Raw genomic sequence first — 129,125 nt, forward strand, 5'->3', positions numbered from 1 at the left:
AGGACTTCTACAAAGATGGACGAGGCCTGTATACTTTTTTTCGGATACGTTAGAAATTTTAGTTCTCTATACTGATTGCAGCCCGAAGTATTAAAAATATTTCTTTACTCTGTTGAGAATCATGCTGAATGCACATCAAAGACCATCACGGTCTATCAGGACTCAATCACTTGGTATTTAAATTTTCTGCTGGGCAAGTCCATGCATACTGAGTGCTCACAAATGAGATGCGCGGAATGAGTTGTGTAAATATTTAATTACATGAAGCAGTACAAAAACTGCTGCTGTATTAATGAGTGTTAAGGGTATGAGAATGCAAGGAATATGCCGATGAGGGTTAAGAAGCTGGATACGAAGGAGAGTAATTTAATTACTTGCTTCTTCACTTATATAATCCATTTATTTTTGGCAAGCTTTGTTTATTCTGCGTTAAGTGAGCGGCAATTAGCACGTCGCAGAAACAGTTCTCGAATGCGGGCAAACAAAAATATGTAAGTGCCTCACTTTTGCGATTCATACAACAAACAGGAGAAAAGAAAACAAAAGCCGAGATATAAACAATTTTTCTCTTGAACGTGCCGATGGCGCCGCACTGACACACCATACATACTATATATGGTAAATGCTGAAAAGTTTGCGTGAATAAAAAAGTTATGCTTGCAATGGTCCGAAAAATTTATGGACATCATAAACCATATCAAGGTAACAAGTTTTTATATATATGTAACTGTGAAGTGAACACAATGCAAGCATTTATCGTGGAACTTTTTCGGCCTTTTTTAAATTAAAAGAAAGGATTTCTTTTACATAATATTTATGAGTTGTCAAAGAGATCTTTCTTGTAGATATTTGCATACATGATGATTCACTCCAAGCCAGTCGTTCATCGCAATATTCGTGTGAAATCCAATAATTACTTAACACACAAAAAATAGTAATTATATCTCAAACCACCCATCAAGTACCTTCTTGGTGGTTTATGATTAGATACTTAGCAGATTCCTAAAAATCTGTCGAATAGTCGAGCCTTCCCAACACAGGGCCGAAGAGGGAAATAACGGTGGCCTTACCGCATCATGGGCCCTGGCGCGGCGAATCGTTGTGTTCCCCTATATACATATATAAAGAAAGTCAGCAAAATCACAAACCCAACATCAACAACAACTACAACAAAGCAACAGAGAAACGTGCGCTGTTTGAAGAGCATGTCAGAGAGGACGACGACGACATGTCCTCATGCAGGGACGCTCAGCAGGCGACATCCACTGTGGCCGCTGGAAATGTAGCGAACACCACCGAAACTCCACCAAGCAGGCTCAGTTGCTCGTATTCAGTCGTAGGCAGACTCCCCCTCTGCCATCAGCAGGTCGTCCAGGAGATCAGGATGAGCCTCATAGGAAAGGAATGATCGGTACCAACCTTAAATGGTACATTGGACACCTCCAGGATGGAAAAAACTCCTGAGGAGGTCGAAAATATGACGCGTAACAGGGTCAGCAGTGCTTTCCCTGCTTCAAAGAGGCGGAAATACTGCATCAATGATCCAGTTAACGCTAATCCGGCCGGTAGGCGTAAAACGAAAAGACGCCGCCTCCGAACACACATACTGCAAAACGCAAAATCGCACAAATAACGCAACAAGAGCCATAGAGCTCCAAACGGCAGAGGGTTAATTATATCGAGGTGGCTGGAGGCCAACTCTCTGCACCAAACTCTCGGCAGCTGAAGGACAGCGCAGTTATTTCAAAGGCATATGGATGGCAGTGCTGCCTCTGAAATACGCGGCGAAGAGTCTGAGGGCAGAAGAGTTTACCGCTCTGCAGGATCATGGAGTAGTATACAAGGGGTGTGGGTACTCAGTATCCTTCCATGGGTTTACTTTAAACGCGGTATGTTGGAGGTGGATTGCAAGGATGAGAGGAGTGCTAACTGGCTATGGGAGATTGCTTTCAAGCTGGTGGGCTGGAAGGGTCCCGACCTATGCGCAAAGAGTGAGAGGCCATTCTGGCCATTCATGCAACAAAACGAGGGAATTAATACTTCAGCTTGACGAGTGGTAGATAAGAAAGTTGAAAATTATGGAAGAAGGTTAAATCTCTGTGTGGACGATTAGTCCTATATACGCAACCGGAAAAATGGCTTCTGCCTGAACTACAGGTTCAGCTCGATAGCCATGTGTCCTTATTGGCTAAAGGCTTCTGAAAAGAGCAGAAAGGATGAGAAAATACAATTGAACGCGGAAGCTATGTACTCACTCCGGCGCCAGTATTGCCAAGCAGGCTGCCACTGCTGACGCCTTAGTGGAAGTCTCAACGGAGGCGTAAACGATGTGGTGCTACCCTCCCCGCAAGAGCTTTTGGCGGGACTTAAGTACCTGGATGGCAACGCGAAGGTTGGCGAAGATGAGGACAAGTTTCTCATAGAACCTATCCTATAGTGGTCGCCGATGTGGGAGTTGTCTGAATCTGCTTCACGCGCCGTTAGCATCCTCTGTCTCTCTCGCCAGCAGGTTCACATGGATAACCTGAATATCTTGCTGATATAGCAGCCCTGGGTCCACAAAGAAGAGGTCCGGGACCTCAAAACGGACTTAAATAAAGTAATTTGGGATCTCTCTAGCGAGAGGCCCAGGACGTGTATGGTAGTTAGCAACAATATTCATTTCTTTCAGAGTTTCTAACACAGAACAAAGGTGCAAACTACTTTACAGGAGAAAACCAACCGTGCTTCCAGAGGCTGTGCAGGACCTGGTAGACTACTGGAGGAGAAATACTATAGACTGCCCCTGATTCTGTGTTGCGATACAAACGCACATCACACGGGGCGAGTTTTTCCTTAAAATGTGGGCTGTGAACCTATATTCGTCACTAGAAATAGGAGAAAAGTGCTGGTAATCACCCTGAGTAACGAACTCATGTCTGGGCTGATCTCACATGGATGGTGGCATTAGAACCTTCAATGTCGGATTACAGAATCATGATATTCGGCCTAAGCACTCTTCCCAAACGTATTCCAAAGTACACTAATTGGAGCACCTTTCGTCAATGTTAAGGGGGGATGTTGTTGGCGTCTAGACACACAGACGCAACAGCCCTAGGACTGGAGAGCAGGCTGTCTGTTCTCAACCAGACTATAAGCACATATCACAGCAGCTACACCCTAAAGACGATCAGAAAAGAACGCAACAATTAGACGCTTCATCATCCAAACGTTGAAATGTTGAAAAAGAATATGGTGGTTCAAACATGTTGAAAACTCAGGTTTACGTTTGGTATAAATCGTTCAAAAAAGGGCGAGAAGAAGTGAACGATTTGCCACGTTCAGGACGACCTTCGACCTCTTCAACTGAAGAAAAATTAAGGAAATGGTGCTCGAAAATCGTCATTATAGTTTGCGAGAGATAGCCCAAATAATGGACATGTCTCATGAGACCGCTCGTCGTCATATTTTGGTTGATGTTTCGCGTATGCGGAAAGTCGCAGCGCGATTGGTGCCAAAAGATCTGAATTTTCTTCAAAAAGTGAATCGCGGTAAGATGGCTGAAGACATGCTTGAACGCGTAAATTCCGATCCAAAGTTCATCGAACGCATCATAACTGGTGACGAGACATGGATTTGCGAGTACGACATGCAAACAAGTCAACAATCATAGGAATGGCGCGACAAAAATGAGCCGAAACCGAAAAAAAACACAAAAGGTTGACTTGTTAATGACATCGTAAAAAACTAAATGACACATCGCAATAAACCATGACAGAATAGTGGCTGACAGTTGTGCCAACCTGGGAAAAAAAGATTCTCAGCGGGAAAATTTATGATGAGAATCTCCGGGCACTTATTTGACAGAATGTATATGCTCTTTATAATACATTAAACTTTTCCCAATGACATTTACTTGAGTTTTCCACTGTAATGTTGAACATCACTATAACTGTGTTCAATCTGTTTTGCTTGAATAATCTTCAAATACATTTATTTTAAATTATTCATAACAAATTTGAACTTTGACAAATACGAAATTCGAATACCAATTGACTCACTTTAGTTGTTGTAATTCATTTCAAATTTAATTTAATCCACTTACCAACCTCTGTACTTACTTAATTACATACTTGTGTAAATATATATATTATATCCGCACATGTGGTACATATTTATATCTACATCATCACTTCCGCACCAGCTTGGAATAATTGTGGTAAACGTTAGGAATTTTTATGACAGTAATTATATAATATAAAATACATATTTCCTTCCGACGCTTAGCTGGGCAGCCCATTAGAACGGCAAAAATAAATGTCCAACGCCTGGAAGCACATTAAGTACGCAGTTCGTAATCATTTTATGGCAAAGTAAATGCCAATGCAGGTTATGCGCTTATAAACTTTTGCTAATAGCAACGCAAAGCCCGTGCCAATTACGCGCACAAATTAACAAATGATATTTTAAATGCGCTTTTTATTACTTATTTAGTTGTATTTGCTCATATCTGCTCCCAGTGTTTATTGCTGCACGCTTTCTTTGCTTCTTTTTTAAACTTCTGGAGCTAATTTAAACTTGTAACAAAGTCAATGTCCGCACTTTTTAATTGGATTAGTGCAGAAACTTTCAGACTACAACTGTAACCACGTTACCGTTCGGAGCTTCGGGAGCCTACGAAGTTTATGTTATTATTCAACTAATATAGTATATGAGCCGGTAATGCACGAGGGCAAGACGAAAAATCTCCTGTCGTCAAACAAACAGTCGTCGCGCTCTCGACTTGGCTCCCACGTTACTATTGTCATAACTTCAAAGTCGTAGAAAATTGCATCTACCTTCGAACCAGCATTAACACCAACAATAACGTCAGTCTCGAAATCCCACCCATAATAACTCTTGCTACTTCGGACTGAGTAGGCAATTGAGAAGTAAAGTCCTCTTTCGATGAACAAAGACCAAACTCTACAAGTCACTTGTCATACCAGTCCTGCCATATGGTGCGGAGGCATGAACGATGACAAAATCTGATGATTCGGTGCTACAAGTTTTCGAGAGAAAGGTTTTGCGGAAGATTTATGGTCCTTCCCGCGGCGAATACCGCAGGCGATGGAACGATGAGCTGTACGATATATACAACGAAATCATTATATGGAGTTCAGTGAATTAAGAGTCGTAGCCACTGTCTGGCTAGGCCATATGGTCCGAATGGATAAAAACACTTAAGCTCTAAAAGTGTCCGAACGGATGAAAACACCCAAGCTCTGAAAGTGTTCAACACAGTATCCGCAGGAGAGAGCAGAGGAAGAGGTAGACCTCCATTCCGCTGAAAAGACCAGGTGGAGAAGGACCTGACTACACTTGGAATCTCAAATTGGTGCCAAACTGCGAAAATGAGCCGAAAGATATTTGCGTTCTTGTGGGGATTTGATGCAAAGGACTGTCCACCTAGTATTCTCAAACTCAATCCCCTTAGCACGTCGGTTACCTATACTACAGCTACGGCTACAGGCTCACTAGGTAAGGGGAAGCCCGCAACTTCAAGTTCCACATGTTTGTAGAAGAGAGATTCAAAATTTGTCAAACCCCACATATCGTGTACTAATAACAGATGTTGAGACGGACATACGAAGTTCCATTTTTTATAGATGTGAGACCGTCATACCGTTCTTGATTGACTTGGCAACGAAATGAAATACTAAACTGAGGTTGACGAAATTTTTCGGAACTTCAAAATTATAACAGTGAAATCTATCTCAAATCCCAGTTATAACGGAAAGATCCAGCTTCTAATCTAGAAAAGTTATGTTCTAGTATATGTCTTCGGCTTGGTGCTTCATCTAATCTTGAAAATTAGAATAAGTCTCGTTGAACCTAATATCCTCCAGCTAAATTATGACATTTAACAAAAATAAATTTTCATTATAAATGCTCTTACTCGGAGCTTCGTTAGATGTCAAACAACAAATGGGTCCTATGGTGGTCTAAAATTCCGGAAAAATTACTGCTATGTCGCATCGGAGGACATGGTTCCGAACCCAGTTTCTGCCTGTAAATAAGTGTGCTTCTAACAGCGGTCGTTCACCTGTAAGTCTACGAGCCCGTGGACTTTTGTCAACTTACCCTCGATGGTAGCCATTTTAGGGACTGGTTCAGCGAAAAGCCGACGTGCGAAACCACTTACATTCCAAAAATAAGAATCGAATCACCGACCGACGTTGCTATTTTTCCTCTTTCTAAAAACTGCCGTTTCGACAGGCGGTCGAAATAAAACGACCGGTCCGAATCTGCTGAAATTGCAGCAGGCGACTACGGTAATGTTCTACACGACGGTAATGTTAGGTACTCATTGGATCTTCTTCTTCTTTATGGGCGTAGTCACCGCTTATGCTGTTATAGCCGAGTTTATAACAGCAAGCTGTTATTTCCTTTTCATTGGAGGCGTTTTTTACGTGGCGGGTTCTAAACCCAACTCTGAGGAGGGAAAATGGATCAGTGCCCAACTGTAAAAAGAGCACTAAAACTTGATAGATAGTAGCACTTAAACCAATTTCATTGAAATGCCAATGCGGAACTCATCAAATAAGTCGCATTCGTAAATGCAAAAAAATAAAATAAAACCAATTTTCAATAAGGTAACTCTTGCTAGTGCCAGGAAATGAGAAACACTTACTCTTGATGCCGTGGAGTGCGTCGCAACGACTGGAAGACGATTGGCAAGCCAGTGTAGCGCGGTCAAGAGCACATTTAAAGTGCCAATCGAGCAAAAGAACAAAAACTAGCATTTATTTTTAGATTCGTATTCCACTTTAAAGAAATGGCGTGCTAATTTAATATTTGGCAATTGTGAACCCTCATAAAAGCAATATTGGGTCAACCGAAAATGGTCGACAGTTGATTGGTGCTGCAATTGCGGAAGCTGGCAGCAAACTTTTAGCCAAAATCTTTGGCATACTTTATAATTGAAAATGTCCTTTCTAATGGCATTTATATTTTTTATTTCTTGCAGTTGTTTCTCCATACGTACGTTGCTTCTTACTTTTCTTTTACGAAATGGCTTCTTCACTGGCTTAAAAGTTTTTCTTCTATTACCTTATTTCTGGGTATTTCACTACAATTTTATTTTTGTTGTAATATATGCACTTACTTTGGTGATACACATTTAAACATAATTTCCCGAAATATTTGCCTTTGGTCAATAACGTGTGCGAAACTTTATGCACGTGCCACGAAAAAGCAGAAAAAAAATTTTAAACACTCTATTTGACCTTTCAGCGAATTCTACGAAAATGCCATTAACCGAATGCGTATGTAAGTTAGCCGAAAGCAAAGAAAAATATGTAAAACCAATAGGAAAGATAATTATCATTAATGACAAAATGAGGAAGTTTTTAGATAAAATATTTGTATAAGCTGTTTTAATCTTCAAACAGCTCAAAAAACGTAATATTATATGTCATTTGCCTAATGGCATACTACCTCATACGCCTATTAGAGATACATGGTGGTACATGGTGCGAATCATCATGCTTCCTTAAGTCATTTGTAAATACAGTAAGTCACTTTTCCGCATAAGATATTACAAAGATGCTTTTTCACCATATATTATATAATACTATATAATGGGTTGTCAAAAATGTCTTGTGGTATTTTCGCTAGTTGGCGCTGAAAGCGCGTAGTTCTAGTTTTATTCGTCGCATCGGGTCATGCTATACCTTTTTGGAAAGCTCATTTCACGCGCTAACACGTGTTTGATTGATTGTCGTTTCTTTTAAGACGTTCGTGAGTTATAGCGTCGCAAACATGGAGCAAAATAAAGAGAAAATACGGCATATTTTACAGTACTACTACGATAAAGGCAAAAATGCATCTCAAGCCGCCAATAAAATTTGTGCAGTTTATGGACTCGATACAGTTTCCATTTCCACCGCACAACGATGGTTTCAACGTTTTCGTTCTGGTGTAGAGGTGGTCGCAGATGCGCCACGCTCCGGAAGGCCTGTCGTCGAAAATTGTGCTAAAATCGCTGAATTGGTCGAAAGAGACCGGCATAGTAGCAGCCGTAGCATCGGTCAAGAGCTGGGCATGAGTCATCAAAAATTCATTTCAATTTTAAATAAAAATAAAAAAAATTCAATAAAAATACCGCAAGACTTTTTTGACAATCCATTATAATACTATATACTATGTATATCGTCGAAATATTTTCTTTTCTAGGTTGGTATAACTGTCAGTGACATCTGTGCCAAATATCACATCATTTGTGTTTAGTACACGCTTGTCTTTCTGATGTAAATATGGTGCATTCGGCGATTCTGATAGGTACAAATTATTGAAATGGGGTCGAGAACGCATTGACGACAAGCAACGTACAGGACGGCCATCAACTTCAACTGATGGTCAACACGTTAATAAAATAAAAGAATTGGTGCTTGAGAATTGACGATTAACAATCAAAGATCTTACTGCCATCGTTAGAATATGGGAAGGGTCAGTGAAAACCATTTTGAAAGGTCATTGAAAGTACGATTGGTTTCAAAATTACTCTTTTTTTTGGAAAAAACAGCGCGTTAACGTCTATGAAACAAAGCTTCCCGACTACTAGGATATCATGAAATATATTATTACTGTCAATGAGTCTTGGATCTATGCTTATCGGCCGAATATCTTGGCAAAGGTGAGCGGAAAAAGCACGTCAAAGCATTTTAACAATCTGGGTTATGTGGACAGTTTTTTTTTCAATTTTCTAGGTGTGGTGAACTCCGAATTCCCTTCGGCCGGCCAAAATCTCAAAAAGGAATATTATTTGAGTGTTATGTATCGTTTGTGCGAAGCTATTCGTAAAATATATCGTACCGCAACCGCAATTCACTTGATTTAGCTCTATGTGATTTCTGGCTATTCAGCAAACTCAAACGACGGCTCCGGGGAAACCGTTTTGAGTCAATTGAAGTCATTAAACGTGAATCGCTAAGCACATTGAAGGCTATTCCGGATATTGACTTTAACAACTGTTTCGAGAATTGGAGAAAACGTTGGCACAAGTGTATTGGGGCCAAGGGGGATTAATTTGAGGGGGAAAACATAGTTTTTGAAGAATAAATTAAGAATTTAAAAATTATGAACAAAGTCTTACTATCTTTTGCTCATAGTAATATAATTATATATTATACAGTCCTCTACAGAAACCACTTTGGTAAGCATAACAGTAGAACTAAATGGAAGCGAAGTGATCGAAGAGCTTAGAGATTCCTCGTTGGTAAGTTGGACCTTATACTGATAGGTTCATATACCATCCGCACAACCTATCATGCTCTTTTCAGTGCCGTCGTAAATTTTTAAATAGAATGTGTTTAGAGCATAAAAGCCGTCAACGGAATTTAAATGTGTTTGGTATTTATATTCAGTTCTTTGGAGCTAAAAAACGTTCCTGTCTGGTTTAAGTTGCTTGACATGCCATTATTGGTCCATAAGTTTATCATCAATTATTAGGGTCAACATCTTAAACTACGATTCACAAACTTTTCTTTACTTATCATTTGATATGACTCCGTCAGATTATTTTCTTTGCTAGCGCGTCAAATTAATGGGCTTTGCTAATAAAACACCTCTATTTTATTTTTCCAAATCCTGTAGTGAAACCTGATCAGATAAAAATAAAACTTAAAACTTACTGGCTGGATTTACAGACACCCCGATTATGTCATCAGATTACATCTTAAGGGGGACCTTGGCAGTTATACCTACCCTATAAAGAATTTGATCGTAAGCATGTTAGTTTACAAGATAATGAGCTCTAATCCCGTTCCGCGCTGGCTGTTCACGTCGCAGTCTTCAGGGTTCTTTTAACGTTAAGTTATCCCAAATTTTTCAATATTAAAAAAAAAATTGTCTAGCCAAAACTTGGCTTATAAACATTAAATAAAAACTTGTTTGATGGTTTCAAGGTTCTGAAGTCGAAATATATTACTTAGAAATGGACAAAAAAAAATTATATGCAAATATCACATGTCATTTTTTTACAACCCAACCTCAAGTACGGGCCTGACTTTTGTGCGCGATGACTGACGAGCTCCTTAAACACAATGAGCACCAGAACTTTAGTGATCCCAAATTTGTTGTAAACAAATCCTGAATTCCATTTTATCATAGAAAGACCTACGTCTGAACGACGTTTACAATTCGTTCAACTTTATTACAAAAATTCACGTTCTGTAAAGAATGTGTTTCGCGCGCTTCGCTCAACTTATGGTCAACATAATCGGCCTACTAAACGTACTATTCACAACACCATCACCCATCTTGAGACCCAGCATTCATTATTGGATAACATTCAATCGAATAGACTACGTCCAGCACAAATTGAATAAAATATAGCAGCCGTAGCTGAGAGTGAACACGAAAGCTGGGGAGAGTCGATTCAGCGCCGTTCGCAGCAACTCGGACTGACGTATGGAACAACTTTTAAGGCGAGATCTTAAAACGAAAGCGTACAAAATACAGCTTATGTTAGAACTGAAGCCGCTCGACCTTCCCAAGCGACATCGCTGCGCTCTATGGGCTCTTGAAAACTTCCATGAAGATCCGACGTTTTCGAGCCAAATTTTGTTCAACGATGAGGGCCATTTTGGCTCAATGAGTATGAAAATGAGCAAAATTGCCGCATTTGTGACGAAGAACTACCTGCAGAGATTCAAGAGCTGCCATTTCTTCCAAAAAAAGGCAACAATTTGATGGTTTGTTGTTCGGTGAAATCATCACTCCATATTTCTTCAAAAATGATGACGGTGAGAACGTAACCATCAATGGCGACCGTTATCGCGACATGATAACCGACTATTTGATGCCTGAAATTTAAACTCGTGATCTCGGCGATATTTGGTTTCAACAAGACGGCACCACTTCCCACACAACGCGTCAGTCAATGGATTTATTGAAAGAACACTTCGGTGAGCAGATAATTTTACGTTTAGGGTCGGTCGATTGGCCACCAAGATCGTTTGATATCACACTGTTAAACTTTTTTCTGTGGCGATATGTGAAGTCACAAGTTTATGCGAACAATCCCGCTTCGATTCAAGCCTTGAAGCAAAACATCACGCGTGTCATTCGCCAATTAACATTCGAAATGCTCGAACGAGTCATCAAAAATTGGACTTAACGGATAGACCATCTGAGACGTAGCCGCGGCCAAAGAGATAATCATCACAAAATAAATGCCAGAGAAATTTCTTTGGAATGATAATAAACATTTCGCATTAGATTTGAAGTTTTTTTGTTTTTTCATTAAAAAAGTTGGAAACCTTGAAATGGATGACCTTCCAAAATGGACACAAAATTATACTACGCCAAAGTGAGGATAGGTATAAAATGACTTTAGCTACAACTACATGATAAAAACTACACGACTGGTTTTAGCTAAGATTGCATTTTATCTTTTTGCCGAGATTGGGTAAAATGGACAAAAAAGGAACGAAACTATATCTACTTTTCATGGAACACCAGCTGAAACTCTTGAGCTTCTTTCACTCCACAATAGACTATATTTTATATATCCTTTAGGTGTCACAAATTTCAAGCTCATATCTCGAACTTTGACATCCTTTTTTACACAGTTAACGGTTATGTGGAACATCTCACCACATACAAATGACTTGAATACATAATATACTATATGGTATCTAGAAAAGGCGACACTGTACAATGCTAATAAAACAAGTCCCCCATTTGTCATGGTGTTTATCCGTTTTTTGCACTCTCCTACAATCGTAAAAAAGTACAACCATGGGATTGTGGCTTATGTCAACTTCATACTTTATTCTTAACGGTCCGCTGGGCAGACACCAGATGGTGTTGCCACGGCAGAACAAAAGGCAGCAATTAAGCGCTCGCTATGCGGAACCACACCGACATTTATGAGAAGGCATGTGCCGCTCGCATGCATGCAAATTGCGGAACAAATCTTCGCCCCCACACAAACCACACTTTATATGCGGCGGTCAAATCCCTTCGCAGAAGGCGAAATATGAAAATGAAATAAAATGTTGCTTTTTTTTGTGGTTGTAACAACCGCTGCAAATAACTATGACTTTACTAGCGAGCAACCTGCTTACTAACTTGCAGACTAAGGTAAATTTGTTGCTTTAGCTATGTTGTTGTAATTACAACTTTCATATGCACCTATGAGTTCAATTAAAACGCATTTTATTTCAGCCATTTTTGTTCGGTAATGAAATAATACTGCCAATTTAGCATTTGATTTCGTTTTATTCAGTTTATTATTTGATTTTTATTCAGAACGTACGCATGCGTTTAAAGTTAGGAAAGCAAAAGATTGCTGACTTTTATTTAACTACATTTGTAATACATATAGAGCTTGGTATTTGAGGTTGTCTTTCATTTTTCATATTTCAATATATATATATATTTACTTCTTTTTATTATTATTAAGACATAACGTTGAATAAATAAATAAATACATACAGATTTATATTTTCAATCAATAAATAACATACATTTTGGTACGTCTTATATAATATATAAAAATATAGTTCCAAATCGAATTTGATTAATAATTGTATCCATGACCACTTACAAGATTCAGAAGTTGTTACAGAAAGATTTACGCGCGAAATATATGTACAAGGTGCGTTCCAAAGTAAACTGGACTTTAAAAAAAAAAAACAGAACAAATGGTTTTTTCGGCAATATCAATTTATTTTATTCAAAATAGTCTCCTTCTGCTATACAATATAGCTTTTTTCACGGTCCAAAAGCATGTCGAAAGAGTGTTTTAGCTCGTTGGCTGGTATGGCCGCCAGTATGCCGGTGCAAGCCTTTTTAAATGGTCTCTACGTCTGCATAACGCTTTCCTTTCAAGGGCAAATGCATTTTTCCGAAAAGGAAGAAGTCGCACGGTGCCATATCAGGTGAATACGGTGAGTGGTTAATGGTTAAAATGTGATTTTTGGTCAAATAATCGTACTTTGAATGCTGTATTCTGAGCAATTTTTGGTCGCCAGTCAATTTGTGCGGAACAAACCGTGCACACACCTTTCGTAAGCCCAAACGTTCGGTCAAAATGCGATAAATCGATGTTTTGGAGATGTTCAATTCTATTTCCAAGAATTTCAATGATGATTTCGGCTGATTTTTGATGATTTCACACACAGTTTCGATGGAATTTCCGGTGATCACGAATTTTGATCCAACTGACGATCAGCACCATTTATGTCCTCAAGACTACTTTGAAAACGTTGAAACCACTCGCGCACTCTGCTACGAGATAGGCAATCATCGCCATAAACTTGTTTCATCAATTGAAACGTTTCGGTAAAAGTTTTACCAATTTTAAAACAGAATTTAATGTTGGCTCTTTGTTCGAAGCTCATTTTCGCAACGATAACACAAACATACTGACACTTAAAACGCAATAACTTCACTTCCAATTAATGAAATGTCATGAAATTCTCACTGGACAATCGATAATGATAGCAGATTCTAACGCACCAGTCGAAATATAGATGGCGCCACCAGGGGCGCTAGATTCAAAAAGTCCTGTTTACTTTGAAACGCACCTTGTATGTATATTAAGGTGGGTAAAAAAAAAAACAAATTTTGTTTTTTCGTTTGGTACTATAAACACTGCTAAGAAAGTCTCTTCAAGTATAAGTGACTATTTTGAGAGCAGTAAATTTCCTACAGAGCTATGAGTTTTGCGATCTAGTATAATGATTTTTTTCACTTCGGGGACTCACAACTTGTCTTAGCGCATTGTAAAATCATAAAATTATAAATTTTTACACTTGTTTAAAAAATTGTTGTTTGGATTCCATAAAAAAATGATTTTACGAAATTACAATTCTCAATGCTATATTTTCGGTTCGTTATAACTTAGAACTTTATGCGACTAACTGAAACCAATAAGTGAGTTATAAAATTCATAAGAAAAATAAATAAATTTGCCTTAAAATAAACTGTTAATATCTTTTAAACAGTTAGGTTTACGAAAAAATCGTAAGAGGCCATTTTTAGAGCATTCAATTAATTAATAAGAAAAAATATAGAACTGAACGGTGGGGGAGCTTTCCGTTAAAATTAAGAGCTCGAAGTACCAAACGACAAAAATTATCGTATTTTTTTCGACCCACCCTAATATTTATACTTTTTATATTTACATACGTGTAGAGACTCTGTTAGACCTATTTTTCGAAGAGTCAAACAAAAAAATATATTTTTTTTTACCCACCCTAATGTGTATCTTTACAGTAAATTTATTAATAAATTTTAAACAAATGCGAACGCGTCATTAAACTAAACTAAAAGTCGAAAACAAAAATTATATTAATAAATAATTAAAATAAATTAAAAAAATTAATTAAAAAGATAAAATATTAAAAAACACATTTATATATGTACATAGTATGTATATAAAATAAAAATATAATAAAAATTTAAAGATAATTGAATAAAAAATATAAGAAAATTAAAAACTGTAATAATTAATTAAAAATAAAAATAAAAAAAAAAATAAAAAATAAAAATAATAATAAAAAAATAAAAAATAAAAAAAAAAATAAAAAATAAAAAAAAATATAAGGAAATTAAAAAATTAAAACTGTATTAAAAATCCAATGAATAATGCAATTTATAAATAAAAAATAGAAAGAAATTACAATTTAAAAATTTTTTTATCATTACTATACTAAAAGGCGGAAATAAAAATCATAATAACAAATAATTAAAAAGATAAAATATAAAAAAACACATTTGTATCAAAAATATAAGATAAAATAAATAATTATCAAATATATAATAATAAATTAAATAAAAACTATAAGAAAATTAAAAACAATAATAATTACAATTTAAAAAAATTAAAAAAGAAATTATAATGAAATTAAAAAATAAAACACCATTAAAAATCCAATGAAAAATCCAAAAAAATGCTAAACTAAAAGTCGAAAATAATAGTCGTAATAATAAATAAATAACGGAATTCAAAATAAAAAAAATAAAATAAAAAAACCGTTAACATAAAAAATATAAAAAATAAAAAAATTAAAAAAAAAAAAAAAAAAAAAAAAAAAAAAAAAAAAAATTAAAAAAAAAAAAAAAAAAAATTAAAAAAAAAATTAAAAAAAATTTAAAAAAAATTAAAAAAATGTAATCAAATTACAAAATTAAAACAAAAAAATTAAATTAAAAACATGTAATCAAATTAAAACATTAAAACAGCATTAACAAGTCAATGAGTAATAAAAATTTTAAATAAAAAAGTACAAAGAAATAACAATTTAAATATTTTATTATTATCATTACTAAACCAAAATTTGAAAATAAAAATTACAAACACTAATTGTTACAAAATCCTCGTAATAAATCAAGCAAAAAATTACAAAAAAGGAGAATACATATGTATGTATATCTCAATAGAAAAATTCAGAATAAAAATTATATTTACAAAAAAATATAGAAAACATAATAATAAATAAAACATAGAAAAAAAATTATTAAAATTAAAAAAATGTATTTATTTTTATAAAAAAAATATAAATGATAAATAAAACAAAAATAGTTTATCAAATTAAAAAAAAATATTAGAATTAGTATTAATAAATAATATAAAATTCATCAGAAAGAACAATAAAAAATAATTATAAAAAATAAATAAAAATTAAAAAGTTTAGAGAAATTAAACTATAAACATATATTTTTTATATTTAAAAAGTTTAACATTCTGCGTTACATAATAATATATAAATAAAGTTAATTTCCATGTTGCAATAACAATTGTTTCCACTGGGAATAAATATATACATACATATACAATAGTTTTATTTTTTGACATGCTTTAGAAAGAAAACCTTTTAATAAGCCATTTTTAGTGAGCGAGTGACAAAAGAAAGCGCAACTTGAATAAAATATATAAGTCTCGAAGTCTAATGCACCCCTTTTTTGCGATTTCAAAGATTTTGACAGCGGTTGCTTCAAAATTTTGTAATATTTTCATATTGCACGCTACATTTGAAGCTGCTTATTTTTCAGTTTCTTTTCTCACTCGCTTACAAAAAAGTGGCTATATTTTGCGTTAATAACTGAAACATATTTCAAACTACTAACAAACAAATTTTCATTTTCACACATTATTTTCAATGCAATTCCAAATGACAATACATTACACAAAAATTAAAAACATTTTCTTTTTAATCTATAAACATTTTGGCCGCCAAAGAGTTGGAAGTAAATAATTGTGCAACAAATTATTTTCATGATTTACAATGCGTAGCATGGATACAATTGCGCTTAACGCTTTTTTAAAATAGTAGCTAATTTTTTTAGCTTTAAAAATATCTAAGTACTACAACATTTTAAGTTACACATATAAGTATGTACATATGTATATAAATATACTGGAATAGTCTTCGTATAACTTCGTATGGTCTGCTTAGCTACATACCTTCAAACAAAGGGCAGTGCGTGTATATTTTGTGATGTGCCGTAGAAGTTTTGATTTCGGAATCGAGCTTAATTGTTGTATTTGGAAATATTGTTAGAAAATATGTTTACAGCGTGCAATTCCACACAAGCTTTGCTGATTTTTTCTCTGGTTTGTATAAAGGAATCTTCATTGTCAGGTAACATGGAATTGTTAAGTGCATTTTTTAGCTTTTTAGCATATCTGGTGTCATAAAGACTTGCATTTCGCATAAGTTTTATACTTTTGTATATTTGTTTTATAAAGAAATGTAGTTGATTTATAAATAAGTCAAAAAAAGAAGTGCTTGAAATAAAAAATTTTGATTTTTTCAATTTAAATTTTTTTTTCAAATTAAATTATTATTTTTTAATTGAAATGTGTTTGATTTATAAATAAGTCAAAAAAAGAAGTGATTTTAATAAAGCTTTTTTTCAAATTTAATTTATTTTTTTAGTTAAATCTTTTTTTTCAAATTTAAACTAATGTTTTGTTAAAAAATTTTTAATAAAATTTTTTTATTATTTTTTTTTTTCAATTTTATAAATAAGTCCAAAAAATATGTGCTTTAAACAAAAAATTTTTAAATTTTGCTTTTTTCAATTTCAAAATAAAAACTTTTTTCAATAATTTTTTTTTTTTTTTCAAATTTAAACTTAATTTTGTTTAAATTTGTATAATAAATATTTTTTTGTTTAATTTTTTTTTCAATTTTTAAATTATTTTTTGTTCAAAAATCTTTAATAAATACAAATACAATGCTGCAATAAATTTTGAACACACTTAACTCGCACAAAGTAGTTTTTATTTTCCCCATTATAAACATTTATGTTCTACGCATACTAGTTACTACGCATATAACGATTTTTTGCAATAAATTTAAATTTGAAATACATTTTCGGTAATTTTTTATCAAAATTTTCATAGCGTCTACTATTTCAAATAACTAGAGCTACATTATTTAGCTAAACATTTTTAAAACTCAATTCTACGTTTGTCGAAAACATGCGCATTTTCGGCATTAAAGATTTCGCATATTCGAATAGCTATATATGTACATATATCTATTCTCGTCATGTCTGTGGTGCATAATTTCAGTCAGATTTTGCCATTGCAGTTATTCGCACGATTTGCAATCGTTATTTTATTTTATTTACTATCACTTCAAAATTAATACAGTGTCTCTCAAACTTTGTCGACACATGCATTTGAAAGCAAGCTACAATGCTTCTTCATTTTGCCACGTCCTTACGTATTGCGCTACTATAAACGTAGCTGTTGCACAGTATGTATATTAATAATTTAGTATTTATTAATCAATTTATTATTTATATTATATTGGTTGTTGTTGCATTTCTAATAAAGTCATAACTCGACTTTGCATCGACTAAAGCTTTATATAGAAATGGACGGGTTAACATACATACATACATATAATATTAGAATAGCTACATTAACGGTTTATTTATAATTTCATATAATTAATAATAATTTTAATAATTTACATTCTACGTTAGGCTTAAAACTAATGTCACACAGTGAGAGAGCAAATGTTGTTTTTTTTTTAATAGTTAAAAGAGGTAGAGTTTTCAAATTAAATAGTTATGTATGTATATCTAAGTGTTAAAATTAAATGAAGTACATAATATTTTTTGTTGTATTAATACAAAATAATAAATTATTATTTTACTCATATTCGTTGAACTTTCTAAGGCCCTGAAAAATAAACCATTTTCGAATTTTATTTTTAGAATTTTTAGCAAATTGCTAACATTAATTAGTTGGTTATAGTATTTGGCATGAGGTTGCATAACCTATATGCACTGAAATCCATAAATTTTAGGAAATTTAAGTATAATTGTTGAAATTAGTTGATATAAGTTTTTCATTTAAGCAGCTTAGGCACGCATATCGGCAATCATTTCAACCAAATTAATTAAATTTTGTTGTGTTGTGACAAATAAATTAAGTACCTGTGTTTATTTTTAATATTCAATGGCGTTTTGATCATACAACGGGATTCTATTAATATTGAATCTCTTCTTTAACCTCACTTTTATATCAGTGCGCCAAAATGTAGGCAACATATCTTGTTTAAAACTCATTTATGTAAAAAACGAGTAATTCAAATCATAAAATAAGCCTGCAAATGAAAACACACAAAACCCTTCCATGACAACTGGCTCTACTAGCAAATATGTCCATAATATTCTACAAACTCTACTTAGAAAGTAGCTTTTGTTTAGTGTGTACCGCCAAATATGTAGTATACTTATAAGATTTTTTACTTCAAATTGTGGCACTAAAACTGCCAGGCAAAGTCATCATGACTAGTTGTGCCTCAGACGAGCTCGGCTTTCAACAACTCACCATCAACAAAGCTCACCTTTCATCAGTTAATACAATAGTTCTAATTGGAAACTGTCTGGTCTGGGTTCATGCGGTAAGATGTCGGTTACAAAAGCTGTTTGGAAGAGATAGAAACATCTCAAAACTTTCCCATTTTTGTGAAATCAAGGCTAAAATACCTCGGATGTCACACCTTTAGACAACCATGTAAAATAGCGGAAACTGCACTAAAGTATCTAAGGAGTATTAATATCCAAATACAAAAAATTTTATCTGGCTTCACAAAGCACTGCTATAAGCAATGAGATTCCCTTGTCATCTTGAAGGATCAGCCACCTAACCTGACCTAACCACAATCTAATCCTTACCCCCACCCCAACTGGGACTAGGTAATCCGTTACAACAACAACAACAAAAATAACATAACGCTTTCTTTTTTTCCAGTTTTGGAATCAATTTAAATTAATGTGATTTCAACAAGTGGCAACATTCTCCAAAAAAAAAATATTTAAACTATATTTTTTCTCAAACCTTTTTGGTTTAGTACCAAAAGAGTATTAAATTTATTTTATCAATTTTGTGCAATTTAAAATTTTGAACAGGTGGCAACCTTGCTCGAAATAATACGCTGTAAAAAGTGAAAAGTCTATATTTCCCGCTTTTAAATTTATTTATTTTTTAATTCCTGAACAGATGGTAAAATTATACCTTCCTTTCGAGTTAAAAAAAGCGAGCATTACACCGAATAGCCCCGAACTAGGTTAGGTTAGGTTGAGGTCGATCTTAACAGGGATCTCACTTGAACAGATAAGAACGCCGATAAGTTGTGGTATCTAAAAACTCCTATATACTGTATTATTAAGCCATTAAAAATCGACGAAGCGCTTTGAGCCTACCAGAAATTTATTTAGATGGCTAATGTCAGTTTCGGTTATGTCTTCTGCTTAGCCAAAGGTAAGACAGACTATCGAGTTGTTTCTGTTTCAGTCGCGCAAAGATAGTGGAGGAGAAATGGCCTAGATTTTTGCCCCTCACCCATACATCTTTGACACCAAGCGTACGAATCCACTATATTTTTCTTTCTGGATAGTGTAGCAGGTTAAACTTGCACTTATCCAGAATAGACCTCGACATATCTAAAATATGTCCTGCGTGCACTGAGTCTCCGCATGACACTGGCCACCCTTTTTTGCATGTCCCACTAACCCTACACAACTGACACCCTTCTCCGTTTGGTCCGACTCCGTCAAAATAGCACATTTTTTGGGCCTAACATTGCATGACGTAGACGATAACTTAGCTAATCCTTACTATCATAACTTGGGTTAGGTACCCGTTACAACAACAACAACTAAAACATATTTCATGTCTATATAGCATATCTGATACTGCAGGCAACATCAAAAAAGCTAAGGCAAACAAACTAGTCCGTGAATTCGGAATAGCCTGTGCCATAGGAAATTCCATGATTCACTGACTAACAATTATGATTTCACGTGATTTTTATATTTATATCACCGGGTGATTAAAAAGTCTGAATAATCGCACCACTCTGGCGACAAAAAAACATGTTCAAAGTCACACAACAATTTAAATGAAATATTAAAATGATCGCCACTTAAACACTTGATTGCACAATGGAATATATTATATATCTCACATACACACTGACAATCAAATAAGCAAATTGGTATGCGGTTGTTCATACAGAAAAAGCAAACCCGTTCACAATAAATATTACAAATATAACTTGTGTAAATATGTAAATGCGAAAATACGGAAATAAATAAATAATCCTAATAAAATATCACTTTTTTTCGTCTATACTAACGATTTTTAATAAATTAACTTAATTCATTAAGTTGAACTTGCGACTGACACTAAACTACTAACCGCCAAGCTAGGCACAAACAACAACGCATGCGCAATCGCTTCGCATACCTACTCTATGCCGAATGTGTTCGTTTCTTCTACGGCTAATAGTAATTTCTCATAGAGCAATTCGGGCGTCGGATAAGGCGGTAAATCTAAGCGATTGAAGCAGGTGTGCGCACGTGGCAAGGCATTCGGTTTGCCCCACTTTTCGATGCAAAATCGTCGTGGACCAGTTGAGCCGCGCAGTGCTGAGAAGCCTTCGTAGGGTATACTAGAGGTGCCGGTTACAAATTGTAGCAGTCGTAAACGTTGTTCGTTTGTGAATTTCTCGATAACTTGCCAAAACCAAATGATCACCTGATGGTTGTCATGATAACCCGAACGGTATTCGGTATTTAAACGCCAATCGTTAATATCAATCTCGGCCGTACCGGCAATAACCAATTCCAATTCACGTGCATCGAATACGGAAACAAGACGCGCATCGACCACCTCGTAAAAGCCACGCACCAACGATTCCGTCTGCTCTTGTACGCCACGCTCCAAACGCCACTTAATCATGCGTTCCAAATATTCTTTCTTGTTTTTCTCATTTACAATTATGTTCTTACCGCCCGGCTTCAGTTCACGCTCGACCACATGACCCAATAGCTCTTCGGTAACGCAAAATGTTAGACCAAGATCAATGCCGGTGCCGATGTCATTGTCGCGTATCCATTGCAGCGACTGATGAAACTCATTATCCAGCGATTCCAGATCGCTCAGCGCGACGGGCAAACGCAACAGCGCCTTGTAAAATGGGCGTGTAAAGAAGGCATCCAATAGGTATTGATGTACGAGTGCCAAGCCCAACACACGACCGCCGAAGCGGAACCAATCGTGACAATTGTCCACAAATGCTGACAGCGGTGAGACTTGTACGGTGTATGTGTCATTGGCTGAGTACTCAAAGAGGCCGTAATAGGGGTTGAAGAGCTCACGTGAGAGCAGAAAGAAGAATTCTCTATAAAAACAAAATGAAAATAAAAAATCAAATAAGTTAAAATGTTTATAAAAATGTGGTGTGTAAATTACCTTGATGGACCGCCATAATCCAAGCCTTCTTCAGTATCCCATAGCACAGCGAGGCGACCACGCTGCAGATCTTTCTTGTTGGCCGACATTATGCGTCGGAAGGCATCCTCTAGCAGATGTGTGCGTCGAATGTGTAATCTGCGAAAGTTCAACGAAATATATTCAAAATAAAATAATATTGTCTTTAATTACGCGTTACTTACTTTAGTTTGTGCGGACCCTGTCCGTAGCCTTTCGACTCCAATTTGCGATAGAAGCCACGCAATTTCGCCTCAAAGTCACGTCGGAATGGTGGCGGTGCGCGCTGTGGCATGCGCGAGTTGAGCACTGGCGAACCCTGTGGACTGCGTTCTTCAATAGGAACATAGCTCATAATCTCCTGTTCGAACAGGCTGTAAAGAAAACAAAAGAGAGATTTTAAAAAACTGGAATTTCATACGAATCGCGGTTTATTACAATAATTTTAGGGAACAAGTATTCATTGTAAAGTTTATAGAGCTCTGGCTATTACGAAAGCCGCGGAGCTGGTCTCCCATCTACCTAGACAGCCGAGCAGCAATCAAGGCACTAACCTCGTATCGCATATCGGTGTTTCGGGAGTGAAAAGTGTTGTCAGAAGCAAGCAACTGTCAGGTCACATAGGCATCGAGGCCAATGAAATAGTGGACGAGATAGCCAAGAATGGTGTACGGCTAACACCCGAAAACGTGATCAGCATTGGGTAACCCACGACGATCTCAACAAAACCATGGTAAAAAAATCAAAATCCGATGAAACGAGCTACCTGGGTACAAAATTGCAAAAGTCATGTGCTAAACGGTAGATCGGAAGTACACAAAATTGCCATCAAGTATAGAAGAGACTGTGAGAACTTGATTGGAATACTAACTGGCCACTGTCTAGTGGCGACACACGCCCGCAGAATGGGTTGACACTGAGAAAGCCACCAGGGAAACAAAGGAGCATTTTTTGTCAATGGAGCATCACAACACTTTAAGCATCTGGGGTCCCCACGGTATGATACATTGGAAGAGGTATCGGTAGTGGGCCAGAAAGTCTGTTGAAATTCGCGTAAAGCGCAGGCATCCTAAAGTATGACTAATCCTTGTAGACCTAGTAACTGACCTCCATCTGGTATCGCAAAGGACCAAAACTGGTCTATGCGTGGCTCAGACTAACCTAACCTATAGAACTCTGGTAACACGCTTGAAAGGCCAATTTAAGCAAAAAAGAAATGAATCCATTCGTTGATGAACTACGTTGACACTTCCCTAGGGGAATTAAGTCAGCGCTACATGATTTTGCGTTGTTCCACCGTTAACATCAGCGATGCGCTAATGAAGCAATATTCACATGTCATTATTAAAGCGCTGTTCTTCAATTATTGAAAATTGCAAATTATGTTGCATTGTAAATGTTCATAGTTCATAAGTCTCCAGCGGGCAGTCGGTCATTTGTTGTATTATTAACTCGTGCGTAATTTAATAAGATTAAATTTTAAGTCGGCAGCATATCAATTAGTCGCAAGCTTCATATTGAAATTAATGGCGATTCGGTGCTTGTTGCTACCATATACGGCAACTTAAAAACAAACGTTATTTATAATAACCTCAATTACATAAGCTAATAATGCACATAGCAGGGAAAAACAGCAACTTCGGCTGTATCGAAGCTAAAATACCCTTAACATGTGTATTTTCTAGAGCATAGATGGGTATAAATAGCTTTTTATATTATACTATAGTGGTCCGATATCGGTTTCCACAAATGAGAATGAAATTTCAGACCGATATCTCAAAAACTAAGGGACTAGTTCGCATATATGCAGACTGTCAGACGGTCAAACAGTCAAAGGTAAATCGACTCAACCCATTATGCTGATAATTTATATTTAACGGATGATCCAAGTAGAGTTAGAGGATGGAGTCATGTGTAGACGTTCACGCAAGGGAGAAAAGTTCTCTGTGCGCCAGACACTTGGGAGTGGCCAGAAACGATTCTTTTACTTTTTACTTCCGGCCTTGACCAATTATCTCTGGATCTCTAGGTAGCCAAAGGACATTTGTTTGAAGGCGAGCTAAGTGAGCATACGAATCATCCCTCCCCAGGGTTGTGCTGTGTTTGGGACCCGCCACGTAAAAAACGCCCCGAATGAAATCGAAACAACAGCCTCGGATGATGGACCCCTACCCCTACGACGACGGCAACGCATTAAGGATTACGATTCAAGGGCATGCACCTGAAATGTTCCTCTGCCCTGCTAGTTGTTGTCCTCGTAAAAGTAAAGGCTGACATCACCGCCATCCAAGACAATGACTGAGACAAAACTAACACGGCTGTGTAAACTGACGTTGAGCAATACCAAAATATCCGTCAGGTTCGAGAAGGACCTCTCCGAACCGTTCGATACCAAACGAGGTTTCAGACAAGGCGACTCCCAGTCGTGCGACTTCTTCAATCTACTGCTGGAGAAAATAATTCGAGCTACAGACATGAACCGAGAAGGCAATATTGTTTATAAGTGTATAGCTGCTGGCGTAAGCCGACGATACTGACATCATCGGCCTCAACATTCGAGCCGTTAGTTTTGCTTTCACCAAACTGGATAAGGAAGCGAAGCAAATGGGGCTGGTAGTGAACGGGGACAAGATGAAATATCTCCTGTCGTCTAACAAACAGTCGTGACGCTCTCGACTTGGCTCCCACGTCACTGTTGACAATCATAACTTCGAAGTCGTAGATAACTTCGTCCATCTTGGAACCAATATTAACACCAACAACAATGTCAGCCTCGAAATGCAACACAAAATAACTCTTGCCAACAGGTGCTACTACTGAGTAGAAAATTAAGAAGTAAATACCTCTTTCAACGAACAAAAACCAAACTTTATAAGTCACTCCTGCTATATGGTGCAGAGGCTTGAACAATGACAACAACTGATGAGTCGATTTTGCGAGTTGTCGAGAGAAAGGTTCTGTGAAAGATTTTTGGTCCTTTGGATCGCCACAACCATTTGGTTAATGTTTTGGGTATGAAGCGTGTAAATGCTAAACCCACACGAAAATACCTGAAGCTTTTTGCAAAAACGAGTTCGCAAAAGAGATGATTATGCTGAAAACCCTTCATTTAGCAAACGCATTATTGCTGTTGACGAGACGTTGGTTTATGAATATGACATCGAAGCTAAAACTGTCCAACAATTTCGCAACTGGCGCTCGAACAATTGTTTGGAAAATTGGATTAATCATTGGCATGCTTCTATTGACTTAAAATTTCCTATTTTGATGGCGATAATAAGGATTTGTATTAAAACACGTGAAAATTAACTTTTTTTTGTCAGTCCGAGTCAAATTTGATCAGATGGTATAGCAGTAATAATTAAACAGTTTTGCGAAGTACTTAAACCGATTTCGCACCAGAACAAAATTCTTTCGAAATCTGGGCATACGTAACCCCGTTCATCAATTATTCTATCCAAAGGCAAAATGTGCCAGAAATAGACCAAAAGAGTTTCTGATGGACTTATTCCTTTAAACTTCCAAGTTCAGCGCACAGTTCATATTAAAATGACATATAGACGTATTATACTGAAACTCACATAAATTTGGTTAGTTACAATTTTAACCACAATAATTCTGTTAGATATTTTAGTTTATTACCGTTACCATTTTTGGCTGCTTGTGGTACATACATACATATTTTCGAACTTGTTTGCTTCAGTTAACCAAATTAAATTCTATGCATGTACATATGTTTGTGTTATATAATAATTAAATTTCAGCACCAACATTATTTTCATTTAGCACGGCGATAATGGCAGGTGAGCGAAAAAATTAATTTGCATTAATTGCCCTTGAACTACAATAATTGCAACAAGTGGATAGGCAAAATTCGACAGTCTACCAATTGAACAACAACAACAACAAAACCAAAACAAAAGTAAATAAAAAGCAATATTAATTTATGCGAGCTTCAAATTTACACGAAATTATATAGATTACACATACATTTGTATGTACATAGTACGTGTTTACGCACGTACAAACATGTGCGGGTGAAAAAGGTAAACAAATGAGACACTGAAATTTCTAACGCGAGCACAAATATACCGTTCGAATTACACCATCGCATGTAAGGCTGGAAAAAAGGCACAACAACTGCTGGCAGTTCGTCACTCAGCGGTCACGGCAAACGCTCAGCCAGCAGACACAACTGTGCATGAGCCATCGCTGCGCACACATATCAATTGGCAAGCATACACACACGCATGCAAACATAAATATCCACAAGCCATTTGAGTTAGGAGTGGTGTGTAAATGTCATCATCGCCGGCCCAAACGCCGGTGGCACACTCATCCACGCACGCAGCGCCCAACTGAAATAACTTCTATTAAAGCATTCAACCATACTATATGCATACATACATACATACTATATGTATTGACATATTTACAAAAAAAAATATAAAAAAATAAGTTTCGGAAAAGTTTCGTATTGAAAATGTCATGCACATGACTATTCACCAACGAGTTAATTGCGATCGAAATAAGTCTTAATGAAATAATTGCATTTTAAACTCAGCTCACCGCCACCGCGTCGCTGGCGTCTCAAAAGCGCGGAGTATGTGTGTGTGTGTGGAGAAGTTAGTTTTCTGTTTTTTCTGTTTTTTCTATTTTTCTTCTTTTTTCACTTTCATTTATTTGTATTTTTGTTTTGTTTTCGATTTGCTGTTTTGTTTTGCTATGCTACGAGTCATTTTCGCGTTTGTTTTGAGTCACTTAATTGAACGCAGAAAAATATTCTTGCTTAATAAATTGCCGGCGGTAAGTGGCAATCAAATGATCCGATGATCCAATAAATTTCGAAATACAACAAATGCTTGCATGCAGATTTTTGTTGTACAAAATTTGTGTTGGAAAAATAGTAAAATATACATATATAGTAGCAAGAAAGGAAGGCGTAAGTAGATACAACCCATATTAGATTATCACGAGATTCATCAAAAAAAAGAAAAAAACGTTATTTTCGGCGGTAGCGAGGTTATAATACCCTTCACAGAAATGCAAGGTATAAAAGGACATTTATCGTGGCAACTATTTGCTAGTGTGGTCCGATCTGAACAATTTGTTCCGAGTTTATATCAGTAGGTTAATTTGGTAGGCCAATGAACCACGCATAGATCAGTTTCGATTCTTTGCTATACCAGATGGAGTTCAGTTACTAGGTCCAGGGGCAGTAGTCATCCTTTAGTATGCCTGCGACTGATGCGAATTTTAACAGACTCTTTGGTCTCACTATCAATACCTTCTCAAGTGTGTCATACCATGCGAACCACAAATGCTTACAGCGTAGTCTTGCCAATGCGGGACAAGCACACAAGAGATACTCGATTATTTCCCTAGTGCCTTGCTCTGGACATATCCTGCAGTCTTCTTGATCTGTCAGCCCCATTCTGCAGGCTGTGTTGTCACCAGATAGTGACCAGTTAGATTTACCATCATGCTCCTACAGTCTCTTCTATCGAGTGCCAATAGGAACTTTCTGCACTTGCGATCTATCGTTTTACTCATGACTTTTGCAGGTTTTCATCCAGGTAGCTCGTGCCATTCTTGGCAATCTCGTCCAATATTTCATTGCCCTTGATGCCTTTGTGGCCTGGCACCCTGTAGATGTGAAGTTGCTTACGTCTGGCAAAACTTTCCACTGCTGCCCTGATTCCCAAGACACCACTGGCCGATATGCAATACGAGTTTACTGCCGTGATTGCTGTTTGGCTGTTTACGTAGATGTTGACTCTGGAATTGCCTGCAAGTGCATTAGAGGCCAGCTCCACGGCTTTCGCAATAGCAAAGACCTCAGCTCGAAATATACTGCAGTGGTCCGACAACTTAAAAGGCTGCCTTATGCCTAACTTTAGACAGTATAACCCTGCACAAACTCCATCGTCCATTTTCGAGTCATCCGTATAAATGCTTAGAGTGTTGCGCCCAGCTAACATACCTTTCTGCCAATCATCTTTTTCTATATTTACTTTGAACCTTCTTTCACAGTTGAAAATTGGGATCATGTAACCGGTGTATGCCAAACCGCCACTACAATAACGATCTCGCCGATTTTGTTGAGCAGGTTTAGTACCAGTTCAAGAGCCGCCGTTGGAATTGTTCATAAAGCTCCCGTTAGGCACATTGTAGCGAGGCTCTGAACCCTTTCCATTGGCTTCCGGTACGTGGATTTTCGTACGCCTGTCCACTATACTACTGCACCTTAGAGCAGAATTGGTCTTACAATAGCTGTGTAGCCAGCGCATGAGAGAGGGAGAGCCGAGCATCTGCCTACACGCATATAGAGTATTTGCTAGCTATTCTCACTTTTTTTCCCACGTTGTGCTTCCACAGCAGTACTTGGTGCGGTCCTTGAGAGAGAGTTGTGTCTCATTTATCGAAGATAGCCTCCATAGAGGAATTTTGTGCTTTCTTGTGATCACAAGCAGATCCGTTTTCTACGGATTCAACCCCAGACCCGCTTGCGATGCCTAATCTGGACTGTATTCAGAGTATTGGACAGTAATCTGTATTTCGAGGCGATATCTTGTCAAATAAAACAGTTTTTCATACAAAAACTTGATTTTGATCAGCTTATATGGCTGCTATATCCTTGATAGTCTGCTATCGGCGGTTCTGAAAAAATGAGCACCTCTTTGGTGGCAGAAGGTCGTGTGCAAAATTTCTGATCCATATCTCAAAAATTGTGGAACTTGTTCACTTATATACAGACGGACGTATGGCCAAATCGACTCAACACGTCACGTTGATCAATTATATATATACTTTATACTCCAACGTTTTCTAGGACAAACATTATTGAGATCCGAGATTACAATATAAAGTCTATTCTCCAAACAATCGGATCTAAGCAACTAGAACGGACCGGGATTTTTATCTGGATCAATCAACTCAGTACAATTTCTCAAAAAACTATTTAGGAATACAAGAAGCTACAACAACCAGAATAAAAACATATAAGGCCGGAAGTATAATCTTAAGTATATGGAGCCGCGGGGAATATATGGAATAATTAGCCAATTTTGCTACCAAACCATGAAGGACTATAAGACAAATTTTCCACTAAACGAATAAGAAAATATAACAATTTCACAGAATATCCTTTTTAAAATTAACCGGTTGAGCGGAGAATCTCTTGTTCGTTAGATGGCAGTGTGGAAAGATACACGCAGTTTTGACTTATTTTTGGAAAAATTGTCAACATCAAGCGTACTGTAGATGATAAGTTATGATTCAATATCTTTATTGTGGTGTGGTGCTCTTTAAATAAAAAGTGTATTCATGAGATCCAAATGAAACTTTCTTATACATATATAAAATAGGCATAATTTACTCATTCTCAAACTATGTCTCGAAGATATCTAAAGAATAATTTAGGTAGTTGGTTTAGTCAAAAGACGCGAAAGTTTTGATAAATTAGAAACTTATTATAAATTTAATACAGAATTATTATATACACTTTTCTTTAGCTCTGCATCATGTGATTGTGAGTGTGGTCCGACTATCAAATAGGAGTGGGTAAGGTTATCACATATTACAAAGTTTGAGCAAGGACGTTTAAAAGGTATTTTAGGTGTTTTCCACTATTAGTTTGGAAATATATCTTTATACTAAAAGTGGGCGAGTTAAGTTTGGATTTTTCTTATTTTTACACTATTTCATGAATTTTGAGATCGACCGAGACAGTTATATGCTTTTGGAAATATTTTAAAAAATTTTATTTTATTTTATTTATTTTTAACCGATCTGATCAATTTTTAATCTACATTGTTCTTTAAAAATCTTAATATACCGAATTTTGAATATATTTTTGTGAAATATATGAACTTGCGAAAAAGGTAAAAAACTAAGTCAAAAATTTCTTCGGAGATTACATTGTTGCTTTAGGAAATAATATATACCGAATTTCGTGAATATATCTTGTCAAATGTGAAAGTTGTCCATACAAGAACTTGATACCGATCGTTCAGTTTGTATGGCAGCTATATGCTATAGTTAACCGATCTGATCAATTTCTTCGGAGATTACATTGTTGCTTTAGGAAATAATATATACCGAATTTCGTGAATATATCTTGTCAAATGTGAAAGTTGTCCATACAAGAACTTGATTCCGATCGTTCAGTTTGTATGGCAGCTATATGCTACAGTTAACCGATCTGATCAATTTCTTCGGAGATTACATTGTTGCTTTAGGAAATAATATATACCAAATTTCGTGAATATATCTTGTCAAATGTGAAAGTTGTCCATACAAGAACTTGATACCGATCGTTCAGTTTGTATGGCAGCTATATGTTATAGTGGTCCGATATCGGCCGTTCCGACAAATGAGCAGCTTCTTGAAGATAAAATGACGTTTGCTAAATTTCAAAACGATATCGTAAAAACTGAGGGACTAGTTCGTATATATACAGACAGACAGACAGACAGACAGACGGACAGACAGACGGACATGGCTAAATCGACTCAGCTCGACATACTGATCATTTATATATATACTTTATAGGGTCTCCGACGATTCCTTCTGGGTGTTACAAACTTCGTGACAAACTTAATATACCCTGTTCAGGGTATAAAAACGGAATTCGAGATCGATACTGTAATAATTTTATGAATAATAAAAATACTGTGTTATCAAAATTTAGGCCGTGGATACCACCGTAAGTCATGGTTTTAAAGATCTATCTATAAAATTAGTGTCAGAGTACAAAAAAACGATAAATTTGAAAACTTAAAATTGAAATAAATTTATAAAAAATTCAAGCTAAGGAAAAAATCATAGCCCTAAAAAAATCATAAACCCTTATTTTTTCAAAGCAAAAATAATACGGATTTTTTTTAAATATTAACAGTTATAAAAATAAATAAATAACAACTAAATTTTCAATATTTTCTAACTAAAGCAGTATTAATAGAGTTATAGTTAATATTTAAAGACCTGTAAAAGATCACGTAGTGTTATAAACAATACCAAAATACATACCAACAAACATACAAACCGCAACGGTAGCGGAATTTCAGTGAGCACGAGCCGCACGAGCGTTCGTATGTGTGTTTGTGTGCGTGTAACTGATGCCGCTGCTGACTAAGTGACCAGTTATAGTTATAGCCCACTTAATTGGTTTATGAAAATTTTTTGGCCAGCACAAAAACAATAACAAATTAGCGCGTTTTGAGTTTTTCGCCCCTTTGGTGTCTAATTTGATTTGAATTGAAAGTATTTATTATAATTATTTCCGTTTTTTAACTACAAATCTATAATATTAATATTTTTGTTTGTTTGTTTGTATGTATATTTGTTTGCCATGGTGTTTTTATGGCTGTGCTAAACGCAAAAGGCGTGAATTGCATCAGATCCAACAAATTTTAGAATTCTAACTCTATAACACAGCGTTCTGAAGCTGAAGGTCAAGTAAAAGTTTGATCGTTCATAATTTCATATAATTTATTTATTTTCAGGTGATTTTAGAACCTTTGAGAATATGCAAACATATATATTTGTATATATTTGAATATTTGTATATATGGTAAGTCATTTATTACATTTATTTTAATAAAATGCAATTAATTTTAATTTGAGGCTATACGCTTTTGCCAAAAGTTCTACTTAAAAGTTTAATTAGAAACGCATGTAATTGTTTAACATTTCTTGAAAATATTTTGGTTTCTATAGAATCAATGGAAACATATTCCGAAGTTTACACAAAAAGAACGTCGGATAGCTAAACCGACACTCCGCCAGCATAAAAGGACGGTAATGTGAATGAAAGCAAAATAAGGCATACACAAGTTAAAACTAGGACTGAGCCTATACTTGACTATAAGCTCAGTCAGGATAATAAAATAAATATGAGTATAATTACAATTCATTCGACCTTATAAAAGTACACTCAAGATTTACATTTAGTAAAAGACTGGCCTATTTGAACTTTGCTTCTTGTCAATCATCCTCCATCCATCCTCCTATGTTAATGACGAAAATATCGAAAAAGTTAAAGAAGCAATGCTAGAAAATTGTCGTGTTGACATCAGAGAGATAGTAGAAGATCTCAACATCTCCTATAGAGAACATTTTGGTTATTGTTTTGGGTATATTACAGGGTCCGAACTCGAAGTGTAACCAACTTCAGACCGCCCGCTCAGCTGTCGCACTGGAATCAGCTGTTTATAAATTTGCTGAATGACAGTTCGGAGTATTGTTCCCAAGTTCGGAGTATTGTTCAAAAGCGTTTTGCCAAAAGTGAACGCCAAAAATAAAGTGATCAGCGATGGAATTCAAACGTAATAGTGTGATTGCTTTATATTTAACTGGAAAATAACAGCCAGCCATTGTTCGTGAGCTCAAACACCTTAATGTGAATAAAGTTTTTGCTTATCGCACCATCACTCGTTACAATGATGCTGGTAGCATCGCAAAACGCCATGGAGATGGTCATCAAAAGACTGCAACGTCACGTGAGATGGTTCGGAAAGTGAAGAAGCGACTAGAGCGAAATCCACGACGAAGTGCCAATCAAATGGCTAAAGAACTGAAAATATCTGACCGCAGCATCCGACGCATATTGAAAAGCTCAATGTCAAGCCTTACAAGTTCCAAAAGGCCCATGATCTCACACCGAAGGAGCAACAAGTAAGACTTGAGAGAGCAAAGCAATTGCTTCGCTTGGCCGAAAGCAGTCAAATTCCGAACATTGTGTTTTCTGACGAAAAGATTTTTCCAATTGAGCAATTCGTAAACTCTCAAAACGATAGGGTTTACTTGACCGACCGTTCATACGAGAATCTAAGTCATCGGTTGGCCACCAGGAGGCAGCACCCGCCACAAATAATGGTTTGGGCCGCTGTCACCGCAGATGGGCGCTCTCCAATTGTTTTCATCGAGCCTGGCGTCAAAGTAAATGTGACATATTATCGGGAAAGTGTTCTGGAGCCTGCTTTGAAGCCGTGGGCAAACAAACATTTCGGTCGCAAACCATGGACGTTTCAACAAAACTCAGCACCTTCTCACAAAGCGCGAGTGAACCAAGAATGGCTGAAAAACAACGTTCCGAGCTTCATTACGACCACACAATGGCTTTCGAATTCACCAGATGCGAATCCAATGGATTATTCTCTCTGGGCCATTTTAGAGAGCAAGGTCCGAAGTAAAAAATACACCAGTCTCGAGATGCTGAAGAAAGCCATTGTCCGTGAGTGGGACAAAATACCAGCAAGTCACATTCGGGCAGCTTGCGATTCATTTTTTGACCGTCTCAAGGCCATAGTTAAGGCAAATGGTGGTCATATCGAGCAAAAGTGAATTGGTCCTGAATTTTTGATTATTTTCACAAATTTTGTACTTTAAAATAAATAAAAATAATTTTCCTTACCGAATTTATGGCTTTTTTAATTGGTTACTCCAAGTACCGGACCCTGTAATGTTAGACTCGTATAAAAAGACCTAAAAGAGATGTCCCATTCTTGTAAGATCGTGACTGACTTTTTAGCCCAACAAGAAACGAAAGACATCGCTTAGCCATCGTATTCGTCACATTTGGCTACCTGTGCCTTTTTTATTTCCGAATGCCATGCCTCTATTTACCCAATATATAAAAATCGCCGGACAAACTTTTTATATTGTAAACAAGCATTGCCAAACACAAACTAATTGATATATAGAGATCAAACTTCCATATACTTTGCTTTGTAAATTGCAGTCATATGTTAGATACTAAGGCTGAATACAAAGTGAGTTAGGTTAGGTTAAATGGCTGATCAAAAATCGCATAGAAATAAGAACTCCTATTTTCAAACTATAAATGAACAAAACGCTTAGTAGCCAACACAAATTTGCATAGGCGTTCAATTTCAACTACCGCCAGCTCAGTGGGATGTCTGAAAGAATGCGCTACCAAGAGTTTAAGTCTTGACCTCCCGAACGCTGGACAGTCAAAAAGGAAGTGTTGAGTTATTTCCACCTCATCTTCTTCCATGCAGCTTCTGCTTATGGCGTCTGGTAGGATTGCCAGAGTTCGGTTTGGCGATACCATGATCCAAGTGATACGGAATGAAGTCAAAGTAAGTGAAGATTTCCGGGTGTTCAGACCCGTGTTCTTTTAGAGACTCTCTGAACCTGATGGCAACTTTCGCAGTCATACATCTTACGGTGATGTCCACGGTGTCCAATATGTGCTGGATGCCGTTAAGTGGCATGGTTGGAGTGGACCTTAGTGCAACACACATGCTGATGAGCGCCGTCGGTTGAACGCTCTCGAGTTTCTTTGCAAGTGTGGTCTTTTCTAGAGCCCTCCACCACATAAAAACTTCATAGAACATAATGGGCTTGACTATGGTATCGTAAAGCCAGAGGACCACTTTCGGTGAGAGACCCCACCTTTTGCCAATGGCTCCTCTGCGGTAGTTCAAGGCAATCGATGCCTACTTTGCTCTCTCTTCGATATTCGGCTTCCATGAAAGCTTTCTATCCCTTAGATATTTAACTATATCTGCTGATTGCAGACGGATGTCTCCCGTTCGCGGCAGCGGTGCCGCCGGAATCTTGTGTCTTCTAGTGAATAAAACTATCTTGGTTTTACGTGGGTTGGCGAGACCGCTTTCGACTGCGACACTGACACACCCCTGCGTCAAATCGTTGTACAAAGTGGGAGAAAGCCTGGTAAATACAATATACCTTCGGGTTATTCAAATCTCACCATCTGAAGATCGTTGACGGTAGTTGACGGTGCTTCAAACGTTTGCATAACTATCAGATAGGCTGAAATAAAGCACAATCGAATAGGATAAGACATATGTATGTATACGAGTGTGATTTCTAAGTGTTGTTTCGGCCATTTTTAATATGTCATGTTTTGTAATTTTTTTCGTTTTGTTTTTACAATTTCATCATATCCGTACTTTTTTCGAAATGAAGCTGGTGATACCATTACTGTCAACGGGGAGTGGTATAGATGGATGATAACTAACTTCTTTTGGCCGCAATTGGAAGAAGCTGATCTTGACAACATCTGGTTTCAGCAAAACGGGGCTGCGTGCCACACAATACATGCCACAATCGAATTATTGCGAGAAAAGTTTCGAGATTCGATTATTTCAAGAAATTGTGACAATGAGTGTTCAACAAGAAATTGTGATTTAACACAATTTTAATTAGTTTTTCTAAAGAAATCATAACACTCGTATTGGAAAACCTTGTAGAACCATAAAGCAAAAGAATAGATATTTAAAAATTTGGTTTCACCAAAAACCAAAAGAAGAGAAAACATGTTCCTAAAGAAAACAGTAAAAAACAGTTGATCTAGTAGTAGTAATCTAGCCAAAGCATGAAAAATTTAAGACAGCTAAGTCTACATTCTAGCGCTACTAACATTTAGCCACATGATAAATACGAAAACATCCGTGACCGAATCGAATTGGGTAATCCTGCATAACTTATAAGCAAGTCCTGACACTAGCTGTTTTACTTGCAAAGTAATAAATATATTCTTATTATTTTTATCAAAATATCAAAAAATGGAAAGTCTGGTAAAGTCTTACATTTACATATTTTTTGTTTTAGAGTAAAATTCATATTAAAGTGAAGTAGTGTTTATAACTGCTAACTATTTTTATAAACAAACATTTTAAAATAATTGGTTGTCAAAAAAGTCTTGCGGTATTTTCGCTAGTTGGCGCTGAAAACGCGTAGTTCTAGTTTTATTCGTCGCATCGGGTCATGCTATACCTTTTTGGAAAGCCCATTTCACGCGCTAACACGTGTTTGATTGATTGTCGTTTCTTTTAAGTCGTTCGTGAGTTATAGTTTCGCAAACATGGAACAAAATAAATAGAAAATACGGCATATTTTACAGTACTACTACGATAAAGGCAAAAATGCATCTCAAGCCGCCAATAAAATTTGTGCAGTTTATGGACCCGATACAGTTTCCATTTCCACCGCACAACGATGGTTTCAACGTTTTCGTTCTGGTGTAGAGGTGGTCGAAGATGCGCCACGCTCCGGAAGGCCTGTCGTCGAAAATTGCGATAAAATCGCTGAATTGGTCGAAAGAGACCGGCATAGTAGCAGCCGTAGCATCGGTCAAGAGCTGGGCATGAGTCATCAAAATTTCATTTCAATTTCAATAAAAAAAAAATCAATAAAAATACCGCAAGACTTTATTGACAACCCATTATATAGATATTTGGTATGGACATATGTTTATTTAAAATAATTTTTATGAACAAAGGAATATATTTTTTTCAAAAACACTTACACAGCCCAAACAATGTACGCCGCCTTCGAAAGGAATCCCATTTTCGACGCTTTATGCAATGCGAGCAGGAAAAGTACTACAAATTATGAAACACCAGAAGTTATCGGTTCTATTCATATATAGTACAGTATATAGCAGCTATCAAAGTACAGACGCCGCAGCACAGCTTCAGTTTGCGAACGAATCCGAGGCAGAAGCGGCAGCAATGCTGCACTTGAGCAGCTTAAGCTTAGATGGACGCTAATAGCGGCAGGCAGCGGCTTGTGCGCAATATCACAGCGCAAACACAACGAAATAAAAGCGCCTATCGACGTACAGCCTTCACTGTTGTTATCACAAAGCGCGGTGCTTTTCGGCAGATATTATTAATTTTATGTAAGCAATGTTTTTTCTTTATTTTTATTGTTATTATTATTATTGGTTTTTATTGTATGTTGGCACTTGTACCCTTTTTTATCACTCTACTAGTTTTTATCACTTTACCACCACTTAAAAAGTGAGTATGTATGTAAATAAGTTTTTCAATTTACACTCGTTTCCTCGCGTTAATAAATAAATCGTGCGTAACTATAATTGTTATTAATATTTACGGAGAAAAAATATACTATATGTTTATGCATAAGTAAACCCGGCGACGATAATACATATTCATAGCGCTATTTCCATACTTATTTTAGATTAAACGGCGAGTAATTACACAGGCGACTTTTAGATTAAAATAGTTTTAATTAGCGACTTTTTTGACTGCACACTAAGATAGGGAAGTTCAAGTGAGTGCCAATGTCCTTGAAATATTTTAAAATTTAAAAAGGTTGGGTTGGGCTATGATAATTTTTATAAATATTTGCTTATGCCAAAAATTATATATTCAATTGTAAAATTGGGTTGTGGAATAGAAAATATTTATTTTCTTGCAACACAATTTTTTAATAGCTTTAAATATTTTAATATTCATGAAATAAGTTTTATTAAATATAATTTGCTGCTTTTAATGAAATATTTTATTTTTTTTTATATTTTATATTTTTCATTTCATTGTATTTTATTTTTTTTTATATTTTATATTTCATTTCATTTTTCATTTTTCATTTTTCATTCAAACAATTAATTTGATTAATTATAAAATTTTGTTTCATTTAAAAATATTTTAAAAATTTCATTATAATTTTTTTAATAATAATTTAATATTTTTTCATTAATATTAAGTTTTTTTAATTTCGTTTTATTTTTTTTTATGTATTAATTTTTTTCTCTAAAGACAACACAATTTTTTATCAATTATACATTTTTATTGCTCTTAAACAATTTCATATTTTAATTAATTTGTTTTTTTTTTTTAGTTTTATTTTTCATGTCACTGTATTTAATTTTTTTTTATTTATTTGAAATTTTTTTTTTGTGAATGACAACACAAATTTTTAATAATGAAATGTATGTATGTAATTTTATTAATTATAAATTTTGGTTTCGTGTAATAAAATTTAACATTTTAACTTATGTTTTTTTTAATTTTTTCATTTCATTATATTTTAGTATGTTCTTAGTTTCATTTTAAAATATTATTTTTTTGTTGTAAATGACAGCAAAGTTATTAACTTTATACATACATATGTAAATAAAAAATTAATTTTATTAATTGTAAAAATTTGCTTTATTTAAAAATACTTAAAAATTTTAATTTATATCTTTTTAATAATATTTATTTTTTTGTTCATTTCATTTTATTTTTTCATTTTTATTAATTTTTTTATTTTTTGTGTTTAATATCTTTATAAAATTAGTTTTATTTATTATAAATTTTTACTGCATTTAATACAATTTTATATCTTAATTCATTTTTTTTTTGTAGTTTCATTTTTCATTTAATTGTATTTTATTTTAATTTTATTCTATTTGAAATTTTATTTTTGTAACTGACAATACAAATTTCTAATAGCATGTAATTAAAAAAAATGTTTTTTATTGATATTTATTTTCCTATTTAATTTTCTTCTAAGTTTTTAGTTTAGTTTTATTTATCATTTCCTTGTATTTATTTTTTTGTTTGAGTTTTTTTAGATAATGACAAAACAAATTTTAATTTTTTTTTATTTGGTTTCATTTAAAAATACTTTTATTATTTTTTAATGTATTTTATATTTATAAAATATATATATAAAATTATTAATATTTATTTTTTATTTTAATTGTTTATTTATTTTTTTTTTTTGTAAATGTCAACATAATTTTTTAAAAGCTTTATATTTTTATAAAATTAGTTTTATTAATTAAAAATTTTTAATGCATTTAAAAAAGTTTTTTATTTTAGTTAATATTTTTATTTTATTATTTTATAATGCTTCGGATTTACTATATTAATTCTTTATTTTAATTATTAAGTTTTTTGTTAAAAATTCAAAAATTTAATTTTCTGTTTATAATTTCTTGTTTCATTTCAAAAACAAAAATTGTATCAATTTGTTTATTTAATTTTTTTATTTTTTTTTTATTTTATTTTATTTTATTTTATTTTATTTTATTTTATTTTATTTTATTTTATTTTATTTTATTTTATTTTATTTTATTTTATTTTATTTTATTTTTTTTTTTTTTTTTTTATTTTTTTTTTTTTTTATTTTATTTTATTTTATTTTATTTTATTTTATTTTATTTTATTTTATTTTATTTTATTTTATTTTATTTTATTTTTTTATTTCATTTTATTTTATTTTATTTTATTTTATTTTATTTTATTTTATTTTATTTTATTTTATTTTATTTTATTTTATTTTAATTTATTTTAATTTTAAAATTTTATTTTATTTTATTTTATTTTATTTTATTTTATTTTATTTTATTTTATTTTATTTTATTTTATTTTATTTATTTCATTTTATTTTATTTTTATTTTATTTTATTTTATTTTAATTTATTTTATTTTATTTTATTTTATTTTATTTTATTTTATTTTTTTATTTTATTTTATTTTATTTATTTTATTTTTTTTATTTTATTTTTTTTATTTTTTTATTTTATTTTATTTTATTTTTTTTATTTTATTTTATTTTATTTTATTTTATTTTATTTTATTTTATTTTATTTTATTTTATTTTATTTTATTTTATTTTATTTTATTTTATTTTATTTTATTTTATTTTATTTTATTTTATTTTATTTTATTTTATTTTATTTTATTTTATTTTATTTTATTTTATTTTATTTTATTTTATTTTATTTTTATTTTATTTAATTTCAATAAATTTATTTTTATTTCGCTTTTTATTTTCGCTCGTCACTTTGTCACTGGCGTTTTACATATCAATAAGAGTCTAAACAAATGTCAACCATGGTCGCAAAAACATATGTACACCTACTTAGTTATAGCTATATTGCCGCTTGCTGGCTTATTACATGCTTTGGTCTGCTCTTATCACAAGTTCATTTAACTTTTCAGCCTTCAGCTTTACAAAACACTCATATAGCCAATCAGAAAATCAAAAAAAAAAAAAATCACAAATATCTATTGCACATGTGTATATATGTACATGTATATCTCGCAATAACTGATAAGCTTTCTATAAAACAAAAACTGCTTCCTGTGGATATCGCATTTGCTATTTTAAAACCAACAATCAATAATAATATTTATTCAAACAATTGAACTATCGGCGAACCTGATATGTGTTTGCACGCACTTTTGTACACACATACATAAATAAATATAGTATATATGTATATAAGTGTATATGGACTTATTTATTTATTATTTTATATCCAGAAAGGTAGCTAGTGGTATCGTTTTTCACTTTTTATTTTATTTTATTTTTTGTGTCTGCTTCCTCTTCCATAAAAAAAACATTTGTTTATGGAAAACTTAGACCATTTCCTTTGACCAGTTTATTTAACACCTTTCAATAATCATAATATTCAATATAGAAATAATTTTCTGAGCTCATTATAACGCAGTCCTGAGCAAAAAAATAGCATTAGAGAACGAATACGTTCAACTTTTGATTTTGAAACGACTTCTACCTAATGGGTTTTTTATGATCTAGGCATTCTTGGAAAACTTTGACAGATTTTTGACACTTATGGGAAAGTAATTTTATACTGACAGACTTAACTTGGACTGAATGAAAACGAATACTGCTCAGTACTATAAACTAAGATGTCAAATTTACCGAGGTCCATAGTCAAGTGTTCCCTTTTTAAGTGAGGTCAATGATTTATGCGCATTTTCAGGTAGATGTTTGAAGTCAGTTTTCTTCAAGTGAAAAAATAATAATATTTGAAAAATTTAAAAATATTTGAATACAATTATTGTTATTTAGAAACTCAGGTTACTGCGTTTTTATTGTCGTAATTTGACACACATGGACAGACACAGACTCTACGCTTGTTTGTCATACATTAAACGAAGCACTTGAGCCATGCAATTAAAGGCGAGCTATGCGCGATCACAACATTGAAACACTTAAACATTGTTTGAAGTAAATATTTATAAATTTACACTATTTATTAAGTAATGCTTTGATATCTTTTGAGGCAATTGTTTATAACGAAATGGAGTTGCCAAAGGGTGGAAATTTGTAAGTAAAAGAGAATTAATCTCAAACACTTCAAACTCTATTTAGAATTTTTTCAAATTAATTTTTCAAAATTTTTGGAGTTGATTTGGAATTACTTTCGTTTTCCTAAGCATGAATAATGCATATTTACATTGTGACAAAGAGTACACGGAAATTATAATTTAAATTACCCAGGTACATGATATTTCAAATAAAATGTATTTTTATAAGTTGATAGAACTGTTCTTAACTACTTGACAAATATGAGCGCGATCTGTCAACCAGTTTACATACTTACAGCAGCTGCTTGGGACTCTACACCTTAGTAGTACGTTGCGATTTTTACAATGGATAAAAATATCGAAGAAAGCATTTCTCTCAAATTTTGTATTTTTAACCAAATTTCGTGTGCGGAATCGTTGCGAAAGTTGGTGATTCAGCTTTATCAAAAACACAAGTCTACGAGAGAAACAAATACTTCAAAGGATTGTCTCGTTCCCGACGACGTTCAACCGCTTCAACTGATGAAAATATTAAAAAAGTTAAGGATATGGTGTTTGAAAATCATCGGGCAAGTGTTAGAGAGATGGCAAGAGAGCTTGACGTTTCTCGAGAGCTCATGCGAATGATTTTGGTGGATATTTTGGATAAGAAACGCGTTCTTGCTCGACTCGTAGCGATAAAGCTGAACTTTTTTCAAACAGAGTACCATCTTTTTGGACAGCCTTGATTATGCGAATTCCGATCCCACATTAATAAAGAGCATTATAACTGCGGATGAAACATGGGTTTATGAATTTGACATGCAAACAAGTCAACAATCATCGGAATGGAGGGAAAAAGACGAGCCGAAACCCAAAAAACCATGGAAAAGTCGCTAAAAAAAATCAAGGCGATGGTTTGTTCTTTTAGATATTCATAGTTTGGTGCATCATGAATTTGTTCCGAAAAGGACAAACGGTCAAGAAGTTATTTTTGAGGCGTTTGCAAGAGAACGTTCATCGAAAACGGCCGAAATTGTGGAAGAACAATTAATGGATTTTACATGATGAGAATGCAGCACGCATCGAGCCATGATTGTAACCAAATTTAAAGCCAAAAACGCAATGAAAACCATCGATCAATCACCGTATTCACCAACTCGGTGAATTTTTTCTTGTTCCTCAAATTAAAATTGCCACTACGTGGAACTCGTTTTCAGTCTATCGAAGAGATAAAACAAAATTCGCTGAAGGAACTGAAGGTCACCCCAAAAAGTGCTGCTGAAAAGTGTTTTGAAGGCCGAAAAAGTCGTTGGCATAGGTGTATTACAGCTGGTGAGGACTACTATGAAATCGACAATCTATCTACAATTTCCGGACACTTTTTTGTGACAATGTGTATATATATAGATATTTATGTAGACAAACGAAACGAATTGAAAAGAAATCGAGAAATTTTGTTGTATTGAATTTGAACAAGAATGAAGTCAATATAAAGGAAAATATTCCGACAGATCGGTCTTTTTTGGAATATTTTCTCGGGACTTCTAACGACATTTTTCGGAAAAAGAGCTCAATTGACCCCTCAGACTGGATGCTATTCTTTGATGACATTTAGGGGTTGCATGGGTTGACGGGTTTCAAAAAATCGCATTTTATTTATGGTCTTAATAAATTCTACAACACCTCTAGAATATTGTCCTAAATTTTTCAAGTTGATCCGAGTAAAAGTTCCGGAGATACATCCCTGAGGACTTGTGCCCTCAAAGTTAGTTAAGCTAAGTGCACCATCTTTAAACGCATTTTTTTTCGAAACAGAGTTTTTGAAGTCAGTTGGCAAAATTTCTCGAGAACTACTCAACCGATCTTTATGAAATTTTACATTGGTCTTTGAGATACAATTCTTAAACATTAGGACGAGGATTTCTTTTCGATAACAACTAATTGAAAACAAAAATGTTGCGAAATTTTCATTTTTTTGTAAAAATCTCTTTCAAAAATCTAATTTTAATTTATTTTTCCTTTGTCCAAGTTCTAAGTTAAGGTTTTAACTAAAACACGTATTTATTCACCTTAGAAGATCCTATAAGGAGTTATCCTGCTAACGCGGGCGCAACTTTTTTCCAAAAAATTCAGAATTTTTGTGTTAATAGTGTATGTTTGTAGGAATAAAAAATTCTAATAAAAAATTAAATTTTTATATGAGAAAAATTTTTTTAAAAAGACTGTTTTTTACCCGAAGAAACCCATGTAACCCCTTAAAGTAAATTAAAACCTATAATTACGCTCTTACTTATTTATAAATTATATAAAATGCCGCTTCTAGAAAAATACACTTTTTAATAAAAAAATTTCGAATTTTTACCACAAGAAGTGGCACTAAAAACTCGCCTCAATTACTTAAAAAAAATATTTACTCGCCACATAAACTTTAAAAAATATTTGCCAATTTATTTTTAGTTCTTATTGACAAAAAACAATTACGCACTGTTCACACAGGTTAACACTTGTACACACAACGCGACCACACTTAAAAATTTTGTTTTTATTGTTTTTAAAAAATTATGCTAAACTCAATATTGTTTTTAACTTTGCTGTTCAAAAATTAACCGTATGATTTTCACCATTTTCACAACGCGACGCAACAGTAACAAAACAAAACCTAACGCCGTCGAGGTCTCAAGAATTCTAAACGCACTAGAACAGTGCGCAGCGAACGTTATCTGCCGAACAGTTAGTTGGGAGTGTGCGCGCGCGAATCCAATTCAAATTTAAAATCACCAGGCGGTAGAACTCAGCCGGCGATCGATACACAAGCCAAGCGTGCGCTCGTAAATATGTATGCATATATGTATGTGTGTATGTATGTGCGCTTGCACTCTGCTATGGCGTGTGGCATTCGCTGCTGCACACTCGCGCCCATGCCCATACCCATACCCATGCCCATACCCATGCCCAAGCCCAAGCCACTATGGCATGCCGCTTGTCGGCAAGCGTAATGGAGCGTACGCGCCCCCCAAAGCACCCATACAAGCACGGCTATTTCACGAACGCCAAGCTACTATACAAATAACGCTCGTAAATAAGCAAATAAATAAATGTGGAAAAAAAGGCTGGTGAATGAGTGCTACTGTACGCGCGTCGCTGGTGATAAACGCCAGTTAGAAAGGCTTATTATTTAATTGCTTTAGTGCGGCAAGTAGTCGCAGCTTGTTTCATAGCCGAAATGAGCTAATAAGCCAAACAAAATCAAGCGAAAACATACGCTTTGCAACTTGTCATAGTCATATTGAAGACATACACACACACATGTACTTACATATGTACAAGTATGTACATGTGTCGCGTTCGATTGTCTCAAAGTGCTCCTCAGCCAATCTGCAAATTAATAACAATACACGGCTTGTGTTCAGGCTCAAGGCACAAGTGCATGCATACTCACGGTTACACATAGATAATATATATATATGCATGTATGTACATCCATACGTATGTATATATCTACATTGTATGAGCAATTCTCAAAACGTTCGATACACCAAAAATTCTGAGTCATTTCTTCAACACTTAGTTTTCCATATGGAAGTACTATATATACATACCAAGCATTGTGTATACATATGTACACTCGTGCTCGTAAATTATAAGTATTGTACAAATAATGGTATATGCATCAATTGTGATTAGAGTTTTTTGCAGCAGTCATTGAGGCAGCAAGCAATCATACAAGTATAATGTTATAATCATTCAGCAATTAGTTTTATTAAAAACATAAGTAAACAAATAAAAAACATAAATACATATATACATATGTATGTAATTACAGGAGAATATACTGGCGCATGATTACAACGATTTGCAAATACTTTCTTTACAGCTTCAGTATTCCACGCAAGCTAAAAAAATGCAGTTATATCAATTCTAAGATAAAACAAGTAAGGAAGCCCTAGGTTCGGTTGCAACCGAATATTTTATACTATTGCAACTTGCAGGAATCCAAGCCAGAGGAATACCTTAAGGTATAAAATCTTAACTAGACGTTCGGAATTCAAATAATTTTATATACAAGGTCTGTCGCAAAAGAAACAGGACTGTTAAAAAAAACAACAAAAAATTTATATTTTTCAAAAGTTATATTTTTTTATTCAAAGTAGTTTTCTTGTGCTTCGATACAGCGTTTAGCCCGGTCAATTAGCATTTCAAATGAGTGTTTAAGGTCATTTTTCGGAATGCTATTGAGAATATCGGTCGTCGCCTTTTGGATAGCTGAAATGTCCTGAAACCAGTGTCCTTTCATGGGCAAATGAAGTTTTCCAAATAGGTAAAAATCACAGGGTGCCAGATCAGGTGAGTGGGGTGAGTGATTAATGGTTAATATGGAGTTTTTTGTCAAAAAATCAGTGACAAGCGTCGACCGATGACACGGCGCATTATCGTGCAACAGGCGCCAGGACCCTGCCTCACGGTATTGTGGTCGAGCACGACGAATGCGTGACAAAAGACGCTTCATAAAACCAAGGTAAAACACAGCATTAATCGTTTGGCCAGGTGGGACGAACTCTCGGTGTACAATACCCTCGGAATCGTAAAAACAAATCAGCATTGTCTTTATTTTTGACTTCTGAAGACGACCGACTTCTGATCGTCACAGAGGTCCTCGCGACCTTCTTGGAATCGCTTAAACCACTCATGCACATTATCATTTATCATTTTATTTTCTCATCATTTGAAATGTTTCAGTAAACGTTTTCCCAAGTTTAAAACAAAATTTAATATTTGCTCTTTGTTCAAAATGCATTTTACGACCGATGACCAAAAGCTGCTGTCACTTTTTGATCGATAACATCGATTGTAGTTATCCAATTGTCTTAAAATTTTTACGAAATGTCAACAAGAGATCAAACTTTTTATTTCATATACCCACTAATAGGTGGCGCCACCAGAAACAGTTATATTTAAAAAGTTCTGTTATCTATATATTTTGCGACAGACATAAGATTTGTAAAAAGAAAACCGTTATATATATAACCTTCCTATGTTTTTTACTGTAATTAAAAAAAGACAAATTTAAAAATAATTCTGCTTGTGGATTATTTTTATTTGTCTTTTAAATTTTTTTAAAAAAATTAAAAACTTTAATTCTGCTTGTGGATTTTTTTTTATTTGTTGACATAAACCCGCGACTTCAAAAAGCCGCACAAAAAGAAGTCTGGAGCGGTCAAATCAGGCGATCTTGCTGGCCAGTGCAAATCGCCAAAACGGGAGTTTAGGTGCCCGGGAAATGCATCCTTCAGTATATCGGTTGTGGCACGTTCTGTGTGTGCCGTTGCACCGTCCTGTTGGAACCACATGTTTTCCAATCCCAATTCAACAAGTTGCGGCAAAAAGAACTCGTTGATCATTGCTCTGTAGCGCTCACCACTCACAGTAACCGTTTGGCCCGCGACGTCTTCGAAGAAAAAAGGTCCGATGACTTCTCCAGCGAAAACAGCACACCATACAGTGAATTTGAGCGGGTATAAGAAGCGTAAATTTTGCTTATTTACGATGGAAATGGGTCTCATCCATCATGATTATTTTTGATGAAAAATCATCTTCCTCTTGGTGGTGATTAAGGATGGCTTGAGCGTATGTTAGACGCGATTGGCGGTCAGCAGCTAACAGCTGATGCACCGTCTAGACTTTGACGGGAAACATCTTCAAATCTTGTAGCAAAATTCGCTGCAAACACCGTCGACTGATACCCATTTGCGTGGCACGTCGGCTGGTCGATGTCGACAGCGCTTCTATGACATCTTCGGCAACAGCAGCAATATTCTCTGCAGAACGGCTATTCCGGGGTGTGCCACGCCTGGCAGCATCTCGTGTTGTACCAGTCTCTTCGAGGCGAGCGGCTAAACGTCGCAGTGTTTCACCAGTAGGCGTCGAACGGCCAGGAAATCTGCAACGAAATTCACGTTGTGCCAAAGTCACCCTGTATATGGCAGTAGGGGTAGTGACGACGCGATTTTATCTATTAACTATTAACATGCCACATACTAAACAAATGTTCCCTGGGTTTCATAAAAGTGCCTTACATGCAGTCACCAAACATATGGAGTAAAGTCAACCGGATATTCGAAAATCTTTATGTCCCTATTATATGGGAGCTAGGTCAGGTTTTCCAATTGTATCTGTTTAAGTCAGAAAGATACGCTGTTTAGAGCAAGACATGCTCTCCCATTTTCATTGAGATAACTCAAATATTGGCCGATATATATACATATGCAGCATAAGGTCACCCGGAAGTTCGAAAATCTTTATATTAGTTATATAGGGGCTGAAGGAAGTATTGACCGGGTTCAACCTATGTATTTTTATACACAGAGATACTATTGTTAAGAAAGGTTTCTCTCTGAATTTCAATTGTATATCCCACATTGACCGATATTTTCTGTCAGAAGTGAACTATAGTTACTGAAGTCCAACTTCCGGTATTTAGGGGATTGAACAGTTTTGCTTGGTTTTGGGAAATTTTTGGTCATAAGGTGGCATACTTTAATAGAATTATTAGTGCAAATTTTTAACCCGCTGTATCAATTACTTCTTGATTTGTGTACTGGAAAATGAAGAAATCAAATTTAAAAATGTGCTATATGGGAAGTAGGCGTGACATAGAAATATGAGAAGAATGTCACATACCAAATTTAGTCGAAATCGATCAGTCAGGTCTCGAGATATGTGATTTCGCCAAAAAGTGGACGGTTCTACGCATATAGTCCAATTTTTATCACGGCTTTCCTAAAGCCTTCTCAAACCATCTCGGTGGTTAAACTTAATGCCTCTCGCGCTCTTAGTAATTTCAAACAGTACCGTTATATGAGTAGTGAACGGTGTTATCTTCCGATTTCATCCATTATTACATTGTCGGTAGGATTTTTTATGTATTCGTGCTAGCGGAATTTTGGTTGTTGTAGCTTAGGTGGGAGGTATTTACATTAAACTTATTAGAGGACGGAGCCACGCCCACTTTTTCAAAATTTTTTGCCCACAGGTGCCCCTTGCTACTGCGATCCCCTGTGTCAAATTAGCGTTTTATATCTTTATTTAGTGCTTACTTGTGGCACTTTACAAGTTCTTTGTTAATGGTGTTTTGTGGGCGTGCCAGTGGCAGTGGTCCGATTATGACCATCTACGAACTCGTGATTTGTTTTGTACTAAAGAACTCGCCTAACGAGTTTCATAAAGATGTCTAAATTTTTACTTAAGTTACAGCTTACTCAGACGGACAGACAGACAGACAGTCACCCCGATTTCAACTTTTCTCGTCATCCTGAAGATTTATATTTATATATATCTATCTCGCTTAGTTTTAGATGAAATGTACAACCGTTAGGTGAACAAAACTATTATACTCTGTAGCAACAGGTTACAAGAGTATAAAAACGTTAGCTTCGGTGCAGTCTAACTAATAGTGTTATTTCTTATAGCATTAAAGGGTATAAAATGATACCATAGTAAAACATTTTTTATGGCAAAATTCGCTTTTTTTATTCAATATATAGTAGTTCCCTTCAAGTGTGAAGAACTGATTATAGCGACCCTTCAACTTTTCCAAACCTTTTTTGTACTACGATTTGTCTCTTGCTTCAAAGTAAGCCCCAATTTCGGGGATCACCTCTTTTTTGGATGAAAATTACTTCCCAGTGGCGCATTGTCTTGGTGAAACAGCTTTTTCTTTTTCATCAAATGTAACCGTTTTTCGACGATTTCGTACTTCAAACGAACCACTAACCTTAGTAAAAGACACTTAGTCAATAAAAATTATTCCTTGTGCATCCCAAACTACAGACTCCGTAACCTTGCCAGCCGACTGTTGCGTTTTTCCGTCGGTTTTTTTTTAGGATATACACGTTCAGTTTATATCTTTACAGTACCTGCCATTCCAAATAGCATCACTTTGCTATCATTCAAAATTATTTTGTGGACTTTCGTCGGTAACAAGCTCTTTTGGGCATCCACTGCGTTCATTGTCTGCGGTGCTCATTTCACCACATCAAAACATAGCATACCACTTTTCAACGGTTGATAGTATATGCTTGTACATAAGCTCTTTGAAGGTTAGAGCTAACTAAAAATCAAATCGGTCTAGTAGCGCCATCTGTATGTCAGGTCGATCTGAATTATATGATACGAGGCAGTGTTGCCTTGGACAATTATCCGATAATTGTGGTTCCGACATATGAGACGCTCATTGGGGTGCAAAAGAGATGTGCCAAATTTCAGATCGATATCTTTAAAACTGAGGGACTAGTTCACGTATATGTATATAGATAGACAAGCAGACGGACATGGCTAAATAGACTACGCTCGTCACACTTATCATTTATATATGTACATATATAGTTCCCGAGTTTTTCTTCTGAGAGTTATGAGCCGAATTGAAACCACAAGGCGGTCCATATTTTTATCTTTACTTTAAAATTTTATGTATTATATGTTTGTATGTATATCACAATATTGTATGAATAAAATTTAGCATAACCACAGACCTACAAATATATGTCTTTCTATATTTTTACTCACAACCAACTATACATTTGTTTGATGATATACAGTGACGAGTCAGGAAAATATGAATGGAAATTGAAGTTTCTGAGTAAAAATAAATTTTAAAAATAATTAATCAACGGAAAAATGATTGCCCATTAGGCTAGTTCTTCAAAATGCGGACAAAGAAAAGTTGAAAATCTCGCAACATTTTTATGATTATTTATTAAGGACTTTTTTACTGAAAATCATTTCTATTTTTTGATCGACAATGCTTGAAAATTTAATACCCTGATTACCTATCTTTCTCTCTCTCCTCATTGAATATGAATTTCTTTTTTAACTTCTTCTCGTGAAAAGCAACAAAATTTGATGTTAAACTAATCACTAAAAGTTTCAATTGATTTCTTCACAAGTAGGCTGAACAATTTTTATAAAAAGGCGCCGAAATATCTGAATTCATACGTTTTTTAGTTCAATCGAATCTTCAAAGAACACGCATCTATATAAATTTCACAGCTGTCAGAAAACAAAGCATTATTTTTGTTATAAAAAATTGCTCTAGATAGCACCAAAAATGGCTTAACGAGTGTTAGCTGTCGCATTTCTGAAACTGACTCCCAGTTGTTGTTTGCTGCACAAAGTTCTCAAGTTTATAATTACCAAAAAGGTGTCAGTTTCGGCGAAACATAACATAAAAATGAATCGAAGAGTTTCCATTTTTATGCCCAAACCTGTACATATGTTAAGCATATATGTCTACAAACAGTGTATAATTGTATCAAATTTTGAAGACAAAAATTTGACAGAACACTTATTTGCTCAAGCCGCATCTCTCATCCCACACACACACCCATTTAAAGTGGGCAAATAAAAAACAATTAACTATTCATAACAGTAGATCCACCCATAATTTGCAGCGAATAGTATTAGAGTATTTACTTATGTACATACATACATATGTATATGTACATATGTAGATGGCGTAGTTTACTTAGTGACATATTTTTTGGACAGACACGCGTAAACGAATAAGTAAAAAGGTGCTTAGGATGGATGTTTGGTGTATAAACATCGAGTTGATCATAAACCGTTATCAAATTGTTCATTATCTTTAGGTATACGTTTGAATAGAAAATTGGATAGTTTTCTAGTATCGATCTGTGACAAGTTTTTATATGAGAAAATGCTGGTAGTGAGTCATCCTCTTTTTCCAGCAAACAGAGTATACACACATACTTACATACATACTCGTATATACGGTTGTCTTATGTCGAGCATCATAAAGATTTAATTGCAAAAATTTTAATTTCTCTAAGTGATATGCGCATCGCATTAATTTTTCACGCCAGACAATGCACGAACGTGTCTATGCGTAAGTAACACAAACATACATACATACATACTTAATATAATCCGTAAAAACTCAAAATGATAAAGCAGATGCATTTGCTTCACACCTGCTGACAGCCAATTAATTTAGTATTCAAAACACTTCCTACCTCTTTCATATTTATATTGCGAATTTCATTTATCCGTTAATTATGGCAAAAAAGTCAAGCGTTTTTTTTTCAAGATATATTTAGACATAGTACCATTTTTGCTTCAATTTTTATGAATTAAAAAGCAGGTGCCCACTTAGATAACATAACTGTAACCTAAGGATGCCTAGGTTTGGTCGATGCTAACAGGCTGTGTAAACTGACTTGAGCAAACTCAAAAAGCTCCGTTAGGATCGGGAAGCACCTCTTCAAGCCGTTGAATACCAAACGAGGTTTCAGACAAGGCTACTCCCTTTCGTGCGAATTCTTCAATCTACTGCAGGAGAAAATTATTCGAGCTGCAGAGCTTAATCGAGCAGGTACAATCTTCTATAAGAGTGCACAGCTGCCGGCGTACGCCGATGACATCGATATCATTGGTCTCAACATCCGCGCCGTTAGTTCTGCTTTCTCCAGACTGGATAAGGAAGCGAAGCAAAAGGGGCTGATAGTGAACGAGAGCAAGAAGAAACATCTCATGTTGACAATCATAACTACGGAACCAGCATTAACACCAACAACAACGTCTGCCTTGAAATCCAACGCAGAATAACTCTTGTACTGAGTAACACGTCGAACTGAGTAGACAATTGAGAAGTAAACTCCGCTCTCGGCTAGCAAAGACAAGTCACTCATTATCCCCATCCTGCTGTATGGTGCGGAGGCATGGACGATGACCACATCTGCTGACTCGGCGTTACGAGTTTTCGAGAGAAAGGTTCTATAGAAGATTTATGGTCCTTTACACATTGGCAACGGCGAATATAACAATCGATGGAACGATGAGCTATGCGAGTATTCGACGCAGGACTATAATAAAAAAAAATATTATAATAAAAAATAAGATTACCCTCTTTCGTGCGTGCGACTGCGATATCCTTCTGGCCTAGAGTAAATCGTATAAGGTTTTCCGATCTATTGGCTCTTAGCAAAAGCAATCTCTACTATCTAACTATAAATATTCTATACGACAGTCTTTGCCAAAGCTCTATGGGAAAGGCGAGGTAGAATCATATTGGCACTTTCTTCTCCAGATTGAAATATATCTCCTTTGAAGAACCCAGCGAAGGGAACGGAATTGATATTAATCCTTCGTCAATTTAGGTGGATCTGGTGATACACTTTTAGGAGTTTTTGGCTAACATGAATAGCCAATGTCGGTTCAAGCGAGATCCATCGATTTTGAATCAGCCCTACGACCTAACCTAACCTCGATCTAACTACAAAACGTCCATTGTACCGGCACCCTCTCTCTTTTACCGGCTTGTTATATGCACCTATGTCAACCTCAAACCCTAAACCACAATTTATTATCCCTTATAGGAATACTAAGATTAATGAAATGAAAAATTTATTGGCGACATGAAAATTTCTTTTGAAATCTCTACTGCTGACCTCAACTTCATCGATAAATTTAGATGCTTACAGGTTTCAACTACTACATAGTACACCTGGGTACAGTAAATGTGTAATCAAATTACTAGTTATCATTTGAGAGATGAATAATCGGAAATATAATGAATGCATATTTCATAATTTTTAGCAACAAGTTTAAATCGAATGAGCAAACAACTGATAATTGACGGTTGATGTGTTTATTAGCTCATCGAGGGTGGAAATTAAAGCGAAATTAACCACGTATTTATATATTTATATATGTAAATATGGGTATTTCAAATAAAGCGCTGTTTTAATTACAAATGTACACACATAGGTGTTTTTATAACGGCATTCATGAATAATAATTAACTAGTGACCGCTAACACGCCCCCATACGCTTGTGCAGGTGTGTATGTATATGTTTATAACTGCAAATCAACTAATTAAATCAAATTGTATTATATATGTATATGTATATATACACATATACATACGTTTTGTAGTTGCAGTTCAATAACCGAAAGCAATTACAACAATTAAGAACGAATTAGCGAAATTGTAAAAATACCATAAAATAATCTCAAAACATGAAAAAATGATGTATTTTGTTGCCCCGAGGCTAGAATACCCTGCATATGTAGACATACAACTAGCCACTGGCAAGCTCAAGGCCAACAAATCACTCGGCCCGGACGGGATTCCTGCAGAAATCCTGAAAATAATCATTGAAAGTGTAAAAGCCGCACAGCGTAGATGGCCTAAATACAAAAGAATAGTGTTGCTGGTGACATTACGGAGGCTGCTATATATATTTCTGGCCTAGGCAACGCTAAGTGTTGCCAGGTGCAATCTGACATTTCCATTGGAAAGTTTGACATTTTTTAGCATAACATCACTCAGAACGTTTTGTCATTTAATCGTGAATTGTTTTATTTACAGGGAATTCAAAAATTCATCTCGGCCAAAAAATGGAATTAACTCGTGAACATTTTCGTGCGATCATTTTTCACAACTTTCGACGTGGATTATCACGACAAGAGTGCATCGATGAACTAAAATCTTTGTATGGCTATGAAGCACCATCCTATAACACTGTGAAAAACTGGTACAACGAATTCAATCGTGGGCGACGCTCGCTCAAAGACGAATTCCGTGAAGGTCGTCCAAAAACAGCCGTTGTGCCAGAAAACATCGATGCCGTACGTGAACTGATAATGCAAGACCGTCATGTAACATATGTACCTTCAGATAGAGGCATGCCTATGCATTTCTCCCACCAGCATACATTCGATATTGCATGAACACCTGGCCGTAAAAAGGTTTGTTCTCGTTGGATCCCGCACAATTTAACAATCGCTCAAAAAAAGGCTCGTGTGGATTGGTGTAAAGAAATGCTGAAAAAATACGATCGCGGTGCTTCAAAAGACGTTTATAAGATCGTCACAGGTGACGAATCATGGATCTATGCGTATGAGCCCGAAACAAAACAGCAATCGACCGTGTGGGCCTTCCAAGACGAGCCAAATCCAACGAAAGTTGTTCGTGGAAGAAGCACTTCGAAGCAAATGGTCGCCTGTTTCTTCGGCAAAACTGGTCATGTGGCGACTGTTCCGCTTGAGCAACGTAGGACGGTCAATTCTGAGTGGTACACCACCATTTGTTTGCATGAAGTCTTCGGAGAAATTCGAAAAACGAACAAGAGAAGACGAATCATTGTGCACCATGACAATGCGAGCTCTCACACATCGGCTCAAACCAGCGCCTTTTTAACCGGCCAAAACGTCGAATTGATGGGTCATCCGCCGTACAGCCCTGACTTGGCACCCAATGACTTCTTTTTATTCCCACACATCAAGATAATAATGCGTGGTGAACGATTTTCTTCGCCAGAAGATGCTGTTGAAGCATTCAAAAACCATGTTCTGGAGGTGTCTCAATCGGAGTGGAAAAAGTGCTTCGAAAATTGGTTTGAGCGCATGCAAAAGTGTGGCGAATATTTTGAAAAACAATAAAAATCATTTTCGTTGATAAATATTTCTATTTTCATTATTAGGACAGAAATATATATAGCAGCCCTCGTAAATGTCCGAAACGCCTTCAACAACGCTAGATGGGTGGATATGATCGACGCCCTCCAAAAAATCTTTAAAATTCCCGACTTCCTCAGAGCTGTGTTGCGGAGCTATTTTAGCAACAGAAAATGCTGCACCAAACTAGAGTGGGATCACGCCAGGAGCAGCACAAGGATCCTTTTTAAGCCCAGACTTGTGGAACATCAGCATCGACGCTTTATTAAAACTCGAAATGCCAGACAAATAGTCCCCAGAAGAGGCGCAAAGAAAGCATAATCAGGTCATGATACGGACGCAAGCATGGCTCGACTCACACAACCTTCAACTCGCTACGAAAAAACAGAGCTACTACTGCCAACAAAAAAGCACAAACCCTTCGAATTAAGTATGCAAAAGACTACGGATATTCTTAGGACACAAAAAAGCAGTAAAATACCCAGGCATAAGACAGGACCCTAGACTAACCTTCTGGGTACAAATCCAGCACACCGCAGAAAAGGCAGCGCAGATCACCTCCCAACTGAACAGCTAATGGCCAACATTGGAGGTGCCAACCCAGAAAATAGAAAGCTTCTCATGTCGAAGATAATCAGCGTCCTATTATACGGAGCTGAGATCTGGGAAGACGTGCTTACAGGATTTATCCAGAAAGTAATAGGACTGAGTTTCTTCCGCCGCGACTGCGCTTCGGTGCGCGCATCGACTGGATTCGGTAGAGGGCGTTCCTAGTTAACGAACGAGCGACTGGTCAGTTACCTCCGAGCACCTGGAGAGTCAGGACAAACATTTCCCAAAAAAGAGAAGAATAAGCAAATCCAAAGTGAAAACGATGCTCATTGTCTTTTTTGATATCAAAGGCATCGTCCACCATAAATTTGTTTCTCCTAGACAAACCGTCAGCACCAAGTTAAAGTCCTCAAGAGACCCAAATGAAGGACCAATTGGGTCCAACAACACATCGTAGCCGATAGGAAGTTGCACCACGACTACGCCCCGGCTCACACCGCATTTTTTGTGAACAGCTACCTAACCAAGGCCGGATGTCGTCCCTCGGACTTTTTTTTGTTTCCTTGCCTGAAAAGGCCGATGAAAGGCAAGCATTTTGAAATGACAGAGGAGATCCAGCATGCACTTCGGCTTTCAAGGCCATTTCGGAGCCTTCATGACACCTCCCATGCTTGGAAATCACGCTGACAGCGCTGCATCGACGCAGAAGAAGTTTATTTTGAAACTTTTTAAATAATTGTAACGATTGGTTCAATAATAATTTTTATACTCTCGCAACAAGTTGCTAAGGAGAGTATTATAGTTTTGTTCACATAACGGTTGTTTGTAAGTCCTAAAACTAAAAGAGTCAGATATAGGGTTATGTATACCAAAGTGATCAGGGTGACGAGTAGAGTTGAAATCCGGATGTCTGTCTGTCCGTCCGTCCGTCTGTCCGTCCGTCCGTGCAAGCTGTAACTTGAGTAAAAAATCAAACCACCACAAATCGGCCCACTGCCACGCCCACAAAATGGCGGAAACCGAAAACCTATAAAGTGTCATAACTAAGCCTTAAATAAAGATATTAAAGTGGAATTTGGCAGAAAGGATCGCATTAGGGAGGGGCATATGTCGACGTAATCTTTTGGAAAAGTGGGCGTGGCCCCGCCCCCTACTAAGTTTTTTGTACAAATCTCGGAAACTCCTATAGCTATGTCAACCAAATCCTATAGAGTCGTTTCCTTCAGGCATTTCCATATACAGTTAAAAATGGAAGAAATCGGATAATAACCACGCCCACCTCCCATACAAAGGTTATGTTGAAAATCACTAAAAGTGCGTTAACCGACTAACAAAAAACGTCAGAAACACTAAATTTTACGGAAGAAATTGCAGAAGGAAGCTGCACCCAGGCTTTTTTTAAAAATTGAAAATGGGCGTGGCCTCGCCCACTTATGGACCAAAAACCATATCTCAGGAACTACTAGACCGATTTCAATGAAATTCGGTATATAATATTTTCTTAACACCTTGATGACATGTACGAAATATGGGTGAAATCGGTTCACAACCACACCTTCTTCCAATATAACGCTATTTTGAATTCCATCTGATGCCTTTTCTGTATAATATACAGTACATTAGGAACCAATGATGATAGCGGAATAAAACTTTACAAAAATACGGAATTTCAAAAATATGTAAATGACGGATAATGAAATCTCGATTATCACTTATCATGCGAGAGTATAAAATGTTCGGTGACACCCGAACTTAGCCCTTCCTTACTTGTTTTTAAATCGACTCAGTTCTATTACTCTCCGGACAAACCCTGTATGCTTCAAAAAATGAATGCCAAAGAATGAATAATAGTAAAAGATTAGATAAAAGAAAGAGAAATTTGAAGTTTCTGTATTTTTTCTTTAATACACCCTGTTCGAGATATAAAAATTACGCTGCAGCATTGGTAGGCACGTGATACATGGACGTCATTCTCCCAATACTGCAAAGATAGTCAATTTACATATCTTCGCAATATCAAATGACGTAGTATATGTTTCACTTGCCTACTAATGCTGCAACTTAATTTTTTGGAGATTATTTTAAGTTGTTTTTACACCATATTACACACACATATATATGTATGCATATAGTATTGCGAAGATATAAAATGACGTCTATTTATATACGTGTTTCTATTTTTAATACCGATATGCTAATTGTTTTATAGCGGCTAAAAGCATATACTAAGAAATCAATCAGTTAATGCGAAGCCGTCAACAGATTTCACAATCACACATTTCTTCAAATTACTATTATTAGATATGTATGTATATATTCCCGTTAAATAACAGCTTCTGAATATTGGCTCTAATGGCAGGTGAAATGATGCAGCGCTCTTAATTAGTATCAAGCAATCAACTCATAGGTGATAGCTGTCCAGGACCACCCCCTGAAATATTCATTTCGAAATTATAAACAAATGATTTGTGTATAAATTATAACGACATTGCGGAGCCCTTTTACTACTATAACGAAATTCAGGTGAATTAATAATTAATACAAATTCATTATGATTCATTTTTACCCTAAACTCAATCGCAATTTCCATAATAATTTCAAAAGAAACGATTGCGGTGGATACGATACCGACCAATTATCAAAGGGATCGACTGCATTTTAAACTGGATTAATCAGATGATATTAACATACAAGCTAGTGATTCAAACTTCAAGCTCCTTACGTACAGCTGCAACCCAAACCTTTGGTTTTCGGAAAAACCTTTGGCCATGTCGCAGCGGAGAGAAAACAGATTGCCTACCTCGCAACGTTACGATCGACCACAACATATGCGGAATGCGATAGATACCGAGAGTTGAAGAGGGAAGCGAGACGCATTTGCAGACAAAACAAGAGAGAGGCCGAAATGCGTGAATATGAAGAGCTTGACAAGCTGGCCGACAGTGATAATGCTCAAAAATTCTACGAAATGAACCCGACTCCCCCCCAATCGATGACGATAGAGCAGACGTTCCATTGCCCGACTTTGAAGAAATTCGAATAGCAATAACCCGTCAGAAGAACAATAAATCGGCAGAGGCCAATGGATTCCCGGCCGAGCTATTCAAATACAGCTGCAAAGAGCTGATAAGGGGCATGCAACAGCTTCGTTGTACCATAGAATATGGTAGGACGAAAGCATGCCCGACGATTTTAATTTAAGTGTGCTCTGCTTAATCCACAAAAAAGGAGACCCCACAATCTGCGCCAAATACCATGGGAAAAGTCTCCTCAACATCGCATAAAAGGTTCTATCGAGCGTATTGAGTGAAAGATAAGAGCCCACCGTTAAACGAAACTGATTGACTGTAAACTGACATTGAACAATATCAAAAACTCCGTCAGGATCGGGAAGGACTTCTCCGAGCCGTTCGATACCTAACAAGACAAGGCGAATCCCTATCGTGCGACTTCTTATACAAGGTCTGTCGCAAAAGAAACAGAACTTTTTAAATATAACTGTTTCTGGTGGCGCCACCTATTGGTGGGTATATGAAATAAAAAGTTTGATCTCTTGTTGACATTTCGTAAAAATTTTAAGACAATTGGATAACTACAATCGATGTTATCGATCAAAAAGTGACAACAGCTTTTGGTCATCGGTCGTAAAATGCATTTTGAACAAAGAGCAAATATTAAATTTTGTTTTAAACTTGGGAAAACGTTTACTGAAACATTTCAAATGATGAAAAAAGTTTATGGTGATCAGCGCCTATCCCGTAGTAATGTGCATGAGTGGTTTAAGCGATTCCAAGAAGGTCGTGAGGACCTCTGTGACGATCAGAAGTCGGTCGTCTTCAGAAGTCAAAAATAAAGACAATGCTGATTTGTTTTTACGATTCGAGAGTTCGTCCCACCTGGCCAAACGATTAATGCTGTGTTTTACCTTGGTGTTATGAAGCGTCTTTTGTCACGCATTCGTCGTGCTCGACCACAATACCGTGAGGCAGGGTCCTGGCGCCTGTTGCACGATAATGCGCCGTGTCATCGGTCGACGCTTGTCACTGATTTTTTGACAAAAAACTCCATATTAACCATTAATCACTCACCCTACTCACCTGATCTGTCAACCTGTGATTTTTACCTATTTGGAAAACTTCATTTGCCCATGAAAGGACACTGGTATCAGGACATTTCAGCTATCCAAAAGGCGACGACCGTTAAATGACCTTAAACACTCATTTGAAATGCTAATTGACCGGGCTAAACGCCGTATCGAAGCACAAGGAAACTACTTTGAATAAAAAAATATAACTTTTGAAAAATATTAATTTTTTGTTGTTTTTTTAACAGTCCTTTTTCTTTTGCGATAGACCTTGTATATACTCTTGGAGAAAATAATTCGAGCTGCAGAACTAAATAGAGAAGGTACCATCTTCTATAAGAATGTACAGTTGCTGTGGTACGCTGATGAAATTGATATCATAGGCCTCAACATCCGCCTTGTTAGTACTGCTTTCTTCAGACTGGATAAGGAAGCGAAGCAAATCAGCCTGGTAGTGAAGGAGGGCAAGACGAAATATCTCCTGTCATCAAACAAACAGTCGTCGCACTCGCGACTTGGCTACCACGTCACTGTTGACAGTCATAACTTCGAAGTCGTAAATAATTTCGTCTATCTTGGAATCAGTATTAACACTAGCAACAATGTGAGCCGCTAAATCCAACGCAGAATAACTCTTGCCGATTGGTGCTACTTTGGACCGAGTAGGCAATTGAGAGGTAAAGTCCTTTCTCGACGAACAAAGACCAAATTATCCTAGCCACTCATAATCAACCTCCTGCTATATCGTTTATGGTCCTTTGCGCGTTGAAAACTGCGTATATCGCATTCCATGGAACGATGAGCTTTTTGAGATATACGACGACATTGACATAGTACAGTGAATTGAGAGACAGCGGCTGCGCTGGCTAGGTCTTGTCGTACATATGGACGAAAACACTCCAGGGGGCCTATTCTGTAACTCAAATCGAAAATGTATTCTATTCGAAATTCGGATCTACTTTATCATTATGCGAAAGTTGTACCACCCTGTGCCAGAAAAAATACGTACAATTTTCGTTTTTGCTTTTTCTACAACTCAAAAGCTAACGAATATTTTACTCGAAAATTGGCAATACCCGCCGGGGGAAGCAGAGGAAGAGAAAGACTTCTACTCCCTTGGAAAGACCAGGTGGAAAAGGGCCTGGATTTGCTTGGATTTTCCAATTGACGCGAAAAAAAGAATGACTAACGCGCTGTTGTAAACTCGGCTATAATCGCGTAAGCGGTGTCTACGCCAATACAGAAGAAGAAGTTGCAATATTTTCAGACACTGCGACAAAAGTTGATAATTTACACAAAAATCGTAAAGCACCTTTGGAATTAGTTGAACAATAAATTACGCTATAAAAATCTGAATACAGAGGCACACACCTTTCGCACCTTAAAATACACTCACTGCTGAAAGTACATTGACCTAACTGAGAACACTTCATATTGCAGCTATTAGATACATACATACATACATATATATCTACAAATGCATATGGATAATTAGCTAATGACTGCAATAATAATGGAAAGTATCGCAATTGCAAATAATAATCGCAATGACTAATAATATTTGGCATTTAGTGGAAATTTTTACCCAACCTTGTTAGGCGAACAGACAACCTTGCCACTTAAGTTTAGCCATAACACACTTTAAGCGAAATCATTCATGCAGGACCAACACTTAATTAATGACGGCTCTTTGAGCTGCGCGCACGACCACGACACGCCAAAGCTGCGCTGCAGAGGAGTACACCAACAAGTGTACAAGCGAGCTTTGATCTTGAACGTTTGCGAAAATCGGAAAGCTATGTTAATTACGGCGAACAGGAAGTTCATGCAGCTAAAGCTCACAGCCTTGTTTTGTGGTAAGATTTTGTTGTTCCATTAAGGCAGTTAAACAGATTAATTGAGCGGAAAAAATGAAATGCTTGTACTTGGAGCCATTCGTGTAAAGCTGACAGCATCTTGTAATTGATTTTGATTTAGATAAAAACTATTGCGATGACATTTCACGTAAAAAGCGTGGGAAACAATAGATTTAGATTGGTTATTAAGTGAGTTCCATTAGATATGCAAATGGGAAGTTGCATCGAACGACCTTCTTATAATGGAAATGGTGGAAAACGATTGAATTCGAAACTGTGGAAGTACATTCAACTACTTTTGTATAGATAGGGTGACTTTATCTTGGGATATAAAACTTTCTAGGGACATAGCCGATAAACTTAACACATGTTTTGACGCTTTTGTTCAGTAAACTTTGATAAATTACTAGACAAAGACTTAAGGGAATTTTAAATTTTTTTTTGCTATGAATCGTATATACATTATGACAGAAAAAAGGTCCCGGAAATTGTAATTTAAATTCCCCGGGTAAATGATATTTCAAAAAAATGTATTTTCTAAGTTGATAGGGCTGTCCTTAATTTCTATGCCAAATATTAGTGCGATCTGTGAACCAGTTTGTTTACAGCAGCTGTTTAAGTCGGTACACCACTGAGGTGTAGTTGAGGTGGCGTTGCAAACATATATTTTTGTTATTTTAATTTTACAAGTGGAGACTTATATTGGGATATCAGAAGTAATGTTTGGAAAAACAAAATGGATTTGAGTGAAATTAGCGCAATATATACTCCAAAATTAGCTGCAGACCGTAGATAAATGGTTGAAACATAGGAATAGGAGTATACTAAAAATTATATTGACATAGATTTATTATGACGGAGATGCGCGTGAATAGATTGGACTTTAACCTCGTAAAATAACCCGAACGTACCCGCGTAGGACTCAAAAAGCAACTGAGCGCTTCAAACGCTATGGATAAAGCTGCAACTCCACAGTTTATATTTCTTGCTTGGTATTATTAAAATGGTTTAGAATAGCTTGACTTAACCTACAATTATGAAACTTGAATTAACTCACCTTAGCAAAATGGTTAGCTGCAAATCGTGCGCTAACCTCTCCAACGCCGGTACACCTTCTACACGTAGAATATTAATTTTCTCACGCAAGGAACGTGAAACTGTATTCTGACCATGTCTTTCACGTAAGATTTCCAAAATATTCGGTTGACGCAAAAACGCGATAACCTAAAAAACAAAAATCAGATAAAATAAAATGTAAAACAAAAATCAAAATTTGTATCCGCTATTGCCTATTAATTTACCTTTTCATTATAAGCTACAGGCACCTCGTTGTATTGCTCATAATTGCTAGCGCCGCCAGTGGCGCCACGCAAAGCACCGTTCGGGCCGGTGCGTACAGTGCTTGGCGGCCTGGGCGGTGGCAGTGGCGGTACTCCCGACGCCGAAATACAATTTCCGTCGAGCGCATCGTATTGGAAATTATGGTGATGTGGTGGTTGCTGGTGTGGATGATGAGCGTGTGGAAAATGTGCAGAGAGTTGTGGCGATTGATGGGAAAGCAACTGATGTCTTTGACGTACGACACGTGCGCTTTCAATGGGCAAGCGTGGATCCATGAACGAGGTTTTACGATTATTGTGATCGATGAAGAACTGTTTACCCGATTGATCGAGTTTAGTCTCCCAGCAGGAGGGCAAGTCTCGATTGAGCTGTGCGAATGTATTGACCAGCGCCACCAGATCTTTATTATATTGATAGCGTTGAAAGCACTGCGGATCGCGGCGTATACGTATAATCATGTGTTTAAGTGCAGGATTGCGATTATATATCGATAATGCATCCTCATTTGTGTGTAACATGGAATAAAAGTCGGGACGACAGAGCATCACAACAGCTGGATGCACAGAAAGACTGAGATTTTGTAGATTACCTAAATTATTACTATTTCCCGCGTTTGGACTACTGTGCATGGAATTTGGGTATTGATTGGCAGTGTTATTACATGCAGCATTATCGCTCACACTGTAAGCGGAGGCATTCGAGAGACGATTATCGCTAGTAATTGTGCGTCGAATGGACTGATAGCGTCTGTCCAATTGTTGACGATGATGGTGCTCACGTCCTGTAAGAAAGATGTGGAAGTAATGAGCAATAAAATCGAAACTGTCTACAAGTTAAACTCACCAGCGCCATTTAGAGTTGCGCCTCCATTCGTACCAGGTCGCTGCCACGAGGTTGTACGTGTCGTATGGTCAATATAGAAAATACGTCCATGGCTGTCCATTCGCGCTTCCCAAGCGGGTGGCAATGGTTCGGTGGCCGACTCACCTTCACCGAAAGCCGAATTTCCACGAAGAAAACCGGCAGCGGCACCACGTTCCGGAATGGATGGTAGACGTGTGCTGCATGCTTCATTTGCTGTACTATTTGTATCGACAGCTTCCACTAAGCCACCATCAATGATGTGGTGTTCTGTGGCACCACCAATTCCAGCACCAATTGCAATCGGTGGGGACTTTGGTATTGCCGACAAGTTGTAATCCATTTGATTGCATGTCGCCCCCGTTAACGAATTGTCCACTGTTGCTGCCAATGCGGAGGTGTTGGATTGCAGTCGTTGATGGCGACGTGCATGATGTGTGGGAGTCGGTGGGCATACGAGGTTTGCGCCTATTTGGTTTTAAATGACACACAAATTAAACACACACATAAAAATGTGATAAAAGTCGAAGAAACTTACCGACACCACCGCCAACTCGTTTTAATAACCTTTGTTGCGGGCGTATATGAGTAGCAGGCGATGATGGTCCACTTCCCAAATTGGAACTGAATTTAAATTGAGTCTGAGGAGTTGGTGGAGAACTGGTTTCTGGGCTTAAATTTAAGTCCAATGGCGAGGCACTCCGTGAGGAACATCCCGAAGGTGGACTCCGTTGACGTTTTGGGGAGAGCAATAGGCGTGGCGAATGTGTGCCACCAACTGCTAAATCATCGTAATTAAGCGCATTACAAGCTACAGGACCCTTTCCATTCGACATGACGCGAGTTAGTGGTCGATGCTGGCGTATGTGAGGAAATTGATTTGCAGTCGTTGCATTAGAAACGTTCGAGCTTGAGTTATCTTTAACAGGAAATGTTGGAAAATCATAAGTTTCCGAAGCGGGCACCTTCTTTGTGGTAATCGTATTTATATAACTATCTGGGCCAATTTTTTTCTTAATTAAGGGCTTGAATTTCACGGGAGTTTGATTGATTGTGCCGGAGGGCAAATCATATTGTGGGCTGGTGGATGAAGGGGCGCCATTGTTAAGCAGTAGTAAAGGAGAATTATTTGTACTACTTGTAGCGCTACTAAAGCCTTCAGCTGAGCTGCACCCGATAGCACCAAAGCTATCCATCTTCTCATCGATATCGAGTATATCAAACTTGAAAACATCGCTTTGCATATTTAAATCTTTGCCCACAGCTTTGGGCGGCCACGAACGCTCCAAGGGTCTGTGTTGTGGCTGACGTAGATGTTTTTGTCTGCGTTGCACTGACTTATTAATGGAGTTCGGTTGAAAAGCAGCAGCTGCACCAAGCAAACTTTCGACAGCTGCCTCTTCATCGTCTACTACAAGGATGCCATCTTCTACTTCATAAACTGTTTCGGCCGGTACCGTTTCATAACATTCACGCGCAACCCATAAATTGAGATTTTCTGTACCAGCTACTGCTGATGATAATGGTGCCGTTGGTGATTTTTGGCTTGTGGATTTTATTTTCTTCTTGGCTCCACTTTGTGGTGTAGAATCATTACTTTGAGGTGAAAGAGTCCACGATTTACGTCTGGCACCACCACCAACACTACCACTATCGCTGTGTGAATTTGTTGGCGAAAGCGTAGCAGTTGCGGGAGTTTCACACGATTTGGTTGTGAGCAAAGTCTGCTGACGTTGTTTCTGTTGTTGATCATCAGGCATAATTGTATGATTTATTTTGTTGAAGTCTTTGAGATCTGTAATAGTATAAAGAATCTATATTAAATTTTAATTTGTTATTTTTATTATATAATGAAACCTACTTTTAGTCCGTTTCGGACGTGTTGCTGCATTTTCATCAATAAAAGTATTATCTTTGTCTTTCATGTTTTCCTTTTGCAGATCTCCACGCATACTGCACTCGGTGTCAACGAGAACATCATCGTGAATCACATTCGTTGTATGAGCTCCCGACGGCGCAGCGGATTCAGTGTCAATAACATCTGTCGCCTGCGGTAAACAATGTGCACCCTCGATCTCTTCGGCATCCTCCTCAAAACTTTGCATTGTTTTGTTTACAGATGTGACGTCATTCGTTATTTTAAGAGTGTCTAAGCAAAGATCCGGTTCACTGACTGCCTCATAAAACGTGTTACTCTCTTCTTCATCGCCCCCATCGTCGTCATCTCCCATTCCACGACCGTTAGTACGACCTTTACCGCTGTTACCACCCTCCCCGTTCGCTTTGTATCCCATACCTGCAGCCAACATGCACAATTCTTCTATAGTTGCTATTTTATTATTTGCCTGTCACGCCGGTATTGCATTTAACTATGTAGCTCATGAATATCGGCTCCGCACGCTGCAAATGCACGTTTTTTAGCCATTTGTTTTGCTCGGGCTATTCTTCTCACAATTCTCACACAAGTTTATTTGTTCTCTCCGAACTCGTTCTGTTCCGCAAATATTCACCCGCTATCCTCTTCACTTCTTTGTTTCCAACGATCATAGGACAGAATGTAAATTTATAGATTTTTCTAGTTGGACTAATTTAATTAATCTTCCATGCTTAATTATAAAAATCATATTTATCTTCCAATATGTTATTGATTATATAGGGAGTTCTAATCATGTGTTTCTTTAGTCAGTGCAGCAGTTTTCACTTTTTTTGTCACACTTTCTACAACTACTTCCGCATAAAAATTTTCTCAACCATTTGCAATGGATTTTCTCAATTTTCTTATTTATAACTCAATTATTTCACAAATTATTATGCTTCAACACTTCCATGGAATGTTTATTAATAATTATATAATATGTTTTTAAATAAATCACACTTTTCACGTAATATTTTTGATTTTTCAACGAAGCATTGCCGAAACTTTCTTTAATAACATAAAAATAGTAAGGTTGCTGCCCAACATTATTTAAGCATAAACTAAAACACAGCATGAACCATATTATTGGCTTTTGAATAGTATGCTGATATCTTCAAAACCATAATTAAAAAACCTCACAAGTCGAAATTTTAAGAAAGCTACGTTTCTTGGTGAAAATATTTAAACTAATCAACTTAACAACATAACTGAAAAAAGAAAAAATTTCATTTTTACTTTTTTTAAATTCATACCAAATTGGGCCGCTTTTCCCAATTGTCAAGTTGCAGTAAAGAAACAACACTGTTTCGCCACGATTCTTGACATTTGTTGGCTCATGCCGATTTGTATATTCGAATAAAAGTTTTCTTATTTTTGTACGGGTTTTACTAACTAATATCCTAAACTTTGGGTAAAATGTCTGAGGCAACTGGTGAGCTATCAAAAAAGTAAGTGAAACTGAATATAATTGCTGAAAGGATTAATGCAATCACTGATTCGTTGTCATCAAATTGTATCACCGAATGTGTGGTTATGTTGAAACACATGCAGAATTCCAGTTGCAATTTCATGTGTTAATGTTAAAAAATCTTGCAAAGTGTATATTTTCAAATAATTATAAATGATTAACTCGATTGATGTGTATCGGAAAATAAAGTGGTAACAAAAGAAAGAATATGTATAAACTTCTAAGGCAGTACGCGACACCAAATAATTTTCTTAAATTGCGTCAGTTTCATGCTGCATTTCGGCAGGTTGATTTGAAGTGCCATCAGAAAGAAATAAAGATTTGGTGCCAAAATGTAACAACGAGACATATTCATTCCACAATATGCCTAGAAGTGCCAAGCAAGCGTACAAAACTGTAAGCGAATAGAGCTTGGTTTTTATAATTAATGTATTTATATGCGTATGTTTGTTTGTATGTATGTATGTATTTTTTCATTTAACCCGATTTTATATTAGCGTAAAACATACCATTTAGTGAGGGACACATTTTTCGATATAAAATATAATTTTTCGAAAGCATTTTCTTGCTGAAGGAGTATTCACAGATAACATTGAATGCTGACATATTTTAACCGATTCAATGAAATTATTTTTAGTGAGCTAAAAAGGCGTCTAAAAGCTGAGCAAAAGGCCAAGGAAAAGGCAGAGAAGGAGGCACAAAAAGCGGCTGCAGCAAGTGCTAATGCTGATAGCAATGCTCCAAAAAAGAAGTCGGCGGCGGCGTCAGAAGAGGAAATTTCACCAAATGAATATTTTAAACTGCGTTCAGCTGCTGTTGTTGATTTAAAAAAATCACCAGAAACCCATCCATACCCTCACAAATTCAACGTTAGTATTTCTTTGGAAAATTTCATTAAAAAATACGAGAATCTTAAAGAGGGTGAAATGCTTGAAGACGTCGCTCTGAGGTGAGTAATATTTTCATAATAACAATATTAGATGAGATAAATTATTAATTAATTTTTTTTACAAAGCGTTGCTGGTCGCGTGCATGCAATACGGGAATCTGGCGTGAAATTAATATTTTACGATTTGCGCGGTGAGGGTGTCAAATTGCAGGTGATGGCCAATGCTAAGTTATACCATAATGAAAGTGCCTTTGAGCCTGATACTGCAAAAATACGACGTGGTGACATTATAGGTATCAGCGGTTACCCCGGTAAAACCAAGAAGGGTGAACTCTCTGTGGTTCCAAAAGAGGTAAAAATCTATATAATTTTACTCCTCCTTTTCTTCTAACAGTTTTTATTTTTTTTTCCGAAACAGATAAAGCTGTTGTCACCATGTTTGCATATGCTGCCACATTTGCATTACGGTCTCAAGGACAAAGAGACACGTTACCGACAAAGGTATTTGGATTTGATCATGAATCCCAAAGTGAGAGAAACCTTCCAAATTCGTGCAAATGTAAGTTCTATTTTGAATTGCAAATAATTGGTTTGAATTATATTTTTTTTATTCGTCAGATTGTTTCATTTGTTCGACAATTCCTCGATCGCATGGGTTTCTTGGAAGTAGAAACACCCATGATGAACATGATTGCTGGCGGTGCAACTGCCAAACCCTTCATCACACATCACAATGACTTGAATATGGATTTGTATATGCGTGTCGCACCTGAATTGTACCATAAAATGCTCGTTGTTGGTGGATTAGATCGAGTGTATGAAATTGGGCGTCAATTCAGAAATGAAGGCATCGATTTAACGCATAATCCAGAATTTACCACTTGCGAATTCTATATGGCTTATGCGGATTTTAATGATCTTATCGAAATAACTGAGAAAATGATCTCAGGTATGGTGAAAGCCATTCATGGTACTTATAAAATTAAATACCATCCTGAAGGACCTGAAGGTCCCGAGGAGGAAATTGATTTTACGCCACCATTTAGAAGGGTTTCGATGATAAAAACTCTAGAAGAAAAGTTAAACGTCAAATTTCCACCAGCTACAACGTTTAATAGCAAAGAAACAACCGAGTTCCTTTCACAACTTTGCGCCAAGCACCAGATCGAATGTCCGCCACCACGTACAACGGCACGTCTGCTGGATAAATTAGTCGGTGATTTTATTGAAGAAACCTGTATAAATCCAACATTCATCTGTGAGCATCCGCAAATAATGTCACCACTGGCCAAATATCATCGCAGTGAACCTGGTTTGACGGAACGTTTCGAGCTGTTCGTCATGAAGAAGGAAGTGTGTAATGCTTACACCGAGTTGAACGATCCGATGGTGCAGCGTGAAAGATTCGCGCAACAGGCGAGCGATAAAGCGGCTGGTGATGATGAGGCGCAACTGATTGATGAAAACTTCTGTACAGCATTAGAATATGGCTTACCACCAACCGGTGGCTGGGGTCTGGGCATCGATCGTCTTACCATGTTCCTCACCGACACCAATAACATTAAGGTAAACATTGGAAATATTTGTATTGAAAGTATATAAAATTATTTGTAATTTGTGTGTTTTTTTTTTAGGAGGTGCTCTTCTTCCCCGCTATGAAACCAGAGGAAGCTAATCGAACACAGCCAGCAGCCAGTGAAGGCGATCAAATCGCTGAAAAGAGTAATTAGCCTAATTCGGAAATCAAAGTTTTTGGAAACATCGTTTGATAAAGTGTATAACGGATTCGCAAATATAATTCTCAAAAAAAAAATTATAATAAAATTATTTATTTGTTATTATAATTGTTCGTTATTTTGCGAAAACGGTTTATCATAATTGGTAAGTAATTATAGTTAAAGAGTTTTCAAGGTTTCGATTTTTTTATTTAAAAAATTTTGGATTGAAAAAGAAATTTTTAATTCCGATATTTTGATGCTTAGGATTAAAAACTTATATTATGTATATTTTTTTTTTGTTTAATGGTAAGAATTAAAAATATTTAATCCCAAAATCAGAAACGAAAATTGATAAAAGTTGAACGTTTATATTTGTCGATCAGTGCTCTGGAGTATTGAAAATAATGGTTCTGTACGAACTCTAGACAAAATGTTAAATCTTGGCATTAAAATTTATTATTTTTTTTTCAATCCAGTAATTTGAATAAAATATTTTTTTTATTTTTAATCCCGTTTTTTATTTTTTACAATATTTAGAAATAAAAATATTTTTTTTTATTTTTAATCCCGTTTTTTATTTTTTACCATATTTGGAATTATAAATATAAAAATCTCTTCCAATGTTAATTCATTGATTTTTTAATGCAACCCTGATGGTCACAGATTTTTTTGACATAAAAACAAATACTATGGAATAAATAAGGATACTGCGCTTGATTTGTTCATTTCACTGTTATTTATTGAATCTACAGTTGCAGTCGCGTATTTGTGCAGCAACTTTTACATAATTGCATATGCGTTTAGTTTAGCTCATAAAATGTAATTACAGCGGAAAAATAATATATTCGTATTCTCTAAAAAATACACCACAATTTACATGTAGTAAAAAGGGAATACATGTACATATTGGTTTAAAATTAAAAACAAAAATTACTAAGCATTACAATAATAATAAAAATTTATTTAAATATTTCGAAGTCCTCCATTGGAACAGCAAATATGGCGAACAGAGCCGTGTTCCGCTCAATTTTCAACAATATATGTACAAATAAGAATTAAGCAATGCAAAACTCGACAAAAACCAAATTTGCATCTAAAAAATAGTAACGTCTCAATTATTAACGCTATGAAGTTAAAAAAGAATGTACGTCGCCAAATGATTCTTAATACAAATGTGAAGGCTGAAGTCAGCGATAATCCATTGCTGTTCGTTGAATTCAGAAATTAGCTTACAAGAAGAAAAATTATAAATATGTTTAAATAGTAAATGGAATCTCCTTAAATTCCGGATCATTTGCGGGTTTCACGTACATGCCGCCATACTTCGCCATGTACTTTTTAATGAATTCGCGGGATTTATTCTTAACAGATTCGGTTACGACCAAAGTCTGACCAACAGACTCACAGTATTTCAACTCTTTAACCATCACAAAATGTGTGAGCTGCAAATGTATTGAACGACGGTTAATACAAGTAATTTTTCTAAAATAAAATCACAAACAGACCTTTCGCGCGAGATGATTGAAATCTTCATCACTCTGAATACGAGCGAGCGTGCACGATTCCTTGCGATATGGCTTTAAGTGTTGCACAATAATACCGGCTATTTCACAGCGGAACTTTTCCTTAGTGCGACGATACTTGGAATCCGAGTCCTTGCTCTTTTTGCTAATGAAAAAAAAAAAATATAAAAATGTAATTAATTATTAATATTATAATTTCAACTGCAAACAACGAACCTTTTATCTTTCTTATCCGATTTTCGTCGCTTATGCTCACTGCCACCGCCACTACCGCTACTACTACCACTGACATTACTCTGGCCTGCCTGTGCGCTGGGTTCCCGATGGGGCGGTAATGTGCGCTTGAGCGCACGCTTTGTTGTGAGCGCATCCAATTCGTCGACAATCTTATCGCCTTGCACGATTTTTTCCAAAAGTGGGCTGTTGTTGCATTCCTCCTTCATAATCTCCTCCTCATCGGATGAGAGCAAATAGTCTTGTATGGGTATTACGCCATCTGGTTCATTGGAGTCTTCGCCATTTTTGGATTTCGTAGCGTCGATATTTAAGCTGTCTGCAACGATGTTGGGATTTACGCCACCGATAGCTGCAGCTTTGAGTGCTTCAGCGCGCTTACGCCGTATTTCTTCCTTACGTTTGCGTATTTTTTCTTTATTCTCTTTGTATTTACGCATCTCTATTTGATTGTAGATGCGATCTTCCTCCTTTCGGGGCTTTAAATATAAGCATATAAATTAATCTCAAATCATTAGCAAAAAAATACTCTTAAGTACTTACACTAATCGGACGCGAATCCACCAAACGACCGTAACGCTTATGCCTACGATTTTCTACCTTCTTATCGATGAAAGCTTTGAGTTGCGCCTCATCCATTCCTTAAAAATCAATGAATATATAAAATAAGTAAAATTTTTAGAGCTAAAAATTTAGACTACTACCTAAGAGTACGTCATCATCCTCGCTGCTCTCATTTGCCTGTTTAGCTTCCTCACAGGACTCGCTGTCTGAACTGTCATCTTCCTCGGCTGCAGCGTGCAATTGTTCAAGCGTTGGCGGGTGCCATTGCGATATTTTTTGCTTAGTATGGTAGTAATAAATTTGGCCTAAGTTTGTGATGGCGTATTTCCATTGGCGCGGCAAGGTGGCAACAACTACAGGCAACTTGTAATCGTCAGGATCGGTAGATTTGGATTTTGGCTGCACCTGCACGTGTGCGTAGCAAGGTGGAGTGGGGATAGGTTGGCGGGCAATAGAATACCATTGACCTGTTGAAGGGTCTACGCAGAAAGGAACATCCTGCGAGCGTGTTTTCTTGGGGTCCAAACCAAAGAAACGACATTTTGTTTCGAATTCTCTACGCTCTTCAGCCAAACGCTTTTCGGCTTCGTCGCGTGCCACCTAAAAAATTAAAAATATATACATATACATACATATATTGAGTCTGTTTATAGATTAGGTGTTTCTCTCACCTTTGCAGCAAACATCTCTCGTCTCTGTGCCTTTGACAAATGCTTTATACCATCATGATGATCGTGCGCCGTACGTCGACGTGGGTCTCCGCCTGGCATTGAGCCTACAACGGTTATATTATTGTTGCGATTGTCTTTACTGAAACATGGTTTGGAAAAACGAGAAGTGGTTGGGCCGCGTCCGAAACGATCGCGCTGATAACGATCACTTAGAACAGAACGATTACTGTCGATGGAAGCTTCGGCAAACTGCCGATCAGCCTCCCGTTCGTGCTCTTTCATTTGTTCGATGCGCTCACGTTTCGGTATGCGGAAAATTTCTGGCAAACTATTCCATGCAGTGGTTAGTTTCACAGCCAACTTCTGCAATTCCGAAGGTACCTCCTGTCCACTAGCTATCTCCGTATGTGAATTACTACTTGTGCTTTCCTTCGACGACTCATCGCTTGGAGATGATGCATTGCCAGCCGGCACACTGCAGATGGACAACGCATTGCCACACCAATTTCGTACGCTCTGATAGACTTTACTGTCAGTGAGCACAGTCTTGTTTGCTATTGGCAAACTTTCCAGCGCCTCTAGGAGTGACAAGCGAATCGCCATATCACCACCGTCTTCGCTCATCCAGCCATGCAGCAAACGCAGTCCATGATAGTCCAAGAACAGTCGGCGACATGGCAAATCGGCATTGCGGAGAATTTTCAGCAGATTGAGACGAGTCTGCGGCAATTTGGCGCGTACGACCAAACGTGAAAACCGCAACGTGTCCGATTGGTTTCTCAGCCCGCCACGGCTAAGGAATTTAACCTCATCTTCGATGTCCGGATCTTCCAAATAACGCGACGTTTTCGATTGCTCACCAGTAGCAGATTTACGCAGTCTCTTATCCTTCTTTTCTTTACTGGGTTTCTTTTTTCGCGCTGCTTTATCAGCAGATTTGCCCGTGAGCTTTTTCAGCTTAGCCTCTGCATCTTCACCCACTTTTTTCTTCTTGTCCTTACCCGCGCTATCCGATTTTTCATCCAACTTTATTTTACCATCCTCTGAACTTATTAGTGATTTGCTTGATGCATCTAGTTTTTTATGTACATCTTCGCCATCAGCTGTGCTGTCATCACTATCCTCATCATCGCTGCCATCTGCCGAATTATCCGCATCGTTGTCGTCATCGATTTGTTCACCCTCATCCGAATTGGGTTCTTCACCTATCCAACCACGACAGTTAGCCGACTCGCAATAACAACGTTGTGCCTCCCTGCCGTAACGTTGATACTGGTAGTCGAACGTAATTTCTTCACCTGGCATAATGGACTTACGACTGAAGAACCCAATTCGTAGTTCACCATTTACAGTCCACTTCTGAGTTTCCGCATTGGGATCGCAGGAATGATTAATGAAGCGTGAAATGTTACCCTTAATTGTGGCATCGATTATGGCATCGCTTCGTAATGCCATAAAGTAATAGTGACGGTTTTTGTCCAACGAATATGCAGTACGCCGCTGCTCAAACTCATCGCCATCGATTACCTCACCGACATATTCCATAATAAATTCACCAGGTAATATCTCAATGTCAGCCATTATACCGAAGCCCTTCTTTTCCGTTCGAAAGACTCGGCATGGTGAACAGAGCAGTTTCTGAAAGCGTTTATTTGTACAGCGAACTTTCACATTACAATCGGGTCCACATTCGATCATCAATAAACGATTCAAGCAATCTTCACCACAGCCCAACTCACCACGCTCTTCCTCTTCGGCTGTCAAGAAACAATCACACAACATCTTGCGTGCTTCTCTACTCACGACACGCTCACATTTGTACTCATTCTCTTTAATGACATGAAAGTTACTCAGACGTTCTTCCATTTCTTTTAGGAACTTAGCATTCTTTGCCTCCACTTGCGCCAAATCCGTCAGATGATCATCCAAACTATAGTGAGTTTTCATTTCAACATCGTCTTTTATTGAGAACCGCTCTTTTTCGCGCACCAACCCGCGACCCACAAGCGCCTTCGGCATCTTTGTTATCTGTTTGATGCGATGAGAACGCCGAACACCAGTTATCTCGTCAATTGCTTGATCATGAATAGGGCTTTTTGGTGGCGGTGTGGTTGTCGGCGTTGCTACTGGTGTATCAGCCGGGGTGTCGTAATAAATATTCTGAGGGAGCGTGTTAGAAACTTCTTCGAAGGATTTGTCAACTGGCGTTATATCGCCAGATATGCTTTCATTAGGCGTTGTCATGCCTTCCAGCACCGCAGTAGATGGCTTTTCTTCATTTTCTGTAACATCCGATTTATATTCTTCTTTTTGGAGATGTGTTTTCGGACAAATAACTTCATCTACACTGTCGTCATCAATCTTATACCCACGTTTGAGCAAGTTGACGCCATCTTCAATGAATTTCTCAATGTCCTTCAACGGATCTGGTTCCTCCTCAAGCTCATTGTCTACTGTAGTTTCAGTAGCCCTAGTGACTTGATCCTCCTCTACAGTACTCTTCTTGTCTTCAACATCAGTTGTACAAACAGTGTCAGCGGCAACACTGTCTTGTAATTTACTTTCTTCCAGCATTGCAACTATGTTTTCTGTAGGGTTGGCACTTTCTTTAATAGGTTCAGCTGGTACTGTTGTTTTAGTGAGCGCATCCTTTAGTGCTGCTTCGAAATCCTCTTTCAATTTCTTTTGTCTTTTTTTCTTCGCACTTCTTTCCTCCATTTTCTTAGCTAACTCTTTACTAGCAGTGTCTTCGATGGCCAAAAATTGCTTCTTTTCCGATTTCTTCGATATAGATCCTTTCCTTTCCCTATCCTTAATTTCACTCTTCTCGCCGCTACTAATGTTTGGATCCAGCTTGGACTTCCTTTTACCGCTTGTTTTATCCTCTAGAGTTTTTTCTGAAGACATTTGCTTTTTGAAACGTTTAGCCACTGGTGTAGATGTCGCTGAACGGCTTTCCTCATCAAACGAAGATTCGACTTGACTTTCGAGACTTTCTCGTTTTTTCATTTGATCGGACGATTGCGCATCTTTCTTCGATTTTTTCTGTGTAGATTCTTTGGTTTTACTGGAATTGCTTGCTGACTTTTTGGCTGAAGACGTTTTTTGTTCAGCGCTAGTCTGGCTGGTGCTTGGAATTTCTGAATGGGAAGCGGAACTCTTCTCTTCCAACTCCATCTGCATTTTGAGCAGACGTTTCTTTGGCGGCGCTTTAGCCAATTCTTTTTCCATTAATTCAACTGCGTTTGGAACTGTGACCGCCGTATCGATCTGCAGGTCATTTGTCGCATCGTTTGCTGACTTTCCTTTTCGGGGCTTTCGTATTTTTCCATCAGTATCTTCGGTATCACCACTTTTTTCTTTAGTCTCAACAGTTTCCTGATCTTCTGATTTACTATGGCTTTTAGTCTCCAACTCGTTAGATTTCTCATCAGACTGTTTATTACTTCTTCGCTTTCGAATTTTTTTAGGCTTATCGACTGGTGTATATGACTGCTCGCGCTGTTCTGGGAGCTGACAGTCCACATTCTCTGCCATTAAGTCGCTACTTGTAACCGTATTTATTTTAGAGTCAACGTTAGAGGGCTCTTTTAACGATGGTGTTGACCCACTTTGATCTATCTTTTCTAATTTATTTGGTAGCAACTCTTTGGGTGGTTCTACAATCTTTTCTTTGTGCTGTTCAATCCGCTCTTCGGGTTTGATTATGACGATTTGACCACACTCTTTTTGCGTCTCAACACTCTCCACTTCAATATCAACGTGCTCGTCTTGTTGAATAGCCGAAGCCAAAGCTTTTTTATGTTTTCGAGGTTTTGATGTAAATGATTTATTTTGGTCATTATTTTCTTCTAAATTTTGGCCACTTAAATCAGGTGTTGTATTATTGGATATACTTGACGTTTCGTCGCCAGCAGTACTCAAGACTTGGCCAACCTCAGTTGAAAGTTCCGGCGTTGTCGTGGAATAATCACATTTTTCTGATTCCAAAACTTTTTCTTGACCTGATTCTTTGGCCGTCCCTTTTTCCAATGTGTCGGTGATAATCTGATCACCATTATTGGCATCTTTTACGTTCAGTTCAATAACTGATGTGTGCAAATTTTGTTGTGATATTTCTAAGCTACCATCGGCGGTCGTATTCGTATTGGCAGTAATAGTCTCATTAACCGGATTCATTTCGCAGACTTTCTGTTTATTTTCGCTGAAAGACTCTGCAGTAATAGGAGAAGTGCTAGGAGATGGCTTATGATTTACTTTTTTGTTTCTCGTTTTTCGCCCGCGTCGTGAAGGCGACGAGTGACTTGAATTACTATCCACATCTTCTGGTAGTATTACTGCTTTTAACACGACGCGATCCTCTTTGGAACAAACCTTCGTACATACACCTGTTGTTGTTTCCTCGGTCGTAATTTCTATAGTATTTTGTACATTCGGCACTTCATCTTCGTCTAGATTTTTCGGCTCAGTTAAATTAATAGGTGTTTGGCTTAGCTCAACGCTCGCAGAAGAATCTTCCTTTGCATCAGCTGACTTTTCCATTGCATCAACAGATTTAGAAAGCTCCTCTTCATTATACACGTTTGCTGTATCTGCGTCAACTTCCTGCGCCTTTAATTTCAAAACCGCCTTTGAACTCGCAGCTGCTATTTCTGCGAATGTCTCTTCTAAAGTTTTATGGCCAGACTTATCTCCACGTTTTGAACGTCTCTCATTTCGGCGTGTTGGTTTCTTTGACGGCTTTTCATTGGAATTTTCCGAAAGGGTTGGAGATGGTGTTTTCGTAGCACTGCTTCCATTCGTTTCGTCACGTGAAGATTGTGAGTCCGTTGTCGAATTTATGTCCTCCAAACTATTTTCATCCAACACATTATCTGTCGTGTGCTTGTTGGTAATATCCCATTTTTCAGATTTCGCTGACTTATCCAAAACATTGGAAACGTTTATTGTGCTCTCATTAACAACATTGGCAGGTATTTCTCGGGAAGCTTTTTTCAAAATATTTCTACCTACTTCTGCTACCGTCTTTGGAGAGCTAGTAGCTTCATCAGTGGAAGTTTCCTTCCCTTCAACAGACTGTTCAGCGAAAGTAGTTTGAATTACGACCTCTTCTTCTGGCAGTGGTGTAAAGTCGCTATCCGTTACCGTTTCGGATATTTCACATTTTTCAGCAGGTAAGTCCATGCGTTGATCGGACTCATCGTGCGCATTGTTTCCCCAAGTGAACGTTTTTATAGATTCTACTTCATCTCCACTCTTAGCTATATGAACACATTTTGATGGCTGCTTATTAGTCTCTATAGAACTATCTTGGTCAGTTGCTTGTGATTCTTCCAAAATAATTGTCGTAACACTTTTATCTGACGTGCCAGCTTCTAGTTTTTTCTCGGCTGCAGTAATTGGCATATTTTCTTCCCCTTCATTGGGCGCTATAATCTCTGAGGACGTGTCATCTTTAACTGCGGGCAACTGCAATTGCTGGAATGCCTTCGTTCCCATTGTTAAATCATTCTGTTTAACGGTGTTTAAGATATCCAGCAAGGTACTAGTCGCGACATTTGCAGCCACATTGTGCACTGCCGCTTCGTACATTTTAAACTTGCTCACCTGTTTTTTAAGTGGCAAAGTGATAGGTTCTTTTTTCGTTTCGCACGATACAGAAGGCGACTCTTCACTAACGTTTCTATCATGCTCTGTACGCTCATGTCTGTTATCTACAGCATCTAGTGCAATGCTGTTTGGTTTTTGGGGTATCTCAGTTATTTGTTCAGAAGAGAGCTCCACTACAGCAATTGCAATGGGTGGTGCCTCAACTTGCTGCGGGCTAACCAAATCAACACTAACGTTTTCAATTGTTGTAACTGCACTATCTTTACTTTCTTTATTCGATTGCTCGAAGTCATTATCCGTTTTAACGGTAGTTGAAGTGACTCTCTCTATTGACAGTTTACCTGTCTTCTCCTCCACACCAGCTGTCATCTTTAGATCTTCAGTTTCTAAATTCTCATTCAATGATACTTCTGCTTTACTTTTGGGTTCTTCCACTATAACTTTTCTGTCACAACCCTTTTTGGGGAACCGATGAGATCGCCTTGTCGGTAAGTTTTTATTTGCTGTTCCGGTACATAACTCTGTAGTGTTAGCGGTACCGTTACTTCCGCAACTGTTATTTGTATTGCTGTTGTCGCTCCCAGCAATGACGTCACTACAGCTGCTAGATGCCGAAGATAATGAAATAGTCGATGTGATTGTACTCGGTGGCAACGTTAAGCGTTTCAAAGATACACGCAACTTATCGCCCTTTTTGTAGCTTTTATTACTGCGATCGGAGCTGCCCTCTGATTCGGAACCGCTCGATTTGCGACTTGTGCCGGACATGCCAAATGCCATTTCCGAGAGAGAATCTGACTCCGCTTCGATTTCTTTATTCGAATCCAAATCAATTGTAATAGTTTGATCACATTCCGTTAACGTATCAATCGTTTTTTGTGAACATGTTTCACTTTCTGCTCCCAAGGAAATAGATTTATCAGCTGGTGAACTTTCCGATGTTATCTCTTCAACAGCGGCCACAATGAATTCTGGTGCGGATGTAGTTTCACAAATACTTTGACTATCTTGCCAAATGCATACGGAGGCGAAGTTTCTTTGTTGTGACTCATGTACATCCGTTGGAGGATGCACTGTTTTAGCCTGATATTCATGATCAGATATAGAAGAAGTAGATGATATTTCTAAAATGACGTCTTCATGCTGTACAGAAGTCCTTTCGTTTGATATAGGATTTTGCCCAACAGGTGTTTCAACGCTTTCAGCACATTTCAAATTTGCTTTGTACTCTGTCCAATTTGTAGCATTTTGAGAAGCTTCTTTACTGGCGAAATCTTGCTTTTCTTTATATTCGACAGAATATTGCTTATGCGCGTCTGCTTGTTTACCTGGGGGAGTAATATGAAGCTCCGACTTCAGGTTTGATTTTGGCAAAGGGCTGTGAGCTACAGGATTTTTATTTTTCGGCGGACGACCTCGGCGCTTTTGTGTGCCAGATTCTGTTAGCGACGGCTTTGGATCAGCTACTACAGTCGGCGAAATAAATGAATTTGAAAGATTTTTACGTTTGTTGGATACGTCTGTTGAATAGAAAAATCATTATGCGTTTTAATAACAAATATTAAAGGGGTATCGACTTTTATTTTGCCAAAATATTAAGTCACCTGATAATTTGTTTTTATTTCAAAAAATTTCTTTAAAAAAGTAAATGACAATTATTGGAGCAATTTTCATCATCTGATACTGCCATAAAAATATTTTTTTTAGTTAATTTCAGTTTAGTAATAGACCCTTTTCAGTCTGTTACGAAAAAATATCTCCAATTTTGAGTATCAGCTGAATTTATAATTGATAAGCATCATTTACTTCGAAAGTGTACTTATCTATATTATATGTACATATGTGTGAATATAACCTTGCATATATTTGCATAACAAATAGATAGAAGAGTTATATGTAAGTAAAAACGGTAACTATCACTATTTTATGCGCATATATAAACTTCAAGTTTGTTATTCTGAATATTTTCGAGGATTTTGTGCCAACAAGTAAACATCGAATATTTATACACATAGTATGTACATATGTATATAAATAAACACGCATACATATGTACATACATACCTACATATATATGTAGGATGTATATTGATTTTTTACATTTATCGATTTTTTTAATATTGTTTATTTGTATTTTACTCACTTGTTGACTTCTTCTGCTGTTGTGATGTCACAACTGCTGGAGACATGAACCCACTGCTGGAACTAGAAGTATTACTTTCAATTTGCGCTATTATTAGGCTGGAATTCTGCTTTGATTTTATCAGGCTGGCATTAAATATTTCCTGGGTACGACTTAACCGTCTTGCTTGTGCTATTTTTGCTGGGTCTAGTGTAGTCATAGCATCCACATTACTTTTCAAATTGATTGTGTTTTTACCTAAAACGCCGATTTTAGGTATGGACGATAAGGGAGGTGGAAGTATTGGCGCATTTATTTTATTTTGTTGTTCTGATATTGATATGCGACGAAATATTGCGGATTTCTCCATAAATGCTTTCTGTTTACTACTCAAATCAGAGCTTGAACCTGGAACTGAGCTGCTTGTATTACTACCAGAGCTAAATGAGGGTAACGATGTAGTTGTTTGTGTTTGCGGAGCGTTTGAATCTATGCGAGCTTCTATTTGGATTTTATGTGGCTTTCGATGTTTGTTTAATAAATCTCTTACGTCAAATTTTATTATCTTTTTACGTGAACTTCGCCTGCATTCGTTGCTACTTGATGGTGTTGAAGTCATACGAGGATTAACCTTATCTGCCGGTCCATTGGGCGGCGGTGGAGATATAGCCACGAAACCGCCCTCAACTTCCATAATACTATCATTTTCACCTCGACTTTCTGTATCGTTCGATTGGATAGACGTTTGTGCACTCTCTGATGGTGGCGTAGTGTCAGCCGATTGCTTCAGCTGTGTTGCTTTAGGAGGCCTACCAACACGCTTTCGTTGTGGCGTCATATCTGACGTTGATGACGCGGAATTCATTTTTAATTATCTAAATGAACACTAACCTTTTGAAAAGATACATTTTTAGTAATTTCGTAGGTAGCGATTGCAGCTCACATACATACATATAAGTATAATATATTCGTAAATTATTTCGACTTTGCTTTGTGCTGTTCTAAATAATAAGATGCTTACCGCAATGGAATAATTTAGTCCTTTCAACTATGTCCATTAAACATATTCAGAATCTTACTCCCCGTAGTTTTGACTTTTTAATTTATGCATCATACCGCACCAATAACTGTTCCTTAATGGTTCATTAAAACCATGTATGATTTATATAAACAATCACTAATCCACCCTCCCACTGATACTCCGTTGACCGACACTATTCAACTGCAAAGATCTAGCAAAGAATTTTATAACGAATTCGTAGTAAAATAAAAGTCACTTCTATATAAATTCAATAATTACCACTCCTTTCTGTTAAATATATTATTTAAAACATGCAAATGCTGAGCTATAATAAATATACATGCGGCCACAGCAAAAATCTTCTGAAATTGTTAAGAAATGGAAAAAACAAATTCAAGCGGAGTTGCCATATTTTCAATTTCCTTTTCACATTACGAATAAAGTGACAAAACAGAAATGAAACGCTATGTTTGTATTTTTGAGACTATTAACTCAACCGGATAACGAATACATAAGCCAATTATTGAAAGTAACTATTTTCGAATTTATTTTGAGAAATCTATCATATTTATTCCTTAGTTTTTTATATAGAAACCTGAAATATTGCATATGTACATGCTTTTTCCCAAAGAACCCCCGATATCGAGCGATCAAATATTTTATTATATTCCAAAGCAAACGGTACAATCTTCGAAGAAATTGTTCGCAGCTGATTACTATAGCATATACATACGTATGTATGTATGTAGCTGTCATACAAAGTAATCCAATCCTTATATGGAATATTTTGTATTTGTGCAGGATATTTCGTTGCAATCGAAGTTAACGTTTATTTTTTTTTATTTAATGCTTGATTTAATCAGAGATATTAATGGCGTTTTATTTTAATAAAAACTATTTTTAATTTCCTTTAAAAGTAAAAAAAAAACACAAGCAATTTGTTTATTTTCATTTTATTTTAAATTTTGTGAAAATTTCATTTTATTTTTGTTCAATTGAGTGACTTTAATAAACCAATATTAAGATTTGAGCATGATACAATCGGTAAATTGTCTACGTGGAGACAATTGATTTTCAACCAAATGAAAAAAATATAACCAATGCCTTTTACGAGTTAGCACATCCTCGCTCCAATTATTTATTATAAATTTAACCAGATTATAAAAAAATAATAATACAAAATTATACTTTTCTTCTCTTGATAAGAATACATAGGTTTTATGGTTGAATAACTACAATAATCATATACATTCATATGTATTAGCCTCAACCTATGTTAAAGAGGTTTAAATTAACATAAATATGAAAAATCGATCAAGGAGCCGAAGTTTTGTTCGTACAAATTTATGTATTTTTTACCGTGGCAAGTTAACTTTTTCGCACAAAAGGTGGGCAGCAATTATTAATCAACAATATCCAGATTTTCGCCATTTCACAAAAGAAAAAATGGTAAAAATACTTTTAATTTACATACAATTCAAAATATGAACAAATACGCTTATGCTTAAATAAATAAAACATTCCATAGCTGATAGACTATCCTTGATAGATGATCGCTTCATTATTCTGTTCTATATATACTTCAAACTTACTACAAACTTACAAGCTACTCTTTACTTTTTTGTGGACACAGAGTTAATTCTAAATGATAACTGAGTCAGTTTGTTCTTATTAATAGATTTTTTTTTAATTGTCAGACATTGTTGATGTTAATTTTATTTTGTTAAATGAAAACAAAATATCAAGAGGAAGAAACAATCTTTGAAGAGAAATCGTTCAAACCTTTTCTCATGTTTAAGTGTGTGTGTGTGGGTGTGTGTGTTATATGTAAGCACTTTTTGTACTTGTACATACATGGCCGTCGGTATTGTTGTTACATCCTTTTGATATTTAATTTTTCTTAATTGAATAACATATTCAGTAATTAAAATAGGTTCGGTTGCGCTGTCTTTAAATGCTACAAATTATACATTATAATTTTCAATGCTCATCTATAATACACAAAGCAAACAATTCATTTCAATAAGTTTTTCCATATATCATTTATGAAATAACACTTGGTTAGTACTTAAACTATTTCATTTATGTTTTTGTTTCCAATAAATAATTTTTTTTAGTCAAAACACATATCTATTACAATACACATAAAATTAAATAATCCTCTAGCAAATTATATATGTATTTTATTTATTAAATATATATCCAGCGAATTTATCAAATGGTAAACAGTTTTCCTAATTTCGCTTAAAATGCGAATATGGTAAGTCAGGCTGGGGTGGAAGATATCAAGGAGAGGAAAAGATTGAGAATATGTTTTAGGTCTTTATGTATGTTTGTGTATGTGTGTCAAAACTAGTGTTGGTGTATTGAATTGGATTCTTTTCATTAATAATGCTTAATATATAAAACAAACTAAAAACTCGTTTAAGCGTCACAGCACCAAATTTTTAATCTGTAAAACTGGAAAAACACATTAATTATTATTATAATTTATACTTAAATAAATGCTATAGGTTTATGGTTATGATTATCAAATAGTGAAATAAAATTCATGTTATGCACACACCTGCTACCATAAACGATGCAAATGTAAATTTCTTGACAAAACTGAACGCACGTCTTTTGTAAACCGCAAGGCGTCCAGCATTGGAAGAAGTGATAGCAGCGCAACGTCCATTGGGTCGGAGAACCAACTCCTTATAGGTATCGCGTTATTAGGAAAGCAACGATATGCGCCAGGTGAATTGTCAATTATGAATATCTATTTTGGGTATATTTGATATTTAATTAATAAATTTACGGCACATCATAATAAATTTTGTTCAATTACTCTATTCAAATCACTGCAGATAGCAGATAAATCTTTGGTGTAAGAGCTGAAATCAGGTGTGCAATGCTGACGATAATAACGACGACGCAAAATATTACGTCCGTTGTCCAGTTTATCAGCAACTGCAGCGCCATAAATCTCCATACTGGCTGTAAATATAACTAGGTCATACCATTGTGAAACCTAAAAGCGTAATCAAATTTATCAAATGTAAGCAATGTTCAAGTTTTAATTCTATTCCTTCTTACCACATCCAAAAAATAGTCTACATGAGGCCGTTTATGAACGAAAAAGCGAACTGGATGATGGTCAATAATTACTTTTACCGTGAAGTCATGAGGTGTACCAGGCTTCACGGTATTTCGTGACATCGCGCTGTGGTGTGAATGTATGAGCGTTTCATCCAGATCCAAAACAAGTGTTTTCCGTTGCACTATACTAAGGCGATGTCTGGACACCGGTGATAATGGGAAGAGTTCATATTTGACTGGTTGATATTGAACAATCTGAAATAATTAAAACAATGAAAACTTGAATTTTGCAATAAAGAAATACAACTTCAACCATAAAGGAAATTTAACTATTATAAAATAATTAACATAGTTCCACTTCGGACAAAATAAAACTGTTTTTTTTTTCATATCACCTATAAATAAGAAGGTTCTTAGCACTTACCGAGCGAACTTGTCTGTTGAACATAAAACAGATGCATGTCCACACTCTTGACAGTAGTACTGATAAAGCGCTGAAGTTCATTTGTACGAAAGAAAACATTGGTAAGCGACGTCGATAGCGTCTTACCAATTTTTACACAATCTCAGGAAGTTAAGAAGCAGCTGCAAAGGTCAGAGCAGAAGTTAAGTATTTCAACATTATTTTTATTAAATTTATTTGAAATTGTTTTTATGAATAATTTATATATGTATATACATATATACTGATAGTCCAATATAGGATTGGGGAAAAGCGCGGCAACGATCCAACGAGACAGGCAACAACAAAATCAATAAACGAAAACACAGATAGTAATTATTATCATCCAGTAGTTTAGGTCTTGTGAAAACAAAACAATTTCCACTTCCGATTCGTGAAATAAGTGGCTTAATGGTTCAAAATAAATCACAAAATATAATTTTATTTACACATCAGCGATGTTTGTATGATTTGAAAGAATTTTCGCTTTGTTTTTTCCAATTCTCTTTTGCACATTTCCATAAATGTAGGTATATAAACGCGAAATCGTTCCGAACCATGAACAACCAACTACTATGGTACAAACACAGATTAATTTTCAAACCCAGTGTTGAAATAAAAAATTTACTTTCATAAATATATGATTATGAAAACTGCTATTATATTTTATATCGAACAGAAGTAAATAAATTTAGCTAATTCTCGGTATCTTTAACGAACGTCATAATTATGTAAATGACAGTAAAAGAAAAAAGTATTGAAAGGAAATGCGCCCTTGGCCTTTGGCCAAAAAAATTACTGTTCATGTACAACGGAAGAATACCAGCCATATTTATGGTTGGTTTTCATTTGATGTATGTTTATCCTATTGGACTATTACGAAGCCCAAAACATTTTACCTAATCAGAATTTCTAAAAAGTTTTGTCGAAACAGTTTATTTTATACATTTTCTAGTAAACTTAAGTTCTAAAGGTCTTTAAATATTTGGCAACTCTAAGTTATTCGCACATTTTCCGTCTATTTGCTCACAATTAACAACAATTCGGTTCATATTTTCGCTCTTACATATTATCTATTTTCTCTCCGTCTTGTGGTAGTTTCTATTTTTCTATTATACTTTGTTATCCACTCCGTTTTTTTCGATTTTATCCCAGTGTTTTTACCTATATATCCAATTATAACACCAATTTTCCGCCTTTTTACTTAGATTTTGTTAAGTGTATGCTATCATTTAGAAAAATTAGTCTTTTGCACATAAATTTTAATCAAACCCAATTCAATTTCTCATCTACCGCTTCAACTCTGACTATCTTCACAAACACTGTTGAATAAATATCTGCGAATTTTTCATTCGCAATTGTTGCCATATCAATTCAATGTAAAATTACTTTCCCATACATTACGAACATTGGGACATGGGACATTAAGTGTCCTTCCTGTGAACATCGTTTTATAAAAAAAAAAAAAAAAAAAAAAAAAAAAAAAAACTTGAAAGAAATCAAGAAATCCGCTTCAAATTAATCAACATATCATAAATAACAGCAGAAAAGAAAATCTACAATAATTTACATCTAGCAACTATAATTTGCAAAATTTTTCGGCGAAAATAGAAAATTGTGAAGTTGGCCTCGCTTCTTGAAATGTTGCTTTTTGGCGTATGTTTGGGAGATCTAAATATATTTTAATACGATTTCAATTTGTATTTTTTCGATTCTTAAATTAACATATCAAATATAATCACACACAAACTATAAAGTGCAACACAAATATATTTATCAAAATTTATTTAAAGCTTAAATATTATAATTTTCTAATAAAAAAGTTAAGTGGACAAGATTTTCTAAATAGGCCATAAAATGCATCCCTAGGCATGTCGGCGAATTAACAGCGCAGTCAACGTCAACCGAATTTGTAGTTATCCCCAGCGTCATTTGTTCGCGAAAAATGTGGAATTTAGTTTTTTAATTGTAAATTAAGTTTTGCCAAAGTTATGTAAATTTTCTTTTATATTTTGTCCGCTACATAGTATATTTATCCTTAGACATATATGAACTTATATAAAGAGTGTTAAGTGATAAAATACAAACCCCGACATTTAGAGAGAGAAAAAAAATTGTATAAGTTTTAAGGCCACTTTGAAAGGCAACCCATTTATTTTTTCTTCCCCCGTTAAATAATAACCGCTAAAATTGTGGAAAAACAGGAGAAAACTCCAAAGCGGAAGAAGAAGGCTGCAGCCAGTAAAATGTCTGCAGTTTATTCGCCGCAACAACCGCAGCAGTCTGCGCCCCCAGGTGCTGTACTGCAACCGCCTCAGCCACCAACGCCGACGTCGATGCAGCAACAACAACAACAGCAGCAGCAACCACCGGGTGTTGGCGGCGGCGTGGGTGGAGTGGGGATGGGTGGTCCAACAGGAGTGCCAATGGGCTCCGGCGGTCCAATCCAACGAGGTCCTTCCATGGTTGGCAGTGGTGGCGGACCCGTCGGTCCTCCATCTTCAGTTGGAAGTGGTGCTATGATGGGCGGTGTTCCTCCTCCGCCATCATCCCAACGCGGTGGTATGCCACCATCACCCAGTCCAGCACAAATACAAAAAATACTTGACGATAATTGTGGTCTTATTCAAACAATTCAAGACTTTCAAACGATGGGCAAAGCCCAGGAGTGCATGACATATCATATGGCACTACACAGAAATCTCGTTTATTTAGCACAACTAGCTGATCCAACAATGAACATTGCTCAGATATTGCCGGTGAGTCTTAGTAGTCAATAAGCAATAAGGGTTGTGTTCAGCTTTTTAAATATCCACGTATATGTATTCCCATGTTTATCAATTTGTTTAGCATCCACATGTTCTTCAACAACAGGCAGCCCAACAACAAGGTCCACATGGTATGATGGGGGCTCCACAGCCTCCACAACAAGGTGGACCCCCGACTGGGGCAAACCAACCACAAATAGCCGGTATGCCACCAATGTCTCATTCGGATGGAAATGTGCAACCTCCATCGGGAGCTCAAATGTCGTATGGAGGCCAACCTCCACAGTCGCATCCAGGAATGACGCCAAACTCTCAATCTCAACAAGGTCCTCCCCAACAAGCTATTCATTCCCAACAAGCTGGCCAACAACAACCCCAACAACAAGGCGGTGCTTATCGTGTTGGTACTTCGCCTCAATCAGCCAATCAACAACCACCAACAGTGTCAAATGCAGGATCGAGTAAGTGTAAAGTCTCTGATAAACGCAAAAATTCTTTTAAAACTACTAATTCATTTATCTAATTAGATCAACAGCGCCCAAGTGTTCAGTCAGGACAGCAGCCGGGTCAAGGGCCACAACAACAAGCCCCAAATTCCCAACAAGGTCCGCCTCCTCAACCCCAATATCGTGGCAATTATCAACAACAACACAGTCATTACCCTGGCTATCCACCACAAAGCCAACCATCTTACCAACCCCAAACCGGTTATCCATATGGTCCACCCACTCAAGGCTACGGACCACCTCCTCCAAATACACAGGGAGGCTATCATCATGCAGGTATGCCACCGACATCATCAGCTGGTGGCGGCCCACCAGGTCAGCATGGGTATGCTAATGCCAGTGGTCAGCAAGGACCTCCGGGCGCTTATGCCCCACCTCCGCCGAATCAGCAAGTTGCACCGGGCCAGCAACCGCCTCCTTCACAAATGTATGGTCCGCCTACAACTGGACAAGGACCACCACCACCGCCAAATCAATATGGACCTCCGCAAGGTGGTAACAACGCGCCTCCACCGATGACATACGGTGGTTACGGTGGTCCACCACCAAGTGGTTATGGTCAAGCGTCGAATGCATTGCCCAGCGGTTATGGTCCACCTCCTCAAAATCCAACACAATCACCCTACCCTCCACAATCACCATACCAGCAAGGTGGAGCGCCTGGTGGCTATCCGGGTCAGTCACCGCAACAGCAACAAACATCACAGGGCACTAGCGGTGGCTATAGTTCCTCGCCAAGTCCAGGCCAAACACCGCCACCACCATCCAACCAACAAACACCAAACTCGGCTAACCCAAACGGACCAAATGCTCCACCAGCTAGTGTGCAATCCACTTCTCCATCTACTTCTTCTGGCAATCTTGGTGTTAATAGCGGTCCACCGAACCAGCAGACACAATCTCCTCAGCAGCAACAACAGCAGCAGCAACAACAACAACAACAACAGCAATATGGAAACCAACAGCCGCCAGTTTCCAGTGGGCCACCACAGCCACATGGATCTACTCCACAACAACAGACTGTATATTCGTCAGCAGGAGCGCCCGCTGGTGGTCCCTCACCTTATGGAGCGCCATCACAACAGCAGCAGCAACAACAGCCGCCGGGACCGAATGGACCGCCTCAGGTGCCACCAAACACAACGGCACCACCAAATGGTACGCCCCAGATGCCCAATCAGCAGTACCAACCGCCACCAGCAGGTCAACCGTACGGTGCGCCACCACCGCAGGCCTACGGTCCGCCACCACCCAGTGGTGGTTATCCAGGACATGGCTACCATCAACCGCAGGGCGGCTATGGTGGCATGCCACAAGGACAATATCCACCTTCACAAGGATATCAAGGTTATAGACCCACTGGTGGTCAAATGCCGCCACCAGGCGCCCCTCAAGGACCGCCAACAAATGCATATTCATACTACGGTAATCAACCTCCACAATAAGTGTTTGCACCACAAAAAGGTTGAGCCAGACACGCGGCAACTGGTTAATACTTTCTTCAAAATTGAAATATATACATATATGTATATGTACATGTGTTATACTATATATATCATATGTATGTATAACCCTAGATAAATAAGACAAATTATTGGTATTAATTCCGCTCCGTAATAAAGGGGAGAAAAAAAAAAACAATCGGCTAAACTTAATGGAATCTTTGTAAACATTAACACGCGCATTATGCTTATTTTTCGACTTCTGAAATCGTTAGAAGTCCAAACAATATTAACAAACGCGTAAAATTATTTCCGACACACTAAACTCCATTGTATGAGCTGAATCCATTTGTTTCTTGCCTTAGGAAATATGTAGAAAGGTACTGGGAACGAAAGGATCTTTTAAATGGGCTAAAAGTTTTCTTACATTTCTTAAAGTTCGGGAAAATGAAAATGATAATGACGCCACATACTTCTGAAGTGTTAATGCAAAACACTTGCATAACAGTATACCATACATTCGGTTAGCGGACGACTGCATAAATAATCGAACTTCATAACTGCGTAAGCCGACGGAGATGTAATTGATTTGTATGATTTAAAAGAAAATTTAAAAATCCGCTAGCTTTTATTTAATACCGTTATTGAAAAAATTTACGGAAACTATACAAAATTTACTTAAAATTGTTAAAATAAAAAATAAGTATAAAGATGTTACAAAAAGCGTAGGTCAAAATAAACAATATACATATGTATGTAATATTTAATACTATGTTGTCCCAAACAATACAATGTACGCATTCCCCTTTTAAATAATATTGATTACGGAAAATATATTGAACGGAATGCAAATTGCAACATAAAATTATTGCGATGAATTCAAATATGTAACTTTAGACTTAATCAATAATATAATACAGTAGTTTACGTTTGATTGAGAAGCCGTCAGGCGAAATAATTTTTTATTCACATATGATATCGCTACTATCCTAATAAATATGTCTATGTGTATTCGTCACATTTATACAAAATAGAATACAGAAAGTATTTTCATTTTTTGTGGCGAGGAAAGGTAAATATTGAAATGATTTATGAAAAAATTGCTAAATTAACAAAAAGACCTACTGTTAATATTTATAAGTTATCATTTTATTACAAAAAAATTTATAAATCAAAGTATTTTTTAATTTGCTAAAATTCTTATTGTTTGACGTCAGCAAGGGAATGTCCAAATACCGTCTCAGTGTGAGCTTCTGCTTTGTTTGTGTTGGTATCGGTTTTATTTTGTTTTCGACGAAACAATTTCTGCATCACTTTACCTTTCAGTGATTGCGGTTGCGCGTCTTTTTGCTCCACAACTATCCGTTTGGTAGCTACACTGTGTATGGGTCCAAAGGCCAAAGCTACGACTGTACAAGCGAGACAAATAACATTGTACGGCATGCTAAAGTCAGGAGTTGGCAACGATAAAATAAGCGATTCTGTACGGATTTCTAGAAAATATGAAGAGCGTGATGCATTGAATGAATCCGCGAAAAGGTGTTTATCAACTGGTATCGCTGTGTAATTGCGTCCCATTGGTAATTGTGTAGTGATTATAGCAGATCCCAAGTAATGGCCATGGTTTGCATCGGGTGGATATTCAAGCCATTTTAAGAAAATATAATCAAAATCGAATGAAATTTGTACTGTACTCAAAGCGGGTATTTCGAAGAGTAATTCTAAATGATAGGGACGTAATCTTTGTACGCCTGGTATGTAGTGCATGACCCGTGGTTTTATCGTGTATTCTGCACCGTTCTCCGGCTGTACAATTAACTTCAGTGTATGCATATAGGATGGCACGAACCATGGTATATTTTCTTGTAACACAATAGGTAAAGCAGCATAATGTTTATTTGTAATTTGTGTAAGAATTTGACCTCTCTCCTGACCATGTCCCAATATGTAACGATGCGCATATAAAGGTGGTGTTGGTGTAATTTGTACATTTGTTTTCGTTTTCTTATTTATCCAAGCGATATTGAAGAATTTGTCTTCATCTAATCGTTGAATGTCATATACACCTAACGTGGTTGTGCTGCCACCACGCTTTGAAGTAATATTATACATGGGTGTTGGTGTTAAATCATATGGTTGATCATCCAAATTAACGTAAATTTTACTACTTTTCGCTAATGCACAATGGCCATTTAGTCCCTGACCAAAGAGACGACGGAGTGAAAAATCTCCATTTGTACCCAATAACTTTGGGTCATATACCATATTTGCTGTTTCGGTGAATTCCAAAATGCAATTTTTGTTGTAAGACTCACATATTGTACGCATTTTCATGCCCAGAGAGTGATAATTAGTATTGTGTACGTGGCCCGAGTTGAGTAAGGAAGCGAATCCTTGTTTACTATTACAGGGCAACAACTTTTTCCATGGTGTTAGATTCTCTGTGCAAACGATTTCCCGTGGCAAGCTCGCATACCGCACAAATTGTGGAATATTCGCCTTGCTGCCAGTGACAAACTGTGGCCGAAAACTATATTTCGGTTCAACACTATTTGTTTTGTCAATAAAGTTCAAGGAGGCACACAGAATTCCGGAGAATGTACTAGCTAGCTTTACCCACTGATCATCAACATCAATAGAAGTTAAATTTTCTCCTGCAAACCATGCCCTCACTTCTGCGCCTGGCGCATTGTCCATTACTGGATAGCCGTAAGTTTCATATCGCCAAAGTCCCTGAGTTAATCCGATATGTAATTCCTTAACATCGTACAGTAGTAATGTTTCCGCAATGGGTCGAGGTATAAGCTGTGTGTTATGTACTGAAAATATTGAAAACATAATATACATTTTATGCACTTAATAAATTGTATTTATTCCTACAATTCTCTCTATCGCCATAATGCCAACGAGTGGTAAATTGAAAAAATGTATTGACTAGCCCATTTGCAATAGGTCGTACGTATAGCTCCTCGTTAAATTCACTAGACTCTTTTACCGCTGCGCTAGGTGATGCATATAATAAAATAAGGAATATAATACTGATTCCGAACTCCATTTTAAAAAATTGTTAATTTATCAATTCACAACAATAAACATTGCACAAATTTCGACAATTTATAACAATACTGCTGCCGGCTGATCAATAAGCTCAAGTCAAATCAAGGTTCGAGAATTTGCTAACAGAGTTTACTAATTGTTTAAAAATAAAATATATTAAAAAAATTCAGCAAAATAATTTATTTACTCAAAAAAGAAAAAATACATAAATAGTAAAAATATATACAATGGTAAAGTTTATAGAGTTATATAAAGATTATTTTGAAGATAGTAATAGATTTCCGGAGTCGGTTTAAAATATAATTTTATGAATTAAAATACAAAATCATTGTTTGATAAAATTGGTAATTATTTAATGCCTAAACAAATACATGCTAATACCAATCAGTTAATTTTTTTTTACATAATTTTGTCAAACCTGTTGTTGTTTATGAATATAAAATGCAACCCTGTATGTGCAAATAATGGCATTGGGAAACATTTAAAAATGTAGCAGAAATTTTGCTCTTCTTCTTCGACGAGATGCGAATGCATTTGCCTTTTGTAGACGTATTTGTCATTAAGACGATTCAAATAAATTTTTATAAGTAGCTTGTCACAAACGTATCCGTTTAATTTGAAGCGGACAAATCCATTTGACTTAATTAAGGTTCTACGAACGAAATTGCGGGACTTCCCTTTTACTTAGAGTGTACAAAGTATCCTTAGAAATTTAGTTTAAAAACAGAAACCAATTTTATTTTTTTTAACCAATTTTTGTTTTTTATTTTAAATAAATTTTTGTTTATTTTAAATACATTTTTGTTTATTTCAAATAATTTTTTTTTATTTTAAATAAATTTTTGTTTATTTTAAATACATTTTTTTCTTTTTTTAATATTTTTTTTAAATCAATTTTGTTTTTAACTCAATTTTTCTTTCTTATTTTTTAATTTTTTTAAATTCTCTTGTTTACAAATTCTTTTTTATATTAATTTTTTATTTTTACTGTATTAATTTTTCTCCATCGACATTTTGTTATACATTTTTACTTTTTTTAATCAATTTTTATTTTTTCTCTTAATTTTTATTTATTAATTGTACATAATTTTTTCATACATAAGAGTATTTATGCTATGTGTACCACAATGCTTACATACCTTTTAGACTTTAAAGGCGGCGTCAGAATGAGTACTTTTGCGTCAATGACGACTGAAGTGGCTTACATACGTATCGTAGACGTATGCCACAACGAATCCGTGCAACATTCATGTAAACATATTTAAACCAGCTGATTTTATTACCGCCAAAGATTTCGCCACATAATTACTAGATTTTTCCTTGTCCTTGATTTTGGTATTCCAATAAATTTAGCCATACAGACAAAAACGAATTTAGAATGTCTGGATTAACATACTTACATACATATAATCCATTTTTGAGTATGCAAAAAGTTGAGTCTTGGTCTACCGGATACTTCTCCGGTAGAACACGCATTATCAATATCCATATAAATGAACACAATCAACACAGCTGTCAGTTGCAAACTTTTCCCATTACGGAATTAATCCGAGGCTTTAATTCACAAATCTGATACCAGGAATGGCGATGAATGCTATAAAAACATTGGATATAAACATGACATTTTCATCTTGTTTGACAGAATACACATGTATGTATATCAGATTATGAGGTCACAAATAAGGCAAGGGCTTTGTTTAAATTGACAGTTCCTTGATATTCCTGATATACACTATATAATGGCGTCCAATGACGTTATCGACGATTGGGTTAGAAAACTGAATTAAGGGCATTAACAGGATTGATTAGTATCATGCGGAGAATCAAAAGTGCTGAATTGCTGATATATCCAAAACACAATTTTGTGAGCATCTCATTCAAAGGAAAAGAGTTCAGGAAGTTTCTCTGTAAACAGCGTCTTTTAAGAAATGATATCATAGAGGAGGAATCAATTTACGTATGATATTCAGGGGACTTCAAGATGCATCCTATCAGTGTCCATACTTCTGTGTTCTGGCGTTTTGAAATTCTTCTCCGCATTTTCATGAGATTGCATAAATTGATCATAATCGCAGTAGCATGTAGACTTCTTTCTGATAACAGTGACGTGTCCTGTTGTGGTAGCGGGAACATAGTCTCCGTTAGGATGATAAGGATTAGCCAAGTTGTCGTCGACATCATCCAACGGTGGGCCCAAGAAACTTGCTGTTTCCACGAGGTCGGATCAAAGGGAGAGAGGTGTCAGATGACGTTTCCTGTCCATTTATTGGTTGTCCTTTTCAATACTCAGCTTCTGTAATATACTAAATCCTATAAAATTAATTTCTTATCGGTATATGTAGATATGTATAAACAGTTACAGTAGCCCGCCACTATTGTCTTTTATGGTTTAATTAATAAATATTTATTAGTTCGATTTGAATTCGACTTAATCTGCCTTTATCCCTTAACGTAAATATGGCATTTGTGTATACATACATGAATATAAGTATGTATGTACATATGTATGTATTTACAAAAGCGGTTATTTTATCAGAATTTATACGAACCCGAAATCACCACATACATACATAAGCTTAGGCTTGAGTCACAATACAAAGATAAGAACAATATAGTAGGAGCAACGATATTCTTAAATATACATAAGTACATGTAAGTGTAGAAATATTGTACATATGTATGTAAGCATATTTAGTGATCAATTCATGAATAATTAACAAACATTAGCAAATTCATATTGATTTTTTAAAAGACTGCCAGAATTAAAAAGAACATACACATAAATACAGTAAAATTGATTTTCCGCTTTCTTATAATAAAAACGTAGTTACTAATGTATTTGGGTTTTAACGAAAATATAGTTTTTGGCATAGAAGTATTTTATTAAAAGATATTTTATATGTAGAAACAAATGTGTATGAGTACTGTATGTCAATTGTTTATACATAGAGAATGGATATTGTCTCTAATTGTTCCGTTTGCATTAAACGGGATTCATTGTAAATTCATATTTGTCCTACATAGTAAAACTTAGCAATGGTCTAATAAATGGCAGGCCAAAATATCAATCGCACGTGATGATATTGCAATCACATTTTCAAATGCATCTTTGTTTCATTTTCTGACGCCTGTTCCTTTCAGCTGTTTCTGGCAGTATCCGTTTGTTTGGCTGTCAAAACAAAACTTCCTCTCCCTTTGCTCGTCGCACAATTTCAAGATAACCAGAGTTGTATTTCTTCTTCAAACAAGCAAACTTTTTAGTTTTGCTTAGTTTTTACTATCCAGGACAACTCTTTATTTATTTATAGCCAGCAATAACTTTCCGGACGATTTTATAGTTTTTATTATTTAGTTTTTTTCTTAAAAGATATTTTTAAGTTTAAACCCAATATCCGTCTGTGACATTTATATATGTACATATGTATGTACATATACACCGTTTTTTGTTGCAGTGTTGCCGATTAGGTTAACTGTCAATTATGACAGCAATACCAAAGGTTCGCTCCAATTTCCTGCTACGCTACGCGACAGAAATGAAACGAACGACAGACCGAATGTGAATCGCCAGCCTGGTTAGCTGAGTTGTAGCAAAGTACAAAATGGCCACAACACTCCGGCGATGGCTGTGTCGTTCGTCGTTCGTTGCTCGTTGTGTGTCGTACGTGCGCTCGCTCGCTCTTCACTTTAATTAATATTTAACAATATATTTTAATTAATTGAACAAGAGACTCCAATTCAAATAAAACAAAACAAAAATTAAGAAAGTGTTAAAAACACGTTCATTTTAAAACGTCAACCGTTATTAAAACAACAAGAACAACACAGCAAATGCATAATCGGAGTTACAAAAATACTTTTATGTAAATACATTTCGCTTTCATTTTTTTTTACAATTTTATGCGATTCCAACGGGAATACGATTTTCAGATTTTCACCAAAGCAAAGACACTGCACCAAATCACGGAGAAATAGGACGGTTGAACCGTTTTTCCTAATTACGTATAAAATATATGAATACATATATGTATACTTATATGACTAATCAAAGTGAGATTTAGTTCCACATTTTTTATATATTAATAATTACAACACAAATATATAACTTTTCGCTATTTTGCACTAAACTTTGGTATTGTGAGCCTTTAAATTTGTAGAAATCGTAATTAGGAACTTGTAAAACAAAATATAAGGCACAGTACAAGTCACAAAAAATTGATGAAAATTCACGGAAGACGGCGACGACAAGAAATTTTCTACTCGTAAGACGGAAGGTCTACGCAGTGAAACGACGACGGTTTCTCGTGCTCGTCGCTGAGCCAAAAATCAACTGTTCCTCAAGTCGCGTTCGAATTGTTCGCTCCGCGAGACGCGGCGCGGCGACGAACTGCGCTCAGTGTCAAGCGGTAACCGCATCAACGGCGTGCAAAAGTCACGGCAACAAATCAAAATCGAAAGATTCAAAAGCGCGACACTGCAAACGAGAAGATCTACGAGTTGCAGAGAGTCAAAAATTCCTCTCCGAAACGAAATTGAAATAGTGCGCCGCGAGAGAAAATGAAATGTGCGCGTGTATGAGTTTATGTGCGGAAAGTTAATACTTTGTAAAAGAAGAAGCACCACGTTCGTTGTTGACGCTGACACAGCGACGTCGGGTTAACTAATATTTTATTATCACTACATATAAATCGCTAATGTTTAAAAAAAAAGTACGGTTATTTGTTATCGTTTAGTAAGGTGTTGTTTGAAAATATTTATTATGGATTTTCCATGGAACTGGGAAATGTAACAATATAAAAAGAAAAATAGCAAAAAGGTGTGTATCGTTGGAGTCTGGCATATAATTCATCGAATAGTCCCACACCCAACGTTTCATTGTGGCAGCGCAACAACCACAGGGAAAGCTGAAAGCGATGACCAAGCGAATACATGCAACCTTACCAATAATTTGTTAAATAAAAGATTTAAAAAGAGGTGAAGTGAATCTCATTTTTACAAATAACTACTTATTTTGAATTTAAGTAAATTACCTATCGTAAATTGTTTTATACATACATACACATGTAAATTAATATCGTATGCGTAGCTTTGAGTTGATTTATTGTCTCTGTATAACCTAGCGAATAAGTTGATTGCTCGATGATTCACTGCAGAAAAAATCGGAAAAGTTGCTGAATAAAATTCTTTGTTGCGTTTTGCTACTGAAGGCAAAAAATTGCAGAAAAAATAAATGTAAATTGCATTCTTTTATTTAACATTTAGCAATAGGCAACATACATAGTACATACAAACAAATACTTTAAAAGCAAGAAAAAAAAGAAACGGAAATGGGACAACAGTTTTATCAATCCGACATTTAGAGAATATTCATATAGTAAATACGCAAAATAAACGAATTGGGAGATGCACAAAAAAGGAAGACATTTATTTTGCTTCTCGTCGTTTCGGACGATTCTCACCAGAACTCGCTCACAGACTGAATGAAAATGAAATTGTAGTAAATTGTGTCGCTTTTGCCCATTACAGCCGGAATATGAATGACCAAAGAGTAATTTTCGTATATTCTATTAACGATTTTGAAACAGTTTTACAGATGTGTGTGTATATTTTCCAACCATACCTTTGTACTTGTAGTCTCCAGGTGCTCTCCCTGCGCAAGTAGTTTGTCGCTTATCCGATAATTTGTTGCTTTGTCGCTTTCACTAACTGTTTATTGGCATGCATACTTTTGAGAAAATGAGTTTAAGCACATGAGAGAGCAAATGTACACACAACCATATGCATATGCACATGCACATGGATGAAGTCAAAAATATGACGATGGATTTTTCACGAAAAAATGTGAGAGTATTTTATATTTAAGGCTATTTACGAGAGACGATTTCGTCATATAGCTTTGAATTTATAAATTCATATGCAAATACAATTGTGTATGAAAATGATATTGAATAATTAAAATGATGTCTGTGCCAAAATAAGAACAACCATTTCAATACTCTCTTCTTGTTGCTTTCTTTATTTCCGAGGAAGAACAATCATTACATTCCACAAGTCGATTACTGTTTAGACAGCTAAATTACGAATACTATTAACTTCTGGGTACACATGTACTACCTCTGATGTTTCAATGGACTTGTATAGACAGCTTAAACAAAAGCATTGTCTTATCATCGGTTGACCGATTCCGATTTTTCGGAAATATTTATTCAACTGTAAAATTCTGTGGCTTCAAACTTGTGTATATTGACACTGATTGGTGTTATCGCAGTACAAATCATTCTCCTTAATTTTTCTAAAATTAACTGCAGACAAACATATCTACATACACACATACATAATTCAAGTCCCCTGCGCATATTTGTGATGTCTTATTTCGTGCTCTTGCCGTACAATCAGTATGTTGTAAATATACAAAGGCCGAAATAAAGATGAATAACAAAAACAACAAAAATATGTACATATGTATCTTACGAATAGCAGAAGGAACATTCGTACATTCGCACACTTCCACCATAAATACAACGGAATAATTAAAGCGACGCGACGCGACTACAGAGTGACTTGTAGCTAACGTGGTATGGAGGGAAGCGGTAAAGGTAGAAGAATTTTTACGTCAACCACACCGTTTTGGTGTTACCAATAAGCGCAGTACATCCCCTCCAACGATTTTGGCGCTCTGTTCGCTGCGTGTACACACGCCGCAGACGACTAAACGTAACGTTCAAATAGAAACTCAGCCATGAGTATGAATCGGAACTAGCAAATGTGGTTCGGATCGGCAACGAACTCGACAACAATAGCATTTCATTTCAGGTTAATCAGTTCGATTAGAAAGCTTGCGTCGCGACGAGAGCGAAATCGACTTTTGAAGAGCACAAATTACTGTCGTGCAGAGAGCACAGTTGTGAGCGCATTAGATATATATACCAAATTGTGTTTGTATGTATGTATGTATGTATGTATTGCATTTACCTATGTTGGCTTTCGTAGGGCTAGCTCACATATTCGTGGTATGGCAATACTACTTTTATTTAATTTTATGCAATATATTAATTTCTTACTTAAGCGTAGCCTAAAGTTTGTGCCAATTAAAATTATAGTTAACAAGTATTTATAATTGCATGCATTTTTTGCATTACTTTGCAATTTTCTCCGCTCTCTCTTCATATGAGAATGTGCGCTGAAGAGCGTAAGAGAGATATTTTCAATTCAACCTAGTGATGCAATTATCTACAAAAGGAAGTCGTTCACATACCGATTTTATTGTTTATGAGGGCGTGTGCATTTTTTAAATCAAATACAAGATAAGAAATGTATAATTAATATTTTTATTAGATTTTGTAATGGGAAACAAATTGTTCTTCTAGATTAAATTTAGAAACATTATCGCTAACGATGAATTGTAAATATTTTAAACTAAATTCGGATATTCGAACTTTTTGGGTATTTGTATATGTATGTAAGTATGGTAGATATGTTTTAATTTATTCACCGTACATACATACATATGTATGTATAAACAGTTAAAACATGTTTTTTTACAAAGAAGATATTATCGCTATCACGTGGTTCACAGACGCACGTGTTTGCCAAGCTTAGAGAAATGTAGAGCTTTTGGTGGAGAATCAATATAATTTATACAATAATCTCGAAAATTGTTGTTATTTTAAAATGCTTGTTAAAAATGTTCCATTTTCCATTCTGTTCGCCCACACTGTCTTTACTTTCTTAGCCAATCAGCTGTTCAACTTCCTCAAGTAGAAAAAAAACTGCTTGTGTAAGTATGTACATATGTATGTATATAGTTTTATATATACATACATATATACATATGTATGTATGAATAAATTTATTTATTTCCATATACTGATATATGCATGATTTTTCTTATTTGTAAACATAAATATTTACAAAGCGTCAATAAATCAAAATATCATAATATTTTAGTTGGAAATGCTTGAAAATATTTTTGTTGTATTTTACATCTGATTTATATAAACAAGCAGAGTGAAATAAACAAATAATTCTTTAATTTATTTAAGTGATTATGTGTGTATATCTGTATGTATGTATGTATGTAAGCTAATACATTTGTTATATGATTTTTTACTTGTCTCAAACAATTAGAAATCATATAATTTTTGTAAATACAAAGTGTTTGAATTGAAATTGAACCTCAAACATAGATTTCAAGACAGCCATTAAAATCAGACTTGAAATGGAGCCGCTCCATTATTACTTCTTTTTAACAAATACATATGTACATACATACATATATGTTATCCTCGTGATCCTCAAGGCTCGTTATGTTGAAATCAATGCATTCATGCATCAAATATTCTTAAGATTACATATCAAGCATGAAATTTGATCGATACATTTTACGGTAATTCCATTAAATCGTTTCCGCTCGCATTGTGCGAGGCGCACATGCCATTATCTTGACATTGCCAAATAATTCATTTACACTTGAATTAATGGAAGTGCTGAAAAACTGAAAATTATCTAACACATTTAAGTCAATATTGTGCTCGAATTTATCAAAATGTATTAACTGAACAATCACTGAGTAAATATGGCGGCAAAAGTGAGCACGATCAGTGGCAACTTGTTATATTTTCCGTATTAAAACTTTAAGCGCAAACATTAAATTTACGGCCACGATTATACATATGTACATATGTATGTATGTATGTACATATATACTTTTGTTAACACAGCGATAATATACCACCACCCAACAACGTCACAACAATCGGTCATCCGTTGTGGTGATCTTTTGTGTTGAATTTAAACACGATTCTGTACGACGGAAGCCGAAATGAAATTCATAACGCCGTAGCAACACGGGTACCTACGTTGTATGTATGCATATATTTATGTATATTTGTATGTTTTGATGTACATATAATTTTTTTGCAACGATTAACGTGCTCACCTTTTCGTCAGCAGCAGCGTCAGAAAGGTACAAAACAGCTGTTCGGGGCAGGTGTTTATTCACACTATTACAAGCACTCAGTTTTTGCTACCCTCTTCTTTTCTTCAACACATCTGGTTTCTTTTCTTAAAGGTCTTTATGCGAGTGAAATTGTGCACGGGGCATACATACATATGTACGTATGTATATGCATCGGCTTGCAGTATTTACGGATGCAAATAAATGTCCACAAGTGAGGAAAAAGGATTTGTGTAAGGACCTTATCCCATATATACTTATGTACATAAATATGCATAAAAGGCAAAGGAAGGCTACATACATGTACATAAGTATCTATGCCTTCCTTTGCCTTGTATATTGTACATACATACATATGTATGTATTAAATTATACCTTTGTTTGCATATATATGTACATATGTATGTTCATATGTACATATGTATGTACTTACATACTATGTATCTATTTCCAACAATTAAAATCCTTTGTGTGAAGAATTAAAAAAAAAATTATTTCAACAACAGATCCTGATTTTGAGCATCCCCATTTGCATTTTCTCTAAACCAACCCTTCACAGAAAGATCTGCAGGCAACTGAGAACTTATACACTACCCCAAATAATATCGTTTCCAAAAAATTATTAAAGATCCACTGTAACCTTCTTATAAGTTATTCTACCAGTCAAGCATTGTATAGCGAATAACTCGCTAATTATCTCGTACTCGTGTTTGTATGTACATACTTATGTATATGTATGTATATAATATATCATCCACTGTCGATTAAATGATTGCAATATAATTGGACTAAATGAGCAAACTTGAGTTATCGCAAATGTTTTCCAAACTCTGAAGTGTCTTCAATAATAAATTATTCACTTTATAATGTACATACATATGTACATATGTATGCATGTTTAACCTTCCACATTTCTAGGTGGCATTTATAAACAAAACCGTTATTGACTGGAGCACTTAACGGATTGGCCTACACTCATACACACATGCATACTTTGGGTATACACCAAAATACATACAAACGACTAGACATACAAGCATAATCCCCAATTAAGAAGTGAAAAAATCAGCAATAAAGAATGAGCAGTAGAGAGAAGAGTGTAAATATGAAGTAAAAGAAGTAAAGAAGTTTCAAGAGAGACCCATGAATGTCCAATTGTATGCATATTTGTAGTTTATTAAGATTAGACCGGCTTTGAAAAAAGTAAAATGGTAGGGTAATATAATAGTGTGGGAAACTGGTCAGGGTTAACCAATTTACAGCCATAAAATATACTGCCACAGACCCAAATGTTTCCTCACGCTATCAAAAAATGCTGCCTGATGGGCAGTTTTGTGCAAAGTTGTGAAGGATTGATTTTTGAAAGTTATAAAGTCCAGTTTCCATGAATCCGATTAAAAACTTAGAAATTGAAAGAAATTAGAGGTCCAGGCAAAAACAATGGAAAGACATATTAGTAATTAAATTTCATTTATGCATAAAAATGTGTTGCAATCAAAAAAAAATAATATTCAGTAAAATATTAATTTAAAACTAATTTATTTTCATATTTGCACAAAAGTACATAGTGTGTGTATTTTTTATGTTATAATTTATAAATCTTACATAAAAGTAAAAACATATTACATTGTTTCTTAATATAGAATATGTGGTCACATTTAGAAAAAAAATTATTCTTCTAATACATATGTAAGTACGGAACATGTGTAGTTAGTCCAATGAGTTTTGTTAATTGACAAACGCGATTTCGTTTTGTAAACAAAACCTGCCTTTCAATGAATACACACGTATCTTTACATGTGATCTCATTACGTAAAAAATCGGTTCTTTAAAATGAAGTATGACAACTCCAATTAGCAGGTGGTCCATTCGGAAAGTCCAATTTCGGGCAACTTTTTTTGGCGAAGAAATGTTTTTGGAATAGTTGCTGGTATTGACGTATACAGTTAAAGTATTAGTTTTATATACTGGCCATAAACCATAAACACAATTAAAAAGAATATTATTGGTCCAACAGCATCTTTGAAAAATACGGTCCAATACCAAAATTAAGTGATCATGCAGTAACAAATTTAAACACAAGTATTTAAATGAAATTATCTTCAAAAAGTAAATGTCATGAACCAATGTCAAATAAAGAAATGAGATTTTGCAAATTTTATGCGTTTTTTTTTAAAAAAAGTTTCGCTCTTAAAAAATGCAACTAAAAGAAGTCAATGTCCAATTGTATGCATATTTGTAGTTTATTAAGATTAGACCGGCGTTGAAAAAAGAAAATAGAAAACTTAACCGCCATAAAGCAGTTAGCTTTTTTTTTTGTGCGGTGAAAGAAGTCCGCCGCACAGTGAAAGAAATAGAAGGCAAAAACAAGAAAGACTTGAAAGTAAAAGTATACGCTTTATTGCACAACGCGAACGTACATATGTATGTATGTATGTTAGGTATTTAAACATAAAGACTACACATTCACATACATAGATACATACATATGTATGTATGTACGTACAAAGTAAATATGTTAATTGACAAACGCGATTTCGTTTTGTCTGCCTTTCAATGAATGCGTATCTTCGGTACATGTGATCTCATTACGTAAAAAATCGGTTAAAATGAAGTATGACAACTCCAATTAGCACTTCCTTTTGGCGAAGTTTTTTAGGTATTCTATACAGAAGTATTAGTTTTATATTCATATAAACCAGTTTTAAACACAAGTAAAAAAATATTATTGGTTATCTATTGGGAGTGTTGCAACTAAAAAATTAAACACAAGTAAGGAAGTGCTAAGTTCGAGTGCAACCAAACATTTTATACTCTCGAAACTTGCAAAGATCAAAGCCGGTGAAAAATTCTTTTCAGATTTCATTAATAATTCGAAAAGTTAACGGATATTTTCGGTTCAAAGCTCGCAATAGGAACTGGCGTCCACATATTCAGTATCTGGAGCTTGAATAGTTGTGTTCCGATTTCGACAATTTTCGGTAATCGGGTGGCATATTAGAAAATTAAAGAATTAGATGGTATTTAAAATGGTGTTTTATAGGAAATAGGCGTGGTTGTAGTTCAATTTCGCGCATTTTCGCACCTGAAAATAAAAATGCCAAGATACTATATGTACATAAGTACGTAACAAATTTTGTCGATATCGGTCGAGTAGGTCCCAAATTTGACCCCGGCTCCTTAAAAGTCCTATCGTACCATATTGCGTGTAAAATTCTCCATCCCCGATTACATCCGTCAACAAATTGCTCCTTACTTTTTTGTCAAGAAACACGTTTACCAAGTTTCATCAAGCTATCTTTAATTTTACTCAATTTATCGCTTGAAGGCTAACAGACGGTCAGGCAGTTACTCGGATTTCCACTCGCCTCATCACCCTGACCATATGTATGTATATAAGTACATACTTACATACATACATATGTATAACCCTCTATCTAACTCGATTATTTATAGGTGATATAAACAACCGTTAAGGTGAAGAAAACTATTATACTCTGTAGCAACATGTTGCAAGAGTATAAGAGTATTTATGTAAAGTCAACGCATGTTGTTTAAAGGGTAAAATAAGGATAGAAAGTCGAGGAAAAATTAATATTACTTGTTTACTAGAAGAGTGTTGTAACTGAGAAAATTCAAATTTTGAAAATGAAAATTAAAAATAGAAAAAATTAATGCTTGCTCTTACGAAAAAAATTTTCATCCATAATGTCAAATAAAATTGTTTTTTTTCACATGAATTTCTTGTATGATTCAATTATAGAAGATAGTGTCCGATATAGAGCGTGATTTCTTTTACGAAAGAAGTGCATCCATAAAGGCAAAATTGGTGGTTTTTAACTTTTTCCATAAATTTTCTGTATATATTTTGATGATTTTGTGTTATTTACAATCTAATCATATTCGATTATCACTCAAAAACACATTCTAATTGGTTGAAATCTTTGAAAAATTTATTTTTGAATCATAAAACCAAAACAATTCAAAACAAAACAGCAAATACTTTTGACAAATTGTTGATTTTGGCTTATAAGTATATGGTAATTGAACCAAACACAATCTTATATGTACATACATATATGGTAACTGAAACATGATTTCTTATTTAAATTTTGATTTTTTTTTGTGATATACAATATATTTGTATTCAGTTACGAGCAATCGACACTGCCTTATATAATCAAATCATGGTTAGGCATATATGTATGTGTGTATGTATCTACATATGGTAGAAACGAACCACTTTATGCTCAAGAGCATTATTAGTTCTGTTTCTTATCGCTCATTCATACATAGTTTACAAATACAAATTATTTGTTCTGTTTTACACAATACAAATATCGTAACCAAAAAGTAATTAAAAATTACCGTACAAATGTTAATTAGCTCGAATTATGCATTTTCACATATTCCTAATTTATTACATAGTATGTACATATGTATGTATGTACACAAATACTAATAAGTATGCATATTTGTAAAACTAATGCTCTACATTTTGAAAATCGCTCAGAATTTACACTTTGTAATTGGCGATAAGTGTTGAAACTGTAAGCTGTATGAATTTTAAGCGTATACATACATACATACATACGCACTAATTTATTTTATTAACTTCAACAAATACTGGTCAAGCAGAAGCTTAATTTGCCTTCTACATGGTTTTATATACAGACCCATAAGGTACATTTGCTTTATTATTAGAATTTATGCAAATCCATATGTACATACATATGCATGTATATGTACATATGTATATGTATGAGTATATCTATGTTTGCATATAATGGAATATTTCTCAAAATCATGTGTCATACCAACATTTGCCATTGCCCCTTGAAATTTGTGTGTACATTTACACTGCTCAAGGTCGTTCGCTGTGAGACTCGCGTCTTCAAGATATTCGTACATACAAATATACTTATATCTACATACATATATGTATATGTATATATTAGATGTTTATAGCCATGTAGCAGTTTCGAAGCTACTTCCATTTATTATTTCATTTAAATTAGGTTGGAGAATATCTAATACACATTCTTTGTGCACTTAAGTTTGAACTTTTTATATAAACACGCTTCGAGATCTTTCATATTCCGTCGTAGACTCGTTCAATGGCAATATGTTGCTTCTACATCCTGCGCAGACAGGCTCCAGTTTGTATGTACAGTAGTCCTTGGTTAATTGAGCTTAAACAATTTTTGATTCCAGTCTTAGGAGAGGAAAAAGTCACAGGCTTAACAAATTTTCAAAAAATTATTTCTTTTGAATCTAAAATAAATTGAAATGCTTATGTATGTACTTGTAAAAAATTATTATTATTTTTTTTAATTTTTTGAAATTAAGTAATTATAAATAATGCATTTAGTTATGTACATACATATGTGTAAGTGTCAAAATCAAAGATCCTTATTTCAGGATAATTGCACTTAAATATTAATAGTTTCCTGATAATGTTTTCATTATAAACTTTTGTTGTATTTAACCAATGTTCCACATTTCTTTGCCGAGCAATTGAAGCAAAAGACGGGAGACTACTGTACATAAAGAAAAAATTGTGATTCTTCGTTACAGCAATGTCTGCTAGGACAACAAAGGTGGCGTTGACATCTGTTTAAGTTTCTTGCCGCTTTGGTTTGAATGCATGTGCATGAACAATAAATAAATATGTACATACATATATAAATACATACTTATGTGCATATGTATGCATGTTTATATCCATATAATTAAATATATAAGTGCAAACATACGCACATGGATGCTTCATACATATGTATGTAAGTGTGTGCGTAAGTCAAAAACGAGTTCAACGACTTTTGACTTTTTAAGATACTTATTTTTCGTTTTACGCCATTTTTCGTTTTATAGGCCATGCACCTCTTGATAGTCATTGGGCAGCGCTGTGTCCTACGTAAAAATTAAGATAAGTAAATGTTCTTGCTGTGATAAGTGCAAGAAAGTACGCAGGATTTCGGTGTGGAAGTTAACTTCAAGTTCGGTAGTCGTATCGAGACAATAGTCAGCTGTTGCGTGTATTCATTTCTAGCACTGATGTCTTGTATTGATTTTCGACATCTTGGTGAGAGTATGAGTTGATATTCAGAATAAGATATTTTGTTTGTGTTGTAGTTAGGGGAGCGTAGTAATAGTGACAGTCCTTGTCCGAATATACGAATACCTAAATCCATGTCCCTTCTGATTTTGATTCTATAGAAGCGATTTTTATACTTTGAACAGGGTGTAATAAGTCTGCCACGAAGTTTTTAACAGAAAACATTGGAGTTGATATAAAATAAAAAATTATTAACGTGTTGTTTTTGTTGTACCGGTAATCTAGTCCCCGATGGGGTGGTAAGGTTCAGATAAGTTGTCATCGAGCTCTGCCAACGGTTGGCCAGAAATTTGTTGTTTCGACGTGGTCGGACCATGTGGAGAAGAGTGTCAGATGTGTAGAGTTAGCTGGGCATACAAAGAGGTGGTTAGAGTCATGAGGGGACTCGTTGCATGCTGAACATATGTAAGTATGTATGTATGTATGTACATTTGGTATGGGGTCGAATCTGGATAAGTAGGATTTTAACCTGCTCAGTATCCACAACGAAGCTGCGCAAGGGTCCTTCTCGATTCTCGCCGCAATTAATAACGTGTCGATATAGCCACAGTTTTTAAGATATCGGTCTGAAAATTGTCACTGTTCCTTTTCTCCCCAAAAAGCTGCTATTTTGTCGGAACTGCCGATATCGGACAAATATAGCATATGGCTGACCGATCAAACTCAACTCTTTGTATGAAAATCTTTTTTATTTAAGATGACCTGGCACTTCACGAAATTTGGCATAAATTATTGTCCAAAGATCGTTGAAATATCAAATTGTTCAGATGTGTTTAGATGTTGTACGCGTGCCACTAACACGCTTGTGTGCAGACTACATACGAGTATTACTAAGTCTAGTTTTAATTTATCAATTTAGTGTGATTATTTTGTTGAAAATAATATTTGCTTATCAAAATTAGTCTATTCAACAAAATGCAACTTTAATTAGCTGTCGTGTTTCGAAATTAATAAACTAATGAACATAAAACAGCGAGAGAACAAGTACAATGTTATTGAACTCTTTCGAAAAATTGAGAAAATATCAATTCGGTTACTTGCAAATGTCTCAATTCTTACGTGTTCTGCGCTCACATAAACAAACACATGTCATTGCTAGATTTACTTTTGTATATACATATAGTACATAATTTTCAACAAATATACAATGTATGTATGTATTTATTTATTGCGTCAACTTCGGCGAGCCATTGACTTTGTATATTATAATATTTTACAAAAATTCTTAATAAACGTTTTATGCGCACAGGTCTCAAATCTAGACTTTACACAGCTGTCCATGTCTATTTACAAAAGCTTTCAATAAAAGCATGACTTCCAATAATTTGGCAGCTTTTAACCTTGAACCTGCTGTGGATCGCTTAGATTGCGATTAACTCGCCAGTAGGTAAATGCGCTTATGCATACTCGTTGATAGACAAACGAGATTGCAGTTGCCTGTAGATAAACGTTTGCGTGCTCAATTGCTTGACGATTATAAAAAACAAGTCAATATCTGAGTTCTTTGCCATAATAATAAAAATAATAAATCAAATAGTTGTATGTGTTTTTACACATCTTCGCATTAACTAAATGATTTCAACACGTGCCTTAGTAATTCTCTTAAAATAGCATGAGGTTTTATGAGCATTTTTTCGTCGCACTTTTGTTCCTAACTCGCTGTGGTCTCGGACACATATGATCATTAATTCGCTGATTGACGCGCAAGAAAGATAATTCATAAACAAGTGTACTCGTTTTCTATGTACAAATTTACACAGACGTAAATTATTTAAAAAATTTCGATCAAACCATATTTTATTTTCATTTCATTGTTGCCCAAAGCGAAATGTCATTGAGATGGTTGAGAATTTTAAAAATAGCACCAACAGAGAGCAACGAAATTGAAAATACACAGAACAAAACAGCTGAAATGGTAACAATGACGAAAGCGCTCTATAAATGCATTAGAAACGAAACATTTTTCGTATTCAAAGGCGTGCTGAAATAAATATGTACATTGTATATATAGCAAAATATATGATAAATATAGCATGTAAATTATTCGCTCATTTCCACTACAGAACAAGTAATAAAGTAATTTAAATAAATTTATGCGCCGACGCAAAATTTTCAATTTCGAATTTTGTAATTGTCAAGTTACATTCATCCGTAAATAACACTGTTTGTATGTATTTATGTAACTACTGATAATTGTCAAAATCTCATTTGGTAGCTTTGAGTGTTTTTTTGTTTTTTTTTTTGGCTGAGTGCACGATGTACATATGCTCTCATTTCCGTGTGCTTTGTGAGCATACTCTCTTTTGTCGTATGCTCGCTTTTTATTTTTTTGTTCTATCAATTGCCTTGCCCTTATTGTGACGATTCCTAAGCTTGCCAATTACCGTTTTAATTACTATGTGGCGTTTTTTTACATGCTTATGTACACAGACTTACATATGTACATATGTATAGTAGTTAATTGGTTTGAAGCCAACACTCAAACCATGCCTATCTCTTTGAATGAACTACTAACTGGATTTACATCTACTTTTTGTTAATTTGAAGCCAAATTTAAAAATAACCATGAGTGGCCTATGGCTCATTAGCTGAATCATTTAACTGTTTTAAAACATTTGCTAAATATTAGCGTAAACTGATTCATCAAAAGTTAATGGCTTGTCAAGTGGTTATTAGAAAAAGTTATTTCGTCACAGCATGTAATAAGAATTATAATATTGTTGTAAGTACATACATACATACATACTATGTACATATGCATATGTTTACATACATACATATATGTATGTATGTACATAGTCAAATAAATGCTTTTTTCTAGTGATATGTATGTACATTTGTATCTTGAATGCTGTTGTCGGGTGAGGAAGCTACCAGTGAGATTGTCTTAAAATAGAACTATGCATTTCTACTTAAATTCTAAAAATACATATGCATAAGTAAGTATACTCGAGTATGTGCTATATGCAAGTTGTGTGATACATTTATCAGCAATTTGATCACAACAGAGCTTATGTACATAAGTATGTATGTATGAGAGAGGGAGGATATTGGAGTTCTTAGACGGGCACGATTCTCTGCAACAAATTTTTCCAGAATTTTTTGTCTAACAATTCACTACAATCATCAACGTGCCCCGGTTTTACCTCTACGGCCCTGCATAAAAATATATCCAAATTTTTATACATACATAAGTATGTACATCCATTCATACAAAATGCATTTGGCAATGCTGCATATGTACATACACACATACATATGTACATATATTTTTGCTAATTAAATTCTACGTGGAAATAGATCTTTATGCTTATGTATTTATGTATGTATATTTACATTTGTAACTAAAATTATTTGCATGTTTGTACATACGCATGTGCATTTTTGGGTCAAGGGCAAAATTGCTAACATAAAGTGGAACAGTGTTGGCGTCGCAGTTGTCGTCTGTGTCAGTATGTGTTTGTATGTATCGGTGGCGCATCTGACTAGCACTAAGCTGCAATGACACTTTTCATGCGACCGGTTGCAGTCGCTGACGCAATATGTGCATCATAGCAGTTATACTTATGTGTGCACAAACATATGTATTTATTTATGTACATGTATGTACATATGTATGTATGGAGTCAATTAATAGAGTAGACACGGCAGTTGCAAGTATTTTGCGCAGTCCGCAAATTTGCCGCAGTTACTTTAATTTATTTCAAATCAAAAATATAAAACGTAAGTTATTAAACGAAGCATAAAATGACATGTGTACGTTAAATGTGCATAAACTTTCGATTTGAAAAAAAAATTAAATAAATAAGTGATATTTGCTAATTGGTTGTGGAACAAATCAGGCCACATGCTGCTAATATTTAATACATATTACTTATACTTATAAATATGAACATATATTGTATTTGTAATCTTGAAAGAGTACACATACTATATTTACATATTAATATATACATACATACATATGTACATACACGTGTGCGTAAAATTATTTTATGTATTTATCGGCTTACGATTTCCACACAATTTTATTTCCATGTGTTTTACACATTTTATCGTTGTTGTTGTGCTAAATATGTATTTACATACATAAATAAATAATAGTTCTACATTTATAATTCTAACGTATGAATATATACATACATACGTGCATACATAAATGTGACTTTGTTGAATATTACTTATTTCTCGCAAGTCGAACGCTGTCAGATCGTTAAACAGCGTCGTTATGACGCGCATTTTTCCAGAGAACAATGAAATGAGGACAGCGCTTTGGCGGTGAGGCAATCGCACTAAACACGTGCATGCAAAGTTTTGCTTTTCGCAGCTGTTTAAGTCTCTCTTCTTTATCTCTTAGTTTTGTTTTGTATCGCTCTCACTCTCAGCAGCGTGCTCTTTGTTTCAACGACAGTTCACTTCCGATCTCCCTTGCTTTGTTTTACTACATTTCCACATTTTGTAATGGTTTTTCGTAACACACACACATATGTACATATGTGCAAAAACATACATTTAAAAGTATGTACATTTAATGAAAAGCAGTTTAAATGCTGTAGCTTCCCATAAAACTTTATATTGCCTTTTGTCCGAACTGGATACCAAATTTCACTACTGCTTTGCTCAACATTTAGCCCTATAAGTTTAAGATAGCGGTATTTTGTAGATTTGTACTCACTGATTCTCGAACGAAAGCCTGCGGAACAAACAGATATGATACATTGAATTCATAAGAAAAATTACACACATACATACTTATGTACTTATGTATTTATGTTTATACATTTACACTGATAATAAACTTATTTTGTAGTTTATTAAATTGTATATTTTATTTCTTACGAAACTGACAAATCAAAGTGTTAAAGGCTGAAAAATATGCTAAAATGTGTTAAATATAATTTTCAATAGGGCTGATTATCAGCTGTTTTTCCATTGCAAGAATATTTAGTAAGATATGTGATGAAATAATGGCTGAACATTGAAAAATATCGATACATTTGTATTTTTTGCATATTTTTCTTTTAAGATTTAAATTATTTTGTGATAATAATATCTTCTTCTTCTTCGCTTTTCACTGCTTTCATGCTATGAAATTATTGCCCGTTCCGTTTTAAGTAATAGATTTTTTTTCAAAGTCTTAACGAATTTAAGTGAGCATAATGGCAACTCTTGAATAAGGATCAAGGCAACGATAACATATGTTTAGAAATCGAATTTTCTTTGATCCTTTTACCTGTCTATTATTTATTTGTTGTAGCCTAGGGATCAGCTGCAGTTTTGCCTATATTATCAGCTAGTATAAGTGTTATTTTTATGTTCATTCACGACGGAATAGAGTTAAAATTTTTATAAAGTATAGATGTATTAAAATCGCATCCCAATTATGTTAAATTGTAAATAATTTGTGAATTTTAATTTAAATACAATTCAATTTCTAACCTATAAATACATGTGTTTTTATATTTCAGACTGCAAACAGGAACAACAAATATAGAAAATACTAACATTTGAGACATCAACAACAAAAGGAGAAAGAAAGGAAGACTTAATTTTTCTAATATTTGGAACAAATTATACTGAACTGTAAGATTCACTTCGAAAACAAAATAAAAGAAAAATCACAGGAAACGCCACAACAACATTTTCGTTGCACACACTTGAGCAAGTGGCGAGTAAACAAAGCAAACATTAAAAACTTCATAGCAAACTTTTTTGATTTCGCATAGAATAACGAAACAATAAAGTTTCGAAAACTGTTACAGACATATTAAAATAACACTGACATATGTACATAAATAAATTGATAAGACCAGCAAGCTGAAATTCAGCCTTCAAGCATATCAATCCAACAAGCGCTGTATACTGTACATAATTTGACTTGAGCAAAAGGAATCATTAAAGTGACCTAGTCTAGCCTCTACGTGTTGAAACAATAATCATAGATAAACAGAAAAGTACACTTACACCAGAAAAAAGAAGAAACGAAAAACCTATTCACTAGTTTGACTGGGCAAATGTATATCACTAACAGCAGCAACATTGGTATGGCCACGTTGCTGCAACAGAACAAGGCTACTTGTATGAAGACCCTTATCAATGGCGGCGGCAACGGCAGCAGCAATGGCAATAACGGAAACAGCGTCGGCAACTCTGGAATAGTTGTTGGTAGTATTGTAAGTGGTGTTGGTGCGGGAACATCACAAGTGGGAGGCGCAACGGTTGCAACCGTTGTCGGAGCCGGTGGGGCTGCAAATATTGCCGGTCTTGGCAGTGGTGGTGTGGGTGGTAATTTAGTCCTGTCCACTGGGCAGGCTATTGTTCTGACAAATGGAGCAACCGGTGCTAGTAGTATAATCAACTATCAACAATATCAACAGTTATTGCAGCAACAACAACACCAGCAACAGCAGCAACAACATATAAACTCCACCGTTGCTACCACAACTGCCGCATCCGGTACACGAGTATTAATGCCTCACGAAATGGTGACGCTTCCTATTAGTAGTATTGTAACAACTAGTGGTGGCGGCTTAGCCCTGATAACCAGTGCAAATACGGGTGGAGGAAGTGCCACGGCCACACAAGGGCACTTCTTGGTTGCGGCAACAGCAAGTCCTACGGTGCAACCCATTCAAACAACTACGATGGGCTCCACTAACGCCAATATCAGCAGTTTTCAGCAGCAATTTCAACAGCAAATCGCCGCACAGCATTCAGCAGCAAGTAATGGGACATCCTCTGCTTCAACTAACCGTACAACTACTGTTTACACTCAGCAACCATCAACTACAGGCGTAGTACAAACAGTGCCTACGACACGTTACTTTTCGCAATTTAGCAATCAACAACAACCCATATCTAGTATTACGGCTGGAGCTGCAACGCCAACAATTGTGGCCGCCAAAGCTACGGGCAATCGTACCATAATTATTAATCGCTCCAATAATACTATAATTGCTGGTAACACCACACAACGTTTGCAACATGCTAAAATCTTAAATAAACCACCGACAAATATTGCAGCGACGCCATCAACTCTCATCACGAATGCTGTGCTCGCCAATAAGTCACAAATTAATCATAATTCTCTTTCTCCTGCCATTCAAGCTGTGAAGTTGCAACAACAACCGCAACGACAAAATATTACGGCCTTACAACAAATTAAACAACAACAATTGCTGCAACAACAAAAAATACAACTAGTGAAGCCAATCGTACACAGTAGCAGTTCGGTGACAACAATTGCTACAAAGACAACAACAGTGGCCAATACGGCTGCATCCTCGCGCAACACACCGAGTGGGACAATGGTGAATGGTGGCATAAATTTAGTTCCTAACAGCAGCAACAATAGTAATAAGAGTGGAAATGTGGCGAGTGCCACAACGCCAGCATTGGCTGCCAAAGCGTTACCCACGGCGGCTGTATTTCCACAGCAACAACAACTTCAGCAGCAACAACAGTTGCAGTTACAAAATCATCAACAACAACAACAGCAGCAGCAGCAGCAGCAACTTAAGCATCAAAACCAAAGTCAACAACTTCAATCTCAGCAACTTGGACAAGCGCAAGAGCATAAACAAATAGTTGCACACTCACGCACCATACCCGCCACACCTCACAACTCCACACCTGTTGCAACTAACAAAAGTGTCAATTCAGTTGCTGCAGCCACTCCAGAAGGCACTGCTGGAGCAGAAGCCGCAAATGCTGAACCCGAGGTAGAGCCAGAGATCGACATCGTTATAAATAATGTTGTCTGTTCATTCAGTGTACGTTGCCATCTAAATTTGCGCGATATCGCACTCAAGGGCTTCAATGTGGAGTATCGTCGTGAAAACGGCATGGTGACTATGAAACTGCGCCGACCTTATACGACTGCGTCAATATGGTCATCTGGGCGAATTACCTGCACGGGTGCCACATCCGAGGAACAGGTGAGTCTACGTAGCATTCTAATAACTCAATCTTTATAGTATATCCGTCTCTCTGCTGCGAAGATTTAGCCATGTCTGTCTGTATATATGCGTACCACTTCCTTTTCTTCTTCTTTATTGGCGTATATACCGCTTATGCGGTTATAGCCGAGTTAACAACTCCAGCTCTGAGAGTATTCAATGCAGTACCGCCGGGGGAAGAGGAAGACCTCCACTCTGCTGAAAAAACTAGGTGGAGAGGGACCTGGCTATACTTGGGATCTCCAATTTGCTCATTACTCTCTCAGGTTTTGAGATATCTATTTTCTACATCTTCTTTTCTCCCCAAGAAGCTGCTCATCTCTCAGAATCTTCGATATCGGTCCACTATAGCATATAGCAATCATACAAACTGATCGATAAAAATCCAGCCCTTCATGGGAAAACTTTTTCCTTAGATTATTATCCAAAAGCATTCACCGAAGAAATCGTTCGGATCGCACCACTGTGCCTTATAGCTTACATGCGAAGGGACCAATCAAATTCACATTTTTTAACAATTCCATTCTCTTCGTCTTTTTTGAATTTTTTTTTGTAAACTCGTAGGAATAGTTACTTCACGGTGTACTGGGGGTTCCTTTAAGGAAATTTGTAGCACTAAAGTCATTAAAATACAGTGGTGTTGTTCAAAAAATATTTTTCTAATAAAATATCTAATTTTCCAGGCAAAAATTGCGGCACGTCGTTATTCACGCTGTCTTGAAAAGCTCGGATTCCGTGTGCGTTTTCAAAATTTCCGCGTGGTAAATGTGCTCGGCACATGCAGCATGCCATGGGCTATAAAGATTTTAAATTTCTCTGAAAGATACAAGAAAGAAGCCAGTTACGAGCCTGAGTTGCATCCCGGTGTCACGTATAAGCTGCGTTATCCCAAAGCCACTTTGAAAATATTCTCCACCGGCAGTATAACTGTGACTGGTGAGATGCCGAAACAAATTAATTTGCTTTACTCACATCATTTATTAATGGATCTATATTCTTTTTCACATTCATATAGCTGCCAGTGTTGCTAATGTACAGGCTGCCATAGAACATATATTCCCGCTGGTCTATGAGTTTCGTAAGAAACGTTCACCCGAAGAGCTGGAACAGTTACGCATTAAGCAGGCCCGGGCCGCATCAGTAGATGTAACGGAACTCGAGGAGGTGCTAAACAATGACGTGGTCGTTGAAACGGACACAACCGCTGTGCCCACATTGCAACGCCGACGTGTAAGCAATAGCGCGCTCAATAATTTTAAACAAAAACGCCGAAGAATCGGCAGTGATATTGACTTTGATGGTGACGATGGTTCGCTGGTAGCAGCTGAAGAAATCGACGATCCCACAGCAAAGGAAACCGATGATAATATTGTGATGTACGATCCGGATGATTTAATTGAAGGACCCGACGATGAAGATGATCTTTAAATATCAAATGTGATTTGTGCATTTTGGTACGGGGAGATTTTGAGCACAGCACATTCATGCATGTTTGATTACGTATTATGGTTTCACAACAAATTTCTATACAAATACAGATATATATATAAAACAAAAAGAACAAAAAAGGAGTTTATTACAAATTGCCAATATGTAATGCAGAGCGAATTTTAAGCATTAAACAAAACAGCAATGTTATATAGAACATATGTATATAGTATATAAAAAAGGAATGACAGGAAAGCAATTTAATTGATTTAATGATGACAACACACACAAACTACAAAAAGAAATACAAAAGTAAATATTTCAACACATCGGAAACCAAAACAAATCAACTTAGTTCTAATCAAACAAATGAAGTTTGGCGTTAGACAAAAAATAAAAGCATAATTTCTTTATTTTTTGTGCACGCAAAACTATTTACATATACACGTACATGTATGTGTGCGTATATTTTAAGAAGCGTGTATAATCAATGCCAACACCATCATGTATACATGGATATTTGTAAATTTGTGCACTCCAAATGTCGGTGCTGAGGTTTCGAGTTCAATACGCTAATGTCAGCAATTATGCAATGCAAATGTTGGGAGAAGTGTGCGAACTGCGATAAACTATGGGAATTGTGAGCCAAATAACTACAACTATTTATAAGGTAAGCCCTGGCAATGAGCTACTATGTATGTACATATGTGTGTATAAGGCAACACCACCATAAGCAGCATTGTTGTAAGCATTTGCAGAGCATTTTGGGATAATAAATTAAATTTACGTTAAATACATATTTTAATTTATTTTATTTTTTTTTAATTCCAATTTTGATTAAAAATTGAAATAATAAATTTTATACCAAAATATTCGGCCTAAAATTTGAAAATTTTATTTTTAATTACAAAAATTAGTATTTGTTTAAAATTGAAAATTCTATTTTTTTTAATTTAATAATAGAAATTGAAAATCTAATTTTTAGTCGAAAGAACCCAAGATGTTGGGTTTAGAAATTGATAGTTTTATTTTTAATTCCAAATTATATTAAAACGGAAAATTAAATTTTTTAATAAAAAATACAAATTTTTAATTGCAAAATGAGAATTAGAGTCAAAATTAAATTTTTAAATGTTATCATAAAAATTTTAATTCAATTTTTAATTGCAAAAGTCGGAATTATAAAATTTTATTTTTAATATATTAATAATAATTAAACATTTAATTTTTGATTCCTAAACCGGAATTAGTTTGGCATAAAATATTTAAATTAAAAAAAATGAAAAAATTTTTGTTAAAATTAATATTTTAATTCTAAATATCTCAGATTAAAAATTGTGAAAAAATTGGAATAACAAAATTTTATTAAAAATAAGCTTTAATTTTTAAAAGATAATCAAAACGGTAGCCCACGAAGTACGCAAACGCGAAAAATATAAATTAAAAAATAATTCCTTTTTTCTTTAATTTCAAATAATTTTGTTTTTTTAATTAAAACTTTTTTTAATTTAAAATTATTTTTTCTTTAATTTCAAATAATTTCATTTTTTAATTTCAAATAATTTCGTTTTTTAATTTAATTTTTTTTTTAATTTTAAATATATGTATGTACATATGTATGTATGTATGTATATATTTTTTAATATTAAATAATTTTCTTAAATTTTAAATAATTTCTTTTCTTTTTAATTTTTAATTATAAACATGGTATTGATGTTTTTTCAATCCGCAATTTGGGGTAAAAAATTAATTTTAAATTTTTAACCCGTTTTTTGGTTATAAAATTGGTATTTTATTTTTCAAATTGGTATTTGGGACTTGAAATTCAAGACTTATTTTTATTCGGGATTAAAAAATAATAATTAGAATGTTATTTGCAACCCTGAGCTAGTGTATAATATTTTGTTTAGACAAATTCTTTGTTTGTAAAAAAGTTAAATTGTAAAAAAGTATCTTTTTTTTAAATTATAATTATAAATTTTGGATCAACATTATTTTTTATATAAATTTAGTATTTGGGATAAAAAAAAAACAAATTTTTTAATTTATATTTTGTTATAAGATATTTTAAAAATATAATTTTGTTTGAATCTGGTATTTAGGATAATATAAATAAATTTTTTAATTTATATTTTGGGATAAGAAATTTTAAAATTATTTTTACTAAGATTTTCGGGATTAAAAAATAATAATTAGAATGTTATTTACAACCCCGACTGCTAGTATTTAATATTTTGTTTTAAAAAAATTGTGTTTGTTAAAAATGTAATTTGTAAAAAAAATACTTTTTTTTATTAAAATTATAAACTTTAGATTATTTTTATTTTAATCTTGATTTTATATATAAACATAATTTTATTAATTTATATTTTGGGTTAAGAAATTTTAAATTAACAAATGCTTTGTTTGTATGCTAATATATATTTTTTTACTTTCCGCAGGTATTTTTAACTTCCAGTGTGCTTTGCTTAGTTATGTACGTCGTCGTTGTTTGCAGCATTGATAACTTGCAACAGTTGAAGGCAGAAGGCAGAGAACGGAGCAACATTTAAATTAAATGCTTGGCTCGAGCGAATTCCGCGAACAAAACTAAACCACACGAAAAACCAATATTTGTTAATTTACAAACATATTTGTAGCGTTTTACTATGTATGCATACTAATTTCATTCGTACTCGTACGCCAACTTACGCTTGGCCGAAAATTTAGTTTTAAGATTTCGCTGATTAGCTAAGATTAGTTTAAAGAAAAAACATTGTAAGGACTATTAGCACTATTACATACATACTACATATGTGGATGTGCGTTCATAAGTGAAAGAAAGAAAAAACCACCGCAAAAGCATAAACAATTAAACAATTTATTTAAACACACGCTGAAGAATGTCAAATGCTAGCATAATTTATTAAAAACACTTTATTAACTAATGATTTAGCATGAGCTCATGCGTGCATTGCGTTTTTACTTGTTCATTTATGCATTGAGTAGAAATTTATTGATTTATTTAATGAATGAATAATGTAAAATAACAAGCATTTTATTTATTAGAATCGATTTGAGTTGCTCTTAATTATATTAATTAATTCAATTATTTTGAGGCATCAATTAAACTGACAGAATGCTTGGAGGTAAAGTTTTTATTTATATATACATATATTTGTAAATATATATATATATATATGTATATAATGATGTATAACAGCATATGTATTTAATTTAATCATATCATTTATATACCAACCATTATTACTTTCATATAGAATGGCAATCAAAGACAGTGAATACTGTTATGCTAACAGCCAATAGCCGTCAGGCATAACTAACAATAACAAAAACATAACTATTTAAATAAGACACGTAATTTATATAAAAAATCAAAATGCAATCATATTGTTTGCGTAAGAACGTAATTAATTAATTAAGTGTTCTTCTAGATGGTACACTAATTTATATATATATAAATATATATTCAAAGAAAAAAAACGAGTATATCTTCACTTATCTGGTCACACTCAAACCAATTACCTACAAACAAACAAACAAACTATAATAGACAAACTAAAAGCATATATTGTATTTGTTATATTTATACTAAGCACACACACACACACATAATCACTAAACAAATTAAACTTTAGTTAAGTAAGTAAATTAATTTTCAACATAATTATGCAACTTTGAAAAATCTGCAAATGAAACGCAAACGGTTAGTACTTGATGCTAGTAAGCTGATGACATTGCTGCCTGTCAAGTAAGCAAACTTAATTAAATACATTAATTAATGCGAAGAAGGCAGTTTAATCACTGTTAGACGCTGAGATCTAGCTGTGGTCATTTTGACTAAGTTAGCACTATTTAAGGGAGTATTCTAGTCTAGCAGCATGATTGAGGTAATTTTTGAATCAGTTTTCTATCAATTTTTAATTCCTTATTTATTAACATTACAAGAATTAAGAAAAAAATTAAAAAACTGGAAAATTAAAAATGTAAAAAAGTAATAGCTGATGAAGTGAGGATCTAAGAAACTTGGTACGTGACCAGATCTACCATTTTAAAAGATTCTTAGCAATCGGAAAGCAAAAGAAAATTATTAATCTAGAATAATGTTTTTGTTGTTGAAGCGACAGAATTCTGCCGCGTCCTTGAGTCAGTCCTTGGCACGATAAAAAATCCGTTCCGGTTATATAGACCCGACTGTCGTGGGCACGACCTATTCAATTCTCGAATAATGCCGCAATGTCTGGTTCTACGGAGAAGTGGAAAGATATTTTTTGCGCGAAATGGCGACTGCCTGTAAAAGAAAAAACAATTTTCGTACCACTTTTTTTTATTTTTTTTACAGCAGTAGAAAATGAAATTTGCGCATAAGGCTAGTTACAGACGTATTCGAGTCTATAAGGCAGACTCTCTAAAAATTCCAGTTAAATCGGTTCAGTGGAACTAGAGGAATCTTGGGTATTGTTTTAAACTAAAAGTTAACGATCCAAACGGGGTTAGATATTTTTTTAGAGTTTTAGGTATTGTTTTCAAAAATTCATTTTTTTCTGAAATTAATTTTTTCAAAAATCCATTTTTTTCTGAAATTATTTTTTTCAATAATTCATTTTTTTTCAAAAATTCGTTTTTTTTTATATCATTTTTTTCAAAAATTCATTTTTTTTTCAAAACTTTTCAAAAATTGGTTTTTTTTTCAAAAATTAATTTTTTTTTCAAAATATTTTTTTTACGAAATGGTGACTGTCTAAAAAAAATTTCTGTACCGCTTTTTCGACTTTCGAATTTTTTCGAATTTATTAAACTACTAAAAATTTAAATTTGGGGAGGTGATTGATTCCAGACATAGACAAGTCTATATGCTTTATAGACTCTAAAAATTTCGTGTAAATCGGTGCTGAGAAATCGTGGGTATCGTTTTGAAAAAGACGGTTTCGACCAAAACGCGTTTGAAGTAATTACGAGACCGAAACAATTTGGATGCCGGGTCAGCAAAATACTTTTATCACCGAAATTAATTTCGATTTTGAAAAAAATTTCGTGCAGAAATATTATTGTATAATTAAACTTTGAAAATATAAAAATAATCGTGTTTTTGTTTAGAATTTTGAAATATCTTCTTGTGGAAATATTCTTGTATAATTAAACTTTGAAAAATAAAAAAAAAATGTTTTTTTTATTTTTAGACTAGAGTACCCCCTTAAGCCTTCGAGTTTCATTTATCAAATAAACAAAGCCAAAACTCAAAACTTAAGCGTTTATTTGCATATAAAATGCACTTTTGATGCCAGTAAATTGTTCGACAGTTAGTTGCATATTTTGTAAATACATACATACATGTATGCAGCTGTATATGCCGCGTAATTATTATGTCAAGACTACATATAAATATGCTGACTCGCTTGCGTTGCAGTGAAAAATACTCGCGTGTGCGCGTCAACTCATAGCAAATGCCAGCGATTTATGCCTTGTAACTAATCAAATACCAATGGCGCATTGTAAATTAAATAAATTGCGAGCATAATACATTTGTTTTTGTTCCTCCACATTTAATTATTTAAGTGTTTATGGCATGCGCACGTTTGCATAATCTAATAAAAAATAATAATTAGTTAATTGAGAAATGTATTAGCAGCAAATCAAAGCAATCTTTTTTTTGTTCTTGAACGTTAGTAATATATATTATATTGTATATGTATGTATTAAATTTTGATTATTAAATGCGAAACTACCAAAACAATATAAACACATAAACTTACATATGTACTTTGAATTATCACTATTATTTAGGCATACTATGAGCAATGAACTATTTTCGCGTAAATTCAACGTTTAAGCATTTTGAGTATTCATTAATTAACAAAAAATATATAATAATTGCAATATGTGTGTATATATGTAAATGTATGCATATAGAATGTAAAACTAAACAAAACAAAAAACTATCACAATCATATACAAAAACACACACATATACACTCTTACACATACATACTAACAACCTATACATATGAGAACGACACATACTATATATATATATAAATACATATACATACATACATATACTAAAAATACATATGAATATTTAAAAAATTTAGTTATAAACAGAAAAGTTGAACCGAAAAAACTACAAATTATGAAAACCAAATTCCTTAGAGCAAATAAAATACATATAAACAAAATGTAGTAACGAAACAGAAGCAAAAATTACTCGAATTATTAAAAAATCTAATGACTAGTTGTATACGCAATGATTTGAGTGGCAACAATTGTTTAAGAACACAAAAACAAAAACAAAAACATGAAACAAATACAAAAACGACGACTTGTAAAATTGTAAATTGGGTTTGTGTAAGGCGTAAATTGAAAGGAGCAAACGAAAGCATAAGTCAATCATAATTTGTAAAACTGCAAACAAAAACAAAGAAGAAGAGTCAGAAACAAAATACGAAAGTCTGCCAGCAATTATACGAAGCCCATGCGAGGCGGAGCATAACTGCAAATAGTTGAATGCATATTAAAATTTGTTAAAAGTAATGTAACAATGCAACAAAAACAAAAAAAAACGAAAGGATTGCAAGAGTATAAAAATCAAAAACGAAAGAATTGCAAGCGCATAAAGAAGCTGCTAGCGCTAAAAGTAAGCTAAATTTCCGCAGGCAATTAAACGCACGTACTTAGCAGCTTGCGTTTAGGCATATGTACAAGCTTAAATATACATTTAAAAATGCAGTTATTTGTGGAAATTGAAAATGCATTACAGTGAGAAATACTTTTTCAAGCAAGCAAACAAAAAATGCATTAAAAATGCAAATGAGAAATACTTTTTAAAGCAAGCAAACAAAAATGCATTAAAAAATTTAAAAAAAAATTAATTGTATAATTTTCTGCGCATTATTTATTGTACGCAAGTATAAAAAGAAAAAAAATAATAGAAAATGCAAAGACAACAATTAAAAAAAATTGAAATTGTAACAACAACAAATTACAAAAAGAAAAAATTATAATTTTTGTTGCAACAAAAAGACAAAAAATTATAATTTTTGTTACAACAACAAATTTCGAAAGAAAATATAATAATATTTGTTACAACAAAAAGACAAAAAAATATAATTTTTGTTACAACAACAAATTTCGAAAGAAAAAATAATAATATTTGTTACAACAAAAAGACAAAAAATTATAATTTTTGTTACAACAACAAATTTGAAAAGAAAAAAGTAATAATATTTGTTACAAGAACAAATTACTGAGAACGCTGTCTGAAAAAATCAATCAGTAGTAGACTTAACACTCACGTGGAACGGCATTTTAGACATAACCACCTTACCAAGCCGAAACAACTTTAGCAGCAAGCCAAAAAATTAAGAATAAAAAAAAATTAATTAAATAATAAATATAAGGTGATATTAATTGACAAAAAGCTATTTTGTAATATGTAAAGTAAAAGCTACGTAAAAAAAAATAAAAACAAAAACAAATAGGCGTAAATCAATTAATGGCAAATGCTGCACCCATTACTATGTTTTTATACTCTTCTTTAATAAATCAGCAATCATTGACTAAAAATCAGATTTCTGCCAGCAATTAATTGCTTTGGCTGAAATCCTTTACGACTTTCACACGCTTGGTTTCAACACTTACACATTTAGGAGCAAAACTTTTCCAAGTGTTTTTTGTACATTATTTAACACAATAACAACAACACTAGTTGTTTTCGGTGGCGTAAACCGAAAAAATTGTGAAAAAAACTTGAATTACTGTATGCATAATCAAATTAACGATTATTAAGGAATGAAATAACTGCCTTAAAATGTAAAAAATAAAATATTATAGAAATACAAATGAACAAACAAAAAATAATTCAATAAAAACCTAGCTATAACGAAGTGTAACGAAGACCTTAGCAGAAGCAAGTTGAAAAATATTATTTTTTTTCATAATCTGTAATTTGTATTTAAGCAAATGTTAAAAGTGTAAAAGAAAAATTTGATTTTGACACTCTTGGTAGCAATGTTCAATTCAATTTGCGTAGCATTACAATTTTTGTTTGTTTGAAGTGTAATTATTTGCGTTTTCGTTTTTCTTTTCACTCAAAAATCGAGCTTTATTTATTTTTATGCGTTTGTAAAGTTAATTGTTTATTTTTACAACAACAACAATACTATAGTAGTAGTAGTTTAATATAATAGAAATATTGTAATTGAAAAGGGAATACATCAAATACTTTTGCTTTTCTTTTTTGCCGTAAAGACTGCGTTATACCAACCAAGAATGAATGAAACAAATAATTATTTTTAATAAATAAGAATTAAAAAAAAAACATTAATATACAAATGAAAACAAAAAATAAAAATAAAAAAATGCAAAACAATACTATTTACTATAAATGTAAAGTAAATGTGTATTATGTGAATTCACAAGGAGCTCACGTAAATGTAATTTAATGAAAATAAGCGAGGAAAAGTGAACAAAAACAAGAAAACAAAAGTGAAAGTCAAAGTGAGGAAACTAGTTGATAAGCCAAATTACAAAACAAATTAATGAAGTTCTAGCAATAAAGGAAAAGCCTTAACATTTGAGTATATATTTAAATAAAAAAACAAAAGTTAAAAATAAATGAATACAAAAACATTACAAAAGAAAAAATGCTTGAAAATGAAAGTTTACATACACACGTTCAACAATTTTTGGGTACCAAAGCAAGCAAGAGCAGAGGGAAATCAAGTAAAAAGGGGAAATCAAATAAAAAAGGGAAATTAAATAAAAAAGGGAAATCAAATACAAGAGGGAAATTAAATAAAAGTGGGAAATTGAATACAAGAGGGAAATTAAATAAAAGTGGGTGTAAAGTACTTGAGTCAGCAATCAACTCGCTAATAAGAAAGGGATTAAAAGCGATTTATTACATATTTTTGAGCTTGCAAAGACGATTTTGACACATGCGCTTTAAAAATTAAAAATTTATAAACAATTATTTGGTCCTTCGTTTTACTGCAAAATAAAATTTCAATAAAAATTCAAATTAAAAATACTGAAACTTTTTAATTTGTTTAAAAGTCTTTTGTTCAAAAGTCAACGCCTTCCAAATAAAAAATATTCTTTATTTCATTTAATAGGCTATTAATTGGCGCTCTCGCACTGTTATCTCTACATAAACAAAAATTTTATGTAAAAATACCGAAAACTACTAACTTATTAGCAATAATTAAAAAATATATATACATACATATAAAAAATAGTACACTTGCATATACATAAATACATAACATACATATAAACATACTTACATTCAAGTAGTATATAATGTATAAATAAAAAGTGAACTTTCAGTGGGCAATAAATAGATTGTCGAAAATTACAATAAATTATTGGTTGTTTTACTTTTTGGTATTTTGGTCTTTGTTCCCTTCCTTTCTACAGTTACATATGTATGTGTTTGCTTTTTATTTTTAACTTATACTCTCTTTTCGCTTTTTTGTGTTCGAAAACAATTTGACTTCAAATTTCATACTCGCAGCGAAGACAATTTTGTGTCGGTTGCTGTGGATACTTTCACGAGACATTGCTAAATTACACGCTATGAAAGTGCAATGCCACACTTATGCTCAATTAAATTTTAATTATTTCGGTTCTTACTGCATTTGTGCGAACTGGTCAATTAGCTGAGACAATTAAGTGGTTAAATGAATGCTGTTGTTTTTGTTGTTTTAGCGGTATGGATATATTTTCTGCTAGCTTTGAAGATTTTTAGTCTTTCACCTTGTATAAATTTGAACCTGACCACTTTTGTAAACGTAACTGTTGTTGGAAGGTTCGTTAATTGAATCATATTATTTGTGATTAAAATCAGGAAGGACTTAAGTTAAAACAAGAAAAAACGTTAACTTCGGTTGCACCGAAGCTAATATACCCTTCACAGGTGCATTTCTTTTAGTAGCTATATATGTGTTCAGTTTGTATGGAAGCTATATGCTATAGTAATCCGATCTGAACAATTTTTTCGGAGATTATATTATTACCTTAAACAGTAATCCATGTCAAATTTCGTGAAGATATATCGTCAAATGCGAAAGTTTTCCAAGGAACCCTTGATTCCGATCGTTCGGTTTGTATGGCAGCTATATGCTATAGTAAGCCGAGCTGAACAATTTCTTCGTATATTACATTATTATCTTAGAAAATAACCTGTGCCAGCTTTTGTGAAGATACATTGCCAAATATGAAAGTTTTCCATACAAGCATTTGATTCCGATCGTTCAGTTTGTATGGCAGCTATATGTTATAGTGGTCCGATATCGGCAGTTCCGACAAATGCGCAGCTTCTTGAAGAGAAAATGACGTTTGCAAAATTTCAAAACGATATCTTAAGTACTGAGGGACTAGTTCGTATGTATACAGACAGAAGGACAGACAGGCAGACGTACATGGCTAATCGACTCAGCTCAACATGCTGATCAATTATGTATATACTTTATAGGGTTTCCAACGCTTCCTTCTGGGTGTTACATGCTTCGTGGCAAATTTAATATACCCTGTTCAGGGTATTAAAATATTTCCTAAATAATATTGATATTGAACTTTTTAAGAAAATCGCAAACAGGGTTGCAAATAATGAATTAAAAATTATTTTTTTCTTTGTTGTGTTGGAAAACTCATTTAAAAATATATTTAAAACTTCTAATACCTAAATTAAATTTAAATTTGTATACCCTAGCATTTTGGAGAAAATTTCCAAAGTTTTAGAATGAAATTTTCCTAAATAATGAATTAAAAAATAAAATCGTTTTTAATTTGTGATTCCGAAAGTTTTATTTAAAAATATATTTATAATTTTTAAACCTTAAATTAAATTTAAATTTGTATACCTTAGCATTTTGGAAAATTTTTGAAAATTTTTAGATTGAATTTTAATATTTTTTCGTAAATTGAAATTAAAAATTAGTTAGCTACATATTTTCCAAACCATTATTTTGTAATTAAAAAATTCGCAGCTCACATTTAATAATTTCCACAAGATTTGTAGAAACTGGTTGAAATAGTTGTAATAAAATTATTTTTTTTTGTTTTTCACTGAATAAAGACTTTTTTCTCTTCACAGCGCTGCATTAGGCTTCCCACATTGATTAAATTGTAATTAAGTCTAAATTTAATAAATTTTTATGTACTTAATTTTATTATAATTATTTTTTTTTTATTTTAGTTTTCATTGAAGTGTAATTTGGAATCTAGTGGGCACTAAAATCGACAAGGAAAAATTAAAAAAAAATATTTGAAAATTTAAAAAAAAAAATGCTAAAATAATTATTTGAAGGTTCGAAAAAGCATTGAAAAATTATGCTTATTGAATAGTAAATGGATATATAAATGAGCTTAAAAATATTGTTGGGATTTTTCAGATTTTAATTGAATAGTAGTAAACTAAAAAAATAGGAAATTAAAGCGCCTAATTTCTTTGGAAAATCTTGGGCAGGGCTACATTCATAAATGATTTGAAATCAAAGTAATTTTTAAAGAACATTTTGTAGAGAATAACAATTTAATTGCATCAACATTGTATGGGTTATTTTTAAAACTATTATCTTATAATTGACAAACTATTGAGGATCAGCATTTGTTGTGAAAACTTTTCATCGATAAAATTATTATTTCAAAGTAATTTAAATGAAAAACGTCACACATGGAAGGGTAAAAAGTATTCGAAGTAATAAAAATGAAAAGGCTCATACATGAAAGGGTTATACTTGTAGCTTATCTGTAAAAAGTTATTTGAGGTAAAGTTTTTATATTTAAGTATAAGTGTTCTATATAAGTATTTGTGTTCTTATGTTTATTTTATTTATTTTCTTAGGTTTCCAGGATTTGAAATTGTAATAACATTAGAAACTTTTTGAGTTTTCGACATGTTCCAATCGCATTTTAGCTAACGAAAATTTTTTCAGCTCAAAATTTATGATTTTTAGTTACTTTCAATTTATAGTTGTTTCTTCAACATTATTTTCCAAGCTTCTCACACACATGTTTTATCTTTAGATTAAATTTTTTTCATTATCAATTCAATTTCATTCAGTTTGATAGACATAAAGCAATGGCTAATAATGAGACTATGCCTTAAATTATAAATTCAACTGGACACAATCTCATATTTACAAATAAATCAAGATACAAGCATTGCTATTATATAAACTAATCATACATACATACATATGTACAAGAAAACATACGTATAAGCATACAGACACTTTAAAAAATGAAATATAGCAAATATGTATTGTGAGAGATCGAAACATTTAGAGAACGAAGTATGAGAAATTAGAATTGTTTGAAATTAAATGAAACCGAACTGAAAAGCTATAAACACAAAAGTATGTACGTAGAAAAAGTGAAAAAAAAATAACTAAATAAATAATAATAATAAAGAGAAAGACTTCAGACAAGTGATTATCTTGATAAGCAAACCTAATTTTAAGTGAAATTAAAAATAAATATAGGGCTTTAAAAATAAATTTAAAAAAATGTGAAATGAGACACGAAGCGCAATAAGGAACGAAAACAGTTTTTGGTAATTAGTATAGAACGAAAGTTAATATAAAGAAAACACATATGAATGGCGTCAAGAAAGTTATAGAAAGGGATTGGGGATTTCTTACGGTATTCGAGTTTAGGGACATCAAATGTGGGAATATCTTTGTATGTACGCAAATATTTGTTTCGAAAAATCATTTGATTGTTTGAATACCTATAAAAGTGCTTAAGTATATACATACAAATATTCGATTCGATTAATGGTTAATGAAAGTGGGCTTGTTGAGCACCTGAATATAACATATAACGGTTGTGTGTGATCCATTGCTAAATTATTTCTAAATATTT

At 34.9% G+C, this 129,125-nt stretch overlaps 7 protein-coding genes and 1 long non-coding RNA gene across 19 annotated transcripts; 3 read left to right on the forward strand and 5 right to left on the reverse strand.

The window, feature by feature from the left end:
• Positions 1 to 17,239: 17,239 nt before the first annotated feature.
• Positions 17,240 to 65,571, reverse strand: LOC126759042 (E3 ubiquitin-protein ligase HECW2). 3 transcript variants are annotated; one of them, XM_050473601.1, is made up of 8 exons: positions 64,632 to 65,571; positions 63,309 to 64,565; positions 62,753 to 63,238; positions 61,870 to 62,690; positions 61,626 to 61,792; positions 21,958 to 22,146; positions 21,755 to 21,892; positions 17,240 to 21,683 (listed from the first exon to the last, which is right to left on the reverse strand). In XM_050473601.1, the coding sequence occupies exons 1-8, from the start codon at positions 65,077 to 65,079 to the stop codon at positions 20,747 to 20,749; spliced, it is 4,443 nt and encodes a 1,480-aa protein (XP_050329558.1). In that variant the 5' UTR covers positions 65,080 to 65,571; the 3' UTR covers positions 17,240 to 20,746. The 3 variants fall into 3 exon arrangements, with proteins under 3 accessions (XP_050329558.1, XP_050329559.1, XP_050329560.1); XM_050473602.1 differs by lacking the exons at positions 61,626 to 61,792; positions 61,870 to 62,690; positions 62,753 to 63,238; positions 63,309 to 64,565; positions 64,632 to 65,571 and adding exons at positions 36,072 to 36,638; positions 43,088 to 43,314; XM_050473603.1 differs by lacking the exons at positions 61,626 to 61,792; positions 61,870 to 62,690; positions 62,753 to 63,238; positions 63,309 to 64,565; positions 64,632 to 65,571 and adding an exon at positions 36,072 to 36,950.
• A 417-nt stretch (positions 65,572 to 65,988) lies between these two features.
• On the forward strand, positions 65,989 to 68,886 carry LOC126759063 (lysine--tRNA ligase). 2 transcript variants are annotated; one of them, XM_050473654.1, is made up of 6 exons: positions 65,989 to 66,133; positions 66,791 to 67,102; positions 67,169 to 67,394; positions 67,461 to 67,601; positions 67,661 to 68,608; positions 68,677 to 68,886. In XM_050473654.1, exons 1-6 carry the CDS (start codon positions 66,102 to 66,104, stop codon positions 68,770 to 68,772), a joined length of 1,755 nt encoding a protein of 584 aa, XP_050329611.1. In that variant the 5' UTR covers positions 65,989 to 66,101; the 3' UTR covers positions 68,773 to 68,886. The 2 variants fall into 2 exon arrangements, with proteins under 2 accessions (XP_050329611.1, XP_050329610.1); XM_050473653.1 differs by lacking the exon at positions 65,989 to 66,133 and adding an exon at positions 66,169 to 66,549.
• Positions 68,887 to 69,473: 587 nt separating this feature from the next.
• On the reverse strand, positions 69,474 to 80,876 carry LOC126759039 (probable histone-lysine N-methyltransferase CG1716). 2 transcript variants are annotated; one of them, XM_050473593.1, is made up of 9 exons: positions 80,785 to 80,876; positions 80,506 to 80,716; positions 79,506 to 80,370; positions 71,753 to 78,882; positions 71,222 to 71,681; positions 71,061 to 71,158; positions 70,500 to 70,996; positions 70,266 to 70,428; positions 69,474 to 70,202 (listed from the first exon to the last, which is right to left on the reverse strand). In XM_050473593.1, the coding sequence occupies exons 3-9, from the start codon at positions 80,347 to 80,349 to the stop codon at positions 70,017 to 70,019; spliced, it is 9,378 nt and encodes a 3,125-aa protein (XP_050329550.1). In that variant the 5' UTR covers positions 80,350 to 80,370; positions 80,506 to 80,716; positions 80,785 to 80,876; the 3' UTR covers positions 69,474 to 70,016. The 2 variants fall into 2 exon arrangements, with proteins under 2 accessions (XP_050329550.1, XP_050329549.1); XM_050473592.1 differs by having other exon boundaries at positions 79,506 to 80,375.
• A 730-nt stretch (positions 80,877 to 81,606) lies between these two features.
• Positions 81,607 to 85,362, reverse strand: LOC126759101 (CTD nuclear envelope phosphatase 1 homolog). 5 transcript variants are annotated; one of them, XM_050473712.1, is made up of 6 exons: positions 85,193 to 85,362; positions 84,011 to 84,171; positions 83,584 to 83,841; positions 83,336 to 83,518; positions 83,072 to 83,266; positions 81,607 to 82,965 (listed from the first exon to the last, which is right to left on the reverse strand). In XM_050473712.1, the coding sequence occupies exons 2-5, from the start codon at positions 84,107 to 84,109 to the stop codon at positions 83,075 to 83,077; spliced, it is 732 nt and encodes a 243-aa protein (XP_050329669.1). In that variant the 5' UTR covers positions 84,110 to 84,171; positions 85,193 to 85,362; the 3' UTR covers positions 81,607 to 82,965; positions 83,072 to 83,074. The 5 variants fall into 5 exon arrangements, with proteins under 5 accessions (XP_050329669.1, XP_050329668.1, XP_050329673.1 ...); XM_050473711.1 differs by having other exon boundaries at positions 85,095 to 85,362; XM_050473716.1 differs by lacking the exon at positions 85,193 to 85,362 and adding an exon at positions 84,657 to 84,750.
• A 557-nt stretch (positions 85,363 to 85,919) lies between these two features.
• Positions 85,920 to 89,780, forward strand: LOC126759056 (trithorax group protein osa). The gene is made up of 3 exons (XM_050473637.1): positions 85,920 to 86,787; positions 86,879 to 87,257; positions 87,324 to 89,780. The coding sequence occupies exons 1-3, from the start codon at positions 86,275 to 86,277 to the stop codon at positions 88,745 to 88,747; spliced, it is 2,316 nt and encodes a 771-aa protein (XP_050329594.1). The 5' UTR covers positions 85,920 to 86,274; the 3' UTR covers positions 88,748 to 89,780.
• Positions 89,781 to 89,871: 91 nt separating this feature from the next.
• On the reverse strand, positions 89,872 to 91,898 carry LOC126759066 (GPI transamidase component PIG-T). Its single transcript, XM_050473660.1, has 2 exons — positions 91,625 to 91,898; positions 89,872 to 91,563 (listed from the first exon to the last, which is right to left on the reverse strand). Exons 1-2 carry the CDS (start codon positions 91,797 to 91,799, stop codon positions 89,945 to 89,947), a joined length of 1,794 nt encoding a protein of 597 aa, XP_050329617.1. The 5' UTR covers positions 91,800 to 91,898; the 3' UTR covers positions 89,872 to 89,944.
• Positions 91,899 to 93,315: 1,417 nt separating this feature from the next.
• On the reverse strand, positions 93,316 to 95,308 carry LOC126759115 (uncharacterized). The gene is made up of 2 exons (XR_007666944.1): positions 93,759 to 95,308; positions 93,316 to 93,706 (listed from the first exon to the last, which is right to left on the reverse strand). It is a non-coding gene; the product is annotated as an uncharacterized LOC126759115 (long non-coding RNA).
• A 1,364-nt stretch (positions 95,309 to 96,672) lies between these two features.
• On the forward strand, positions 96,673 to 120,049 carry LOC126759054 (TPR-containing protein DDB_G0280363). 4 transcript variants are annotated; one of them, XM_050473632.1, is made up of 5 exons: positions 96,673 to 96,772; positions 112,341 to 114,809; positions 115,514 to 115,766; positions 115,846 to 116,928; positions 118,700 to 120,049. In XM_050473632.1, exons 2-4 carry the CDS (start codon positions 112,887 to 112,889, stop codon positions 116,256 to 116,258), a joined length of 2,589 nt encoding a protein of 862 aa, XP_050329589.1. In that variant the 5' UTR covers positions 96,673 to 96,772; positions 112,341 to 112,886; the 3' UTR covers positions 116,259 to 116,928; positions 118,700 to 120,049. The 4 variants fall into 4 exon arrangements, with proteins under 4 accessions (XP_050329589.1, XP_050329591.1, XP_050329588.1 ...); XM_050473634.1 differs by lacking the exon at positions 96,673 to 96,772 and adding an exon at positions 106,255 to 106,354; XM_050473631.1 differs by lacking the exon at positions 96,673 to 96,772 and adding an exon at positions 112,118 to 112,265.
• The last annotated feature ends 9,076 nt before the right edge of the window (positions 120,050 to 129,125 follow it).

This window comes from Bactrocera neohumeralis, chromosome 5 (genome assembly GCF_024586455.1).
Source record: "Bactrocera neohumeralis isolate Rockhampton chromosome 5, APGP_CSIRO_Bneo_wtdbg2-racon-allhic-juicebox.fasta_v2, whole genome shotgun sequence".
Classification (NCBI taxonomy): domain Eukaryota; kingdom Metazoa; phylum Arthropoda; class Insecta; order Diptera; family Tephritidae; genus Bactrocera; species Bactrocera neohumeralis.

What these genes read in the sequence shown, in the direction of transcription:
- LOC126759101 (XM_050473712.1), bottom strand. Translation starts at nt 84,109, where the DNA reads ATGTTTTCTTTCGTACAAATGAACTTCAGCGCTTTATCAGTACTACTG. An exon ending in TCAACAGACAAGTTCGCTCG is followed by an intron (nt 83,842 to 84,010) that starts GTAAGTGCTAAG and finishes TAATTATTTCAG; the next exon opens with ATTGTTCAATATCAACCAGT. An exon ending in TAGACTATTTTTTGGATGTG is followed by an intron (nt 83,519 to 83,583) that starts GTAAGAAGGAAT and finishes TTACGCTTTTAG; the next exon opens with GTTTCACAATGGTATGACCT.
- LOC126759066 (XM_050473660.1), bottom strand. Translation starts at nt 91,799, where the DNA reads ATGGAGTTCGGAATCAGTATTATATTCCTTATTTTATTATATGCATCA. An exon ending in TTATGGCGATAGAGAGAATT is followed by an intron (nt 91,564 to 91,624) that starts GTAGGAATAAAT and finishes CAATATTTTCAG; the next exon opens with TACATAACACACAGCTTATA.
- LOC126759039 (XM_050473593.1), bottom strand. Translation starts at nt 80,349, where the DNA reads ATGAATTCCGCGTCATCAACGTCAGATATGACGCCACAACGAAAGCGT. An exon ending in TGGATTCGCGTCCGATTAGT is followed by an intron (nt 70,997 to 71,060) that starts GTAAGTACTTAA and finishes TTATATTTAAAG; the next exon opens with CCCCGAAAGGAGGAAGATCG. An exon ending in TCAATCATCTCGCGCGAAAG is followed by an intron (nt 70,203 to 70,265) that starts GTCTGTTTGTGA and finishes ATACATTTGCAG; the next exon opens with CTCACACATTTTGTGATGGT.
- LOC126759054 (XM_050473632.1), top strand. Translation starts at nt 112,887, where the DNA reads ATGTATATCACTAACAGCAGCAACATTGGTATGGCCACGTTGCTGCAA. An exon ending in GTGCCACATCCGAGGAACAG is followed by an intron (nt 114,810 to 115,513) that starts GTGAGTCTACGT and finishes CTAATTTTCCAG; the next exon opens with GCAAAAATTGCGGCACGTCG. An exon ending in CGGCAGTATAACTGTGACTG is followed by an intron (nt 115,767 to 115,845) that starts GTGAGATGCCGA and finishes ACATTCATATAG; the next exon opens with CTGCCAGTGTTGCTAATGTA.
- LOC126759042 (XM_050473601.1), bottom strand. Translation starts at nt 65,079, where the DNA reads ATGTTGGCTGCAGGTATGGGATACAAAGCGAACGGGGAGGGTGGTAAC. An exon ending in CGCAACTCTAAATGGCGCTG is followed by an intron (nt 62,691 to 62,752) that starts GTGAGTTTAACT and finishes TCTTTCTTACAG; the next exon opens with GACGTGAGCACCATCATCGT. An exon ending in GATTATGGCGGTCCATCAAG is followed by an intron (nt 21,684 to 21,754) that starts GTAATTTACACA and finishes TTGTTTTTATAG; the next exon opens with AGAATTCTTCTTTCTGCTCT.
- LOC126759056 (XM_050473637.1), top strand. Translation starts at nt 86,275, where the DNA reads ATGTCTGCAGTTTATTCGCCGCAACAACCGCAGCAGTCTGCGCCCCCA. An exon ending in ACATTGCTCAGATATTGCCG is followed by an intron (nt 86,788 to 86,878) that starts GTGAGTCTTAGT and finishes CAATTTGTTTAG; the next exon opens with CATCCACATGTTCTTCAACA. An exon ending in AGTGTCAAATGCAGGATCGA is followed by an intron (nt 87,258 to 87,323) that starts GTAAGTGTAAAG and finishes TTATCTAATTAG; the next exon opens with ATCAACAGCGCCCAAGTGTT.
- LOC126759063 (XM_050473653.1), top strand. Translation starts at nt 66,362, where the DNA reads ATGTATAAACTTCTAAGGCAGTACGCGACACCAAATAATTTTCTTAAA. An exon ending in CCTTCCAAATTCGTGCAAAT is followed by an intron (nt 67,602 to 67,660) that starts GTAAGTTCTATT and finishes TTTATTCGTCAG; the next exon opens with ATTGTTTCATTTGTTCGACA. An exon ending in CCGACACCAATAACATTAAG is followed by an intron (nt 68,609 to 68,676) that starts GTAAACATTGGA and finishes TTTTTTTTTTAG; the next exon opens with GAGGTGCTCTTCTTCCCCGC.